At 46.7% G+C, this 144,179-nt stretch overlaps 2 protein-coding genes and 1 pseudogene across 5 annotated transcripts; 2 read left to right on the plus strand and 1 right to left on the minus strand.

The window, feature by feature from the left end:
• The first annotated feature begins 680 nt into the window (after positions 1 to 680).
• prdx4 (peroxiredoxin 4) lies at positions 681 to 42,779 on the plus strand. 2 transcript variants are annotated; one of them, XM_070894168.1, is made up of 8 exons: positions 681 to 907; positions 20,096 to 20,213; positions 29,777 to 29,893; positions 30,823 to 30,945; positions 36,084 to 36,214; positions 36,391 to 36,425; positions 36,655 to 36,701; positions 42,662 to 42,779. In XM_070894168.1, the coding sequence occupies exons 1-8, from the start codon at positions 706 to 708 to the stop codon at positions 42,663 to 42,665; spliced, it is 777 nt and encodes a 258-aa protein (XP_070750269.1). In that variant the 5' UTR covers positions 681 to 705; the 3' UTR covers positions 42,666 to 42,779. The 2 variants fall into 2 exon arrangements, with proteins under 2 accessions (XP_070750269.1, XP_070750267.1); XM_070894166.1 differs by lacking the exon at positions 36,655 to 36,701.
• A 1,255-nt stretch (positions 42,780 to 44,034) lies between these two features.
• Positions 44,035 to 120,006, minus strand: LOC139276337 (acyl-coenzyme A thioesterase 9, mitochondrial-like). 3 transcript variants are annotated; one of them, XM_070894170.1, is made up of 18 exons: positions 119,892 to 119,978; positions 112,311 to 112,371; positions 95,922 to 96,022; positions 92,698 to 92,724; positions 92,221 to 92,266; positions 89,587 to 89,754; positions 89,429 to 89,466; positions 87,496 to 87,576; positions 82,149 to 82,252; positions 77,122 to 77,195; positions 75,661 to 75,728; positions 70,048 to 70,159; positions 69,441 to 69,526; positions 59,763 to 59,842; positions 52,318 to 52,403; positions 51,242 to 51,329; positions 48,499 to 48,649; positions 44,035 to 46,373 (listed from the first exon to the last, which is right to left on the minus strand). In XM_070894170.1, the coding sequence occupies exons 2-18, from the start codon at positions 112,313 to 112,315 to the stop codon at positions 46,285 to 46,287; spliced, it is 1,404 nt and encodes a 467-aa protein (XP_070750271.1). In that variant the 5' UTR covers positions 112,316 to 112,371; positions 119,892 to 119,978; the 3' UTR covers positions 44,035 to 46,284. The 3 variants fall into 3 exon arrangements, with proteins under 3 accessions (XP_070750271.1, XP_070750270.1, XP_070750272.1); XM_070894169.1 differs by lacking the exon at positions 112,311 to 112,371 and having other exon boundaries at positions 119,892 to 120,006; XM_070894171.1 differs by lacking the exons at positions 59,763 to 59,842; positions 112,311 to 112,371 and having other exon boundaries at positions 69,441 to 69,531; positions 119,892 to 120,006.
• Positions 104,793 to 105,268, plus strand: LOC139276356 (histone H2A-like; annotated as a pseudogene).
• Positions 120,007 to 144,179: the final 24,173 nt, after the last annotated feature.

Genomic DNA, 144,179 nt, shown 5'->3' on the forward strand with positions numbered 1-144,179 from the left:
GAGGGGGCTTGACAAGTTGGATGCAGAGAGAATATTTCCATTCATAGGGCAAACTAAAACTAGGGGCATAGTCTCAGAATAAGGGGCCACCCATTTAAAACTGAGATGAGGAGGAATTTCTTCTCTCAGAGGGTTGTAAATCTGTGGAATTCTCCGCCCCAGGGAGCTGCGGAGACGGGTCATTGAATATATTTAAGGCGCAGATAGACAGATTTTTGAGCGATATGAGTAAAGGGTTATGGAAAGCGGGCAGGAAAGTGGAGCTGAGTCCATGATCAGATCAGCCATGAGCTTATTAAATGGCGGACTCCTGCTCCGATTTCTTATGTTATGAGTATTGGTGGCCGTGCCTTCAGCTGCCTGGGCCCCAAGCTCTGGACCTCCCTCCCTAAAGCTCTCTACTTCTCTTTCCTCCTTGAAGAAGCTCCTTAAAACCTACCACTTTGACCAAGCTGCCTTAATTCCTTCTGATGTGGCTCGGTGTGAAATGTATTTGTTTTGTCTTTAAAAAAAACCACTCCTGTGAAGAGCCTTGAGACATTTTACCACGTTAAAGGCGCTATATAAATACCAGTTGTTGTTGTTGTTGTGCGCAGAGACGGCGCCGAAGGGGTTACACAGCCTTTGACCCCGCCCTCTCATTGGTCGGGTCGGGCCGCGCGCGCGGGGGGGCGGGGAAACGCATGCGCACGGCCAATCAGCACAATGGAGGCGGGCAGGCCGCACACGGTGCTGGTACAGCTACTCATTGCCGCTCTGCTGGCGCACGCCCTTACCTCTGAAAAAGCCACTAAGAAGGAGCCGCCGCAGCAGGAGTGTCACCACTACGCGGGCGGCCATGTGTATCCAGGCGAAGCTTTCAGAGTGCCAGGCTCCGACCACTCGCTGCACCTCAGCAAAGCCAAGAGTGAGTAGTCAATAGTCGTGACCCGCTCCCTCCCCCGCAGGGCCCCGGACTGAGGCGGGCGGCTTGGCGCACGCGCGTTGACCCGCACCTCGCGCCCCGGACTGGCGGGCTGCATTTTTGAATCGCAACCGTTACCCGGCCTGGTGCGCGCGGCGCCGCACGTGAGCGGGAAGGCAGCGATCCTTGCCAGAGCCGCGCGCACCCCTCGGGCTGTGTTGGACTGTGCCGGAGTCGTTGCTGTTTTGAGGTTCAGGCGGGGCAGACTAAGACACCCGGGGGTGTGAGGAGGAGCAAGGGAGCAGCTGGGCTGTACCGTCAGTTTGGGTTTGTTTGCCGAGGCGGGACTGTGCCCCGGGTAACGGCGCTACTCGCGACACGTTGCACATCGCTCACTGGGCCCGCGGCCCTGCAGCACAGCAACAGGTCGATGCTGGTGTTTGTGGTCCACCCGAGCCGCCTCCCCCGCCTGCTTCACCTCACCTCACCCTGCCCTCCCGCTCCGTGCACCCCACCGAGCTTCTCCTCAAATACATCCCTCTGAGGTGTAACATCTGACCACTTCACACCCCTGGTTACTTAACTGATGGATTCAACCAGGGACTGATGGATAGAGGATAGGCTAACTAACAGAGTCGGGATAGATGTTCATTCTCTGGTTGGCAACCAGTAACTAGTGAGATGCTGCAGGGATTAGTGTTGAGACCCCCAACTATTTACAATCTATATTAATGACTTGGAAGAAGGGACTGAGTGTAACGTAGCCAAGTTTGTTGACGATACAAAGATGGGAGGAAAAGCAATGTGTGAGGAGGACACAAAAAAATCTGCAAAAGAACATAGATAGGCTAAGTGAGTGGGCAAAAATTTGGCAAATGGAATATAATGTTGGAAAGTGTGAGGTCATGCACTTTGGCAGAAAAAAATCAAAGAGCAAGTTATTATTTAAATGGAGAAAGATTGCAAAGTGCCTCGGTACAGCGGGACCTGGGGGTACTTGTGCATGAAACACAAACCGTTAGTATGCAGGTACAGCAAGTGATCAGGAAGGCCAATGAAATTTTGGCCTTTATTGCAAAGGGATGGAGTATAAAAGCAGGGAAGTCTTGCTACAGTTATACAGGATATTGGTGAGGTCACACCTGGAATACTGCATGCAGTTTTGGTTTCCATACGAAAGGATATACTTGCTTTGGAGGCAGTTCAGAGAAGGTTCACTAGGTTGATTCTGGGGATGAGGGGGTTGACTTATGGGGAAAGGTTGAGTAGGAATTCAGAAGAATGAGAGGTGATCTTATCGAAACGTATAAGATTATGAGGGAGCTTGACAAGGTGGATGCAGAGAGGATGTTTCCACTAATGGGGGAGACTAGAACTAGAGGGCATGATCTTAGAATAAGGGATCGCCAATTTAAAACAGATGAGGAGAAATTTCTTCTGAGGGTTGTAAATCTGTGGAATTTGCTGCCTCAGAGAGCTGTGGAAGCTGAGACATTGAATAAATTTAAGACAGAAGTAGACAGTGTGTACCATGTACAAGATGCACTGCAGCAACTCACCAAGGCTTCTTCGACAGCACCTCCCAAACCCACGACCTCTACCACCTATAAGGACAAGGGCAGCAAGCACATGGGAACACCACTACCTCCAAGTCACACACCATCCTAACTTGGACGTATATCGCACTCCTTCATCGTTACTGCATTAAAATCCTGGAACTCCCTCCCGAACAGCACTGTGGGAGTACCTTCACCACACGGACTGCAGCGGTTTAAGAAGGTGACTCACCACCACCTTCTCAAGGGCAGTTCATAGAATCGTAGAAATTTACAGCACGGAAGGAACGTTAAGGGGTATGCGGAGCGGGTGGGGAAGTGTAGCTGAGTCCATGATCAGATCAGCCATGATCTTATTAAATGGCAGAGCAGGCTCGAGGGGCTGTATGGCCTACTCCTCTTATTTCTTATGTTCTTATTAGCAGAGAGGTAAATAACCAGGGGGCATAGATTTAAGAGGGGGTTTGAGGTGAAATTCCTTCACCCAGAGGGTGGTGGAGGTCTGGAACTCACTGCCTGAATGGGTGGTTGAGGCAGAAACACTCACCACATTTAAAAAGTACTTGGATGTGCACTTGAAGTGCCGTAACCTACAGGGCTATGGACTGAGAGCTGGAAAGTGGGATTAGGCTGGATAGCTCTTTGTCGGCCAGCGTGGATATGATGTAAATTTCTACGATTCTATGAATTGCCCTTGAGAAGGTGGTGGTGAAGGTACTTCCACAGTGCTGTTAGGGAGGGACTTCCAGGATTTTGATACAGTAACGATGAAGGAGTGCGATGTATGTCCAAGTTAGGATGGTGTGTGACTTGGAGGTAGTGGTGTTCCCATGTGCTTGCTGCCCTTGTCCTTATAGGTGGTAGAGGTTGTGGGTTTGGGAGATGCTGTCGAAGAAGCCTTGGTGAGTTGCTGCAGTGCATCTTGTACATGGTACACACTGCAGCCACGGTGCACCGGTGGTGGAGGGAGTGAATGTTTAAGGTGGTGGATGGGGTGCCAATTTAAACGGGCTGCTTTGTCCTGGATGGTGTCGAGCTTCTTGTGTTGTTGGAGCTGCACTCGTCCAGGCAAGTGGAGAGTATTCCATCACACTCCTGACTTGTGCCTTGTAGATGTTGGAAAGGCTTTGGGGAGTCAGGAGGTGAGACACTCATCGCAGAATACCCAGCCTCTGACCTGCTCTTGTGGCCACATTATGTGGCTGGTCTCGTTAAGTTTCTGGTCAATGGTGATCCCACAGGATGTTGTTGATGGAGGAGTCGGTGATGGTAATGCCATGTGTACATTGTGTTCAAATCTCCCATCATCAACCCTCTTCAAAAAACCTACCCTTAATCCTTCTGATCGAGCATACTATCGCCCCCATCTCCGACCTCTCTCTCCTCGCCAAAGTCCTTGAATGTGTTGCCTCCCAAATCCATTCCCTTCTTTCCCGTAATTCCATGTTTGAAAGAAAGCAAGAAAGATTTGAATTTCTATAGTGACTTTCACGACCACTGGACATCCCAAAGCACTTTACAGCCAATGAAGTACTTTTGAAGTATAGTCATTGTGATAATGTGGGAAACGCGGCAGCCAATTTGCACCGAGCAAGGTCCCACAAACAGTAATGTGATGATGACCAGATAATCTGTTTTTGTTGTGTTGATTGAGGATAAATATTGGCCAGGACACCAAGGATATCTTCCCTGCTCTTCAAAATAGTGCCATGGGATCTTTTACGTCCACCTGAGAGAGCAGACAGGACCTCGGTTTAACGTCTCATCTGAAAGACAGCACCTCTGACAGTGTAGTGCTCCCTCAGCATGTACTATATTTATGTGCTCAAGTCCCTGGAGTGGGACTTGAACCCACAACTTTCCGACTCACAACTGAGTGTGCTACCCACTGAGCCCTCCAACTTGAATCCCTCCAATCAGGTTTCCGCCCCTGCCACAGTACTGAAATGGCCCTTAGTAAAGTCACAAATGTCATTGTGACGTGGTAAACTATCCCTCTGCGTCCTTTCGACCTGTCTGTGTAGCCTTTGACGCAGTTGACCACACCGTCCTCCTCCAAAGCCTGTCAACTGTCGGTGAGATGGGTGGGACTGCACTCGCCTGGTTCCGTTCTTATCTATCGTAGTCAGAGAATCACCTGCAATGGTTTCTCTTCCTGCTCCCGCAACGTTGCCTCTGATGGGGACCCCTCCTATTTCTCATCTACATGCTGCCTCTTGACGGCGTCATCTGAAAACACCCGTCGGTTTCCACATGTACGCTGACAATACCTAACTCTACCTCACCACCACCTCTTTGGACCCTGCACTATTTGATTTGCCATGCTGCTTGTCTGCATCCGGTAGTGGATGAGCTGAAATATCCTCAAACTAAATATTGGGAGGACTGAAGTCTCTTTGGTCCCTGCTACAATCTCTGTTCCTCAGCTACTGACTCTAACCCTCTCCCTGACAACTGCCTGAGCTGAACCAGATTGTTCACAACCTTGGTGTTTGACCCTGAGAAGAGCTACCAGCCACGCATCCACTTCATCACCAAGACTGCCTACTTCCACCTCCGTAACATCGCCCGACTCCGCCCCTGCATCAGCTCATCTGCTGAAACCCTCATCCATTACCTTCAGGCTTTACTATTCTCATGCTCTCCTGGCTGGCCTCTCAGCTTCCATCCGACATAAACTTGAGCTCATCTAAAACTTGGCTGCCCTTTCCTAACTCGCACCAAGTCCTGTTCACCCATCACCCCTGTGCTTGCTGACCTACATTGGCTGCAGTCTGGCAACGCCTTGATTTTTAAAATTCTCATCCTTATTTTCAAATTCCTCGCCCCTCCTTAGCTCTCTCATCTCCTTCAGCCCTACAACCCTCCCGAGATATGTCTGCTCCTCCAAGCCTGGCCTCTTGCATATCCCCGATTTCAATTGCTCCACTATTGGCGGCTGTGCCTTCAACTGCCTAGGCCCTTCCACCTCTTTCCTCAAAACCTACCTCTTTTTTGCCAAGCTTTTGGTCACCTGCTGTAATATCTCCTTGCGAGGCTCAGTGTCAAATATTATTTGATAACACTCCTGTGATGCGCCATGGGACATTTTACTACGTTAAAGGCACTATATAAATGCAAGTTGTTTAAAGCATGGTTGAGAAACGTACATTTTGACCCTTTTACTGGACTTGTCTTTTCTCTTCGCCTCTCCTGCAAAGGAACATAGCTCCATTGTCAATTTAGGTGCTTCTGTCAAAAACTCTTAAAGACAATGAAACAATTTTTTTGGAGTCCAGTTTCCTTCCATTTTGAAACAAAATACTAATATCTGCATTAAAAACAAAATTTAGGGGTCACTGGATTAATGTTACAGATCTTGGGGTTCTGACGCAGAATTTTGAGACTTGAAACATTAATCCTTCCGTCCTTTCCATATTGCTGTATGTTTCCAGCATTTTGTGTGTTTGTTTGTTTGATTCATTTTGTGTTTGTTTGATTCATTTTGTGTGTTTGTTTGATTCATTTTGTGTGTTTGTTTGATTCATTTTGTGTGTTTGTTTGATTCATTTTGTGTGTTTGTTTGATTTCCAGCATCTGCAGTATAAAATAATCATCTAGCAATCAGGGTTGACGTGGCAGAAATGCCCATGAACTCTCAGCTTTGATTGCATTTGTGTAGTTTTTGGTTCAGAAAAGACTATGCTGCTGCCAGCTGGATCTAAAAACATTTGCACACTTGTATTGCACTTCATCACATCTCTAAAACATCTCAAAGACATTATAAATGATGAATTATTTTAGTGTAGTGACTGCTACATAGGTGACGTGGCAACCGTGTTGACAAAATCGCAATGTGAACTAGGAATGCCCTGTGCCTGAACTTGTTCCTGAATAATAACCTTGAATCTAGTTGTCTCTTGGGAGAGTTCAACGACTCTGCCTCAAACATTCATTCTGACAACACATTCTGGTTGATGATTCTGCCCCCATCGCTCCGACCTGTTACTGATGCCTCATCCATGCCTTTGTCAAGTGCAGACTCAATTATTCCATTGCTGTTCTGGCCGGCTTTCCATCCTCCACTTTTGGATAAACCTCAGTTCATCCAAAACTCTACTACTTGTATCCTATCCCGTAGCAAGCCCCATTTACCCATCACCCGTGTCCTTGTTAACATATATTGTTAACCTAGTCCTCAGTGCCTCAAATTTTAAATCCTTGTCTTTGTGTTTGGATCCCTTATGTGCCCTTCCCTATCTCCCAGCCCCACAATCTCCCCCCTTCCACTGCCATACTTTCTCTACCTCCTACTCCGGCCTTTTATCCATCCATTCCTCCCCCCCCCCCCACCACCCGCTTTACCCATTTTCTCTCTTCCATTGCGCCTCCCTAATGCCATCTGTTTGACCAGCTTTTGGTTCTCCTCTGTTTGGCATTCATTTATTTCTGATTACGGTTTTGAAGTGCATTGGGACCTTTTTCTACGTTATAGGTCACTATAAATGCAAGTTGCCATTCATTACTCTCTGTAAAGGAATACTTCCTGACATCTGCCCTAAATTTCATCAGATTCTTCGCTTGCTTCATCATATGCAAGTTTGATTGGCTGTTCTTCAAGGTTTTCTGCAAGGTTGTTACAATTGGGGATGTGAAGAAGCTCCTGATCAGTCATATTCTCCCATTGCTGTCAAACTGAGACAAAGTGTTCCTATAGGAATTGCAGATGCCAAGTGATGGTGCTTTCACTACTGAAACAAAGGCCACACTACTTGGAAATATTTTAATGCCGTGTAAGGTAGTAAGAACTTTTGCCATAAGGATGCTACCTGGTTGCTGAGGCACATGAAGTCAAGGCATTGCAAAAGGGTATTCAGTTGTTCAAAGGAAGGCCACCATATAGGAAAGTTTAACCAACAAGGGAAGTGGGCATCATGAACAAGACTGGCATTTATTGCCCATCCCTAGTTGGCCTCGGATGTGGTGCTAAGCCACCTGAAACCGCTGCAGTCCATGTGATGAAGGTACTACAACAATGCTGTTGGGTAGGGAGTTCCAGGATTTTAACCCAGTGTCGATGAAAGAATGCGAATATATGTCCAAGTCCGGATAGTGTGTGACTTGGAGGTTATGATGTTCCCATGCACCTGCTGCCCTTGTCCTTCTAGGTGGTGGAAGTCTGATGAGGCTGCGTACAGGGAGGTTAAAGTAACAGTGACCTCAGTCTTTATTAAGATACTCCAGAGTGAGTGACGGGCCTTAGGGGCCGGCTTATATACAGTGCTCCCAAGGGATGCTGGGATCCCTTGGGACTTCAGGGGATGCGCTCCCTGGTGGCGGAACATGGGAGTGCATGCTTTACAGATACACAAGTGGGTTTGGGAGGTACTGTTGAAGAAACATTGGCGATTTGCTTTTTGAGAGTACTGGTACATAACTGCAGGCATGGAATGTTTCAGACCCGAGCCTTTAACCTCTTTTTACACTTCCTTCTCCTGATTTTTCTCTCTTTCCCTCAATGGTCAATATCTAACGTGTTGTAAAATTGTTGTGAAGCGCCTTGGGACGTCTTACTAAGTTAAAGGTGCTATATAAATAAAAGTTATTATCCTGCAGTAACCATTGAACATAGATGTGATACAGGAGGCCTCTGGTTACAGCTCCTAAATCCAGTTGCTTGCAAGGACTTGACTTTGGCACTCGTCTTTACTGGCACTAAAATAATATTGTTCGAGAGTCTTCCATCTCATTGCCCTGCTTGTGCACCGTGTAGTTTGTCCATGACACTTTAATGCATGATGTGTGCATGTGGCAGAGCATTTGTTGCTGTCCAACTTTTTGGAGTGAACAAAGCTATTCACTGTTGCAAAAAATTAATCTTGCCTTCTGTCAAAATAGCAAATCCATGCAAATAATACTTTTCCATGTGTAGCATACTAACCCCATTGGCTGGCCGCCGTCTCCAATGGCAGGCAACTCACCTGTCTGAATCATGGACGGCCTGCAAGAGTGCAAAGTCTGTTAACTGATTCTGGATTTCTCTCCACGTAGTTTGGACCCTGCGTGAGGTTGAGTGGATGCTACTTGATTTCTGAGGCACAGGATGTTGTGTTGAAACTTAGAAGTAAACTGCTCATAGAAGATCCCAACAGTACTACTGAAAAAGTGGTTTGCTTCTTTCTGATCACAATATATGGAAGTTGAGCACTCAATGGAGCAGGTTGCTTTGCAATAACCACTCAAGCTAGATGTGATACAGGAGCCTTTGCTACTATCTCAATACGCCATGTCTGTAGATAAGGTCATCAGTGTGCTTCACCTACTGTGTACCTTCTTGGAACCCATGGCAGGGGCATGCTGCATTGGAATGAAGTTCAGAATAACCAGGGAGAAGGAGAGAGCAAGGAGAAGCAAGTTGCCAGTGGTATGTTCCAGGTTTTGATTTGGTTGAACTCCATGACAATGACCTGGTCAATCCCAATTTGAAAACTTGTGCCATATATTAACTGTTTTGTGACTGATTCAAGGCTTGCATTTATTGCATCATTTTCTGTAGTAAAGGAGAATCGTGTTAAAACCTAATCGGAAGCTCCCGTGGCATTTTATAACATGGGGTTAATGGATTGGAAGTGTGAAACATAATTCCATTCAAGTTTCCATACATGCCCCTTTGAAACTGAGATGTTTCCTCACAAAGCAGTCCTGCCCAAATGCCTGCAGTTTATGGGCCATCAGTCAATTGAAGGAACACAATAAGGAGAGTGCTCGATGCATGCTAACCAGAAAGGTACCTTGGAATACCGAATTATATGGAAATAAAGTCTGATTTGTGGTGATCATTTGGACTGCTGTTTGTGCAAACATCCACTGCCCCTACAAGTTCCATCTCTGACTGCTTAGGAATAATGTTGACTTTGGTTGTTAGAGTAAAATAGATGATATGGATTCAGCCGCTTGCTATATATTTCTCCTGATTTTTCAATTCTATTGTATAATGGGCAGCTGAATCAATATCGCTCGTTTTACACTATTGCCCAAAGTCAATTACCTCCTTGTCTTGAGGAACAGGGTATTTACTCTAAACCTGTGTTTTATCAAATTTCATATGTATAGGCAACTTTCGATTATCCGGGTGCCTCGGGGATTGTGCTATGCCGGGTAAATAATTTTTCTGTTAGAGCGAGTTGACAAAGTTAAAACTTCAGTGAAATCGGCTACAAACAGTTACAAGGCAGTTAAGTACGGACATTATCGGCATGCATGCAGGTGGCCTTGAGGAGGAGATTGTCTAGCTCCGGAGTTCTGGAGCGCGCTGCCTTCCCGGGCCGAAAGGACTCCGAACGCACCGGCCCGATGCCTTCCCGGGCCGAAAGGACTTCCGACATCACGGCAGCCGTGAGAGACAGTGGCTGCAGCAACGCGCACGCGGAATTTTAAATGCAGTTACAATGGTTTCCCGTTGCATCCATGTGCGGATAATCGAGAGTTGCCTGTACCTGAGCCCGCTGTCCCAATTGGGAGTGTCTTTATACAATTTGACATCCACATGTCACAGATCAGTGCCCTCTCAAATCTCTCTTCCCTCCCAAAATGGGACCAAATGACTTTGGAAGATCCCCAAGATGTTAAATTCTTACAGTAAGGCCTTCCAGAGCTGAAGGATTTCGACCCTACAGCTCGGTCAAGTCCAACATGGACTGGAGGTGCAGTCTGCAGCCGAAATTAGATGTATTTCTTACCCCAGTGATTCTTGAACTTTTTCTGGACACGTCCCACTAAATGGTTGTCCTGTGGATACACAATAGGTCAGCGAGGGATGGCATTTGAATATGAACGGAGTCGAGGGGGAATACAAACTCTACCCCCTTTCAACACAGCCACAAGTCATCATTCATAAGCAATCCCTCGAAATCGAGGATGACTTGCTTCCCCACTCTAAAAGTGAGTTCTCAGGTGACTATACAATCCAATACAGGAATTACAGTCTCTGTCACGGGTGGGACAGACAGTGGTTGAAAGGGCTGGTGGGGAGTCTGGTTTGCCGCACGCTCCTTCTGCCTGCGCTTGGTTTCTGCATGCTCTCGGCGATGAGACACGAGATGCTCAGCGCCTTCCCGGATGCTCTTCCTCTACTTAGGGCTGTCTTTGGCCAGGGACTCCCAGGTGTCAGTGGGGATATTGCACTTTATCAGGGAGACTTTGAGGGTGTCCTTGAAACGTTTCCTCTGCTCACCTGGGGCTTGCTTGCCGTGTAGGAGTTCCGAGTAGAGTGCTTGCTTTGGGAGTCTTGTCGGGCATGCGGACAATGTGGCCCACCCAACAGAGCTGGTCGAGTGTGGTCAGTGCTTCGATGCAGGGGATGTTGGCCTGATCAAGAATACCGACGTTGGTGCGTCTATACTCCCAGGGGATGTGCAGAATCTTGCGAAGATATAGTTGGTGGTATTTCTCCAGCGATTTGAGGTGGCTGCTGTATATGGTCCACGTATCTGAGCCATATAGGAGGGCGGGTATCACTACATCCCTGTCGACCATAAGCTTGGTGTCAGATTTGAGGGCCTGATCCTCGAACACACTTCCTCGGGCGCCTGCAGACTGTGCTGGCACACTGGAGGTGGTGTTGAACCTCGTCGTCGATGTCTGCCCTTGCTGATAGTAAGCGCTCGACGTAGGAAAGTGGTCCACGTTGTCCAAGGCCGCGTCATGGATTTTGATGACCGGGGGGGGGGGGGCAGTGCTGTGTGGCGGGGTCAGGTTGGTGGAGGACCTTTGTCTTATGGATGTTTAGTGTAAGGCCCATGCTTTGGTATGCCCCGGTAAAGATGTTGATGATGGCTTGGAGTTCAGCCTCTGTGCACAAATGCAAGCGTTGTCTGCGTACTGTAGTTCGACGACAGAGGATGGGACAGTCTTGGATCTAGCCTGGAGGCGAGGAAGGTTGAAAAGGTTCTCACTGGTTCTATCGTGTAGTTCCACTCCAGCAGGGAACTTGTTGAGAGTGAGATAGAGCATGGCAGCGAGGAAGATTAAGAGGGTTGGCGCAATGTCGTAGCCCTGCTTGACCCTGGTCTGGACGTGGATTGGGTCTGTAATGGATCTGTTGGTCAGGATCGCGGCCTGCATGTCGTCGTGGAGCAGGCGGAGGATGGTGACAAACTTTTGGGGGCAGCCGAAATAGAGGAGGACGCTCCATCGTCTCTTGTGGTTAACAGTGTCAAAGGCCTTTGTGAGGTCAAAGAAGGCCATGTACAAGGGTTGGTGCTGTTCCCTGCATTTCTCTTCTCTTGACGTCGTCGCGTCATGAAGATCATGTCCGTTGTACCCCTTAGTGGACGGAATCTGCATTGACTCTGGGAGCAGCTCTTCAGCCACAGGGGGAAGATGGTTGAGGAGGATTCTAGCGATTATTTTCCCTGTGGCCGATAGCAGGGAGATTCCTTGTAGTTGCCGCAGTCGGACATGTCCCCCTTTTTAAAGATGGTCATGATTACGGCATCTCTGAGATCTCCCGGCATGCTCTCTTCCTTCCAGATGGGAGAGATGAGGTCATGCATTCGAGCCAATAGTGCCTCTCCGCAATACTTTACTGCCTCATTGAGGTTTCCATCTGCCCCCGGTGCCTTGTTGTTCTTGAGTTGACAGATGACCTTTTCTACCTCGAGCAGGGCTGGGGTTTTGCTGAGATAGTAGCGGGTAGCATGCTGCGGGATGGAGTCGAGGACACTCATGTCAAAGGTAGAGTCTCGATTAAGGAGATCTTCGAAGTGCTCCTTCCAGCGGGCCCTGACTGCATTGGTGTCCTTGATGAGTGTCTCCCCATTGTTGGCCAGCAGTGGGGTGGGGCCTTGGGCCGTAGGTGGACTTGACTGCGGTGAAGAATCCTCGCACATCATGGCTGTCAGCCAGCTGCTGAATCTCCTGTGCTTTCTCCACCCACCATCTGTTCTTTAGGTCCCAGGTTTTTTGTTGGACCTCGGCCTTCAGCCGTCTGTACAGCTGCTTTGCTGCTCCCAAGTTGGGTTATTGCTTTAAGTTCAGAAATGCCCTGCACCTGCGGCTTATTAGCTCCTGGATCTCCTGGTCATTCTCATCAAACCAGTCCTGGTGTTTTCTGGTTGAATGACCGAGCGTCTCTTTGCAGGCGCTGGTTATGGAGGCCTTGAGGGCAAACCAAACGCTGTGGGCACTCTGCGTCTTGGGGTCATCGAGAGTCTCCAGGTTGGCAGTGAGGTGCTGGCTGTATAGAGCTCTCTTAGCTGGATCTTTGAACGCCCCGGTGTTGATTTTTTTCTGTGGCGTTGCTACTGTCGCTATGAGGACTATATTAATGTTGATGACGGAGCAGATTAGGTGGTGGTCAGTCCAACAGTCGTCGGCTCCTGTCATGGTGATGCGCACATCCTTGCGATCCCTCGTTCGAACGATGACTTTGTCGAGCAGGAGCCAATGTTTGGAGCGAGGGTGTTGCCATGATGTCCTTGTACTTGTCCCTCTGACGGAATACGGTGTTCGTGTTTTAGGCATTTTGACAAGAGCAGAGTACCGCTGGAGTTGGTTTCCCTACCCCCCCTCTCTGCCGATCACGCCTCCCCAGAGATCTGTGTCCTTATCGACTCTGGTGTTGAAGTCGTTGAGGAGGATCAGTTTGTCATCCGTAGAGACACGGGATTATTCGAGGCTGGAGTAGAATATCTCTTTGGCTTCATCTGTTGCCGCATGTTGTGGATCAACCCCAGACCTAGCAAATTGATTGCAGAGCTTCAGCCATTGGAGGAGGACATGTTATTTCGATAATTCAAAAAAATTACATGAATAACTCTTGCAGATGGGGTTGCAGGACCTAATTGACCCTGGAACTCTGGGATCAGTAACTGGCCGTGGCAGCAGTGGAAAACCAAGCCCTGGCAACTTCTGAAAGTCTCGGCGCACAAGTGAAGGAGAGGAGCACGAAACACGAAGATTTTCAGATGATGCATTGTTGGTTCTCAATATTATAAACACTGAAATATATAAGTTGTGTTTAATACACAACTTATATAATATTTTTCAGCATTATGGTGGGTGCTGAAACATCCCAATGGAACATTATGACTGTCCATCCTATGGCTGGAATTGACAGTGGATTCACTAATGGCACAGTGACCTGCTGAGCCATACCGACCAAGATGGTCCTCGATTTGACCCCTATCGAAAGGTAGTCTTCACTAGTCCAGTGGCAGGGACACTGCAGTTCTTGGTGTCAGTTTCAAGGAGGGGAAATTGGTCAAGGTTCCTGGTTGTGATCTGAAGGATTTTGAACTTTTCAATATGAACTTTTAATACCTGTATTTAAGGAAAACTAAAAGAATGGGCTAGAAACCCTGGATTGTTTGCTTAAAAGAGCAGAATTTGGTTCGAGATATCATCATCATCAGTCCCTCGGAATCGAGGAAGACTTGCTTCCACTCTTTTTAAAAAAAAAAAAATGAGTCCTTGGGTGGCTGAGCAGTCCACAGTCTCTGCCTCACCTGTGACATTCAGTCGTTGAGGGAAAGAGTGGGTGGGACTGGTTTGCCACACGCTCTTTCCGCTGCCTGCGATTGGTTTCTGCATGCTCTTGGCGACGAGACTCGAGGTGCTTAGCGCCCTCCTGGATGCACTTCCTCCACTTAGGGTGGTCTTTAGCCAGGGACTCCCAGGTGTCAGTGGGGATGTCGCACTTTATCAGGGAGGCTTTGAGGGTGAACAAAGGAACACTGAACTGTTCAACTTGACCAAAATCCAAAGGCATGCTGTGAAGTTGACCAGGTTCGAAAGCTTCACTGGTTATTCCTTCAGACTGTTAAAGACTAACTGCTGTGTTCAAGAGACTTGCTGTAGTTTCAGGGAGATGAGGACAAGGTTTGAAATAATGAAACCAATAACAAAAACTTCTCCAGGCGTGAGAAGGAATACATAACATAAGAAATAGGAACAGGAGTAGGCCATACGGCCCCTCTAGCCTGCTCTGCCATTCAATAAGATCATGGCTAATCTGATCATGGACTCAGCTCCACTTCCCTGCCCACTCCCCAAAACCCCTTATCCCCTTATCGTTTAAGAAACTGTCTATTTCTGTCTTAAATTTATTTAATGTCCCAGCTTCCACAGCTCTCTGAGGCAGCGAATTCCACAGATTCACAACCCTCAGGAGAAATTTCTCCATCTCATTTCTAAATGGGCGGCCTCTTATTCTAAGATCGTGCCCTCTCGTTCTAGTCTCCCCCATCAGTGGAAATATCCTCTCGGCGTCCACCTTGTCAAGCCCCCTCATAATCTTATACGTTTCTATAAGATCACCTCTCATTCTTCTGAATTCCAATGAACCAGTGAACTGTTTTACAGCAGCAAGGAGCGAAAAAAATTTAGTGATTTCTAGGAGACTGAACAAGAAGCAGTTTAAAGAAGATGTCTTGAAGAATGAACACTTCAGTCTCTCAGAAAAAAGGATCGAACAATCTTCTGTGTTATATTCTTGGATAAAGCAAGCACCTCGATCTGTAAAACCGTTGCATCTTCATGTCAATAAAACCAATTATTAAAAAAAAGTTCAGCTTTGGTTGATTCTTAACCTCGCCCGTATCCTGCTTTGGCTGAGATTCACGATCCCCTCCTTTTTCCACCCCCCTCATTTAGTCAAATGGCCTGTCCCCTTGGTCCATTGAGGCTCAAACATGGTTCATGGCCACTCTAAATGAGATACCAGAGGACCCTGGGCACATGTGGAACTATTTTAGTCAGGCACCGATGTAAAGGGGAAATTAATTGAGGCATTCTTTGTGTACATATCATTGGATTCTGTAAGTCCATTATTGTGGAAACAAAAGTTGAATGTGAATTTTACACTGAAGTCCAACATAATGACTAAGTTGTGTGTTGAATTTTTGAAATTCCACTAAAGCGGTTAACCTGAAGTGTGCTGCAAAATGTATGTATTGTAATGTCTGTAAGCTTGAATTGTTTGTAGCGCCACTGTGAATGTGGACGTATTGTGTACTGCAACTGCATAGTTAATAATAAACGGAACCAGGCAGATTTCCGGAGGCTTCCGAGAGAGCTGCCTGCCATGTTAAGAGCTGTGTGTGCTTGTGCTCTGTGAATATATCACATTTGGCGATTGAGATGGGATTTTTCGGATGATTTAAAGCTTAAATTTTGTTGGCGAAGGATTCAGCCAGCCGACAGAGACTTTGGAAGTTTCTGTCTTTGGAAAAAAGCTACAAAATCTGAGGTAAAATACAGCACACGGTGTGAACAGCTAGAGATTAAAATGGCAGGTGTATTGGGACATTTGGGGGAATATAGACACGACCGGGAGCATTTTAAAGCGAATGTGGATCGGCTAGGAATGTATTTCACTGCAAATAACATAATCGAAGATCCAGACAATGCAGTCCAGAACCAGGCTGTGTTGGAACGTAAGAAAGCGATCTTCTTATCGGAGGCGGATCCAGCATTATACGAAACCCTTGTAAATCTGCTTGTGCCTGACGAGCCAAAGGACACAACGCTTAAAGAGATTTTAACAAAGCTGGAGCAGCACTATAACCCCAAACCGTTAGAAATTGCTGAAAGCTATCGTTTCAGGATTCGGAATTAAAAGGCTGATGAAAGTATCCGTGATTACTTCGTAGCATTAAAAAAGCTATCGATGCACTGTAATTTTGGAAACTTTCAAAACCGAGCATTATGGGATCGTTTTGTTTATGGGGTGAAAAATGATGCGAGCAGAAGGAAGTTATTGACGACGGATGACTTGACTTTTGAGATTGCTTGTCAGATAGCGAGGTCGATGGGCATGGCCGAACAATATTCCCGAGAATTAAATAATAATTACGGTCGTCAGTCAACCGAGGTAACTCACCTGCAGGTTCAAGGTAAAAGACGGTGGGGGCCCAAAGTCTCAGAAACTGGAAATTCTAACAGAATTCGTGCTCTAGGTGCCTGGGACAACACATTGCTCAAAGTTGTCCATACGTGAAGGCAGAGTGTTTCTTCTGCAGGAAGACTGGGCATCTTGCGAAGGCATGCCGACTGAAGGGTAAACCAGCTTCCAAAGCTATGAGTCCAGCGTTCAAAGCTATGAGTAGAAATCCCAAGAGACTACATAGCATGGAAGAACAACAACAGGACGAGGAGATGTTAGTTACACGTCATCAGGAGCACGAGGTTAACGGACAGCGATTCAGAAAGCATCAAAATCCACATAGATGTTGCAGGATTCAAGATACCAATGGAAATTGACACTGGTGCATCCGTGAGTGTAGTACCGGAGTCACTATATCGTGACAAATTGTGTGATTTTCAACTGGAGAAATCCAAGATAGAGCTGCAAGGCTACTCGGGAGAGAAAATTCCTGTGGTAGGTCGTATCACTGTACCGGTGAAATATAAAGATCAATTTCAGAACTTTCCTCTAATAGTAGTGAAAGGAGAAAAGTCTGCCTTACTAGGAAGAATTTGGTCGAGCTCACTGAAGCTGGATTGGAGTAAAATTTTCTGTGTGGAAGTGAGATTTTCATCAACGGCTGAGGTTATCAAGCAGTATCTGAAGGTGTTCTGCGAATCGGGCAGTCCGATTCAAGGCGAGTGTCAGGGTACAGAAGGACGCTAGATTGGTTTACTACAAGCCACGTTCCATACCATATGCACTCAAGGAGAAAGTTGAGCAAGAACTCAAAAGACTAGAGACTGAACATTATTTGGAAGATAGATCGATGTAATTGGGCTACACCTATTGTTGTTGTACCCAAGTCCGATGGTAAGGTAAGATTGTGTGGTGATTATAAAGTAGCCGTAAACCAGTTTCGAGAGGGTAATGTCCCCAATACATTCCGAATATAGAAGATTTGTTCACGACACTGACAGGTGGTCAGATCTTCTCAAAACTGGATCTTACGAATGCTTACTTACAGCTTGAACTAGATGTGGAGTCCAAGTCATGTTTGACTATACATACTCATTTAGACCTCTATCAATTTAATAGGCTACCATATTCCAAGTGGCGATGAACCAGATTTTGCAAGGTATTGAAGGGGTAATATGTTATTTGGATGACATAATAATTTCAGCACCAATAGGCAAATTCTTAATAACATATTGAATGAAATCCTCAAACGGCTAGAGAAGTACAGAGTACGAGTGTCTGCTCGTAAGTGAGAGTTATTTAAAAACTTTGGAGTACTCAGGGTAGAGTAGACAAAGATGGTTTCCATCCAACCATGAAAAAATTGGATGCAATTAGAAATGCACCCACTCCCAGGAATGTCACTGAACTTTGTTCATTCTTGGGTCTTTTGAACTATTATGGGAAGTTCCTACCAAATTTGGCTACAGTATTACATCCACTGAATGAACTATTGGAAAAAACAGGTCTATTGGAAGTGATCAAAAGAATGCAATACAGCATTCGAGGAGTGTAAAAGCAATTTGGTAGAGAGCACCATGTTAGTTCACTATGACATATCTAAGGAGATTAAGCTAGCATGTGATGCCTCTCCGTATGGAGTTGGGGCAGTAATCTCTCATGTATTAAGTAGTGGGGAGGAGAGACCAATTGCTTTTGCTTCACGCACTCTGTGCCAGTGAGAGTAATTAGGCTCAAATTGAAAGGGAAGCTTTGGCATTAATTTTTGGGGTCAAGAAGTTTCACAAATACTTGTATGGTCGTACGTTTACCATCGTTACGGACCATAAGCCCCTGACAGCAATCCTCCATCCAAAGTCCCCAGTTCCAACATTAGCTGCAGCCCGAATGCAGAGATGGGCTTTGATTTTGTCAGCATATACATATGATATTGAATACAGATGATCAGCTGATCACAGTAATGCTGATGCAATGTCTAGATTGCCTTCCCCATCACAGGTTACACCCGATAGGGAAGAAGTGTTTTATTTTTCATACATTGATGAACTGCCAGTCACAGCTGAAGAGATTGGTAGAGCAACCAAACTTGACCCAGTGATGTCAAAGATGTATGATTATATTGCGAATGGATGGCCAAACCAGGTAACAGACAAAGATATTCATCCATTCTTCTTTCGTAGGAATGAATTATCAGTAGATAAAGATTGTATCATATGGGGTGCAAGAGTGGTTATACCAAATAAATTCCGGTCCAAATTATTAGGAGACCTCCATGACCAGCACCTGGGAATGTGCTTGACCAAGAGTTTTGCACGCAGTTATTTATGGTGGCCAGGTCTTGACAAAGATATAGGGTACATCATGAGTCAGTGTACGACATGTCAATCGGTAAGCAAGCAACCACCACCAGTACCATTATAGCCATGGAAATGGCCTCCCAGGGTGTGGCAAAGGCTACATATTGATTTTGCTGAGTTAGAAAGACAACAATTGTTCATTGTGATAGCCATTCGAAGTGGGTTGAGGTGTTTCCAATGTGGAAAATAACAAGTAAAACATTGGACATTTTACGAAAATTATTTTCTTCATTTGGCCTCCCTGAAGAAATTGTTTCGGATAATGCACCAGTTTCATTCAGAAGAATTTGCACAATTCACGAGCAAAAATGGTGTGAAACATTCCAAGGTTCCACCATACCATCCTGCTTCGAATGGTGCAGCAGAGCGCACTGTACAAATTGTAAAATGTGCCCTCATAAAACAAATGTTAGGTCCAAATCCAAGGAAACGACAGTTGTCATTGGATCACAAATTGGCTAATTTTTTGATTACATATCGAAATACTCCTCATACAACTACTGGTAGAACACCAGCAGAGTTGTTTCTCAAACGACAGCCACGAACCAGATTCTCGTTGTTAAAACCAAACTTGGCACAGTCCGTAGAAGAGACACAATTAAGACAGAAAGAGAATCATGATGGAGGTAGAGTAAAAGAGAGAAGTGTGAAATTAAACCAGAGGGTGAGAGTGAAGAACCATCACCATAAAGGATTAAATTGATTACCAGGAAGAATGGTAAAGATATGTGGTCCTCGCACATATTTGGTAAAGATGTTTGATAATGGAGCGGTTAGGTTTGTCCATATTGATATTTTACCTACAGACATGGAAGGAGTTGAAGGTGGTAATGATTCAATTATTTCTGACTCATCAGATAGTTTTGATATACCAGTAGCAAATCCTAAATCCTAAAATGTACTGGAAACAAATCCAGGAGAGAATCAGAATGAAAGTCTGAATCCGAGTCAGGAAAACAAAGAGCCTGAAGTTAGTGAGTTCAAATGAAAATCAAGGAAATTCTGTGGAGGAAAACGTTCCTCAGGATGAGCCTCGAATGAGTGAAATCGACACCAGGTTTGGAAGGTTCTGTTTGAGAGCGAAGGTATCCTCTTCGAAACAGAAAACAAGTGGTAAAGTTAAATTTGTAAATAATTAAAAAAAATAAGTTATATATCCTTTGTTATGTATAAACATGAAGGTTATATATGATGTTTGTTATGATAGCTTCTTCACTAAGGAGGGAGCAGTGTAATGTCAGTAAGCTTGAATTGTTTGTAGGTCCACATTGTGGATGTGGATGTATTGTGTACTGCAACTGCATAGTTAATAATAAACAGAACCAGGCAGATTCTGGAGGCTTCCGAGAGAGCTGCCTGCCATGTTAGGAGCTGTGTTCTGTGAATATATCACAATTGTCTTTTTAAATTTTAGTTTCAAAACCTGCGCCAGACTGGGAAGGGACAGCAGTAATAAATGGAGAATTCAAAGAACTGAAGCTTGCAGATTATCGAGGCAAATACCTTGTCTTCTTTTTCTACCCACTTGATTTGTAAGTATCAAAACTAATACTCGAGGTAAGTGAGTTAGTGATATTTGTGATGAAGGGAAATTGTAACCACTGATAAGACCCATTCTGATCATGTCATTGGTTCAGTACAGTTTAGAGCAGGGGTTCTCAACCTTTTTGCTTCTGAGGCACCCCTCCCGTGTTCTTAAAAATTCCACCGACTCCTGTATCATAACACAAGTAATTTCTTTGTAAAAATTCTCTGCTGCCCCCATTCACCATGTTACTGCTGCTATCCCAGCACTGCCGAAAATACAGGTCCCCACGCCCATCCCAATCCCTCTCTTCCCTTCAAGAGCCCCAGTCTCCCTCTTTCCCCTGCAACCCTGACTCCTTCACCGAGTACCTGGCACGTCAGTTGGTTCCGGCACTCTGCTTGAATAAGTCAAAAATGGCCTTTTCTCCGCTCCCCCCCCCCCCCCCCCCCCCATCTCCAATATTTTCATAACTAATAAGAAAAAGTGCACAACGAAAATGAAGAAACAAATGTTACTGCCTGTATGATTTTTCTCCCAAATTGCTCTCCGCTGTGTCAAGATTAATATTTTATTCCTGGTCTATCCAGGACAATCCTGGAAGGTTGATCTCTTAGTTGGAGGCCAACACTGGGTGTGAACAATTGGGCCTGCTTCTGATGCCCCACTTGCAAGACTGCTAACTCTCAAGGTATGGGCTAGATAGGCTCTTGGGTGAAAAATGAATGAGGTTAGGCACCAAAGGGCAGCCAGCACCATTGTAATTGTACTACAGTGTGAATCAGCACTCTGGCTAAAATCTATCAGCTAACTTGGAGTTTACAATATTGCGCAGAATAAGTTACTCGTGCAGTGCCTAGAAGTCGAGTCGGTTGGACATGTCCGGCAGTTGTACTGCAACTGTTGAGCCAGCAGGCCAGTCCATCGATATATACAACAGGACCCGGTGAGGGGAGAGCAGGGGACCAAGAGCTTGTGCTGGGGAATCTGAGTACTGCGACCGGCGATCGCGCTCGCTCTCGCTCTCGCTCTCGCTCTCGCTCTCGCTCTCGCTCGCTCTCTGTGTGTCTCTCTCTCTCCCTTCTCCGCTAGCTGGGCCAGGACTCCGTGGCAGCCGCCACCGTCCACGCACAGACGTCTGGCAGGGGAAAAAGAGGTCGGAGCCACGAGTTTGCTCAGCTTTTAATCACGGTGTATTTTTCTTTTTAATCCTGGAGGTTTAAGAAGGGAGAAAGGGATAGGCCGAGTAATTACAGGCCTGTCAGTCTAACCTCAGTGGTGGGGAAATTATTGGAAAAAATCCTGAAAGACAAGATAAATCTACATTTGGATAGGCAAGGATTAATTAGGTACAGTCAGCATGGATTTGTTAAGGGAAGATCGTGTTTGACTAACCTGATTGAATTTTTTGAGGAGGTAACCAAGAGGGTCGATGAGTGTAGTGGTTACGATGTAGTATATATGGACTTTAGCAAAGCTTTTGATAAGGTCCCGCATGGTAGACTGGTCATGAAGGTTGAAACCCATGGGATGTTGGATCCAAAATTGCAAAGTGGCAAGTTGGATCCAAAATTGGCTTGGAGGTAGGAAGCAAAGGGTAATGATTGATGGATGTTTTTGTGACTGGAAGGATGTTTCCAGTGGGGTTCCGCAGGGCTTAGTTCTGGGTCCCTTGCTTTTTGTGGTATATATCAACGATTTAGATTTGAATATAGGGAGTATGATTAAGAAGTTTGCAGATGACACTAAAATTAGCTGTGTGGTTGATAATGAAGAGGAAAGTCATGGTCTGCAGGAGGATATCAATCTACTGGTCAGGTGGGCAGAGCAGTGGCAAATGGAATTTAATTCAGAGAAGTATGAAGTGATGCACTTTGGGAGGGCTAATAAGGAAAAGGTATACACATTAAGCGGTAGGCCACTTAATAGTGTAGATGAACAAAGGGACCTTGGAGTGCTTGTCCACAAATCCCTGAAAATAGCAGGCCAGGTGGTTAAGAAGGCATACGGAATGCTTGCCTTTATTGGCCGCGGCATAGAATATAAGAGCAGGGAGGTTATGCTTAAATTGTATAATACTTTGGTTAGGCCACAACTGGAGTACTGCGCGCAGTTCTGGTCGGCGTATTATAAGAAGGACGTGATTGCACTAGAGAGGTTGCAGAGGAGATTTACTAGGATGCTGCCTAGAATGGAGAATCTTAGTCATGAGGACAGATTGGATAGGCTGGGTTTGTTCTCATTGGAACAGAGGAGTTTGAAAGGAGACCTCATTGAGGTGTGCAAAATATTGAGGGGCCTGGACATAGCGGATAGTAAGGGTTTATTTCCATTGGTGGAGGGGTCTATTACGAAGGGGCATAGTTTTAAGGTGGTTGGAGAAAGGTTTTGGGGGGGGGGGGGGGCTTCTTTACACAGAGGGTTGTGGGGATCTGGAACTCGCTGCCTGGAAGAGTGGATGCAGAAACCCTCACCACTTTTAAGAGATGGTTGGATGGTCACTTAAAGTGCCGTAACCTGCAGGGTTACAGACCTAGAACTGGTAATTGGGATTAGACTGGATGACCTTTTGTTGGACGGCGCAGATATAATGGGAAGTACTGCAGGGAATAGAATACGGCCAGGGTAATCTCCTGGATAGTTTCGATCGCCTGGATGGGTCGGAGAGGAATTTTCCCACATTTTTTCTCAAATTGGGCTGGGTTTTTATCTGGTTTTTGCCTCTCCCAGGAGATCACATGGCTCCGGTTGGGGTGGAGTGCAGAATGTTTCAGTATAAGGGGTGTTTGCAGTTGTGTGGGGCGGACTGGTTGGGCTGGGCGCTCTTTGCCTTTCTGTCATTGTTCATAGGTTTATATGTAACCTTTAGGGCTGCTGACCGAGGGCCATGTGGCTCTTTGTCGGCTGGCGTGGACACGATGGGCCAAAATGGCGGCCTCCTGCTCTGTAAATTTCTATGTTTATGGCGGAACCCTGAAACCTGCTGACGGAGCCCCGGTTGAGTATCCCTGGTTTACAGCGCAGTCCACACTGCTGTCTTGTATAGTCTTAACCCAGCAGTGATGTCACTTCTTCTCCCCGGCTTGTTATTGTTTGGAGTGAGTACTTGGCTGTGTATTTTCAATTCCCAAGCATTGTTGGCAGCTTAAATGAATGGTTCCTGGGCTTGAGCAGTCTCTCCTGCTGTTTTTCTGAGGATACTTGGATCAGGATGTTTTCTATTGATGTCATCAGAGCAGCCCAGTAGGGAGGGAGACAGACTCCTGAGTCGGGTAGTTATTGTTTTTTTTTGTTTATATATAAAAAAAGGAGGCTGCAGAAGAAATAAGATACTTTGAAGCATCCTCCCCACCCCCATTCTTCCTCTTCCTCCCCTCCTTCAGGCCTGCCTTCCACTTTATGATCTGCTGATGGGTTTCTTCTAATATTTTGGGGTGCGCTGTCCCTTTCAGTGGCTGCGCAGCCCATTCAAATTATCGCGCATGTGCGGTTTCTCCCATTCAAAAGCCAGAGAGCAGTCTGCGCGGGACCTCCTGACCGCTGCGCAGCTTAGCGAGAACATTGGCCATCATTCAAACATCAGTATTTAGGAACTCTGGTTCACGATTTAGTTTTAACCCCACCCAGCCCCCTTGAGAGCGACTACGAGGTGGGAATCAACCAAGGACTTGGATTTTACAACTCCGTGCCTCCTCTTGCATGCCCTCAATCATGAGAAAAGATTATTTTCTTTCCCCTTCTCATAACCCGCCTTCATCCAGTTACCAACACTTTTACTTAAATTCTTATGGACAGTGGGGGAGTTGGGGGGAGGGGGTGGTGGATTGAAGTGGGTACTTTTTCCAAACTCTCCCGTTTCTTTGGCTCAGCTACAGACTAAAACCTTTCAGCGTGGACACGATGGACCGGAATGGCCTCCTTCTGCGCTGTAAATTTCTTTGTTTCTATTAACTGGGAGGCTACTTTTCTGGTCTATGCATGGATTTTGTGTGTAGATATTTACTTGGGTATCGGGAACATAGTCTCTGTTTGCTGATGGCACAAAATTTGGAGGTTTGATGAGGACTTTGGAGGATTTCAGATGTAGACACGTTAGTGGAGTGGCTAGGCTCTTGGCAGATGCAACTTATTGTGGGCAAGTGTCAGGGAATATGATCATATTTAATGGTGGTGCAGGCTCGAATGGCCTGCTCCTGCACCTATTTTCTATGTTTCTATGAATACATTTTAGCAGAAAAAAATATATGGAATGGAAGTATGCACTTAATCCACACACACTTCAATATCTTTCCATTAACAAAGGGACCGAAGGGTTCAAATACATCTTTCCTTGATGTGTTGAGTGCAGATAAATAAAGCTTTATAAATAAGGACACCATGTAAAGAGAGTAAAGAAGTATTAATGAACGTATATGGAAGTTACAAGACAGAAACAGGCTCTGACCTTGGCCTCCTACACGTAGTGTTTGAAAGGAAGACATGCAAAATAGCTACTAAGATTCTAGATTTGGGTACGGCTGACTTCAACCGGATGAGGCAGAGACTGACCGCAGTAAACCGGACAGATCTGTTAGTGGGTGAAATGACAAAAGGTCAGTGGGAGATGTTCAAAAACTAATTTGATGTGATGCAGAACCAGTTTACACTCCTGAGGGGCAAGAGCTCGACTTGCCAAAAAACCAGCCAGGGACAACTAAAGAGGTAAAGGACAGCATAAAACTAAAGGCAAGGGCTTTCAAAAATGCAAAAAATAAAGCACCGATCCTGGCGAATGGGAAAGATACAAAGAACAGCAAAGGGTCACAAAACCGATCCTAAGAGCTACAAAAAGGGAGCGTGGAAAGAAACTTGCAAGGGATATCAATCAATACAAATAATTTTTACAGTTACATTAGGAGAAAGGGAGGTCAGGAGTAATGTTCGACCCTTTGAAGTTGGTGATATTGCCAATGACACTGGGGAAATGGCGGACATATTGGGGCCAAGTTTCAGCCTGAGTTGCTCCTGTTTTTTTTGGAGCAACTGGTTTAGAACGGAGTATCTTAGAAATTTGAATTCTCGGCATTTAGTTTGCTCCAGTTCTAGTCAGTTAGAACAGTTTCACTTTGGAACAGAATTTTTTTTTCAAAAGGGGGCGTGTCCGGCCACTTGCGCTTGTTTTCAAAGTTTAGGCAGTGAAAACTTACTCCAAACTAACTTAGAATGGAGTAAATGAAGATTTTTATACGTTCGAAAAAAACCTTGTCTACACTTTAGAAAATCAGGTGTAGGTTACAAATTAGGCGTAGAGAATGGGGGGGGGAGGGTTTAAAGGGAAGTTTACAAACATTAAACACTTCAGTTTTACAAATAAAGAGCCATCACCAATAATAAATGATAAATACATCAATAAATCAACCAATAAATCAATTTAAAAAAATTAATAAAAATTTTTTAAAAATCAATAAATAATACATTTTCTACTTACCGACTGCAGCACCGGGAGTCCTCCAACAGCGTGCTAGGACGGTCTCCCCAGTGTGTCTCTGTCAGTGTCTCTATCTCTCTCTGTCTGTGTGTGTGTGTCTCTCACTCTCTGTCTGTCAGTGTCTGTTTCTGACAGCGAGGGGAGAGAGGGAGGGAAGGGAGGAAAGAGAGGGAGGGCAGGAAGGAAGGAGGGAGGGAGGGAGGGAAGGAGAGGGAGTGGGTGGGAAGGGAGAAGAGGAGGCTGAACGGCCGGGCTCAAGACCTCTGGCTGGATTTACAGGTAGGTGGCGTCGGGTCTCGGGGGTGGGGGGGGTCGCGGAGGTCCGGGGGTGGGTGGGGGGTCGCGGCGGTCCGGGGTGGGGGGGGAGTCGCGGAGGTCCGGGGGGGGGGGGGGAAAGAGAAGAGGGACGAGAGAGGGAGGGGGAGGGGGGGAGTTGCGGGGGTCTGGGGGGAGAGAGAGTCGGGGGGGGGGGGGGGGGGGGGGGAAGAGCGGGGGTCGGGTCGGGTGGGAGGAGCCTTATGCACGCAGCCCCAGTGAGGCCATTCGGCTAGGAGCTGCGTGCTTCGGGCCCCTCCCACACAGTTTTGGGCGCTTGGAGCTACTGCACATGCGCGCCCACTATAGCGCGCATGTGCAGAGGTCCCGGCACTGTTTTCAGCGCAGGGACCTGGCTCCGCCCCCTACAGCTCGTGCTGCGCCGTGCCCAGCTCCAGAGGACCTGCAGGGAGCCGGAGAATAGATAAGTTTTTTTTAGGCGCCCTTTCTGGCGCGAAAAACGGGTGTCCAGGTCCGGGCTGCGCCGTTTTAGGCACGGCCCGAAACTTGGGCCCATAGAGTCATTACTTTGTCAGTATTTACAGTAGAAAAGGATAGCATGCTGGAAATCCCAAAGAAAGTAATAAAGAAAGAATTGCATTTATATAGCGCCTTTCACGACCACCGGATGTCCCAAAGCGCTTTACAACCAATCATCTACTTTGGAGTGTAGTCACTGTTGTAATGTGGGAAACGTGGCAGCCAACTTGCACACAGCAAACTCTCTCAAACAGCAATGTGATAATGACCAGAAATCTGTTTTTGTTATGTTAATTGAGGGATAAATATTGGCTCCAGGACATCGGGGATAACTCCCCCCACTCCTCTTCAAAATAGTGCCATGGGAGCACTACACTGGATGTCGGCCTAGATTTTTTTTTTGGATGGCAGTAGTTGATGATTCTGCTATCGCCATTTGCATGCTGCTATCGCTATTCCCATTTACACCTTTTCTAGATCCATCTTCTGTTTCTTTACTTGTCCTCTTACCATTCCTTTTTATTATTTAATCTCTCGTACCTTCCACCCTATCACAGACCTTTTTGTTCTTTTCCTCTCCTTCCCCTTTTTGCATTTTCTCAAACCAGGCAGCATCAACGTCCTTCCTATAGTGCAGAGCCAAAACTGCATGCAATACTCCAACAGCGGTTAACCATTGCATCTCGACTTTTATATTCTATACCTCTTGCCATAAAACACAGTATTCCAGTAGCTTTATTATGGCCTTTTCCATTTAACGTGCTACTCTTAAGGTGTTGTGAGCCTGAATTCCCAAATCCCTCTGCTCTTGCAAATCAACCAGCTTTCCCCCATTCAATGTATAATTATTTACTTGACCAAAATGTATCACCTGACATTTACTGACATTGAATTCCATTTGCAACTTTTTTGCCCTTTCCACCATCTTGTCAGTATCCCTTTTGTAGCTTCCTTTGGGTCCTCCGAATAATTTATTCTGCATCCTATTCTAGTATCGTCTGAAAATTTGGACACCACTCCAGCTAGACCTAATATCCGAATCATTGATGCATACAGTGAGCAAAAGTGGTCCCAGAGCAGAACTCCATTGGGAATCTCTACTCACTACCAACCATTCTGAGAAACTGCCCTTAACGCTAATGGTTAGGCCAGTTACAGTACTATGCAGTTTTAGGAGCCCCATACAGAAAGGATGTTTAAACCATAGAGAATGTACAGCATAGATTCACCGGAATGGTGCCAGTGATGGAAATCTTTATTTATATACGCTGAATACTGCAAATGTTTCTACTGGAGCAGAGAAGGCTAAGAGAAGAATTTGTTTTTAAAATTATGGTGGGTTACCCACAATATTTTTGTGAAAATGAAATATTTGCTGTACTTGGGTACAGCAATGGCTCTGGGCCCTGACAACATCCCGGTTGTTGTCCTGAAGACTTGAGCTCCAAAACTAGCCGTGCCTCTAGCCAAGCTGTTCCAGTACAGCTATAGCACTGCCATCTATCCGACAATGTGGAAAACTGCCCAGGTATGTCCTGTCCACAAAAAGCTGGACAAATCCAATCCGGCCAGTTACCACCCCATTAGTCTTCTCTCCAAAGTGATGGAAGGGGTCGTCGACAGCACTATGAAGCGGCACTTACTCACCAATAACCTGCTCACCGATGCTCAGTTTGGGTTCTGCCAGGGCCACTCGGCTCCAGACCTCATTACAGCCTTGGTCCAAACATGGACAAAAGAGCTGAATTTCAGAGGCGAGGTGAGAGTGATTGTTCTTGACATCAAGGCAGCATTTGATAGTCTGGCATCAAGGAGCTCTAGTAAAACTGAAGTCAATGGGAATCAGGAAAACTCTCCACTGGCTGGAGTCATACCTCGCACAAAGGAAGATGGTTATGATGGAGGTCAATCATCAGCTCCAGAACATCGCTGCAGGACTTCCTCAGGGCAGTGTCCTACGCCCATCTTTCTTTAGCTGTTTCATCAATGACCTTCCCTGGGGATGTTCGCTGATAACTGCAGTGTTCAGTTTCATTTGCAACTCCTCAGATAATGACACAGTCCATGCCTGCATGTAGCCAGACCTGGACAACATTCAGGCTTGGGCTGATGTGGCAAGTAACATTCGCGTCACACAAGTGCCAGGCAATGACTATCTCCAACAAGCGAGAGTCTAACCACTGCCCCATGACATTCAATGGCATTACCCTCGCCGAGTCACCATTGGCCAAATACTTAACTGGACCAGCCACATAAATACTGTGGCAACAGAGCAGGTCAGAGGCTGGGTATTCTGCGGCGAGTGTCTCACCTCCTGACTCCCCAAAGCCTTTCCACCATCTCCAAGGCACAAGTCAGGAGTGTGATGGAATACTCTCCACTTGCGTGGATGAGTGCAACAACACTCAAGAAGCTTGACACCATCCAGGACAAAGCAGCCTGCTTGATTGGCGCCCCATCCACCATCTTAAACAGTCAGTCCCTCCACCACCGGCGCACTATGGCTACAGTGTGTATCATCTACAAGATGCACTGCAGCAACTCGCCAATACTTATTTGGCAGCACCTCCCAAACCCGCGACCTCTACCACCTAGAAGGACAAGGGCAGCAGGCGTATGGAAACACCACCACCTGCAAGTTCCCCTCCAAGTTACATACCATCCTGGTCATCATCACTGGGTCAAAATCCTGGAACTCCCTCCCCAACAGCAATGTGGGAGTACCTTCACCACACGGACTGCAATAGTTCAAGGCGGCGGCTCACCACCACCTTCTCGAGGGCAATTAGGGATGGGCAATAAATGCTGGCCTTGCCAGCGATGCCCACATCCCAGGAATGAATTTAAAAAATGTTTTGTCAGCTGACAATTGCCATCATAGTGGGAATGCAGTACCATATTCTTGCCAACAAACTGCTGTTGCATTTTGTTACCAATGCCGATTTCTGATTCTGCTTTTAAATGCTGCAACATGAACAGATACTGATTTGGTAAACTTGTCGAGGCTTTTGAAACATGCCTCCTTTTGAGTTGGCACCATAATGCTAACCAAAATAAATTCAATGCATCAGTAGATTTCTTTTTGCCCAGTAATTGAGTGCTATTCACATGGAGGTGTTTTTCTAAGCCTTGTCTCTTTTTTTTTGTATTTAAAAAAAAAAAGATAATTGGTTGCTGTGGATGTGTCTTGGGTGCAGAACTCTTAAGTTGCTGTCTGACATCTTGCCATTTAGATGTGTTCCTTGAGCAACGGTCTGAATCTATAACCGATCCATTATTCACAACTGCTTTGTTTCTTTAATTTGCAGCACATTCGTCTGTCCCACTGAGATAATAGCTTTCAGTGACAGAATTCAAGAGTTCAGATCCATTCATACCGAAGTCGTGGCCTGTTCAGTCGACTCACAATTTACACACTTGGCATGGTAAGTAGGTGTGGTATGTAGGGCAGTACTTGGTATAATATAAACTTCATGCTTTTAGAATGACATTAATTCAATTAATCACCTGAATTGTTTTACTGGGATTTGAACAATAAGTAATGAGCTGGAGTCTTGTCTTTTCATATAAGTAAATTTACATTCAGCAGCTAATGCAGCTGATTTTATTACATAGCATTTTACAGCACAGAAAAAGGCCATTCAGCCCAACAAGTCTCCTGGTGTTTATGCTCCACACGAGCCTCCTCCTACCTTCATCTAACCCTATCAATATCTTTTACTTTTCTCCATCAAGTACTTATCTAGCTTCCCCTTTAAATGCATCTAAGCTAATCGCTTCAACCACTTCATGTGGTCGTGTGTTCCACTTTCCTACCACTAATCTTAGCCTAACTGGTCTCTCAGTTTGTTCCATCTCCCGTTTTGAATATTGGAATAATAACTGTCCCTGGTATTTAAATCTGTCTAGTTTATCAATTGTCTCCCTCCTATCTATGTAATGATTTGAATGATCCCTAATTATCTTACGCTACCTGTCAGTCAGGCTCACCAAAGTTCCTGTTCAGGAGTAAGCTCCATGTGGATGGGTATATGCCTGCACAGATCTCCAATCATCTCTGCTTTTTGAAGTTAACTGCAGGTAGGTTTATAAAGAGATCCCTGACTTCCTCTTAAAACTGATCTAACACTTAAGGGAGTCCATGCAGGTCAACTAGAAGTGGAGTGAGATTTTATCCCCTCCAGAGAATCTCGTTTCATTTCTACAATCCGTAGTTGAGTCTCTACTTTGTAATTCTAGGTGCTTATCTGTGCTAATGAATTGCAGATATAAAGAGTTTGTGTAAATATTTGTTTCAATCTTGTCATGTAAATAAAGAGTACACTTCTTAAGGAGATGCTTTTGCTTTGTGAAGGATAAATACACCAAGAAAACAAGGTGGACTAGGACCAATGAAGATCCCACTACTCTCAGACCTTACACACCAAATTGCAAAGGATTATGGTGTGTATTTGGAGGACCAAGGGCATACACTTAGGTAACTGGAGAAAACCATGCTAGAAAATATCGCATCAATTTGTCATTTACAGTTATATACCACAATGAGGTGTGAAAACTGCAAATACATGGATCGGAAAAATACCTATAAATGCAATATAACTATTTTATTGTATTATGATGCAGGTATGTTAGAGACTCATTGTGCAGTTTTGAAAATGTTTTTGCTTGTAATACATGAATATCTTTGGTTTTCTTTTGCTAAAGTGATTATATTTTGCTTACTTTGTCAACTCCTTAATATTTAACACAATACTTCAGTGATTAATTTGTTCATGGATTTGGTATTTGGTGAACAAATAACATTACTGTGATTTTAATTGTAACATGTAAGATCATTCTCTGCAGTCCGTATAACTGATGTTTATCTATTTAATCTCAGCAGATTTGCAGGAAGACGTATAGAATGGAGTTTGTACAAATTCAGACGATGCAGAAATTTATATTTATATTGGCACCTTTAAGATAAGGCAGTGTCCAAGGAGCTTCATAAATGGGCTGCGACCAAAAGCTTGATGGAAGCGATTGGTTTTGAGAAGATTTTTGAAGCTGGAAAGAAGTGGAGAGGTGAAGGAGAGCAAGTACTAGACAGTAGACCGGGGCAGCTGAAAGCCCAACCACCTGTGTAAAAGGGGACTATTTAAAAGGCTGGATACTGATGAATGGGGTGACTGGAGGAGATTGTAGAGAAAGGGTGAAGTGAGGTCATGGAGGTTTTATAAACCTAGAATAAGGATTTTAAGTTGAATACATTAAGGACAGCACTGTAGGTCAGTGTGGGTGATAGGTGAGCAGGACTTGGTGAGGGACAGGATATGTGTGGCACAGTTTTAGACACGTTGAGTTTATGGAGGGAGGAGTTTGGGAGACCAGTGTTTGAATAGTTGAAGCTGGCCATGATCAAAGCATGTGGAACAGTTTCATTGGTGGAGGACTGAGGTAAGGGTGGAGATGAGTAATATTGTGGAAATGAAACTAAGCAGTCTTGGTGATTGATAGGATGTGATATTTAAAACTCCGCTCAGGGTAAAACAGGATGCCAAAATTCTGGTGGCCAGAGAGAGAGGTGGGGTCAGTGGCGAGTGGAGCTATGATGGAGCTTGGTGGTATCAGTATCTATGTGGAAGCTAGCCATGTCTCTGCAGCTGATGTCACTGAGGGGCAGTGTGTGTAACCAAAAATTGTAAAGGTGTTGAGTGAAAATGTGAGAGCATGAGTTACTACTTTTTAATTTATGCTGTAAGTGCACCTAATTGTTGTCAAAATGTTTAATCTTCCTCTAGTGTGTTGGTTCAGATCTTTGAGGTATGCCATCGACAGTTACTTGTAGTTCTCTACAAACTTCTATTTATAAATTTCTTCCTCCTTCAAGCTTTTACAGTATAAAGCAAAACTTTTTCCTTTTTAAGGTAATTTAATAATCTTACCTAGATTAAAACACAATTTTACAAAGTCTGTCATCAATCACCAAAGTTGGCGCTTCCATTAAAACTGCAAATACCTGCCCACGCTATCTCTGCACTATCACTATCTTCCTTCTGCATAGCTTGAAAGTTCCCATCTTGCCGATTAATGAAAACCAGTCCCAAATCTCCATCAGCAACTCTGGTTCCTTGTTTCATCATAAAGCAGAGGTACTTCAATGCTTCCCCAATCAGTTTTGCATGATTTACAACTTGCATAAAGAAGAGCTGTTAGAAAATTAATTTAACCATTTACTTAGCTTCCAAATTTAGGTCTGTACTGTTTTAGGGATTCCACTGCTGTCTGTGATATGGCATTACAGGTGCTGCCTGTGTTTTTACCTGTTTTGCTGTATACCATATTTTCTGCTATGTATGTTTCATTAGGGGAGTTGATACTTGCTGATTATAATTTCCCTCTCTTCATTTTAATTAGTCTGTAAATGCATTTACAAACCTGTTTTAGGTATTCACCAACCTAGAGGAAAATATTTTGTCTCCTGGAAGATAGGACAGGGATTCTCAGGAGTGCGTCACTCTTTGCAGGAGATCCCCCAGCAGAAAGTTTTGTGGGCGGGGGAAAGGAGTGATGAGGAATGTAGTATTTATGGGTCCAAGTTTCCACATGATTTGCGCCTGATTTTTAGGAGCAACTGGTGGAGAACGGACTATCTTAGAAATCGCACTTCTCCATTTTTTTTTCTGCAGTTCTCGTCGGGTAGAACAGTTCTACTTTGGAACAGAATTTTTTCTTCAAAAGGGGGCGTGTCCGGCCACTGACTCCTGATTTGAAAGTTTCCACAGTGAAAACGTACTCCAAACTAAAGTAGAATGGAGCAAGTGAAGATTTTTGTAGAACTGAAAAAACCTGTTCTACACAAAAAATCAGGCGCAGGTTACAAATTAGGAGTCCAGAACGAGGTGGGGGGGGGGGGGGGGAGGGAAGTCATTAAATTCTATAATAAATCCTTATTTATACTTATACAAATATTATACAAATAAATCCAACCTGAATAAACATTTATAAGCAAAGAAAAGATTAAATAAACTATCTTCCTACTTGTATGAAAGTGCTTCAGGCAGGCCTTTCGGGACCGAAGGCTGAACAGGCCGGCCCGAGACTTCGGGCAGGGCACGTCCCCAGCACCAGATTTACAGGTAAGTGGCGTTGGGTCGGGGGGAGGGAGAGGGAGGGAGGAAGGTCAGGTCGGATCCAGTCCGGGAGTCGGGTCGGGTCCAATCCGGGGGGGGGGGGGGCGGGCGGAGCGGGAACAGGGTCGGGGGGGAGGTCGGGTCAGTCGGGGGGGGGGGGGGGGGGGCGGAGCGGGAACAGGGTCGGGGGGAGGTCGGGTCAGGTCAGTCGGGGGGAGGGGGGGGCGGGAACAGGGTCGGGGGGAGGTCGGCTCAGTCGGGGGGGGGGGCGGAGCGGGAACAGGGTCGGGGGGAGGTCGGGTCAGGTCAGTCGGGGGGAGGGGGGGGGCGGGAACAGGGTCGGGGGGAGGTCGGGTCAGTCGGGGGGGGGGGGCGGGAACAGGGTCGGGGGAGGTCGGGTCGGGTCAGTGGGGGGGGGGAGCGGGTGTCGGGTCTGGTCCGGAGGCAGTGGTGGGGGGGTGGGGAGCGGGTGTCGGGTCTGGTCCGGAGGCGGGGGGGGGGGGGCGGGGAGCGGGTGTTGGGTCTGGTCGGGGGGGGGGGGAAAGCAGGAGCTGGCCGTGGGAGGAGCCTTATTCACGCAGCCCCAGTGAGGCCATTCGGCCAGGGCTAGGGGCTGCGTGCTTCGGGCCCCTCCCACACAGTTTGGCGCCTGGAGCTACTGCACTTGTGCAGAGGTCCCGGCACTGTTTTCAGCGCAGGGACCTGGCTCCGCCCCCTACAGCTCGTGCTGCGCTGCACCGAGGGCCAGAGGACCTGAAGGGAGGTGGAGAATACAGAGGATTTTTTTAGGCGCACTTTGTGGCGCGAAAAACGGGCGTCCAGGTCGGGACTGCGCCGTTCTAGGCACGTGTGGAAACTTGGGCCCTATATGCTGGTTCAATGGGTCTGTCGTCGGTTAAGTGGAAGTCTGTTAGCAATTTTATCTTCTGACTTTGCAGAAATATTGAGCCTATGCTGTGTATGTCTTCCTACAGCTCCTGCTGTACATTTGTGTTGGATGCATAGCTTTGTCCAGGTGTAGCACATGCAGATGAGTTGATACAGCTATACACTAGCATGAATTACTATTGGCTGCAAATGCATTGAGTATTGCCATTTCAAATGCATTTCTATGCCTTCAAACCAGTTGGCTAGCAGTGAACAGAATTCAGTTTTAAGATGGTCTATTTTTATATCTTTGATTTATACTCCATTTTAATATTTGCCTCTGGTGAATTTCATTTCTTGCCTGTAGTAGATATTGCGTGACTATTCAATCGAAAATGTGAAACTAAACTGGTTAAATGTTCCGCTGGTGTTCTTGCCACTAGATTGTGAGGAAACTAGTTGGTGGGGAGACTAGAACTAGAGGGCATGATCTTAGAATGGAAGGCAGCCCATTTGGAACTGAGATGAGGAGAAATTTCTTCTGAGGTTTGTAAATCTGTGGAATTCGCTGCCTCGGAGAGCTGTGGAAGCTGGGACATTGAGACAGAAATAGACAGTTTCTTAAATGATAAGGGGTTATGGGGAGCGGGCGGGGAAGTGGAGCTGAGTCCATGGTCAGATCAGCCAAGATATTGAATGGCGGAGCAAGCTCGAGGGGCCGTATGGCCAACTCCTGCTCCTATTTCTTATGTTCCTATGTAAATTGTGATGTCGCTTGCTGTACTATCTGCATACTAGATCGCAACTGTTGTTTGATTTGGTGCTAACAGCACTAGATGATCAAAAATAAGTTTTTTTTTTTAGCAGCAATTGTACATTTATGCTTGTTCATCAACTCTGCTGATTAGAATTTATTGGGCTATATTTACTTCAGAAAGAAATTCATGATGCCAGGACTACAGCTACATTTTGCCCTGCAATGTTTTTATGTTGCTATGGGGACAGCAGGAGAGGGAGTAGAGCTGAGACCCATGACTGTGCTCCTTTTCCAGCATCCTTGTGGAATCTGGGTGTTCCTAGTGTTGGCTCATGTTTAGTGCCTTTGACAGCTACTCTCTGGACCCATGAAAATTCTAATCTAGGGTTCTATCGGAGGTATGGAGTTTAAGTTCATTCATGCTGTGGAAGTGGGGTTTGTGTTGCTAAATCTGCCCCATTGGCAGCAACAACAGCTACACATGGATAACTCATCTAATATCATTGGAACTGCTTGTGTGCAAGAGGATTTGTGAAATGCTGATCTGCGTAGGTTATGGAGGATTTTAATGCCAAAATGTTTGATTACTACCAGAGAGATTTTATAATTGAATTTGGAAGAATTTGTCCTAATATCTGTCAAATTTTGTCTGCTGCTATGAAGTGCCTTGAGGTGTGTTACAATGTTAAAGGCACTTTATAAATGCAAATTGTTGAAGTAGTATACTGAGAATGGCACGCCTCCAACAAAACACATACTTTTATAGTTTACTGCTGCCTTTGCTCAAGCCTATTTTGTATATGTAAATTACCATTAAACGTACAGCTTCCATCGTGGATAGTAAAACTGACACTAATGCACACACTGTTTTTCTTTCAGAGGCCTTTTTATTATTGATGACAAAGGAGTACTGAGACAAATTACAATGAATGATCTCCCAGTGGGCCGGTCAGTGGATGAAACACTTCGTTTAGTTCAAGCATTCCAATACACTGACACTCACGGTGAAGGTACGTAGGAATATTATTTGAGCTAAGGCTTATTTCAGTCGTCATTTCAATTAAAGTGGTGCATAACTTGGAATAAAATCAAATCGTGCAGAGTGAATAGTTACACTTTTTTGCAAAGAATTTTCTCAGCTGCAACCTGACTTCCTGTTTTGATGTTTGGTCTTCGGTTTTTATAGTTTGTCCGGCTGGCTGGAAACCTGGGAGCGATACGGTAAGACTGTCATTTAACTTAAGACCTTTACTGACCGTGACTTGTATGTAAAATCAAATCATTTTCATAATTTGCTACAAATATTAAATTGCACATAAGGGCAACATAAAGGGATGTTAATATTTATCAAATCTACTGGGGTATTGACTTTAAATATAGCCCAATTTCAAGCTTGAAAAGTCAAAGCACATTAACACCTGTAATCATGCTGCTGATATATTTTAATTAGATCAAACCTGAAGATGTTATGAAAAAGTGGTGGCCACGAGAAGACTTGTAAGTAAACTCAATGGCAACAGGCGTGATTACAGGTGTTAAATTGCTGCGCACTTAAAAATTGACGGTTTGTAAATGGAGTTTTCCCCAATAACAGAAAATGCTATTGTGCTGATCTAGCTAATAGCTTATCCTTTCTGAGCAGAGCTGACAACTTTTAAATATCCTGCTTAGATTCTTTATTTCAGTGGATCTTTCCTGTCTTATCAGCTCTGCAGACTAGATCACTGGAAGCGAGCTACCCTCTAGCTGGGACTTCCTGTGGGAATTGGGATGATTTGAGCAGGTTGTTCTGCATCTGATGGTTGAAGTCACGGGAGGGTGGATAGAAGATCTGTGAGCAAGATTTAAACTTATTAACTGAACATTACCATTTTGGTAGAAATCACTGGTAATTATATCTCATAATTTTCCCAAACTAACAGTATATCAACTGGTTTAATAATTATTTTGGCATACAGTGCTCAATCTACTGGAGGGAATTTTTACTTTCCAAGATCTTTTATGTGGTATTCATTCTACAACTTCACAATGTTGCCCCTGCGTTCAACCAGAGACTTGCAAAAGCTAGTATTCTTTTAGCAAGTTTGTTCCCTTTTTAATGTTTGGGCTTTCATTAATTAAAACTAGCCCAAATCAAAATTTTGAGCTTTCGTTAGAAAATGACATACGGTGTGAAGCATGCTGCTTGGCTCACATGTCCAGATCAAAAGCCAAAATACTTGCTAACGCATCTTTCCATTCGCTAAAGGGCCGTAAAATTGACCAATCAAAATCCATGGGAAAAAGTCTAACTTATTTGTAGTAGCCATGTTCGTTCACCAACCACCTCACCACATGCCCTAAACATAATATTTGTACCTGACACTTCTTTAATATCTTTAGAGCTGACCATCCCATATTGCAAATCCATCGGAAAACTCCTGTGTGGCCTCCCTTCTCTCTGGCCTGCACCTTGTGCGCTGCTCCATTCTTGGAACTACCTTTCTCCCCTTAAAACCCACGCCTCCCCTGAAGGACAGTGTTGCATGCATGTCCGGTGTCCTGCACATGCTTGTTTGTGCATGTGAATACCTGTAGCCCAACTCTCCCTTCACAAGTGTTCCCAAACAAAGTGAACACTCCCAGGACCCAAACCTTTCTGCTTGGTGTGTCCCACAACTATTTTTGTGTTCCATTAGTTCCCACAACAAATCTTTCCACCTGATCCCCACACACATTGGGTCACATCTAGCTGAATGTGTTTACATTTTTTTTAAACTACAATTTAGAACATCACCAAAGTAATGCATTAAAACAATACAGATTGAGACACCCAAAGAGGGAGGAGATCAGGAGAAAATGACATCAGTTCCGATAAAGGCCCTTTTGTTCACGCATCCTGGACAAGGCCCCCCCCCCCTCCATCCCTACGCTTATGTATCCCTGTACGGTAACAATCCCCTTCCTCAGCACCCAATGTCCGAGAAGATTCTTGCAAAGTACCAGAGACCTGCGTCTTGTTCGAGTCTTCTGACAAAAATTTCTCCTGTTCCCACATGAGCAATCGGGAGGTCCTGGAGCCATTATTGTATTCATTCAGGAGTGATTTACTATTGCCTTTATGTAATGTGATCTCATTGTACAAACGTTCATCCAAGTCCTGTTCCACAGGTCAATCACACTCTGGGGATAAAATTCCCCATGAAGTGTGTGTACCTTTTTTAATAGTCCTTCATACCTGCTCCATTCTCCGCCTGCTCCATGATGACATTTAGGCCGTGATCCTTACCAACGGATCCATTGCAGACCCAATCCACGTCCGGACCGGGGTCAAACAGGGCTGCGTCATCGCCCCAGCCCTCTTCTCAATCTTCCTCGCTGCCATGCTCCACCTCACAGTCAACAAGCTCTCCGCTGGAGTGGAACTAAACTAAAGTACAGAACCAGTGAGAACCTGTTCAGGCCAGGTCCAAGACCACCCCAACCTCTGTCGTCGAGCTACAGTACCGAGGCTGAACTCCAAGTCATAGTCAACGTATTTACTGAGGCGTACGAAAGCATGGGCCTTACGCTAAACATCCGTAAGACAAAAGTCCTCCACACAGCATACCCCCCAGCATGCCTTCGGTCGCCTGAGAAAAAGAGTGTTCAAAAACCAGGCCCTCAAATCTGCCACCAAGCTCATGGTCTACAGGGCTGTAGTAATACCCGCCCTCCTGTATGGCTCAGTGACGTGGGCAATGTACAGTAGACACCAAGTCGCTGGAGAAATACCACCAACGCTGTCTCCGCAAGATCCTTCAAATCCCCTGGGAGGACAGACTCACTAACGTTAGTGTCCTCGACCAGGCCAACATCCCCAGCATTAAGCACTGACCACGCTTGATCAGCTCCGCTGGGCAGGTCACATTGTTCGCATGCCAGACACGAGACTCCCAAAGCAGGCGCTCTACTCTGAACTCCTTCACGGCAAACGAGCCAAAGGTGGGCAGAGGAAACGTTACAAGGACACCCTCAAAGCCTCCCTGATAAAATACAACATCCCCACTGACACCTGGGAGACCCTGGCCAAAGACCGCCCTAAGTGGAGAAAATACATCCAAGAGGACACTGAGCACCCCGAGTCTCGTTGCCGAGAGCATGCAGAAACCAAGCGCAGGCAGCGGAAATAGCGTGCAGCAAACCAGTCCCATCCTCCCCTTCCCTCAACGACTATCTGTCCTACCTGTGACAGGGACTGTGGTTCTTGGACTGTTCAGCCACCTAAGGACTCGTGTTTAGAGTGGAAGCAAGTCTTCCTCGATTCCGAGGGACTGCCTATGAGGATGAGCATATCTGGGTTAGATCTCTCTCCAGTACATACAAACCCAAGGCATAAAGTCTTGTCTTATCTTAGCTTGGAGGGGGGGTCAGCCTTGTTCTTTCTGTACCGCCTTGAGTGTCACCCTGTCCAGTCTGATGTGGGAGGACCAAAACTGGACGTAGTACTCCAAATATAGTTATGCCAAAGTTTCTATATCCCTATTTTTGTGGTCCTAGTTTTGTAATTAATAGTGTGGCTTAGCAAATCCCTGTTGGCTTTGGCTGAAGCTTCCTGACTGACCACTCCCAAATCTTTTTCCTTGGGTATCTTTAGCCAATACTCACTCACGTCACTCTGTATTCTTATTTTGTGTACTTGTGTGAGTAACTGCACATTTATCCACATTGGAGGACACGCGCCACTCTTGTGCCCACGTTCCCAATCTATAAACCCAGCTGAAATGATTTTCTGTCTAACTTTGCCAAATAATTTTGTCATTCACTGCCAGGAGGGTCAGTAGCCAGAGGACACGCATTTAAGGAGCGCACTGTTTGAAAGGACATTGAATGCAGAATTCAATAGTAACTTTCAAAAGGGAATTGGTAAATAGTTGAAAGGGGAGTGGGTCTTAATGAACAGCTCTATTGAAGAGCTGAATGGCCGCCTCCTGTGCTGTATGATTCTACGATTCACAATTTTTTATGTGCTGTTTATGTCCTCTTAGAATAATTAATATATTTAACAGAAGGCACACATCACTGACCCTTGGGGCACACTGCATGGTACCAGACTCATTGGGAAGCTATTCCATTTAAAAACACCCTTTTAAATCGCTCTCTGTACTCCATTTGCCAATTTGTAATCCATCTTCCCATTTCTTGGCCCCTTCCCCCAAACACAATGAGACCTAATTTACTTGGACAGTTCCTCTGTTTATCAACGTTTTTTGTGGAAATCCAATTGGGTATTTACTAGGTCTGCTTGATCCAGTGTTCTCTAAGAAATTGGATCAGGTTTGTCAAACACTTTATTCCTGAAGCTGTGCCGGGTATCCACTCTGCTCTCATTTTATAGAATCACCTGATACTTTCCATCTCTTCCCCACCAGAGGTCAGAGTCACTGGTCCATAACTCCTAGGATCAAACTTTCGTCCCTTTCTGAATAAGGGAATCTCACATTGTTTTCCTCTAGTCATCTGACACTACACCACACCAGTTTTGAGCTATTGAAATATCCGCACGGAATCATAAATTGGCAGAGACTTCTGCCATCCATTTAAGCACCCTGGGATATATGAAGTTTGGGCTTGCTTTTCCCACCTTGAGTGCTTTTTATTTAGTCTCGTGCAGCATTTTATCAAAATTCTTTTGGACATCGAGGTATATTATGTCGCATGGATTCTCCTCTCAACTTGGGATGTTGCTTTTTTATTTGGGGGTGGGGGAAAGAAGTCAGTCTGAGTTTGGTTAGACAAGATCTACTCCATCTCCTTCTTAGGCAGTCCCTCGAATCAAGGATGACTTGCTTCTACCCCAAAAAGGGATGTGTTCAATGAGTTCACAGGTGTTTCAATGAAGGACCTAATGTTCCAGATCCCAAACTATATCCTGAAGGGTGGAAGATGCCTGTGCGTGGATTTTTTTAACATGTGGTGGCTGTTGTGCACCAGCCACCACACGGGCTTAACAGAGCTAAGGGTTTAACCAAGACGACTGGAGACCAGCTCTGCTGCACGGACCCAGTGCACACACGCATCAGTGGGTGTTGCCCCTGGGCCCTCGCCTCTCCTGGGCCCCGAACTCACGCCTCTCCTGGGCCCTGATCACATCGCTCTACAATCTCTTGCTGCTCCTTCGCACCAACCTCGCCGCTCCTGCTGTACCTGTCCACACTCCAATCACCAACCAGGGTGGTGACGTACAATCCAGTCGCCCTCTTCACTGCCATCTCCCTCCTGCACCAGCTCCCTGGAGTGTACGCTCCTTTTAAAGCCCTGATCTGCTGCTGATGTTCCCACGCAGGTCAGGGTCGCCGCTCGGTGTCTAAAGTTGTGTTGACTATCATTTATTAGGGATTTTTCTACATGTACTCCTTGATTTTTGTTTCTCAATATAGATTCAATTTTTCTAATTATTGAAATTGGGCTAATGGGTCTGTAGATGCCAGGAATGGCTCCTGTCATTTTTAAATATGGGAACTGTGATGACCTGTTCATAGGGAAAGCCAGAGACTGATCAGTGACTCTTTCAAATGACAGTCGGTGCTTCACAAATCTTCTCCCTCGTGTGTCTACCCTCCTGTACAGTTTATCCATTCACGGAGATGTGTTGGGTTCTAGATGGGCTGAAACTTGCTACAAAAACGATCTACCAGTAACCGTCTTGATTTATGAATGGTGTGCTATTAACCCCTTTTTTTTTATTAAATGGAAAAAGACCCACTTCAATAGTCAGTTAGCATGTTAACTGTTCTGTTCAGTTCCATTTTGTCTTGGGATTTAATTTCCTGCCTGATTAGCTATTTGAATGCTTTGCCATTCTATTTTGTATCTGCACACTCGTGGTTTCTCTTGACCCTGATCTTTATTTGACTTGCACCCACCTCTATATAATTTTGTACATGGCCCGAGGGCCACTCTTGCCAACGAGCTCTGTCTTTTTCCTCATCTCCCATTGCTGCACTGTGACAGTCGATCCCATCTCTGACTTTCTGCTTCCTTTACATTGGTGGGGGCCATCTCTCTCTCACTGCGCTGCAGACCCCTCAAATTTGGCAATGTTTATTTCTCTCAAATGACACTCTTTACTTAACTGAAAGTACAACATTTAACTGTAACAGCTTGAAGTGTTAAAAGGATAATTTGCTGATGAGTTGCGATTAGCAATTTTTCCCATTTAAAACAAAAATAATTCTCTCCGGAATGGCGTATCTCTAAACCAAGAAATAAATGCTCCAAGATTCTTTAAAAGGAAACCTTTTCATTTACTGGGTGCATATAAAGACAAATGGTGATTAAGGGAATAATGGTGGTATTTAAACACTAAGCCAACCATTGCCTTTAGGTTTCGTTTATGGTTGTACGGTAGCAGCAGCTAACCTGAAGCTGCTAATACTTAGTTGTTTTTGCTAAATACCGTAAGTTAGATTTCTGCTTTTTATGCTCTTTCCTTTCAGATAATTCCGGATCCAGCTGGAAAACTGAAGTATTTTGATAAAGAACATCGTCAAACCTAATTACTGTGGTGGTTTATAATATCTGGTTCTTAACTCAAACAATAAATTGATAATTCTTTGTGTGGTTTGTTTCCCTGCCATTATCATAACTTATTTAAAAAAAAACATTTTTCTGCAGATGGGAGAGTGGGAAATGTGACACTAAGTTGTTCCCCCATTAAACTTGTTCTTGATTTATAATACTGCATACTTAATGTGTATTTATATAGCACCTTTTAATGTAGCTTGGTGCTTCACAGGAATGTGGACAGGTGCTCAAAAGCTTGGTTAAAGAGGTAGATTTTAAGGAGGCAACAGTGGCTTAAGAAGGGAATTTCAGAGCTTGGACCTCGGCTAGAATTGGGGGAATGCAGAGGCCCTATCATTTTTGGCCCCTTTAACAGGCTGGGCAGCCTATTGATAAGTCTGCACATGCTTTTTTAATTCCATTTAAAAGCTGACTACAGCACACCAAGATTGATTATAAGCAATGTTCCCTTTAATATTTTTGGGCTGTTTGGCCCATTCAAAATCCTGTTTTTTTTTTTCTATTTACAAGCCAGGGTGCCTGCTGCTCCAGACAGCTGTGCGGCCGCTTATAGGGAGCTTAGGTTGCAAGAGGGGAGGCTATGAGAGAGATTTGGAAGCAAGGACAAGAATTGTAAAATCATAGCAGTGCCAGACCAGGAGCCAATGTAGGTCAGTGAGCACAGGCATGAAGAGAGCCCTGCATAACTCTAGTAACCAGGCCCCAATCAGATCTACGACTAACACCATAAGAACTCATTTTTGCTAATAACCATGGTTATCACATGCAACTTTATGGTCAGCTCAAGAGCTTCTGTAATTCCCTCATTTACCAGCACCCCAGAGGTCAGTGCCTACAACTCACCATAAAGAATGGATGTGCTTATTTGTACCCTTTATCTATGATTAGTCCCTTTGGAGGATAGTTTCACAGGAATGTGTATCTGGACCCACCCAGCCCAAGGTCTCAGACTTTGCTAATTGTAACTCGATCCACTTGGACTTCCTGAAGCAACAGAGGACGGAGCTCCCCAGAAGACAAGGGCTACCAAAGTCCCTTACCCCAGCGCATAAATGGGGCAAGCATTGTTAGGTTTATTGGGTATAAAGTGAATAGTGATCGTGTCGTGACTTCTGAATATCATCCACTCCAACCATATCCCTTAAGGTGTTGGAAGAACATGATCTGTCGTCTTTCATTTCCCCCTCAATAACCATTTTTATAATCTCCTGTAATCCTTGATTTTGGAGTAAATATTGTAACTATTGACCTCGCAAAATTAAATCAGATTTAATACAAGTCACTCTTCCATGATCAAATAACACTTTTATTCATTCATCCGCCACAAAAAAAATTAAACCATCATCACTCTTCTGGCACCATACAGAAATTATACAGTCTTCCCACCTTAACTATTAAAGGCACCAAGTTCTAGCTCTGGTAGAATGTGCATAATGCAAGATTGTGTTCTACTCAAAGGCACCAGTCATCACATCTGACAATGAGACAACTGAGGTTTGTGGAAATCCTACAAATTGAATAATTTGCATGTTATGTGCTCAGCCTGTTAAGGGATAGGAACACAATGATATAGTGGGCTTTAAGATCAGGTGCTATACAGAGGCAGAGTAAACCACTTTGCTCTCTCCAGTGACCTTTGACTCCTGACCTCAGAAGAGCACTTCCTGCTCGACCAATATTCTCTGCAGACATGTCAATTTAGTGTTTTGTGGGATGTTTTGCATCAATCAAGTTGAGTGCCCAAAGTCAGTTTGACAGCAGGCCCTTACATGCAGATTTTTATTCCACCAAGTTGACTAGATTCAAACCCAGATCCCAGAGATAAAAATACAGTTCACTTTTATTTTAAGGAAAGTTATCAATTTAAGTGAAAAGACAGAAGAACCCTAGAAATCCCACTAATTCACAGGAGCAACTAATAATGATGATTCTGTAAGGAAATCTGCAAGTTTAAATTAAGTTGTGACTGAAGAACACAAAATCTGCATTACGCAACTCAAGTAGGTTTAGTGGAAACTTTTAGGTGAATTTCACAATCTACAACACAATGTATTGCATTTGGGTAAGTGCTTATAGGCAGTGTTTCAAACCATTAAGACACGGTAATCTTAACTATCCCAGTTAGCATTACTTTGACAGTGGAGACAACCCATTCATTTTAAACAGGTTATTGTGGCACTAATATAACACCAATCTTTTTAAAACTCTAACTGTGCAGGCAAATTCTTTTAACCCATGATACCAGTACGAAGATAGCAAATATATTTGGATATATACAGTGAAGAGCAAAATAACCCCCGAGCTATATTGAAGTTACTATGCATTAATTCACTTTGCCTAAACACAGACCAAAGTATTTTAACACATTTTAGATACATGGTTTGATTTTCAATAAAACAAAATATAAAATAAACAATTCCTTGACATTTTATCCATGCACATTTAACAGACATTTAATGAACTGGTACTACGTGACACAGCCGCTCTCCCACCCAGTACTGATAATCACACGTGACACAGCCTCTCACACACCCAGTACTGATATCACACGTGACAGCCTCTCCCACCCAGTACTGATATCACACGTGACACAGCCTCTCTCCCACACCCAGTACTGATGACACAGCCTCTCTCCCACACCCAGTACTGATATCACACGTGACAGCCTCTCCCACACCCAGTACTGATATCACGTGACACAGCCTCACACCCAGTACTGATATCACACGTGACACAGCCTCTCTCCCACCCAGTACTGATATCATGTGACACAGCCTCACACCCAGTACTGATATCATGTGACACAGCCTCTCACACCCAGTACTGATATCACACGTGACACAGCCTCTCCCACACCCAGTCCTGATATCACACGTGACACAGCCTCTCTCCCACACCCAGTACTGATATCACACGTGACACAGCCTCTCTCCCACACCCAGTACTGATATCACATGTGACACAGCCCTGATATCACACGTGACACAGCCTCTCTCCCACACCCAGTACTGATATCACACGTGACACAGCCTCTCTCAAATACAGCAGTGGCCCAGGCAGCCCAATGGTGCCTGGATGGATAAACTTGGCCAAGGGACTGAAAGGACTAGTGTTAGTTTTACTGACAATGGGTGACCAGATACATAATGTGTTCACACTGTAGTCCTCTGTCTGCTGTGTTAATGCTTGCATTAAAATAGCAGAAAGGGATCATAGAAACACATTAGGCTCTCATGCTCTGTGATCACCAACAGTCATTTCTACCCTTAAGCAACACTATAAAAAAATGGAGGTTTTGTCCCAGAACTATAGTTAAATGTATGTGTCTACTACAAATTGCATACAGCAAATAAAAACAACTTTGTTTTGTTGTGCAATGAATGTTAGTGGAGTAACTCAGACACAGGAAGGTCTTTAAATATATATAGAAAAGTATAAAAGCACATCTTTATCACCAAATATGCAGAAACCAAATATTTTAATAGACCTGTCTTACTGACAGACATCTGACTTTCAGAAGGTCATTATTTTCTGTCTAATTGGCTGCGGGTAGGTTGACCAGATTTTGGTCCCTGATGGGTGTTGCTTTAAAGTGTCGTTTTCCATCCAAGTAAAGCATAGATTCTGTAAATAGAAACCAGAACATCAGACTACTGCGTATATTTTCAATAACAGATACTCAACATCTTCACTTCAGCAGCACATCTTTGTAAAAACAATTGAACAGGAAAGAAAAGTTGCAGCCGCAGGAACCTTTTTGTTAGCAGCAGGATGTCGTCACTCTTAAGTTTAGCTCTATTATTTGAGAATAAACTCCCGGTCGCCGAAATCGCTGTGGGAAATTGGGGAGGGAACTTTGAATTAACCGGATATTTATCGGCCAGCGGGAGTCGGAGGGAAGAGCCGGTAAATTAGGCTCTTTAGACCCCGCCTCGCTTTGGGGCACTGTTGGTGGTGGTGTAAGGGCAGGTTTGCGAAGGAACAGGGTGGTTTCCATCACCGTCACATTGACGCATCACAACGTCCCTCCCACTGGGCCACCAGGGAGGGGTTTGGCCAGGCCAGCGGCCCAGTGCCTAGGAGGGGGTGCCGGGCTGCCTGTTGGCGGCCACCATGGTTGGGAGTCGGCCGAAAATTAAAATAAAATGGCGGCTGTGGCAGTGCGCCCTCACCACTCAGCCACTGACAGCTTCCCCCACGCGAAGCTGTCAGGGGTACCGAGCAGCAGTGGCCGCACTCCTGTGGGGCAGTAAGGGGTTAGTGTGCTGGGCAGGGCGGAAACCCGCTCCCGCTGCCCCAAGCTCGGAGGCAACAGCGGATTGGTCGGAAAGGCCTTCCTGCCCCAATAGAGGCGGTAATGGGCCGTAAAGGGGGGCAATTCCCCCCCCCCCTCCCTGTATTTCCTTTCTCTGGTCACGCAACCCAATGTTGTGTGTGCAGTTGAAGGGAAGGTTAGCCAGTGCTGCCATGGACAGCACATTCTGACCTGCATGAGGGCAAGCTAAAGGTTACTCTTCTGCTCTGTGAGGCATTTCCTGGCTTTTGTTCATCACCTTCCAGCAGGCACCCGTCAGAATGGTGGAATTTTTGAAGTTTGTATCCCGCGTGGTACATGTAAATGCTCTACTCATTCCACCTGAACCCTCTGTTGAATATTTCTGGGCGCATCGGACTGTGTCATATTTACATTGAGTACAGACAGACAGTGGGAGGGAGGCAGATCTTTGGAGTGGTCTATTTTTGAGCCAGTGGGTCTATGAAGGGTAGATATTATACAGAAGCTCGCAGAAAAATGCTGGGTCATAGCCTGGAACCTGGCCTCCCGAAAAAAACAATGATCTGTCCTCTCCTCTACTGCTCAATGGTAATGTCAGAGATTCAGGAAGTCTAGCTTCCCTTCATGTGCAGTCAGCTGTAAGCATTCAAGAGGTATTCAGGCCCACGAGTCAGTTCAGAGGAACACTATGTCCTGTGAGGTGGCCGAACAAGTGCAAAGTTGTTAAGGATGGGGAACTAACATGGTCTTGCCATTTTCACCGATGACCAGACAGCAGAAAAATACTTTATATAATTATAATGACTATGAAGTCATTCAACACCATTTATTTTATTTATGAAGGAGATTGATAACTCATTACTCATGAAGTATGCAGTCCCAACCAATTTCAGAAATAAGCAGTATTTAATTCTATGTCTGGTATTTCCTGAATATTCTCTCACTACTAGATATCATAAGAATATAAGAAATAGGAGCAGGAGTCGGCCATACGGCCCCTCGAGCCTGCTCCGCCATTTTATACGATCTTGGCTGATCTGATCTGATCATGGACTCAGATCCACTTCCCTGCCTGCTCCCCATAACCCCTTATCGGTTAAGAAACTGTCTTAAATTTATTCAATGTCCCAGCTTCCACAGCTCTCTCTGAGGCAGCGAATTTCACAGTGAATCACACTGATGTACATGCAGCATGAATTATACCCTGAAGTATAGTCCCCACTGTTTGTAGCAGGTGGGTTGGTGCCAACGCCATTTGCAGTGGGGAGTAAAACAACAAAGGTAAGTAACCAACATATTTAATAAACAGGAAATCGCACTTAGCAGCTGCCTCTCCTAATTGTGAGCAGTTAGCTGTTCGAGAATCTTGTCATGAAGGTAATCGCACTTTAACCAGATGTGAACAGATGACTTAAACTGCTTCTGGACCACAACTCTGGCTAAAATCAGCAACTCTCCTCAGAAATGGGTTACCTCCGTAGGTCTTTGGGATAACTTGCATCACCTCCTTCTGACAGCCGAAGGTGAAATGGAAGATATTGGTGGTGCTGTGCTCTTTTGTGAGTGGGTCTAAAACCTCACTGTGCACTCTGACCTGGATATATTTGCTTTCAGTGTAACAGACCTGTAGAGTGAGGAAAGGACGTTGTTAATGAAACACAAAGCAGCTGGTTCGTCTTGCAAGGCTTTAATTTCCTTAATCTTAAAAGTTAGTAAATCATTTCATAAGATCGCTGAAATAGCTGATACAAAGAATGAAAGAAAGAAAAAGACTTGGATTTATATAGCGCCTTTCACGACCAGCGGATGTCTCAGCGCAATAAAGCCAATAAAGTACTTTTGGAGCGTAGTCACTGTTGCAATGTGGGAAACGCGGCAGCCAATTTGCGCACAGCAAACTTCCACACACAGCAATGTGATAATGACCAGATAATCTGTTTTTGTTATGTTCATTGAGGGATAAATATTGGCCAGGACACCGGGGATAATTCCCCTGCTCTTCTTCGAAATAGTGCCGTGGGATCTTTTACGTCCACCTGAGAGAGCAGACAGGGCCCTCAGTTTAATGTCTCATCCGAAAGTCGACACCTCAGACAGTGCGGCGCTCCCTCAGTACTGTAGTGGAGTGTCAGCCTGGATTTTTTGGCGCTCTGGATTGGGACTTGAACCCACAACCTTCTGACTGAGGCGAGAGTGCTGCCCACTGAGCCACAGCTGACACTACAGCACAATAAGGAAACATGGAGCACACGTTGACAACTAAGCACACTGCTTCAATGCAGAGACAGCTCTCTTAGATGTGCTCCATTATGAAAATGGATACCCAAGGGACAACTTTATGGATGCATTGTGCTGGCGAGAAGCCTTGTTGCCAGCTGCACGTGTCTGCCGATGGGAGAAGTGCTGCCATTCTGGATACAAGTGACCAGAGGTAGCATTGCATTTGTAAAAAAATTGGCCCTCCAGCTTACGAACATAAGAAATAGGAGCAGGAGTAGGCCATACGGCCCCTCGAGCCTGCTCCGCCATTCAATATCATGGCTGATCTGATCATGGACTCAGCTCCACTTCCCCACCCACTCCCCATAACCCCTTATCCTCTTGCATTCCTTCAGAATTTTCAACAACAAAATGTTATGAGCCAGCAGCAACTGTGTTGTTCACGGGTAGTCTGCAACACAATCTCGGACCAATCAGCTGGCTGGGAAATGTCACATCGTTTTACAGCAAAATTGAGCATTCATAGAACCTGCCAGGACTGGGAGCTGGAGGGAGCACAGCAGTTGAGTACGAAATGCAACACAGGGTTAGAGAGTGGAGCATTTAGGCCCATGTTGAAGCATTGATGGAACAAGCTCAGACAACTGGGAATGACAAAGTGAAAGGTTGGAAACAGGCTGGAATGTGATTGGAAGATGGGTAAGAGCTGCATTATTGTTCATCAAGCATCACAAGCCTTATGCAATGTCAGTTACATGGCTTTTCCTGTCAGTTTTACCCCAGTTACCGCTCATGTGTTCTTCTGCTTCACAGCTTCCTTCAAAAGGAGATTAACTGGTCCCAATGGTGGCGTGTGCTGGATTGATTTCACTCGGGTAGGGAGGCAGCCTAAATCTGCATCTGGGGAGCTAGAGTCTGCACAGTGAAGCCCTGAAGTTGCAGCCTGCTTCCTGGTCGAGGCTGGTCATTTAGGGTAGCTGGTAACTGACAGTTCTAACTGTGGGAAGCCCAGAGAATGCAGTCCCAGCACCTGAGAGAGAGTCTGGTCTCCACAGGGAAACAACATAGGCCCAATTTCAAACATGAACAGGGCACTCATTGGGAAAGTTTAATCATTTGGTTGTGAATTATGTATTATGTATTTTACTGCAAAACTCATTTTAGCACTGTGAGCTCTGGTTACTGGCAAAACAAGCATTTTCAAAATATATAGAGTGCCACTCCACGGAGTCCTGTCCTTGCTCTGTTTTGGTAACTGTGACTGCTTTGAGTTTTTATACTTCCACTATTTGCTGCTCAAGAGTTGAATTCTTATTTAGTCAGGAGACGTTTGCAGAATGGATTGTACTTGCTAGTTTCAGGCTCAGTAGCTCCGAACATTTTTTGCGGTGTCATGTGGCGCCGCTAGATGTACCTTTTAAAACATATTGTCTTACTAGTGGCTCTCCCGCGTCATTGCGCGAAAGGAGGTAAGGGCAGCCCAAAGTCCTTTGCAGCCAAAATGTGGCTGTCAATTTGTGCACAGCAAGCTCCCACAAACAGCAATGTGATAATGACCAGATCATCTGTTTTAGTGATGTTGATTGGGGATGAAGCGCTGCTTTATAATAAAAGGAATATTACACCACAGAATACACAATGTATTATTTTGGTGCTCAGGTGTATAAGTTAAACTGTCCAGTTAAGGCCAGAATGTTTTCATTGTTAAAGGTAAAAATAGTCTGAAGTCACCCACAGTTTAACTGTTGTTTGATCAGGCACAAATGCTATTCGTTACACTCAGTGCTGTGTGGATACAGGGTGCACTTTGGGGAAGGATAAAAAAAAAATCGGCTGAAGGGCAGAAAACAAGTATTATGTAAGAGTGGGGGAGACCTGAGCCCAATCAGTGCTGGGTCTTTCTGGCTGGATCAGCTAAACTGGGCTGAATAATCTTACGATCAGCACAACACATTAAGCTAATACCGACACTTCACACTGTAAATGCATACATTACCTGTGATGAAAGGTACAGCAAGGAACCAACCTCAACCGGTTTCTGAAACAGGATGTCATCTACAGCGATCGCATAAGGCCTTGAACTCCTGAAAGCAATCAACAAGGATTTGAGAAAGTTCCGGATATAAAACGGAGGACTTCAGCAACAATGCATCTAAAAATCAAATTAAAGACATATCAGCCCGTTTTCTTCATACACAGGTAACACTTCCCTGCCCTAGTTTCTCCAATGCCACACACAATCAGTGGTCATGGGGGGAGAGCTATTCCTCGATCAAGATCACATTGAACCAACCTTTACTACATTAAAGGTGCTATATAAATGCAAGCTGTTGTTGTTGTACATTACAACAGTGACTACTGTCCCCACTGACACCTGGAAGTCCCTGGTCAAAGACCACCCCAAATGGAGGAAGTGCATCCGGGAGGGCGCTGAGCACCTCAAGTCTCATCGCCGAGAGCATGCAGAAATCAAGCGCAGGCAGCGGAAAGAGCGTGCGGCAAACCAGTCCCACCCACCCTTTCCTTCAACAACTGTCTGTCCCACCTGTGACAGTCTGTGGCTCTCGTATTGGACTGTTCAGTCACCTAAGAACTCATGTTTAGAGTGGAAGCAAGTCTTCCTCGATTCCGAGGGACTGCCTATGATGATGATGATGACACATCAAAAGTACTTTAATGGCTGTAAAGCACTTTGGGACATCCAGTGGTCGTGAAAGGTGCTATATAAATGCAAGTCTTTTCCTTCTTAGTGACGGTTTACCTACCCAGGGTTAGTCTTTTTGAAAGGCTACTGATAATGTCGGGTCAGGGTTAAACGAGTGGGGGGAAAGCTGGCAAATCTGGGCTGGCCGGAAGCCCATTTAATGGTCTGTCTAAAGTCTGGAAGCAGGGTTTTGGAGAAAGGTCAAAATCAGTCAAACAGGAAGTGAAATATAAAACAAACGGTGGCATCAATAACAGGAGGGGGAATGCCACACGGTATCTCACTATGAAGAAATGTAACTAAGGAGTTCTAATTCCCAAACTCGATCAGCACAAATGCACAATATACACAAAATATAAGGTTCTTACCCATAGACGCACGCATTTGCCCACGCCAACTCAAAGGCTTTCCTCATCAGAAACCCACCAAAGATTTTGTTGAAAATATTACGTTCCTGATTTTTAAGAAAAAGACAAGTTACTGTAGTCTTCACCTGTACAATGCACCAACAGCTCAATCGTCGATCTGCACAGCTTTAATAAGCACACACTTCAATGTAAAGGGGAACTTCTCAACGGTTAAATGAGCGGGAAGGAAATTTAATTAAACATATTTTTAATAAGTTAAGCTTTATTAAGTTGGTAATTGGTCAAGACACCAGTGAGGATAGATGGATAATTGATCATCAGTAGATGGCTCATTGACACAAACACCCAGAGATAAAAACAGAATTACTAGTAATATATTATGGCTGTTATCTAAAGGAGTAACATTGAAAAATGAAGCAAAATTATCAAGCCAGTGAGCAAAGATGTGGAAATGGTGAAATATTTGAGCACAGTTCACAAAATCGTTCTATTTGAGAACATTGTGTAAATCATTCCAAAAGCAGGAAGCATGCAAGCATAGCGCTGCAACTAATACTGTAGACTTCCAAGGGCCTGGCTTCCTCCCCCATCGTTTGCGAAATAGTAAGAGCTAACTTCCATCCTGTGTGCAAAGGCCTTTGACAATTAGTCACAAGCAAGCCATATAGCTGTAGTGGAGCCTTAAAGATGCTCGATTACTTTCATAGTTCAGTTCCCATTTACCACACACTATTCTGGTCTGCAGCTTCTCACCCTAATCGGCACCACTGAAGCTCATCACTTACTGTCTCTGAACTTGCCCACTTTCACTCAGCCTCTACTACCTCCTCCTTCAATAGGACTGAGGTATAGTTCTAAAAGGAGGCCTCAACTACAGTGTGTGTTGGAAGAAATAAAGGGGCTCATATAACAACTTACATTTATATCGCACCTTCAACATGGTAAAATGTCCCAAGGTGCTTCACAGGAGCGTTACCATACAAAGTGTGGCACCGAGTCACACAAGGAGATATTAGGGCAGCTGACAAAAAACTTGAACAAAGAAGTAGGTTTTAGGGAGCATCTTGAAGGAGGAAAGAGAAGTAGAGAGGCGGAGAGGTTTAGGGAGGGAGTTCCAGAGCTTGGGGCCCAGACAACAGAAAGCACGGCCACCAATGGTGAAGCGATTACAATCAGGGATGCTCAGGTGGGCAGAAAGTAGTGCAGAAATTTCATAGGTTTGTGGGGCTGGAGGGGGTTACAGAGATGGGGAGGTGCGAGGCCATGGAGGGATTTGAAAACCAGGATGAAAATTTTAAAATGGAGGTGTTGCTTAACTGGGAGCCAAGTTAAGCAAGCACAGGGGCGATGGGTGAACGTGACTTGGAGCAAATTTGGATATGCGCTTAAGTTTATGGAGGGCGAAAGATTTTGGGCTGGGGGGGGTCCACAAGTGAGTTGGAATAGTCAAGTCTAGAGGTAACAAAGGTATGGATGAGGGTTTCAGCAGATGAGCTGAGGCAGGGGCGGAGATGGACGATGTAACATCAGGTGGTCTTAATGATGGCACGGATGTGTGGTCGGAAGCTCAGCTTGGGGTCAAATACGACTCCAAGGTTGCCAACAGTCTGGTTCATCCTTTGGCCGACTGAGGAAAAGTGTGTTTGAAGATCAGGCCCTCAAATCTAGCACCAAGCTCATGGTACAGGGTTGTAGTGATACCCGCTCTCCTGTATGGCTCAGAGATGTGGACCATACACAGCAGACACCTCAAATCGCTGGAGAAATACCACCAACGATGTCTCCACAAGATCCTGCAAATCCCCTGGGAGGACAAACGCACCAGCATCAGCGTCCTCGATCAAGCCAACATCCCCAGCATCGAACCACTGACCACACTCAACCAGCTCCGTTGGGCGAGCCACATTGTTCGCATGCCTGACACAAGACTCCTAAAGCAAGCGCTCTACTTGGAATTCCTACACGGTAAGCAAGCCCAAAAGCTGGGCAGAGGAAACGTTACAAGGACACCCTCAAAGCCTCCCTGATAAAGTGCAACAACCTCACCGACACCTGGGAGTCCGTGGCCAAAGACCGCCCAAAGTGGAGGAGGTGCATCCGGGAGGGTGCTGAGCACCTCGAGTCTCATCGCCGAGAGCATGCAGAAATCAAGCGCAGGCAGCGGAAAGAGCGTACGGCAAACCAGTCCCACCCACCCTTTCCCTCAACGACTGTCCCACCTGTGACATAAGAAATAGGAACAGGAAGAGGCCATACGGCCCCTCGAGCTTGCTCCGCCATTCAATAAGATCATGGCTGATCTGATCATGAACTCAGCTCCACTTCCCTGCCCACTCCCCATAACCCCCTGTCCCCATATCATTTAAGAAACTCTATTTCTGTCTTAAATGTATTCAATGTCCCAGCTTCTACAGCTCTCTGAGGCAGATTTACAACCCTCAGAAGAAATTTCTCATGTCAAGTTTTAATTGGGCGGCCCCTTATTCTAAGATCATGCCCTCTAGTTCTAGTCTCCCCCGTCAGTGGAAACATCCTCTCTGCATCCACCTTGTCAAGCCCCTTCATAATCTTATATGTTTCGATAAGATCACCTCTCATTCTTCTGAATTCCAATGAGTAGAGGTCCAACCTAGTTAACCTTTCCTCATAAGTCAACCCCCTCATCCCCGGAATCAACCTAGTGAACCTTCTCTGAACTGCCTCCAAAGCAAGTATATCCTTTCGTAAATATGGAAACCAAATTTGCACGCAGTATTCCAGAGACTGTAATTCCCGTATTGGACTGTTCAGTCACCTAAGAACTCATTTTTAGAGTGGAAGCAAGTCTTCCTCGATTTCAAGGGACTGCCTATGATGATGATCATGCTTGGCTGGGAGAGGGATGGAGTCAGTGACTAGGGAACAGGTTTTGTGGCGATTTTACCAATATTTAGTTGGAGGAAATTACTGCTCATCCAGTACTGGAGGTGGGACAAGCAGCATGGCAAATCAGACAGTTCAGAGATCAAGAGAGGTGGAGCTGGGTGTCTTCAGCATACATGTGAAAACTGATAGTGTTTTTGGATGATGTCACCGAGGGGCAGATGAGAAATAGGAGGGGGCCAAGGATAGATCCTTGGGGGACTCCAGGAGGTAATGGTGTGGGAGTGGGAGGAGAAGTCAGTGCTGAACCTCAGGCTGCACCTGGATAGACAAGAATGGAACCAGGCGAGTGCAGTCCCATCCAGCTTGACAATGGAGGTGGTGTTGGAGGAGGATGGTGTAGTGAACCGTGTCAAAGGCTGTAGACAGGTCGAGAAAGACGAGGAGGAAAAATTTACCATGGTCACAGTCACGTAGGATGGCATTTGTGACTTTGATAAGAACCGTTTCGGTACTGTGGCAGGGAAGAAACCGGATTGGAGGGATTCAAACATGGAGTTCCAGGAAAGATGGGCACGGATTTGGGAGGCGACAGCATCTTCAAGGACTTGAGAGGAAAGGGAGGTTGGAGATGGGGCGGTAGTTTGCAAGGGCAGAGGGGTTAAGGGTCGTTTTTTTGAGTGGTGATGACGGCAGATTTGAAGGGGAGAGGGACAGCGCCTGAGGAGAGCGAACCGTTAACATTAAACATTCAAGTCTGCGTTCCTTGGACTTAATGAAGCAGAGGTATGGGCTGGGGGACCGACCAGGGTGAGAGAGAAATGATTTTAAGGGGCAAGGTATCCAAGGTGGAGGTGAGAGTGCGATTGAGCAGAAGTGTTATGGCGAATGCAGGGCGAAAGGCTAAACAGTCGGGATTTTGATGCGAGGCAGAGTTTTTTCCGGGGCGGTCACAGACGGAAGTGGGTTTTGGGAAGGAGAAGGGGGATGTGGGTGGACAACGATACAAGGAAATGATCAGAGATGGCCTAATTGTGAGATGGCAAGGTCTAGGGGGTGGCCAAGAATATGGGTAGGGGAGTTTACATGGAGAGAGATATTAAGGGAGGATAGGAGGGCAGTGAACTCAGGAGAGAGAGCGAGCATGCTGAGTTGAGATGGAGGTTGAAATCACTGAGGATGAGAAGCCGCTCGGTGCAGAGGCTGAGGGAGGAAAGGTGAAGATATCTCGGTGAGAAGCTTGGAGTGGTACTTGGGAGGGCATCAGAGAACGAGGATTTTAAATGAGAGGCGAGAGGGGTGGAACAAGGTAAAATGCTCAAAGGAGAAGGTGCCGGGGAGTAGGGGACAGACCAAGGTGTGGTTTGGTGATGAGCCATTCAGCCAATCCAGCGGTTTGGGCGGGGCAAGTGGTGGACGGTATAGGCAGGTGGGGAGGCTTCATCCAAAGGCGTCAGTCAGTGGAAGTCATAACGGGGAACAAAGAAATGGCAGACCAATTGAACAAGTACTTTGGTTCGGTATTCACTAAGAAGGACACAAACAACCTTCCGGATATAAAAGGGGTAAGAAGGAGGAACTGAGGGAAATCCTTATTAGTCGGGAAATTGTGTTGGGGAAATTGATGGGATTGAGGGCCTGATGGACTGCATCCCAGAGTACTTAAGGAGGTGGCCTTGGAAATAGCGGATGCATTGACAGTCATTTTCCAACATTCCATAGACTCCTGGATCAGTTCCTATGGAGTAGAGGGTAGCCAATGTAACCCCACTTTTTAAAAAAGGAGGGAGAGAAAACAGGGAATTATAGACCGGTCAGCCTGACATCAGTAGTGGGTAAAATGATGGAATCAATTATTAAGGATGTCATATCAGCGCATTTGGAAAGAGGTGACATGATAGGTCCAAGTCAGCATGGATTTGTGAAAGGGAAATCATACTTGACAAATCTTCTGGAATTTTTTTGAGGATGTTTCCAGTAGAGTGGACAAGGGACAACCAGTTGATGTAGTGTATTTGGACTTTCAGAAGGCTTTCGACAAGATCCCACACAAGAGATTAATGTACAAAGTTAAAGCACATGGGATCGGGGGTAGTGTGCTGACGTGGATTGAGAACTGGTTGTCAGACAGGAAGCAAAGAGTAGGAGTAAATGGGTACTTTTCAGAATAGCAGGCAGTGACTAGTGGAGTACCGCAAGGTTCTGTGCTGGGGCCCCAGCTGTTTACATTGTACATTAATGATTTAGACGAGGGGATTAAATGTAGTATCTCCAAATTTGCGGATGACACTAAATTGGGTGGCAGTGTGAGTTGCGAGGAGGATGCTATGAGGCTGCAGAGTGACTTGGATAGGTTAGGTGAGTGGGAAAATGCATGGCAGATGAAGTATAATGTGGATAAATGTGAGGTTATTCACTTTGGTGGTAAAGAGAGAGAGACAGACTATTTTCTGAATGGTGACAGATTAGGAAAAGGGGAGGTGCAACGAGACCTGGGTGTCATGGTACATCAGTCATTGAAGGTTGGCATGCAGGTACAGCAGGCGGTTAAGAAAGCAAATGGCATGTTGGCCTTCATAGCGAGGATATTTGAGTACAGGGGCAGGGAGGTGTTGCTACAGTTGTACAGGGCCTTGGTGAGGCCACACCTGGCGTATTGTGTACAGTTTTGGTCTCCTAACTTGAGGAAGGACATTCTTGCTATTGAGGGAGTGCAGCGAAGGTTCACCAGACTGATTCCCCGGATGGCAGGACTGACCTATCAAGAAAGACTGGATCAACTGGGCTTGTATTCACTGGAGTTCAGAAGAATGAGCGGGGACCTCATAGAAACGTTTAAAATTCTGATGGGTTTAGACAGGCTAGATGCAGGAAGAATGTTCCCAATGTTGGGGAAGTCCAGAACCAGGAGTCACAGTCTAAGGATAAGGGGTAACCATTTAGGACCGAGATGAGGAGGAACTTCTTCACCCAGAGAGTGGTGAACCTGTGGAATTCTCTACCACAGAAAGTTGTTGAGGCTAATTCACTAAATATATTCAAAAAGGAGTTAGATGTAGTCCTTACTACTAGGGGGATCAAGGGGTATGGCAAGAAAGCAGGAATGGGGTACTGAAGTTGCATGTTCAGCCATGAACTCATTGAATGGCAGTGCAGGCTAGAAGGGCCAAATGGCCTACTCCTGCACCTATTTTCTATGTTTCTGTGTGTCATCACCACTCAGTCAGGTTTCCGTCGGGGCCATGATGTCGATGCAATCATCCACAATAAGTTCATGGATTGCAAGGGCCTTGTTGACAAGTGAACAGACATTCTGGAGGGAGATGCGGAGAGGGTCAGTGATAGCTGGGCCACTGTCGGAGACCACAGGGTCAGCATTGGGAGGGGTAAGTGGGACAGGAAGGAGATAGGAAAGACTAGCCTCAATGCAACGTGCTGGGCGGGATGGTCAGCGAGAGAGTCGGATGGAACAGTCGGTGTTGCTGCTTGTGAGGAGGCAGCGATGGGAGCCTTGATGGGCCCTTCGGAGGATGCCAAGAGAGGGAAACTGTCGGCTTATCTGAGAGGGAGTCAAGCCTGGGATGGCGGCAGGTTGAGGAGAGCTGAAGGCTTGGGGTAGGGATTCGGGAGGGCAGAGTATCCAAGAAGGATGACAGGAGAGAGGGGTCTAAGAGGGGTAAAGGGAAAAGTAGGAAAAAAGGGAGAGAAAAAAAAAAAGAGGGGAAATAGAAGAGATGGACTTGGGTCCGGAGCGGCAGTCAACACACGTAAACGAATGTATAGGGAGACTCAAGTTACAGAGCGAGATTAGGGGCACACATATCCTAGTAATAAACAGGGAATAGAGGAGACAGTGTGCAAAGACACAAGCGCAGTATCCTGTGGGTTAACTGTTTGAATGACGGACTCTTCATATGTGGAGGATGTCTTACAGTCAGGAAAACATGGAAAGTGAGTAAAAAGGATATAGAAGGTGCAGAAAAAGATTAACAAGAATGATACCAGAACTGAAAGATTACAACCATCGTGGAAGACTGAACAGGCTGGGGCTCTTCTCTCTAGAAAAGAGAAGGCCGAGTGGTGTCTAATGGAGGTCTTTAAAATGGTATTTAGAGACGATGTTTCCACTTGTCGGGAGTCCAAGACTAATAACTCCAATAAGGAATTCAGGAGAAACATCTTTACTCAGAGAGCGATTAGAATGTGGAACTTGCTACTGCATGAAGCGATTGAGACGAATAGCACAGATGCATTTAAGGGGAAGCTATACAAGTACATGAGGGAGAAAGGAATAGAAGGATATGGTGATAGGGTGGGAGGAGGCTCATGTAGAACATAAACACAAGCATAGACCTGTTGGGCCAAATGGGCTGTCCGTGTGTAAACGTTTCATAATGTAATGTATTCAATCAACCTCCACACACTAATGGCATATATTAGCACAGCACAGAAAATGGAAGTATAACACTCTAGCTGTGGATTTAATTTTGCCAAATATTATACCTTCTAGACCGTATGCTAGTACATAAGCGTTTTCTAATAAAGCTTATATTTTGCTCAAGCACACACACTGCTGGACATACTTCGTGATGGTGTGTTTCAATGCAGTAACGTCCGTGTGATTTTCCACTGAACACTTCTCCAATGTTCACAAGGCCACATCCTGTTTAAAGGTACACAAACTTAACAAATTTGTAACGGAGGGCAGAAAATTCAGCATCTACCTCAAAGCTTAGTTTGCCTTGGAAAAGGAGGAAAGGCATAAAACGTAGTGCCCTTCTTTATCCCAGCAAACACGGTTAAATTAATCGACTTTCCCAGGAACACTGTACCACGGAAGTCCTCTTTTGTAAAAGGCTGCAGTTAACATTGGGATCGCGGAGTGCAGAGAATGGTTGAATGCTTACACTGCGGCGTGCTGCTTGAATGATAACTGGTGGATTTTGGCCCTTTCCCTGCCATGAGCTATTATTTTACAATCTCTCATAGCTCAGGTTTTCTTGGATCAAGGCTCACTGCACTATATCTACACTAAAGGGATGACAAATTTCACTTCAATCTCTTTCAGAATGATAGAGTACAGCATTGAGGAAGGCCATTCGGCCCATCGAGTCTACGCGGGCTGACAGTCAGTCCCACTCCCCCGCTCTTTCCCCATATCCCTGCAATCTTTTCTCCTTCAGGTACTTATCAATTCCCTTTTGAAGGCCACCATTGAGTCTGCCTCCACCACCCCATCAGGCAGTCCATTCCAAATCCTAACCACTCGCTGCGTAAAAATAGTGTTTCCTCATGTCGCCTCTCGGTCTTTTGCCAATCACCCTAAATCTGTGCCCTCAATGCCCTTCAGCCATTGGAAACAGTCTCCTGATTCACTGTCTAAACCCTTCATGATTTGGAACTCCTTTGTCACATGCTCTAAGCTTCTCCAGTCTATCCATGATAGCGTAATCCCTCATCCCTGGAACCACTGTAGTAAGTCGTTTCTGTACCCTCTCCAAAGCCTTCACGTCCTTAACAAACTGATGCTTGTTTGAGATCACTCCAGTTCAACAGTGTCTGATGCTAATAATGGCAAGGATTGCTAATATTGGGTAAAGACTCCCTCTGTACACTGTGTACTTTCACCTGTACTTTATAGACAGCAGACAGGAAAGTCTTTCCCCACTCTTATTAACAGCCTTCCAAAGAATTGAAGGGGAAAGAAATGGTGGAGAGCAGGAAAGAGTGATTGCTCATTATCTATACTGGTGTAAGATGAGGAAGAGATCACTGTTTGGGGGTTCAGTGGCTGCGTTATATCCATAGACTGCTCGAATTCTATCCCGGCTGGCAGAGCAAAGATGGTAACCCGACACCAGCACATTCAATCGCTGCGGATTTTTAGATGGCAGCTCTCCACAATTATTTTAATCCCAACTCACATTGCTGACTGTAAAGCTCACCTCCCTGGACTGCCAACAGGGAGCAGCGTGCGGCAGCATACCACTGCAGGGAGAAGCGCGTGCTGCTGCAGGAGGGCAACTGCTGCGAAGTCAGGTCACTGATTGCAGTACGGGCAGGCACAGCAGGAGGGGCGAAGGAGCAGCAAGAGTTTGTAGAGGGACGTGACCGGGGCTCAGGAGCAGCAAGAGTTTGGGGCTCAGAAGAGCCGAGGGCCCCAGGGGCAGCAGGGGCCAGCCCACACTGCGATGTGTGCGCACTAGGTCTGTGCAGCAGAGCTGATCTCCAGTCGTCTTGGTCAACCCTTGTCACTGGACCAAGACCTAGCTCTGTCAAGCCCGTGTGGCTGGTGCGCAACGGTCACCACACGTTAAAAAATCCACGCACAGGCATCTTCCACCCTTCAGGATGTAGTTCAGGATCCGGAATATTAGGTCCTTCATTGAAACACCTGTGAACTCATGCTTTTTTGGCGTGGAAGCAAGTCATCCTCGCTTCGAGGGACTGCCTATGATGATGATGACAAATGGGCAGAGTGAGCTGGGGAGACTGCCCATTTAAATGGCACAACACCAGGGGGAGCCAGAGAGCAAGTGCAGCCAACAGCAAGAGTTATTGAGAAAGGACAGAGACAATGGTGGGGGAAGGAGGATTTCAAGTCCACACGATGGGCAGGAGGGGTTAAATTTTAAAAATCTGAAACCCGACTCCAAGCTGCCTCTATTACGCCCACTTCCAGTTTTAACAGAGACAGGTTGAGGGATGGATGACTAACCCGCTCTCAAGGAGGTCAGTTATTCACATATGTTACTGAAGTTGCGGGTTGAGTTTCCCAGGACTCGGGAAACCCGGCAGCTGAAGGGAGGCGAGAACTATCGGATCCAGCAAGCAAGTGCTTTTCCAGCACTGCTTGTGGGCCTGGAGAAGCAGGACCGCTTCGCCAGGGCCCCTCCAACAAGCTAACTGGGTTCCCTTCCCCATCGACCCGCAATCACTTCAAAACCGCACCCCCGCCCTTCCTGCTCTCCGCTCCCCAGCCTTCCAGTGCAGGCCTTCTGTCCGACAGCCTCTCAATCTGGCTGGCTGCTGGCTGGGAAACGGAGAAATAAAATTCAACTGAGGTCCTGTCGCTAAATGCAGCAGGAATTCCATATTACCCACATTTATGGGTTATTCCCCCAACCAACATCTCAAACAGATGATCTAGTCATTTATCTCGGGCTGTTTGTGGGAGCTTGCTGTGCGCAAATTGGCTGCCGTGTTTCCTACATTACAACAATGACTACACTCCAAATGTACTTCAGTGGCTGTAAAGCTCGTTGGGATGTCTGGTGGTCGTGAAAGGCGCTATAGAGATGCAAGTCTTTATTTATACTTGAGTATATGCTCGAGGTTGCTTTCTTCATACTGACAAGTTATTTCACGGACATTATACAGCTCTGAATGGCAGAGAGAGGGGAGCAACAAGACACCAAATAGAACAGGGATGAATCACAAAGAAGGAATGCTGAAGCTTCCCGGTGTGGAAAGGGGAAGTTGAGGGGAATCCTTGCTGAGATATACAAAATAATAAGACGTACACCTTGGGTCAAGGAGAATATTACGTCAAATAAGGCCAAAACGCAGGACAAACGGGCATCAATTTAAACTTTAATACAAATATTCGGAAGGATTTCTTCACTAAACATGCGATAGAAATCTGAACAATTTCCCAGAGCGGGGCAGCAGAGGCAACGACATGAGGGCAATCAAAACCAGACTGGAAGCTGCAATGGAAGAGTTATAGTGCCAGAGGGAGAGCATTGCACCCGGACTTTTCCTATGCTATTAGAACGAAGTTGAACTTTCACTTAAAATTAGAAATGACCACCTTGTGGAAAAAGCACTAGGAATAGGATTCCTTTAAGGAACTTATGGTGAACTTGCCCACTCTGTCATCACAGCATCACTTTGAGGCAGGGCTTCAGTTGTCCACCTTAAGCCTGTCTCCAACACTGAACGGTGCTGCTTTCTGATACCGAAGGCAGCCATTAGTCTTTATAATCGGGTTTGATGTCACTTGAGTTTTAGGTGAAAAGAAATTCAAACAGAGCTTGTGAATTGTTTACTTGTACAGTATTGGATCAAAGTTTACTCTGCCTTTGGTAACCAATCAGTACTCGATAATCAACACACCCACTGGCTGATTCAGTACCGGCTTCGAAACAAGTGTCGAGTGCCATGTGCGCTTCCTTGCACCAGGCATCTATCTCCATTGCCTGCCACCGTCCCACAATTCTTCCACGTGTGATGCTTTTCCAGACTCAGTTACGCTACAATATACACCACCCCATGCCAGTCACTCCAGAAACCGCTGCACTAAAGCAACCATCCACTCCCAGCTCAGAGAAACAGCTCACCCTTAATAGAGAGTGGTGGTAAAATCAATCCAACAGGTGCAACTGTTCAACCACATTTATGTCATCTTGCGAAGCCCCCCCAGTCTCCAACTGGAGCCCCCAGGACACCCCCATCCCAGACCGGAACCCCCAGACTTCGGCCAACGTTCCCAGGGTTTCCCAACCCCCGACCAGCGTTTCCAGGGTCTTCCAATTCCCGAGCAGCGTTTCCAGAGTCTCCCAATCCCCGACCAGCGTCTCCCAATCCCCGACCAGCATTACCAGGGTCTTCCAATCCCCGAGCAGCGTTCCCAGGGTCTTCCAATTACCAAGCAGTGTTCCCAGGGTCTCCCAACCCCCGTTCCCAGGGTCTTCCAATTCCCGAGCAGTGTTCCCAGGGTCTCCCAATGTACAACCAGCGTTCCGGGGGTCTTCCAATCCCCGACCAGCATTCCGGGGTTCTCCCAATCCCTGACCAGCATTCCCAGGGTCTTTCAATCCCCGACCAGCGTTCCCAGGGTCTCCCAACCCCTGACCAGCATTCCCAGGGTCTTCCAATCTCTGAGCACCGTTCCCAGGGTCTTCCAATTACCAAGCAGTGTTCCCAGGGTCTCCCAAACCCCCGTTCCCAGGGTCTTCCAATTCCCGAGCAGTGTTCCCAGGGTCTCCCAATGTACAACCAGCGTTCGGGGGGTCTTCCAATCCCTGACCAGAGTTCCGGGGGTCTTCCAATCCCCGACCAGCATTCCGGGGGCTCCCAATCCCCGACCAGCATTCCCAGGGGCTTCCAATCCCCGACCATCATTCCCAGGGTCTCCCAATTCCCAACCAACGTTCCCAGGGGCTTCCAATCCCCGACCAGCGTTCCCAGGGTCTCCCAATTCCCGACCAGCGTTCCCAGGGTCTCCCAATCCCTGACCAGCGTTCCCAGGGTCTCCCAATCCCCGACCAGCATTCTGGGGGTCTCCCAATCCCCGACCAGCATTCCCAGGGTCTTTCAATCCCCGACCAGCGTTCTGGGGGTCTTCCAATCCCTGACCAGAGTTCCGGGGGTCTTCCAATCCCCGACCAGCATTCCGGGGGCTCCCAATCCCCGACCAGCATTCCCAGGGGCTTCCAATCCCCGACCATCATTCCCAGGGTCTCCCAATTCCCAACCAGCATTCCCAGGGGCTTCCAATCCCCGACCATCATTCCCAGGGTCTCCCAATTTCCGAGCAGCGTTCCCAGAGTCTCCCAATCCCCGACCAGCGTCTCCCAATCCCCGACCAGCGTTCCCAGGGTCTCCCAACCCCTGACCAGCATTCCCAGGGTCTTCCAATCCCCGAGCACCGTTCCCAGAGTCTTCCAATTACCACGCAGTGTTCCCAGGGTCTCCCAAACCCCGTTCCCAGGGTCTTCCAATTCCCAAGCAGTGTTCCCAGGGTCTCCCAATGTACAACCAGCGTTCTGGGGGTCTTCCAATCCCCGACCAGCATTCCGGGAGTCTCCCAATCCCTGACCAGCATTCCCAGGGTCTTTCAATCCCCGACCAGCGTTCTGAGGGTCTTCCAATCCCTGACCAGAGTTCCGGTGGTCTCTCAATCCCCAACCAGCATTCCGGGGGCTCCCAATCCCCAACCAGCATTCCGGGGGCTCCCAATCCCCGACCAGCATTCCGGGGGTTCCCAATCCCCGACCAGCGTTCCCAGGGTCTCCCAATTCCCGACCAGCATTCCCAGGGTCTCCCAATCCCCGGCCAGCATTCCCAGGGTCTCCCAAATCCCCGACCAGCATTCCCAAGGTCTTCTAATTCCCGACCAGCGTTCCCAGGGTCTCCCAATCCCCAACCAGCGTTCCCAGGATCTCCCAATCCCCAACCAGCGTTCCCAGGGTCTCCCAATCCCCAACCAGCGTTCCCAGGGTCTCCCAATCCCCAACCAGTGTTCCCAGGGTCACCCAATATCATGACCAGTGTTCCCACAGTATCCCAATATCATGACTGGTGTTCCCTACTTCAACATAGAACAAAGCATTTTACTAAAATAAAACTCTACAGTACCAACATGGGATGGTGTACACAGTGACTCATGTTGAAAGAAAGACTTGTATTTATATAGCGTCTTTCACGAACAGCGGACGTCCCAAAGCGCTTTACAGTCAAGGAAGAACTTTTGAAATCTAGTCACTGTCGGAAATGCGGCAGCCAACTTGCCGCACAGCAAGGTCCAACAAACAGCAATCTGTTTTTAGTGATGCTGCTCGAGTGGCCAGAACAACGGGGATAACTCCCCTGCTCTTCTTCGAAATAATGCCGTGCGATCTTTTACGTCCACCTGAGAGAGCAGTCAGGGCCTCAGTTTAACGTCTCATCCAAAAGATGGCACCTCCTACAGTGCAGCACTCCCTCAGCACTGCACTGGAGTGTCAGCCTAGATTTTTGTGCTCCAGTCCCTGGAGTGCGACTTGAACCCACAACCTTCTGACTCAGAGGCAAGGGTGCTGCCCACTGAGCCACAACTGACACACTATTAAGCAATAGAAACAAGGAAGGTTCACTCCTTGCACATACCTGAACATATGATATGAACTTGGGTGAAATATTGGAGGGCTACCAACACCTACTGAACTTAGCTGGGTGTGAGTCAGTGCTTTCAGAAGAGCTATAAAGGGGAAAATCAGGGAAAGGGAAAGGAATTGTAAGGAAAGGGATCATTCTTTCTATTAACTTTTAGCTTTTGACTGTCAGTAAATTTCTGTTAGAAGGCTGGAAATGTCACTTTAAGTTTCATTTCCAGTGAAATGAAAAGCAAACACAGGAACATGCAGCTGATAAGATAGCTATCACAGATACTGCAGTTACAAGAGGTCAGAAGCTGGGTATTATGCGGCGAGTGTCTCACCTCCTGACTCCCCAAAGCCTTTGGCAAGGCACAAGTCAGAAGAGTGCTAGAATACTTTCCACTTGCCTGGATGAGGGCAGCTCCAAGAACATTCAAGAAGCTTGACACCATCCAGGACAAAGCAGCCCACTTGATCGGCACCTCATCCACCACCTTCAACATTCACTCCCTCCACCATCGGTGCACCGTTACTGCAGTGCGTACCATCTACAAGATGCACTGCAGCAACTTGCCAAGGTTTCTTCGACAAGACCCAAGACCTCTACCACCTAGAAGGACAAGGACAGCAGGAACTCCACCACCTCAAAGTTCCCCTCCAAGTCACACACCAACCTGACTTGGAAATATATGACGGTGTCAGCTGTGGCTCAGTGGGTAGCACGCTCGCCTCAGATTCAGAAGGTTGTGGGTTTAAGTCCCACTCCAGGCACTTGAGCAGAAAAAAATCTAGGCTGACACTCCCAATGCAGTGCTGAGGGAGCGCTGCACCTTCAGAGGTGCCGTCTTTCGGATGAGATGTTAAACCGAGGCCCTGTCTTCTTGCTCAGGGGGACGTAAACGATCCCATGGCACTATTTCGAAGAAGAGCAGGGGAGTTATCCCCAGTGTACTGGCCAATATTTATCCCTCAATCAACATAGCAAAAACAAATTATCTGGTCATTATCAGATTGCTGAATGTGGGAGCTTGCTGTGCGCAAATTGGCTGCCGTGTTTCGCGCATTACAACAGTGACAATACTCCAAAAGTACTTCATTGAGACGTCGATGGTTGTGAAAGGCGCTATATAAATGCAAGTCTTTCTTTATATCGCCGTTCCTTCATTGTCGCTGGTTAAAAATCTTGGAACTCCCTCCCTAACAGCACTGTGGGAGCACCTTCACCACACGGACTGCAGCACTTTGAGGCGGCGGCTCACCAGCACTTTCTCAAGGGTAACAAGGAACAGACATTGCCAGCCCAAATCTCATGATTGAATAATTAAAAAAAACATTTGATTAAGCAAAATAAAAGTTCAGCAGAGGTGAAAAAAGATTGACTTTGTTAGATGGCTGCATAAGCCTCCTTAGGTGTGGCAGCTGTGAGATAATTGACAGGTCAATGGTGCCAGCCATTCAAGGAGTTGCAGCTAGGATGGCCAACTCCTCAGAGAACACCGATAATGAATGTGGTGACGTGATGACTGAAGTATTGGACCTCTGGAACTGCCTCATGTTGAATGTTTTAAGTGGCAGCTCAGTCAAGGTAAAGCCAATGATAGAGTTTGGGGAATCGTCTGTGTTAAAACTGGAGTAATGGCAGCTAACTGGAGGAGTGAAAGAAAGGTTTAAAAGGTGAGTGATTAGAATAGGTTCTTCAGAATTCGATTAGTCTGATCAACCAACTACACCGACCTCGGAACTGTAGCATGGCTGAATTGTTTGGCGCACTCACGAGACAGCGCTGCAAGTGTGCTGTTAAGTGTAGTACAGGTATGAGTAATTATTGTCAGTAACAGTTTTCACTCTCTGCTAAATACTCTGTAAACACCAATGAATGCTTTAGAACAATATTATTTTGAGTAGTAAATTATAAACTTAAGAACATGCATTCCCCAATAGTGGTGTCACATAAAAGGTGACTGCACAAGATAAAAGTTCACAGGATTGAGGGTCATATATTAGCATGGATAGAGAATTGGCTAACTAACAGAAAACAGAGAGTCAGGATAAATGGTTAATTCTCAGGTTGGCAATCAGTAACAGTGGGGTATCACAGGGATCAGTGCTGGGACCCCAACTATTTACAATCTATATTAACGACTTGGATGAAGGGACCGAGTGTAATGTAGCCAAAGTTTGCTGATGATACAAAGATGGATGGGAAAGCAAGTTGTGAGGAGGACACAAAAAATCTGCAAAGGGATATGGGCAGGCTAAGCGAGTGGGAAAAAATTTGGCAGATGAAGTATAATGTGCGAAAATGTGAGATTATCCACTTTGGCAGAAAAAATGGAGAGGGATTACAAAGTGCTGCAGTACAGAGGGACCTGGGGGTCCTTGTGCATGAAACACAAAAAGTTAGTATGCAGGTACAACAAGTAATCAGGAAGGCAAATTGAATGTTGGCCTTTTATTGTAAGGGGGATAGAGTATAAAAGCAGAGAAGTCCTGCTACAACTGTAGAGAGTATTGGTGAGGCCACACCTGGAGTACTACATACGGTTTTGGTCCCCGTATTTAAGGAGGGATATACTTGCATTGGAGGCAGTTCAGAGAAGGTTCACTAGGTTGATTCCTTAGATAAAGGGGTTCACTTATGAAGAAAGGTTGAGCAGATTGGGCCTATACATTGGAGTTCAGAAGAATGAGAGGTGAGGGGGCTTGACAGGGTAGATGCAGAGGATGTTTCTACTCGTGGGGGAAACTAAAACTAGGGGACATAGTCTCAGAATAAGGGGCTGCCCATTTAAAACTGAGAGGAGGAGAAATTTCTTCTCTTAGAGGGTTGTAAATCTGTGGAATTCTCTGCCCCAAAGAGCTGGGTCATTGAATAAATTTAAGGCGGAGATAGACAGATTTTTGAGCGATAAGAGAGTAAAAGGTTATGGGGAGTGGGCAGAGAAGTGGAGCTGAGTCCATGATCAGATCAGCCATGATCTTATTCAATGGCGGAGCAGGCTCGAGGGGCCAAATGGCCTACTCCTGCTCCTATTTCCTATGTTCTTATGTTTGTATCAGAAAACCAAAATGAGGGGATAACCTTTAGCTGTCTCAGCCCCAAGGTTATTAAATCCAGCGAACCTCCAGCGGGTAGTTGTGGTCACTATGAAAACCCACTCAATCCTCTGCTAGAACTAGTTCAGGAACACGTTCAATTCTCGAGTACCTTTAATCTAGATAAGCACCCCAAGGGATTTTACAGAGAAGGGAAAGCATGGAAACAGATGAACAGAATGGAGCTGTAAGCAGCACTCAGGATAGCTGTAGCTCGCTGAGCAGATTTAACAGATATTGTAACAAGAAATGAGTTTTAATATGCATTATTACATTGAAATAATGCTTACAGTTGTCACATACCTGTGGATGACATATCTCCAGACTTTTGAGCTTTGTGTCTTCCATCCACACGGAATTCTTCGGTAAGATCCGGCTGAGGAAGCTTGCTGTACTGAAAAATATCAGTTTGTGGTGAATGTGTGAAGAGCAGCAACTAATTCTCTTCTTTCAATCACCCATCCCCACATCAGTCTGCTGTGCATCCAAAGTCAACCCCACTTTAAACTCAGCACAATGATAGTGGCCGCGACTAATGATGCTCAGTTTGGGACACGTCGCCATTTTACAAATAAGGGAGCAAACAGAAATAGATATAAAAAGGATGAATGCTAAACCACGGTAAGGAGAAATTATGAAGGTGTCACCAAATCCTCACTTGGAAGCATGGATTCTGAGGTGGTTGTGAAAGGTGGGGGAAGGAAGTTGAGAGCCAAAGAGCTTTTACAGAGCAAGCTCCAAAGAGTGGGAGTAAAGCTGCTGAAGGCTCAGCCACCATGGTGTGGTGATAAGGTGGGAAATGCACACAAGATCAGAATTAGAAGACTGAAAGCTGTGGGGACTGTGAAAACAGAGTGACCAGAGGCTGTGTTGGAGCCTGGCAGTTTACCCGGCTACAAACTCCACTTACTTGATATCCAGAGTCTCCAGGAACATTTCATGTATAATTTTTCTTTCTTCTTCATTTGGTGCCACCTTCAATAACGAGTTCTCCTTTAGCTTAGCTCGTTCCTTTTTGTTCACTAAAATTTTAACATAAAAAATTTGATTTTGGTAAATTCACTGCAAACTTCAAAAGGTGAGAACATAAAAATAACCTTTATCCGTTAAACAAACAGACGATATGTCTTCTCCAGATAGTGGAGGTGAGGGAGAAAACTTCTACGTCGTGATGAGAAATCAAATTCTGTTTGCTAATGCTCCTGTGATGCACCTTGGGATGTTAAAGGTGCTATATCATGTAAGTTGTTGTTGAGAACTCAGGGGTTAGTAATGTAATGTGGAAATAGGAAGTGTTCACCCCAGGCAATGAACAATGAACATCAGAAAATAACCCGGATTAATGATCAGCAATGCCACAAGAGATGTACAAGTTTATTTTTTGCCAAAACCGGACAACAGGTAAAATAGATCCACAAAATGTGCTAAACTGCAAATAAAGGATTGGTTTAAAACAAATTTTAAAAACAGAGTTAACTTCAAAATTACGGCACTTAAATATGAGTGGTAGAGGCAGAAAGCCTAACCACATTTTAAAAAATACTTGGATGTTCACTTAAAGTGCTATAACCTATAGGGCTACGGACCAAGAGCCAGAAATTGCATTAGGCTAGATAGCTCTTGGTCGGCCGGCGCGGACATGATGGGCTGAAATGGCCACCTTCCGTGCTGTAAATTTCTATGATTCTATAGGGCCCAAGTTTCGGGTGGGATTGCTCCTATTTTTTTGGAGCAACTAGTTTAGTTTGGAGTATCTTAGAAATCGCAATTCTCAGCATTTCGTTTGCTCCAGTTCTAGTGAGTTAGTTTAGTTTCGTTTTAGTTCAGTTTTTTTTTCAAAAGGGGGCGTTACCAGCCTATTTTGCAAATTTAGGCACCAAAACATTATTCCAAACTAACTTAGAACGGAGTAAGTGTCGACTTTTGTACGGTCAGAAAAACCTTGCATACACTTTCGAATTAGGCGCGGGTAGCCAGAGATAGGAGGGGAAGGGAAGTTAGGGGATTTTCCAAAGTATTAAACACTTCACTTTTAAAAATAATGAACCATCAATAATAAATGATAAATAAATCAATAAATAAAAAATCAAACAAATAATAAAAAATAAAAAATAAAAAGTTCCTACCTCACCTTCCTGTTCGGGAGCACCGGGAGCCCGGCCATGGATAGGAGCTGGTGCCGCAGGCTGGAAGTTGGCACTCTGTCCCCTCCAGGAGCCCATTCAGCCAGGGCTAGGGGCTGCGTGCTGAAAATCGGCACTCTGCCCCACTCCAGGAGCCCATTTGGCCAGGGTTAGGGGCTGCGTGCTTCGGGCCCCTCCCACACAGCCAGCAGCACACGCACTCAGAATCTGGGGGCCAGGAGCTACTGCGCAGACTCCACTGTGCACGCGTGCAGCTGCCGGCACTCTCTTTGGCCCAAGGCTGTAGCTCCGCCCCCCCCCCCCCCCCCCCAACCGCTGTTGTGCTGCGTCGCGCTGACTGTTGAACAGGCCTGCTGCACTCGGAGAATGGCTTGGTAAGTTTTTGGCGTGCTTTTCATTCCACAAAATAGGCGGGCCTCTCGGAGGTTCTAGCGGATGTCGGAAACTTGGGCCCTATATTTCTCAACATAAATGTGACGTACCAATAGAAGGCAAACACGTACACAAACACTGCACAACTCTAATTTTCGATTTAAAGCACGATTAAACAAGCTTAATTTGAAATAAAATCCGACTGATATGACAGCTTTGTATTTCAACAATACAAATATCAACAAGTACAAAGTCAAAACAGAAATCCGCCTCACAGTTTGCTCTTGAATCTCGCACATAGAAACATAGAAAATAGGTGGAGTAGGCTATTCGGCCCTTCGAGCCTGCACCACCATTCAATAAGGTCATGGCTGATCATTCACCTCAGTACCCCTTTCCTGCTTTCTCTCCATACCCCTTGATCCCTTTAGTCGTAAGGGCCACATCTAACTCCCTTTTGAATATATCTAACGTACTCGACTCAACAACTTTCTGCAGTAGAGAATTCCATAGGTTCACAATTCTCTGGGTGAAAAAGTTTCTCCTCATCTCGGTCCTAGATGGCTTACCCCTTATCTTTAGACTGTGACCCCGGTTCCGGACTTCCCCAACATCGGGAACATTCTTCCTACATCTAAACTGTCCAATCCCGTCAGAATTTTGTATGCTTCTATGAGATCCCCTCTCATTCTTCTAAATTCCAGTGAATATAAGTCCAGTCTTTCTTCATATGTCAGTCCCGCCATCCCAGGAATCAGTCTGGTGAACCTTCGCTGCACACCCTCAATAGCAAGAATGTTCTTCCTCAGATTCGGAGACTAATACTCAAGGTGTGGTTTCACCAAGGTCCTGTACAACTGCAGTAAGACCTCCCTGCTCCTATACTCAAATCCTCTCGCTATGAAGGCCAACATGCCATTTGCTTTCTTTACTGCCTGCTGCACCTGTATGCCTACTTTCAATGACTGATGTACCATGACACCCAGGTCTCGTTGCACTCCCCTTTTACTGATCTGTCACTATTCAGATAATATTCTGCCTTCCTGTTTTTGCCACCAAAGTTGATAACCTCACATTTATCCACATTAAACTGCATCTGCCATGCATTTGCCCACTCACCTAACCTGTCCAAGTCATCCTGCAGCCTCTTAGCATCCTCCTCACAGCTCACACTGCCACCCAGCTTAGTGTCATCTGCAAACTTGGAGATATTACATTCAATGCCTTCATCAAAATCATTAATATATATTGTAAATAGCTGGGGTCCCAGCACTGAACCTTGCGGTACCCCACTAGTCACTGCCTGCCATTCTGAAAAGGACCCATTTATTCCCACTCTTTGCTTCCTGTCTGCCAACCAGTTCTCTATCCACGTCAATATAAAAGGGGTCAGAGGGTCTCGTAAGGAGGAGGAACTGAGGGAAATCTTTATTAATCGGGAAATTGTGTTGGGGAAATTGATGGGATTGAAGGACGATAAATCCCCAGGGCCTGATGGACTGCATCCCAGAGTACTTAAGGAGGTGGCCTTGGAAATAGCGGATGCATTGACAGTCATTTTCCAACATTCCATTGACTCTGGATCAGTTCCTATCGAGTGGAGGGTAGCCAATGTAACCCCACTTTTTAAAAAAGGAGGGAGAGAGAAAACAGGGAATTATAGACCGGTCAGTCTGACCTCAGTAGTGGGTAAAATGATGGAATCAATTATTAAGGATATCATAGCAGCGCATTTGGAAAATGGTGACATGATAGGTCCAAGTCAGCATGGATTTGTGAAAGGGAAATCATGCTTGACAAATCTTCTGGAATTTTTTGAGGATGTTTCCAGTAAAGTGGACAAAGGAGAACCAGTTGATGTGGTATATTTGGACTTTCAGAAGGCTTTCGACAAGGTCCCACACAAGAGATTAATGTGCAAAGTTAAAGCACATGGGATTGGGGGGTAGTGTGCTGACATGGATTGAGAACTGGTTGTCAGACAGGAAGCAAAGAGTAGGAGTAAATGGGTACTTTTCAGAATGGCAGGCAGTGACTAGTGGGGTACCGCAAGGTTCTGTGCTGGGGCCCCAGCTGTTTACATTGTACATTAATGATTTAGACGAGGGGATTAAATGTAGTATCTCCAAATTTGCGGATGACACTAAGTTGGATGGCAGTGTGAGCTGCGAGGAGGATGCTATGAGGCTGCAGAGTGACTTGGATAGGTTAGGTGAGTGGGCAAATGCATGGCAGATGAAGTATAATGTGGATAAATGTGAGGTTATCCACTTTGGTGGTAAAAACAGAGAGACAGACTATTATCTGAATGGTGACAGATTAGGAAAAGGGAAGGTGCAACGAGACCTGGGTGTCATGGTACATCAGTCATTGAAGGTTGGCATGCAGGTGCAGCAGGCGGTTAAGAAAGCAAATGGCATGTTGGCCTTCATAGCGAGGGGATTTGAGTACAGGGGCAGGGAGGTGTTGCTACAGTTGTACAGGGCCTTGGTGAGGCCACACCTCGAGTATTGTGTACAGTTTTGGTCTCCTAACTTGAGGAAGGACATTCTTGCTATTGAGGGAGTGCAGCGAAGATTCACCAGACTGATTCCCGGGAAGGTGGGACTGACCTATCAAGAAAGACTGGATCAACTGGGCTTGTATTCACTGGAGTTCAGAAGAATGAGAGAGGACCTCATAGAAACGTTTAAAATTCTGACGGGTTTAGACAGGTTGGATGCAGGAAGAATGTTCCCAATGTTGGGGAAGTCCAGAACCAGGGGTCACAGTCTGAGGATAAGGGGTAAGCCATTTAGGACCGAGATGAGGAGAAACTTCTTCACCCAGAGAGTGGTGAACCTGTGGAATTCTCTACCACAGAAAGTAGTTGAGGCTAATTCACTAAATATATTCAAAAGGGAGTTAGATGAAGTCCTTACTACTCGGGGGATCAAGGGGTATGGCGAGAAAGCAGGAAGGGGGTACTGAAGTTTCATGTTCAGCCATGAACTCATTGAATGGCGGTGCAGGCTAGAAGGGCTGAATGGCCTGCTCCTGCACCTATTTTCTATGTTTCTATGTAATACATTACCTCAATACCATGTGCCTTAATTTTGCACACTAATCTCTTGTGTGGGATCTTGTCAAAAGTCCAAATACACCACATCCACTGGTTCTCCCTTGTCCACTCTACTAGTAACATCCTCAAAAAATTCTTGAAGATTTGTCAAGCATGATTTCCCTTTCCTAAATCCATGCTGACTTGGACCGATCCTGTCACTGCTTACCAAATGCGCTATCACAGCCTATAGGCCCAAAGCAGCCCTTCCATTGCCTGCTTCCGAGTACAAATCACATAATAAATTGTTTATAGGCACATTTTTACTCAAAGTTTACGATTTCAACATTACAGAAACTAAAAGTATTCTGCCTTTGGTCCTTCCAATGATTGCAACAATGGTAGGAATATGAGTTGATAAACCATGAACAAGTTACTGGGCTTACTTTGGCACAATCCCATCTGCATATTTTATTTTGCCAATTTCTACTTCCAAGGAAAGCCAGAAAATGCAGTTTTCTGGGTTTTGCCGCTGCTCAAGGGAAGAACTACATCAACTGGTTACCTTCTCCACACCCAGCAATTCATAATCCAGGCTGACTCTTCAATGCAGTGACTTCAATCTTTCGGATGAGATGTTAAATCAAGCCCATGTTTGCTGTTCAGGTGAATGTGGAAGATTTCACAGCACTATTTGAAGAAAAGCAGGGACTTCTCCCAGTGCCCAATATTCATCCCTCAGCCAAACAATTAAAAAAATTAACTGGCCATTTATTTCATTTCTGTCTGTTGGACCTTGCTGTGGACAAATTGGCTGGCTGTGCTTGGCTACAAAACAGCAGCGAGTAGACTTCAAAATAATGCACTGGCTATGAAATGCTTTGTGCACCTATGAAAAATGCTGCATGAATGCAATTTCTTTCTTTGATTGGGATAGTTTAGGCAGTGACTGCTCGTCATCACTTACAGTTTCCTTGTTGAAAGAGACGCTCCTCCTCTGGACCTTCAGGTTTCAATGGATTAACCAAAGCTGCACTGTGAGAAAAAAAGACAATTAACTACAGCTTTCAGCTAGTAACAGCACTTTTTATGCTTATATTACATATAATATACAGCACAGAAACAGGCCATTCGGCCCAACCAGTCCATGTCCCACTTGAGCCTCCTCCTGTCCTTCCTCATCTGCCTATCATCATAACCCTCTATTCCCTTCTCCCTCATTTGCTTATCTAGTTTTCCCTTAAATGCATCTGCACTATTCACCTGAGCCACTCCCTGTGGTAGCGACTTCTACATACTGGATAAAGAAGTTTTGGCTGAATTCCCGATTGGATTTCTTGATGAATTTCTTGATATATTGATGACATCCAGTTTTCCTTTTCCTCACAAGTGGAAACACTCTCTTGTATCTACTCCATCGAAACCTTTTCATAATTTTAAAGACCTTTATGAGCAGCAAAAAGGATTTGAATGTGTGGTCAATAAACTTGTGCATGCAGGTAGTAATTGGGTTTACAGATAAATGAGGAATTTTAAGCTAAGAGAAACTTGCACAGGAAGTTAGGTCTCCATGTAACTAGATAGGGCGCTAAGTTATTGGGATAAAACAAAGAGAGTAACTGGGATTCATTTGAACTGGACTCAAGAGAGCATTTAAAAAGTCCTGCACCAGGAACTCCTCGAGCACCATTAATTCCACCATTGGGTTCCTCTATGGATCTCACTGAATTGTTCTGACTAAATCCACCATCTACAAATAACACAAAGAGGCAGAGTTCCCATCCTGTGGAGGGAATCGCTGCCTGACTCAATGGCCCACCTCTGACCCTGGCTGTTTAAGTATTTTTGGCGGGCTCCCAGCAAAATAACTTCCTCTATCGGGGAGACTGCCTCGGGGGGATGGTGGAGGAAGGAAGATTGTTGGGCAGGCCTCAGGTCTCCACTTGTACCTTCCAAATACCAGGCCAGTACTGTGCAATAGGAATGCACAATGGTCCAGCAGTGCTAAGGCACCAATAATGCAAAGCATGTTGCCTAATTAACATCGCTTGTGTCTAATTAAAATGAGTACAGCCATTCTCACCCATAGCCGAGTAAACATATTGCATGCCTGAAGTATATCCAAATGGTGGCAGTATTTGGTTCTTCTTTCATACACGTGCAAGACCTTTAACTTGTGAATTATGTTTTACATGAGTAAAAGAAAGCTTTTCACACATACTGGTGAAATATTCTTTAGATAAGCAGCAAAATCCTAAGCTTATATTTAAGTCCAACATTCTATGCATTACTTTAAACTGTGAATTTTGAGTAATTCATCATTTTGATATGTATGAAGAAGAGGCACATGGTGACACTATGCACACAAATTAAAGTAAATAAACTTGCCCCAAATGTACATTCAGAAATCAATTCCATCATTGGTTACCTTTTATTTCCAGCATCTCGGGCTACCATCACAAAAGTAGCCTCTAAGGCAAGATTGAAGATGCCATCATAATACTTGAAAGACAAAAATCACACAGTTAAATTAAATCACACTATACAATCTCATTCTACTGAACCGATTTAATTCATGGCAAGATTTCTTTAGTTTTCGGACACACGGGAAATGCGAGGCTAAATCAATATCCCTGCTATTAATCATGCTGAACCTGTACAAACCCGTGAATGAGAAGCATTTTGCAGCATTGTTCTGCCACTATCATTCTGTTGGGTGGTTGCCCATTTGTCTTCAGTGAAAAATCAGTCAACTTTTGATGTCTCAGAACAATTGTCTCAATGCATAATAACACAGACCAACAACCATTGCTCCCTGCATCTCTAACATAATGAGGGTGGGGGGGGGGGGGGGGGGGGAGCGTCATATTCCAGTTTTGTTGAGAAGTTGATCTTTATCGCTTATCTTGTCAGTTGGTAAATAGAGCACATTTTTTTGAGGAAATTAAGGAATTAAGGGACACGTCATCCTCTTCAGGGCTTGGGGTGAAGCATCACATGGGAGGGGCATACATAGGAAAATCCGGGAGGATTATACGTCTGTAAATGGACAGAATCAACAACTCTCTTATTACCCACCGTTTCTATACAAGGTTATCAGATGCTCTTCAGTCACAAATATTTAACTTCTTGGCTTAGTAATCGCATAAATTGGCCTGTGAATCATCAAACCCTGTTTGTCACTACTGTCAACTTCAGTCTACAAAGCGAAGGATTACATCAGCCTTACTTTGACAGGCTGTAGAGAAACCTCTCGAGTCCAGTATGGTCAAAGCCACGTTGACTCGTGCATTTTGGAAGAATGACCTACTCCACACTAAAGTCTATCTTGAACAACAGAAAAGGAACCTGACTGCCATGTCTTCTACATCAGGAATAAAGCAACACAAGAATTGCGTGCAGTCAAGCCAGGTTTCCACAAGGAACACAATAGATGTTGCGTTGCACCATTACTTTCCTCATCAATCCAAAAACTGCATGGAATATCAGCAAGTAAACATCAATTTCTGCCTGTGTTATCATCTCCCAGACATTTTTACTCCCTGGCATCCCATCCCTTGTTTATAAAACTTCCAGTGCAGAAAGAGCCATTATTTGCTGAACTAGCATTGGTTGAGCCAATTTATTCACACAGTGGGAAACATAGAAAATAGGTGCATGAGTAGGCCATTCAGCCCTTCAAGCCTGCACCACCATTCAATATGATCATACAACTTCAGTACCCCATTCCTGCTTTCTCTCCATACCCCTTGATCCCTTTAGCCGTAAGGGTCACATCTAACTCCCTTTTGAATATATCTAACGAACTGGCCTCCACACTTTCTGTGGTAGAGAATTCCACAGGTTCACAATTCTCTGAGTGAAGAAGTTTCTCCTCATCTTGGTCCTAAATGGCTTACCCCTTATCGTTAGACTGTGACCCCTGATTCTGGACTTCCCCAACATCGGGAACATTCTTACTGCATCTAACCTGTCCAATCAGGTCAGAATGTTATATGTTTCTATGAGATCCCCACTCATTCTTCTAAATTCCAGTGAATATAAGCCTAGTTGATCCAGTCTTTCTTCATATGTCAGTCCTGCCATCCCGGGAATCAGTCTGGTGAACCTTCGCTGCACTCCCTCAATAGCAAGAATGTCCTTCCTCAGATTAGGAGACCAAAACTGTACACAATATTCAAGGTATGGCCTCATCAAGGCCCTGTACAACTGCAGTAAGACCTCCCTGCTCCTATACTTAAAATCCCCTCGCTATGAAGGCCAACATACCATTTGCCTTCTTCATCGCCTACTGTACCTGCATGCCTACTTTCAATGACTGATGTACCATGACACGCAGGTCTCTTTGCACCTCCCTTTTTCCTAATCTGTCACCATTCAGATAATATTCTGCCTTCCTGTTTTTGCCACCAAAGTGGATAACCTCACATTTATCTATGTGAGCTGTGCTACCACAATCAAAAGCAATTTCAAAACTTTGTGCTCCAACCAGCATCAGAGTGAATTTACTGAGGCATTTGTGTATTAGCTTCTGCACCCCGAGGTCAGGCCACTTCAAGGATACAATTCAGAACCTAGAAAATCCGCAATGCCAGGACACAAGAGCTCCCAATTTAGAGAGTCCCACCACCTACATCGATGTCCTTGTTGGGGCAGGCAGAGGCACCCCCCCAATTGGAGTGGGGGGTGGGGTAGGACGGGGTGGGGGTTGGGAAGAGAGAAACTGAGAACCTCACCCTGTGGCTGGGGCCTGGCATGTCTGGGTCCCAGCAGAGTTTGTGGCAGTTCCAAAGCTACAAACAGGAGTTTGCCAGAGCAGTCACTTATTTTCAGCTATGACATGTTTACCAGCACAATCTCATTAATATGACATCTAGTAGCTAAAGGTAAATTAAATTAATTCTTCAAAATAAATGCATCAATCAAGAGAAACTCCTAACTTGCAATGGGGCAACTGACAATCTAAAGGTACAGCAGTTATCATGGGCGACTTTAATCTACATACTGACTGAGCTAACCAAACTGGTAGCAATGCGGTGGAGGAGGATTTCCTGGAGTGTATTAGGGATGGTTTTCTAGACCAATATGTCGAGGAACCAACTAGAGGACTGGCCATCCTAGACTGGGTGATGTGTAATGAGAAAGGAATAATTAGCAATCTTGTTGTGCGAGGCCCCTTGGGGAAGAGTGACCATAATATGGTAGAATTCTTTATTAAGATGGAGAGTGACACAGCTAATTCGGAAACTAGGCTCCTGAACTTAAGGAAAGGTAACTTCGACGGTATGAGGCGTGAATTGGCTAGAATAGAGTGGCAAAGGATACTTAGAGTTGACGGTGGATAAGCAATGGCAAACATTTAAAGATCACATGGATGAACTTCAGCAATTGTACATCCCTGTCTGGAGTAAAAATAAAACGGGGAAGGAGGCTCAACCGTGGCTAACAAGGGAAATTAAGGATAGTGTTAAAACCAAGAGGCATATAAATTGGCTAGAAAAAGCAACAAACCTGAGAACTGGGAGAAATTTAGAATTCAACAGAGGAGGACTAAGGGTTTAATTAAGAGGGGGAAATAGAGTATGAGAGGAAGCTTGCAGGGAACATAAAAACTGACTGCAAAAGCTTCTATAAATATGTGAAGAGAAAAAGATTAGTGAAGACAAATGTAGGTCCCTTGCAGTCGGATTCAGGTGAATTTATAATGAGGAACAAAGAAATGGCAGACCAATTGAACAAATACTTCGGTTCTGTCTTCACGAAGGAAGACACAAATAACTTTCCGAATGTACTAGGGGACAGTGGGTCTTGTGAGAAGGAGGAACTGAAGGATATCCTTATTAGGCAGGAAATTGTGTTAGGGAAATTGATGGGATTGAAGGCAGATAAATCCCTGGGGCCTGATAGTCTGCATCCCACTTCCCTTAAGGAAGTGGTCCTAGAAATAGTGGATGCATTGGTGATCATTTTCCAACAGTCTATCGACTCTGGATCAGTTCCTATGGACTGGAGGGTAGCTAATGTAACACCACTTTTTAAAAAAGGAGGGAGAGAAAATTATAGATAGGTTAGCCTAACATCAGTAGTGGGGAAAATGTTGGAATCAATCATTAAGGATGAAATAGCAGCGCATTTGGAAAGCAGTGACAGGATCGGTCCAAGTGAGCATGGATTTATGAAAGGGAAATCGTGCTTGACAAATCTTCTGGAATTTTTTGAGGATGTAACTGGCAGAGTGGACAAGGGAGAACCAGTGGATGTGGTGTATTTGGACTTTCAAAAGGCTTTTGACAAGGTCCCACACAAGAGATTGGTGTGCAAAATCAAAGCGCATGGTATTGGGGGTAATGTACTGACGTGGATAGAGAACTGGTTGGCAGACAGGAAGCAGAGAGTCGGGATAAATGGGTCCTTTTCAGAATGGCAGGCAGTGACTAGTGGAGTGCCGCAGGGCTCAGTGCTGGGACCCCAGCTCTTTACAATATGCATTAACGATTTGTATGAAGGAATTGAGTGTAATATCTCCAAGTTTGCAGATGACACTAAACTGGGTGGCGGTGTGAGCTGTGAGGGGGACACTAAGAGGCTGCAGGGTGACTTGGACAGGTTAGGTGAGTGGGCAGATGCAGTATAATGTGGATAAATGTGAGGTTATCCATTTTGGGGGCAAAAACACGAAGGCAGATTATCTGAATGGCGGCAGATTATGAAAAGGGGAGGTGCAACGAGACCTGGGTATCATGGTTCATCAGTCATTGAAGGTTGGCATGCAGGTACAGCAGGCGGTGAAGGCGGCAAATGGTATGTTGGCCTTCATAGCTAGGGGATGAGTATAGGAGCAGGGAGATCTTACTGCAGTTGTACAGGGCCTTAGTGAGGCCTCACCTGGAATATTGTGTTCAGTTTTGGTCTCCTAATCTGAGGAAGGACGTTCTTGCTATTGAGGGAGTGCAGGTTAACCAGACTGATTCCAGGGATGGCTGGACTGTCATATGAGGAGAGACTGGATCAACTGGGCCTTTATTCACTGGAGTTTAGAAGGATGAGAGGGGATCTCATAGAAACGTTGAGGATTCTGATAGGACTGGACAGGTTAGATGCGGGAAGAATATTCCCGATGTTGGGGAAGTCCAGAACCAGGGGACATAGTGTAAGGATAAGGGATAGGCCATTTAGGACTGAGATGAGGAGAAACTTCTTCATTCAGAGAGTTGTTAACCTGTGGAATTCCCTGCCGCAGAGAGTTGTTGATGCCAGTTCATTGGATTATATTCAAGAGGGAGTTAGATATGGCCCTTGCGGCTAAGGGGATCAAGGGGTATGGAGAGAAAGCAGCAAAGGGGTACTGAGGGAATGATCAGCCATGATCTTATTGAATGGCGGTGCAGACTTAAAGGACCAAATGGCCTACTCCTGCACCTATTTTCTATGTTTCTATGTTAAGAGTGATCTAACCTGAGATACTTTCATCTGGACTTCCAGGGAACTTCTTCCTACCCAGGTGACATTACCAGTGAATTTCAGGTCACAGTCCGGCCGTATCACATTTCTGACCAGATCTAGAGAGAAAAAAAAAAGTATTTTACAAGAGAACACGAGATCCTTCACAACGGTCAGTGAACGTTCCACATGCCCATTACACAGACGATCACATTAATATTTTGGAATATACTTCATTATATTAATCTCAACAATTAATATTAATTACCACTGGTAGAAGTGTCATGGCAGACCATGATGGACAGCTTAATCAAATGCTGTGATTTGAAAAGGAGTCATGTTTTACCCTGTTGTTTGAACTGCATTGGTGAGAGGTTTATTTCAATGTAAGTCCCAGGGTAATACGAAGGCTTCTAATTATAATAACACTATTCACTGAAGATTGACTCTCATTCAGGAATATCTAACAGAATATTACCGTACAAGAAAAACTGTTAAGACAGCCTGTAAATAAGGTAGTCTCACCATCGCCAGACTGACAATAAATACAAGACTCTCCTCTTCCAGCTCCCATAGCTATCTGCCTGTTACTCTTGCATTTAGATCTTCTGGGATTTCAGCTTTTGTATTCCACATGGTCTCACCTGGGAACATTCCATCAACCTTCAACAACACAAACCTTTAGCCACATAGCACGCCCTGTCAATTCTCTCACAGTAACATGCTTCTTCGCTAGCATCTCCCAAACCCGCGACCTCTATCACCTAGAAAGAAGCACAACGGCAGCAGGAACATGGGAACACCATGGGAACACCAAAATAAAAAGGGGAAGGTGGCTCAACCGTGGCTATCTAGGGAAATCAGGGATAGTATTAAAGCCAAGGAAGTGGCATACAAATTGGCCAGAAATAGCAGCGAACCTGGGGACTGGGAGAAATTTAGAACTCAGCAGAGGAGGACAAAGGGTTTGATTAGGACAGGGAAAATGGAGTACGAGAAGAAGCTTGCAGGGAACATTAAGGCGGATTGCAAAAGTTTCTATAGGTATGTAAAGAGAAAAAGGTTGGTGAAGACAAACGTAGGTCCCCTGCAGTCAGAATCAGGGGAAGTCATAACGGGGAGCAAAGAAATGGCGGATCAATTGAACAAGTACTTTGGTTCGGTATTCACTAAGGAGGATACAAACAACCTTCCGGATATAAAAGGGGTCAGAGGGTCTAGTAAGGAAGAGGAACTGAGGGAAATCTTTATTAGTCGGGAAATTGTGTTGGGGAAATTGATGGGATTGAAGGCCGATAAATCCCCAGGGCCTGATGGCCTGCATCCTAGAGTACTTAAGGAGGTGGCCTTGGAAATAGCGGATGCATTGACAGTCATTTTCCAACATTCCATTGACTCTGGATCAGTTCCTATGGAGTGGAGGGTAGCCAATGTAACCCCACTTTTTAAAAAAGGAGGGAGAGAGAAAACAGGGAATTATAGACCGGTCAGCCTGACCTCAGTAGTGGGTAAAGTGATGGAATCAATTATTAAGGATGTCATAGCAGTGCATCTGGAAAATGGTGACATGATAGGTCCAAGTCAGCATGGATTTGTGAAAGGGAAATCATGCTTGACAAATCTTCTGGAATTTTTTGAGGATGTTTCCAGTAAAGTGGACAAGGGAGAACCAGTTGATGTGGTATATTTGGACTTTCAGAAGGCTTTCGACAAGGTCCCACACAAGAGATTAATGTGCAAAGTTAAAGCACATGGGATTGGGGGTAGTGTGCTGACGTGGATTGAGAACTGGTTGTCAGACAGGAAGCAAAGAGTAGGAGTAAACGGGTACTTTTCAGAATGGCAGGCAGTGACTAGTGGGGTGCCGCAAGGTTCTGTGCTGGGGCCCCAGCTGTTTACATTGTACATTAATGATTTAGACGAGGGGATTAAATGCAGTATCTCCAAATTTGCGGATGATACTAAGTTGGGTGGCAGTGTGAGCTGCGAGGAGGATGCTATTAAGCTGCAGAGTGACTTGGATAGGTTAGGTGAGTGGGCAAATGCATGGCAGATGAAGTATAATGTGGATAAATGTGAGGTTATCCACTTTGGTGGTAAAAACAGAGAGACAGACTATTATCTGAATGGTGACAGATTAGGAAAAGGGAAGGTGCAACGAGACCTGGGTGTCATGGTACATCAGTCATTGAAGGTTGGCATGCAGGTACAGCAGGCGGTTAAGAAAGCAAATGGCATGTTGGCCTTCATAGCGAGGGGATTTGAATACAGGGGCAGGGAGGTGTTGCTACAGTTGTACAGGGCCTTGGTGAGGCCACACCTGGAGTATTGTGTACAGTTTTGGTCTCCTAACTTGAGGAAGGACATTCTTGCTATTGAGGGAGTGCAGCGAAGGTTCACCAGACTGATTCCCGGGATGGCGGGACTGACCTATCAAGAAAGATTGGATCAATTGGGATTGTATTCACTGGAGTTCAGAAGAATGAGAGGGGACCTCATAGAAACGTTTAAAATTCTGACGGGTTTAGACAGGTTAGATGCAGAAAGAATGTTCCCAATGTTGGGGAAGTCCAGAACCAGGGGTCACAGTCTGAGGATAAGGGGTAAGCCATTTAGGACCGAGATGAGGAGAAACTTCTTCACCCAGAGAGTGGTGAACCTGTGGAATTCTCTGCCACAGAAAGTAGTTGAGGCCAATTCACTAAATATATTCAAAAGGGAGTTAGATGAAGTCCTTACTACTCGGGGGATCAAGGGTTATGGCGAGAAAGCAGGAAGGGGGTACTGAAGTTTCATGTTCAGCCATGAACTCATTGAATGGCGGTGCAGGCTAGAAGGGCTGAATGGCCTGCTCCTGCACCTATTTTCTATGTTTCTATGTTTCTATGTTTCTACCATGCAAGTTCCCCTCCAAGCCACACACCATCCTGTGGAAATATATCGCCGTTCCTTCATAGTCGCTGGGTCAAAATCCTGGATCTCTCTCCTCAACAGCACTGTGGGAGAACCTTCACCACACGGACTGCAGCGGTTCAAGAAGGCAGCTCACCACCACCTTCTCACGGGCAATTAGGGATGGGCACTAAATGCTGGCCTTGCCAGCAATGCCCACATCCCGTGAATGAATTAAAAAAAATGCTCTATTGCTGCACATGAGCCATTCTCTCTCATTAATTTAGGGTGGTCACTATCCTTCCAGCTGATATTGAATGAGCTCCCAGCACCATACACGAGTGTCGTGAGCTACAGCTAAAGCCATCTGCTAGTCTAGTCTCAGCAAATCAGATACTCGGCAGTAATATGCAGGCCATAAGGAGAGAAAATAGTTACAAAGAGCTTATGAAATTTGCATTGTTGGGGAGTGGGGGGTCGGTGCCCCCAAATTCCTGATGTGTCATTAGGCCTGTCGAAGCTCATGCTTTGTGCTGTTCACATCTCATCTCTTTCGTTAAGCAGCGACCTAAAGATGAGAGAGTTGGAGAGACAGAGAGGTTTATGGAGGGAATTCAGGAGTTTAGTGCCTAGGCAGCTGAAGGCACAGCCGCCAATGGTGGAGCAAAGGAAATCAGGGATGCACAAGAGGCCGTAAATGGAAAATCCCAGAGATCCATGGGTTGGAGGACTGGAGGAGGTTACAAAGAAAGGGAAGGATGAGGCCACGTGGAGGGGATTTGAACACAAGGATGAGAATTTTTTTAAATCGGGGTGCAGCCAGACTGGGAGCACAGGGGTGGTGGGTGAATGGGACTTGGTGCACAGAAACATTGAAGATTAAAGCATTCTGTGGAGGCCAATGGACAGGCTGGTGTTACATAACATGGGCTACAAAACATAGGGAGTGTCGGAAATGGTCTCAATTCAGTACTGAACATACTCAGAAGTCAGATTCTCAACTATCACTGACACAATGTATCAAAAGTGACTTTACATCATATGCAAAAGCTGTAGGAGAACATGGTAGGGTGATCTAACAGGGGAGGGGTGTGCTATCCCCGCCCCCCCCCACTGTATAATTTGTTTTGGGAAGAGGTGAAGATTTTTATTTTCTCCCAAGTAGAGAAGTCGGTGCTACCTACAGTATATTGGCCCCAAGTTTCCACATGATTTGCTCCTGATTTTTAGGAGCAACTGGTGGAGAACGGAATATCTTAGAAATCGCAATTCTCCACATTTAAGTTTTCTGCAGTTCTAGTCAGGTAGAACAGTTTCACTTTTGAACAGATTTTTTTTTCAAAAGGGGGCGTGTTCGGCCACTGACGCCTGATTTGAAAGTTTCCACAGTGAAAACATACTCCAAACTAACTTAGAATGGAGCAAGTGAAGATTTTTGTAGGCTTGAAAAAACCTTGTCTACACATTAAAAAAATCAGGCGCAGGTTACAAATTAGGCGTCGGGAACGAGGAGGTGTGGGGGGGGTGGGGGGGGAGGGAAGTCATTACATTCTATAAGTATTAGTTATACTTATACAAATAATTCCAACCTGAATAAAAATTTATAAGCAAAGAAAAGATTAAATAAACCATGTTCCTACCTGTGTGAAAGTGCTTCAGGCAGGGAAAAGGCTGCAGGAAGCCTCACAAGTTGAGGCAGCCGTTCCCGACGGCAGGGGGAGGGGGGAGGAGGAGGCAGTGAGGGCCCGACTGACGGCAGCGGGGGGGGGAGGAGGCAGCCGTTCCCGACGGCAGGGAGGGGGGAGGAGGCAGGAGGCAGTGAGGGCCCGACCGACGGCAGCGGGGGGGAGGCAGAGAGAAGGCTGCAGGAAGCCTCAGAAGTTGAGGCAGCCATTCCCGACGGCGGGGGGGGGGGCCCCTGCCGTCGGTCGGGCCCGTCGGGAAATGGCTGCCTCAACTTCTGAGGCTTCCTGCAGCCTTCTCACTGCTGCAAGAAGCCTCAGTGCTGATCATGGAAGGGCAATGTGCTTTTATTAAAAAATGTTAAAAATTGACCAGCTACAAAGAACTACAAAAATGGCCGAGTGCCAATGTTTCCTTCACACTGCGCATGCGCGAACGCTCCAATGCGCACGCGCAGGGGTGCCGGCATGAAAAAAACTCATTTAAATGGTACCCGCCCCCTCCTACTTATAAAATCGGCGCGAGTGGTAAACTCCGCCCCCTGGGCGCCGCGCCAAGCTGACATCGAGCTGCAAAGCGCTCGAGAATAGCGCGTTTTATTTCAGGCGCCGTTTTCGGCGCGAAAAACGGGCGCCCAGCTCGGAGGGGCACCTGTTTTGCCGCGTGTGGAAACTTGGGGCCATAATATTACAGAAAACATGTTGGTGCAATGAAAATGTTTTGGGGTACTATAAGAATTCTACAAATAGTCTTCATACTTTCACAATTGAGAAGAATGTAAACGTACCTATTTCATCAACAAGTGCGGTGACAATAGAAAAAGGGCTTCTCGGACACTCAGTTTTGGCATGGGTATAACTAATTAAAACTGCAAAACAGAAAGGAAATGTTCATTACACCACACTGACTTTTCAACAATTAATGCTCTCAAACATTAACTTTATTGAAATAGAAACTATTTCTTGTCCTCTGCACAAATTACAACAGCACTGCTACACGTTCATCCTTGTCTTTCCATTATTGGCCACTCACCTCCTGCTCCTTTGTTTATCTATCACCTGCTCTTAAAATGCCTGCTCCAACTCTGGATATCTCTCTCTCTCTGGGCACATTCTCCGTTCCAACTGTGTCCCTTCCTCCTCCTCCAAACCCCATTTTTCCAAATTTTCCCAGTCTTCCAAACCTGCAAACTAGCAAGAATGTTTTGTACCTCACTGAACCCTATACGATATGGCAGCACATAAATAAAACTATTGCAGGAACCTCAGCACCAAGCTCTTTTTTTGTCAAACACATGATCGCCCACCAAGAGTCTCAACTCTTTGTAATGTCCAAGCTCATCTAAAAATTGAATATAGCTGCTCCCATATCTGGGCACGTTGATACTTTACTTCCATCACATTCCTTGACTGGATACATGAAAAGTTCGTCTCTAGCTAGCCTCCAACTAATAATACTATTCATTGCACTTCTCGTCTCTCGCACTACTTTCGCAATACTGCTTTGTATCTCATCTTTTGGATGAGATGTTAAACCGAGGCCCCATCTGTCCTCTCAAATGGACGTAAAAGATCCCATAGTCACTATTTGGAAGAAGAGCAAGGGAGTTATCCCCGGTGTCCTGGTCAATATTTGTCCCTCAATCAGCATAACAAAAAACAGATTATCTGGTCATTATCACATTGCTGTTTGTGGGAGCTTGCTGTGCGCACATTGGCTGCCGCGTTTCTCACATTACAACAGTGACTACACTCCAAAAGTACTTCATTGGCTGTAAAGTGCTTTGAGACGTCCGGTGGTCATGAAAGGCGCTATATAAATCCAAGTCAGTCATTCTTTCTTTATGGTCAGTGCTCCTTTGAACCTTGACCTCCTAGTCCTCCAAAGTTGCAAAAAGGTCATGCTGTCTCCTACTCTAATTCATTCTATCACAGAACCTTGAAACGTATTTCCTTCAGACTCGAGTTCCTCCAACAACAATACCAAACTTTGTTGTCACTCAATCACTGTGTCCTGATTTACTTCATTTACTTATTTTAACCTGGGCCTTGACCACTCATACATACCACACTAACCAAATAGAACTGTGGTGTTTCTGCATTCAGAATGAACAGCCCCACTACTGCTCTACACACACCTACCATGTAGTGTTCAGTATATTTCCAAGTTTACTGAGTTTAAAAATGACCATCACGGAGCAGGATAATAAACCGATTAATTGGGATTTAGGATCTGAAGAAACAGTATAGGATGCCATGTACCCTCCATTAAACTGAGCCCCCATCTGCCCTCTCAGGTGGATGTAAACGATCCCACGGCACTATTTCGAAGAAGAGCAGGAGAGTTATCCCCGGTGTCCTGGCCAATATTTATCCCTCAATCAACATGACAAAAAAACAGATGATCTGGTCATTATCACATTGCTGTTTGTGGGAGCTTGTTGTGGGCAAATTGGCTGCCGCGTTTCTCACATTACAACAGTGACTACACTCCAAAGGTACTTCACTGGCTGTAAAGCGCTTTGAGACGTCTGGTAGTCGCAAAAGGCGCTATATAAATATAAGTCTTTCTTTCTATTCCTGCATTATCTTCATCATTTGTCATCATCTCTACTACCCTTTCATATATTTCACACAATCTTCACCATTCTAGGTATGCCCCTTGCTCAAGCCATAAAAAAGTTCAATAGCTTTTTATACTGTTGTATGCCGGAGCTTTACCTCCAAATGAGTCAAGGTCTTCAAAGATCCTGCCAAATCTGCGTAAGGAACAATAACCGAGAATCAATATAAAAATAGTGTGTGTAATTTTGAGAAAGTTTGATGCCAAAGTTAAAAGGTAATTGAAACTATAAATCATGACTGATCAGCTGCTGTACCTTACATAATTGTATACATTCAGATACTTTTCTCTTAAGTGGGGTTGGCTTCCTAATGGTAGATAGGCTTCCTGATAACTGTCCTTCATTCGTCGACATGGCAAGTCGCCCTGGTAGGTTACCGTTACAGGACTTGATGCTTTTTCCTTTACAGATTGGAGATGTTCACTGGGAAAGAGTTAAGAAAACTAGAAATGTAACCAATGCTGAATATCCTAAACGTAATGACACAAGTAGATGAGTCGATGGGGCTGGAACGTCTCCCGGCAAAGCGGACACTCTGCCTTTGTGTTGCACCATTCGGTGATGCACTCCCAGCAGAAGAGATGGCCGCACAGAGTGGCCGTTGAGTGCCTACGCTCTTCTAAACACAGTATACACCTGGAGCTGCAGACTGAATGGAAAGACATGGAGATAAGGGTGTGGGAGACAAGGGAAAGGTTTAAAAAGAGACAGAAGAATAAGGGATAGCAGAGAGGGAACTAGAGCAATAGTGGGGGGGCAGCAAATGGGAGAATGTCTCTTCTCAGAACACAGATCTTTCAAATCCTCTTCTTTCCTCCATTCTCAATTGGGCTTTTCACCAGATGCAACTGCTCTTGCACTGATTGGTGGTTACAGGGGGAGGAGGGGTGAATGGAGTGAGCGGGGGGCAGGGGTGGAGAGAAGGGGCCAGGGGTGGGGTGGGGGAGAGAGGGCCAAAGCTGGGGGGGGGGGGGGGGGAGAAAGGGCCAAGGGTGGGGGAGGAGGGCCAGGGGTGGGGGGGGGGGGGGGAAAGAGAGGGCCAAGGGTGGGGGGGGGGGGGGGAAGAGGAGGCCAAGGGTGGGGGGGGGGAATGGAGGGCCAAGGGTGGGGGGGGGGGGAAGGAGGGCCAGGGGTGGGGGTGGGGGTGGGGAAGAGGGCCAGGGGTGGGGGGGGGAGGATAGAGGGCCAGGGGTGGGGGGGGGGGGGGATAGAGAGCCAAGGGTGGGGGGGGGGGGGCAGAGAAAGAAGGCCAGGGGTGGGGGGGGGGGCGAGAGGGCCAGGGGTGGGGGGGGGTGTCGGAGGGCCAGGAGTTGGGGAAGGGGGGAGGGGAGAGAGGGCCAGGAGTGGGGGGGGGGGGGGGGGGGGGGAGGAGAAGAGGGGTGGGGGGAGAGGGCCAGGAGTTGGGGGGGGGGGGGGAGAGGGCCAGGAGTGGGGGGGGGGGGGGGGGGAGAGAGAAAGGGCCAGGGGTGGGGGGGGGGGGGAAAGAGGGCCAGGAGTGGGGGTGGGGAGGGAGGAGGGGAGAGGGCCAGGGGTGGGGGGGAGGAGGGCCAGGGGTGGGGGGGGAGGAGGGCCAGGGGTGGGAAGAGAGAGCCAGGAGTGGGGGGGGGGGGGGGGGGAGGAGAAAGAGGGCCGGGGTTGGGGGGGGGGGGGGGGGGGGAGAGGGCTAGGGGTGGGGGCCAGCGGTCGGGGGGAGGTGTGGTGCAAAGCGACAGGGATAGGGAGGCAATGGGCCGGGGTATGGAGGAAGCTGGGTGGATGGGATGGTAGGTGAGGCAGAGAAGACGACATGGGAAGAAGTGGCAGTAGCAGCAAGTTAGCATGGCGAGGAGATAGGGTGCGGGGCATCTGAAGCTGATACGGGGCAAGGGGATAGGGTACTGCCTGAGCTTCATTGCTTTCAGATATTGCCCTGTAGATTTCTAACCCAACAACCCCAGCCTGTGCCTTGGCCGTACCCCCAACCCTCCCATATAACTAGAAACCAGCTTACTGCTCTGAGTAGCTTTCCCCTTCTCATCACTGAAAGAAAATGAAACTAGGTGAGAGAGAGGGGGGGGGGGGGGCAAAAGGACTGAAGAAAGCATGAAAATTGGGTCAGAAAGAAAGGGCGGCCCCTTATTTTAAGATTATGCCCCCTAGTTCTAGTCTCCCCTATCAGTGGAAACATCCTCTCTGCATCCACCTTGTCAAGCCCCTTTATAATCTTATACGTTTCGATAAGATCACCTCTCTTTCTTCTGAATTACAATTAGAGACCCATCCTACTCAACCTTTCCTCATAAGTCAACCCCCTCATCCCCGGAATCAACCTAGTGAACCTTCTCCGAACTGCCTCCAAAGCAAGTATATCCTTTCATAAATATGGAAACCAAAACTGTACGCAGTATTCCAGCTGTAGCCTCACCAATACCCTGTAGCAAGATTTCCCTGCTTTTCTACTCCATCCCCTTTGCAATAAAGGGCAAGAATCCATTGGCCTCCCTGTACACTATATTCTTATACTGGGTTCGGGGCCCAGGAGAGGCGAGACTCCAGGGGCAGCACAGGCCAGCCCACACTGCGATATGTGTGCACACTAGGTCTGTGCAGCAGAGCTTGGTCTTTGGTCGTCTTGGTTAACCCTTGCCACTGGATCAAGCCCGTGTGGTGGCTGGTGTGCAACAGCCACCACACGTTAAAAAAATCCACCCTTCAATCTTCAGTTCGGGACCTAGATTGTCCGTCATTGAACCACCTGTGAACTCATCCCTTTTTGGTGTGGAAGTGGGTCATCTTCGATACGAGGGACTGCCTAATACTAATACTTTACTATTCTTAAATTCCCATTAATAGAACATACGCTTAAAATTAGATTATACATTTTTTAAATAGTTGAGGAGATCAACATACCTCCAGTATTTAGACGCACCAACAATATTCCGTAGATCTGCCCGTACTGAACAAAAAGAGCAACTTGGTTAATGTCAGATTAGATTTGCACTTTATTTTGATAAATTATTTTTCGTTCAAAATAAATTTTGCTATTTGCTACTGCTGAACAGATAGCAGTAAAATCTTGAAACTATTTCTGTAGATAAGAGAAAGCAAAATAATGCAGAAGCTGGAAATGTGAAAATGCTGGAAACATTCAGCAGGTCAGGCAGTATCTGTGGAGAGAGAAACGTTTCAGGTCTGTGACCTTTCACGAGTCCTGATGGTAATTCTCCTGAAACGTTAACTCAGTTTCTCCCTCCACAGATGCTGCCTGACCTGCTGAGTATTCCTGCCATTTTCTGCTCATGTTTCTATAGAGAAGAGGCTCATTCGCTCTATGGATACAGCTACAATATAAATGAATGCACTAAATATTCAAACTGTGACACTCACCATCACTCATTAACCTTTTGGAATGTCCTGTGGAGGGAAAATACAAAGAAGGACTGAGCTTTTCAGTAGGTTTCCAAGGGCTCCTGATCACAGTTTTGCAACTACAAAGTGAATACAAGCTAAACAAATGTTGCAATACAACCAAACACTAACCACATATTCTAATCTGTCTTTTTTTTAAAAAAAAGATATTGTACAGTTTCTTTTATAAAATAAATCATAGAAATTTACAGCACAGAAGGAGGCTATTTCGGCCCATCATGTCTGCGTCGGCCAACAAAGAGCTACCCAGCCTAATCTCACTTTCCAGCTCTCGGTCCGTAGCCCTGTAGGTTACAGCACGTCAAGTGCACATCCAAGTACTTTTTAAATGTGTTGAGGGTTTCTGTCTCTACCACCCTTTCAGGCAGTGAGTTCCAGACCCCCACAGCCCTCTGGTGAAGAAATTTCCCCTCAAATCCCCTCTAAATCTCCTACCAATTACTTTTAATCTATGCCCTCTGGTTGTTGACCCCTCTGCTAAGGGAAATAGGTCCTTCCTATCCACTCTTTCTAGGCCCCTCATAATTTTATGCACCTCAATAAATCTTGAAGAAAACGATGTGATCAACAGTGTGCAACTTGTGACTGAAGGGGCTATGTCCAATTATCACCATTCCCAGAGGAGCCCAACAGTACTGATTTCAGCTACTTCCATTCTTCCTCAGCAACTAAAGCCCTAAAGCAGGCACTGAGCAAGAACAGTGTGAATAGACTTCGTTATGTGTCATGTTTTCTTCAGACTGGACATCTTTGGCGCTTCACAAATCGATGATGGTCAATGTTACAACTGAAATGGACTCCAGGATTGGAGACATCCGATGGCAGCTCTCCAACAGAAGAGGAATATAAAACAGGATTTAAAAAATATATAATCACACTTTTTCTTTAAATGTAGACACATTGGGCCCAAGTTTCCACATGATTTGCGCCTGATTTTTAGGAGCAACTGGTGGAGAACGGACTATCTTAGAAATCGCAATTCTCCACATTTTTTTTCTGCAGTTCTAGTCAGTTGGAACAGTTTCACTTTGGAACAGAATTTTTTCTTCAAAAGAGGGCGTGTCCGGCCACTGACGCCTGATTTCAAAGTTTCCACAGTGAAAACGTACTCCAAACCAACTTAGAATGGAGCAAGTGAAGATTTTTGTAGAACTGAAAAAACCTGTTCTACACATTAAAAAATCAGGCGCAGGTTACAAATTAGGCGTCCAGAACGAGGTGGCGGGGGGGGGGGAGATGGGAAGTCATTAAATTCTATAATAAATCCTTATTTATACTTATACAAATATTATACAAATAAATCCAACCTGAATAAAAATTTATAAGCAAAGAAAAGATTAAATAAACCATCTTCCTACCTGTGTGAAAGTGCTTCAGCCAGGGAGAATGCTGCAGGAAGCCTCACAAGTTGAGGCAGCCGTTCGTTCGACGGCAGGGGGGGGGGGAGGAGGAAGCCGTTCCCGACGGCGGGCGGGGGGGGGGGGGAGGGAGTGCGGGCCCGACCGACCGAATGCAGTGGGGGGGGGGGGGAGGGAGTGTGGGCCCGACCGACCGCAGCGGGGGGGGGACCGACCGACCGAACGCAGTGGGGGGGGGGGGGGGGGGGAGGAGAGGAGAGGAAGCCGTTCCAGACGGCGGGCGGGGGGGGAGGGAGGGAGTGCGGGCCCGACCGACCGCAGCGGGGGGGGGGGGGGGGGGAGGAGACAGTGAGAAGGCTGTAGGAAGCCTCACATGTTCAGCAGCCATTCCCGACGGCATCGGGGGGGAGGCCATCGGGAAACGGCTGCCTCAACTTCTGAGGCTTCCTGCAGCCTTCTCACTGCTGCAAGAAGCCTCAGTGCTGATCATGGAAGGGCAGGAAAAAAACTAATTTAAATGGTACCCGCCCCCTCCCACTTACAAAATCGGCACGAGTGGTAGGCTCCGCCCCCCCCCTCCAGAATCGCGCGTTTTTTTTCCGGCGCGAAAAACGGATGCCCAGCTCGGAGGGGCGCCCGTTTTTTATCGTGTGGAAACTTGGGGCCTAAGTAATTACTTGGAACAAAAAGCCTTTCTTTCCCCTGCAAGAACTCACTGATATTTGGATTTTGCACTTCCGCTTAGTTTGTGGAAATGATCCACATCTCAAGACACTGCCATATAGCGACAGCAGGCTGTCTGGTTGTTGTAATTTTGAATTAATCAAGAATGAAGTCATCTTTGGCATGTAAAAAAATTGCTGATGCAGAAGGGTCGGTAACCAGAGGACACAGATTTAAGGTAATTGGCAAAACAGCCAGAGGCGAGATGAGGAATTTTTTTTTTTAATGAAGCAAGTGGTTATGATCTGGAATGCACGGCATGAAATAGTGGAGGAAGTAGATTCACCAGTAACATTCAAACGGGAACTGGATAAATCCTTGAAGGGGAGAAAATTGCAAGACTATGAGGGAAGGGCATTGGATGGGACGAATTGGATAGCTCCTCAAAGACACAATGGGCCGAGTGGCTTCCTCCTGTGCTGTAAGATTCTAGTCTGTGATGCTGTTATCCTCCCCCCGCTAAAGCTACACATGACGCAAGATAAACCTTTTTAGCAGTGGCCGTGTCAAACTACATCCCCTCCCCTCCACCATGCACGCCATTACTTTGAATAATGGTTCGCCAATTACTTGATGTATGGATGGTTTGAAACACCTGCTTTCTAGAACTGTAAGGGCACAGTATGCTCTTGGGATTAACAAGTAATATGACGGAAGCTAGTGGTAGGTGAGAATTCTACCAAGGAAGCAAGGCAACACCTCAGTTCTAGTGGCAAAATAGCTTTGCAATAGAGACAAAAAAAGGCCCACCCTCTACCAACTCTACAGCCTGTTGCCATTTTTAATGCTGGCAAAAAGGCCTCAAATGTCACTTTCCGCTACCTGGCCTGCATTTACCAGGAGTGTCCCGAGCTCTTGGCAATAAAAATAACAATCAGGTTGGCCATGCGCTTACCAGCAACCAATAAAATTGCTAGAAAGTGGCATGAATAGAACGGTCACGTGACAACAGCTGGCAGAGGTCACATGATCTTTACTGGCCCACAAGATTGCTGAAAAGGGAAAGTTATCAATGTTTATTACACAAGACAATGAGACATTTAATTATTAATCTCACAGAAAACCTCTGTGGTAGACACAATAAAATTACTGGTTCAATACCTTCGGCCAGTTCTGGGGAACATCCCTCAGAATGCAAACCCGTAGAGAGTGAGGGACATTGCCTGACGAGAATGCAAGAAATACTCCGGAGCATCCAATACCTTTCAAAACAAAAAGAGTATTTAGAAAAAACTGAAGTTTTAACCTTACTCTCTTCCTTTAGGACCCTTAAAAGTACCACTTTGACCAAGCCCTGTCCTAATGTCTCCTTCTTTGGTTCAGTGTCACTTTCTGGTTTGGTTACACTCCTGTGAAGCGCCTTGGAATGTTTTACTAGATTAAAGATGCTATATGAAGGTAAACTGTTATTTTTGGGGGTATACATTGCAATTGGCATTGTAAGATATCCTAGCTGTATATACATATATATGTAGTGAAGTGCATCTGGGAGGGCGCTGAGCACCTCAAGTCTCATCGCCGAGAGCATGCAGAAACCAAGTGCAGGCAGCGGAAAGAGCGTGCGGCAAACCTGTCCCACCCTCCCCTTCCCTCAACGACTATCTGTCCCACCTGTGACAGGGACTGTGGTTCTTGTATTGGGACTGTTCAACCACCTAAGGACTCATTTTAAGAGTGGAAGTAAGTCTTCCTCAATTGCGAGGGACTGCCTATGATGATGACGTAGGGTTAGGATTTGGTTTACTCTCTTGATTAAAGTTTTTGCTTTTGTTTTAGATCATAAGAAATAGGAGCAGGAGTAGGCCATTTGGCCCCTTGAGCCTGCTCCATCATTCAATGGCTGATCTGACATTGATACTTTTAAATGGTTTGTGGATTTGTACTGTAGCTAAAAATAATGAAATATTTAAAATTGTTCATTCCCAGGATGGTTTAGGGTTTAATACATCAGAGCGCAATTTAGCTGAATGTGCTGTTTAGCTTCTGCTGAAGATAGAAACATAGAAACATAGAAAATAGGTGCAGGAGCAGGCCATTCAGCCCTTCTAGCCTGCACCGCCATTCAATGAGTTCATGGTTGAACATGAAACTTCAGTACCCCCTTCCTGCTTTCACGCCATACTCCTTGATCCCCCGAGTAGTAAGGACTTCATCTAACTCCCTTTTGAATATATTTAGTGAATTGGCCTCAACTACTTCCTGTGGTAGAGAATTCCACAGGTTCACCACTCTCTGGGTGAAGAAGTTTCTCCTTATCTCGGTCCTAAATGGCTTACCCCTTATCCTTAGACTGTGACCCCTGGTTCTGGACTTCCCCAACATTGGGAACATTCTTCCTGCATCCAACCTGTCTAAACCCGTCAGAATTTTAAACGTTTCTATGAGGTCCCCTCTCACTCTTCTGAACTCCAGTGAATACAAGCCCAGTTGATCCAGTCTTTCTTGATAGGTCAGTCCCACCATCCCGGGAATCAGTCTGGTGAATCTTCACTGCACTCCCTCAATAGCAAGAATGTCCTTCCTCAAGTTAGGAGATCAAAACTGTACACAATACTCCAGGTGTGGCCTCACCAAGGCCCTGTACAACTGTAGCAACACCTCCCTGCCCCTGTACTCAAATCCCCTCGCTATGAAGGCCAACATGCCATTTGCTTTCTTAACCGCCTGCTGTACCTGCATGCCAACCTTCAATGACTGATGTACCATGACACCCAGGTCTCGTTGCACCTTCCCTTTTCCTAATCTGTCACCATTCAGATAATAGTCTGTCTCTCTGTTTTTACCACCAAAGTGGATAACCTCACATTTATCCACATTATACTTCATCTGCCATGCATTTGCCCACTCACCTAACCTATCCAAGTCACTCTGCAGCCTCATAGCATCCTCCTCGCAGCTCACACTGCCACCCAACTTAGTGTCATCCGCAAATTTGGAGATACTACATTTAATCCCCTCGTCTAAATCATTAATGTACAATGTAAACAGCTGGGGCCCCAGCACAGAACCCTGCGGTACCCCACTAGTCACTGCCTGCCATTCCGAAAAGTATCCATTTACTCCTATTCTTTGCTTCTTGTCTGACAACCAGTTCTCAATCCACGTCAGCACACTACCCCCAATCCCATATGCTTTAACTTTGCACATTAATCTCCTGTGTGGGACCTTGTCGAAAGCCTTCTGAAAGTCCAAATATACCACATCAACTGGTACTCCTTTGTCCACTTTATTGAAAACATCCTCAAAAAATTCCAGAAGATTTGTCAAGCATGATCTCCCTTTCACAAATCCATGCTGACTTGGACCTATCATGTCACCATTTTCCAAATGCGCTGCTATGACATCTTTAATAATTGATTCCATCATTTTACCCACTACTGAGGTCAGGCTGACCGGTCTATAATTCCCTGCTTTCTCTCTCCCTCCTTTTTTAAAAAGTGGGGTTACATTGGCTACCCTCCACTCGATAGGAACTGATCCAGAGTCAATGGAATGTTGGAAAATGACTGTCAATGCATCCGCTATTTCCAAGGCCACCTCCTTAAGTACTCTGGGATGCAGTCCATCAGGCCCTGGGGATTTATCAGCCTTCAATCCCATCAATTTCCCCAACACAATTTCCCGACTAATAAAGATTTCCCTCAGTTCCTCCTCCTTACTAGACCCTCTGACCACTTTTATATCCGGAAGGTTGTTTGTGTCCTCCTTAGTGAATACTGAACCAAAGTACTTGTTCAATTGGTCTGCCATTTCTTTGTTCCCCGTTAAGATGTGGGCTGCATGTTGTGTAATTTGTAGCTGTTGACATACTTTTGTGGCCATATTGCGAAACGAGATAACCAAGGCAGTCTTGAGATAGGAAGTGGGACAATGGAGCTCAGGGTGGTTGGTTACATCCTATCTGGTAAACAAGGTTGCATCTGGTGTTTTGAAGATACGACAACATTTCTGGTGCTCTTGTTCACAATAATAAATCGGCAAGAATAGTGTGCATGACTAGGGGCCTATTAAGATTTTGATCTTTCCGTAACAATTTGTAGAGTCAGGATGGAAGGATCAATGGAGATTATGTCACTACTTAGAGAAAAATGAGGCACTTGTGCTTATTTCTTTGTATGTCTACTACTTAAAAGTCTGGATTTGGCCGAACACAATGAACAGATTTTGTTGCAACCATATTTGGTGCTGTATTTCAATTGTTTTACATTGGCGACTGCGGCAGGACCTGACTGACAACATTCCTGCATGTGTGACACTAGTGTCTAGGACAATCGGAACTGAGGAAACCATTTCAGCGGGAGTGAGGGATTATCCCTCCAGTAGCAAGAGTAACTATGGCAACTGTCAAGGAAGCTCTGCAAAAGAAGCTTATTGACGTAGCTGGTAGTGAGATGCTAGTCACCATAATGACTAAAATAAATGAGCCGTACACGATGGCGATGACCCACATATAGGCGTTGGTGAATGAGAAAATGATGACGCTAAAAGCAGCGAGACATTTATTAGAATATGCAGCTCATTTTTGCAAGCAGATAAATGATACTAGAATAAGTGATGTTAAAAGAGAAAGCAGAGAATGAGGGAACACATCAACGACAATTGGAGGATGTATTGGTCATGCTGGCTCAGTCACATCTGGGCAGCTACCACCGATACAGCCCAAGGGGTAGGGAGTCAGCAGGCAATACAGGAACGGGATATTTTAGAGAACAGGAGATTGAAACTAGAAAACGCTAGAGCAGACTGGCGTGAGCTTATGATTCAGCCAATGAGATTGGTGCATCACACGCAATCTAAATCCCCTGGGAGGACAGGCGCACCAACATTAGCATCCTCGACCAGGTCAACATCCCCAACAAGCACTGACCACACTTGATCAGCTCTGTTGGGGCAGGCCACATCGTTCGCATGCCAGACACGAGACTCCCAAAGCAAGCCCTCTACTCAGAACTCCTTCACGGCAAACGAGCCAAAGGTGGGCAGAGGAAATGTTACAAGGACACCCTCAAAGCCTCCCTGATAAAGTGCAACATCCCCACCGATACCTGGGAGTCCCTGGCCAAAGACCGCCCTAAGTGGAGGAAGTGCATCCGGGAGGGCGCTGAGCACCTCGAGTCTCATCGCCGAGAGCATGCAGAAAACAAGCGCAAGCAGCGGAAGGAGCGTGCGGCAAATCTGTCCCACCCTCCCTTACCCTCAACGACTATCTGCCCCACTTGTGACAGGGACTGTGGCTCTCGTATTGGACTGTTCAGCCACCTAAGGACTCATTCGAAGAATGGAAGCAAGCCTTCCTTGATTCCGAGGGACTGCCTCTGATGATGAAATTAACAACTGATGAATTTAAGTGAATTGAGGAGCTCTTGCTCTGATGGAGCGAGAGGAGCTGTTAAAACAGTGAGACCACGTGATGGCCTGGTAGTGAATAGAGAGTTCTTTGTAGAGAAAGGGCGGAAGCTATTGTGCTATGCTTCTGACTTCTGTGCAGAGAGAACCGCAAATGACGGGGCTAAGCTACATATGGGAAAATTCTCATTGGATAAAAACAGTCTGGAACAGGATAAAATCTTGTTGGAACAAGGTTGGTCAGATACAGTCAATGGCTGCTACTGCCTATGAGAATTTTTAGAAAAGAGAAGTTGGAAGAATTCAAAATAGAAGCGCGCGATAAGAAAATTCAGAGATTGAAAGATAAAATTGTTGCCAACAAGCAGCAGTGGCTTGTTCAAGAGCACTGAAAGTTTCTGTAAAAAGGGACTGTCTCAAAACAGAATGGAAAGGGACAATTAGCCCTTTTGCAGCAAACAATGGCTGTAAAGGGCTTCCGTAGAAATTCCTTTGTTAGATGAGAAGAGCAAGAACAGATTTAGGAAGAGAAAGAAACTGAAAGCCCATAGCAAATATCAGAGATTGAATTGTTTGAGAAAACAGGATTGAAGTAACAGACTTTTTTGTGTAGCATGCGCTTTAAATGTGTTCTGTTTCCGTTGTTTTACAGAACTAAAATCAGTTTATCCCTTTGAAGTCCTATTAACAGTAATGCAAGCATTTTGATCAGTGTATTTTCTACGAGTATATGCTGACTTACGTTTTTTAATTGTTTTCTCAGTATGTGTATACCTTTATTTTGCGATAGAGTTCTTCTGGTTTTGGATTTGAAAACTAAAATAACAGACCCAAGTGTCTGATCAAATTATGAATGCTGGTTTTCTGTGGATGTCCACTACAGACAGCTAGTTAGTTAAACCATGTTGATATTCCTTGTGCGAACAACTTGTGATTGTTACATTAAATTTGGCACTTTTGAGTTAATCAACCCTAATAAGGAATTAATATTTTAAGGTGGATAAGAACAAATAAGGTTTGAGTGTGACTAAGGTACCTAGAGTTGTTATCAGAGTGTGAATGTCGTTGATAAACATACTGTATATTCGGTTGAGACATTACACCGAGGCTCCATCTACTCTCTCAGGTAGACATAAAAGATCCCATGGCACTATTTCGAAGAAGAGCAGAGGAGTTATCCCGTGTCCTGGCCAATATTTATCCCTCAATCAACATAACAAAAACAGATTATCTGGCTATTATCACATTGATGTTTGAGAGATCTTGCTGAGCATAAATTGGCTGCCGCGTTTCCTACATTACAACAGCGACTACTTTAAAAAGTACTTAGTTGGCTGCAAAGCACTTTGGGATGTCCGGTGGTAGCGAAATGATAGATATTTATGGTACAGGAGGCAGCCATTCGGCCCATCGTGTCTGTGCTGGCCGAAAAATAGCTATCCAGCCTAATCCCACTTTTTCATTGCTCTTGGTCCATAGCCCTGGAGGTTAGGGCACTACAAGTGCATATCCAAGTACTTTTTAAATGCAATGTGAGTTTCTGCCTCTACCGCCCTTTCAGGTAGTGAGTTCCCAACCCCCATCACCCTCTGAGTGAAGAAATGTTTCCTCATCTCCCCTCTAACCCTTCCACTTTAAATCTATGCCCCCTGGTTATTGACTGTCTGCTAAGGATAATAGGTCCTTATCCTATTAGAGTGGTCCTTATCCTCGAGTGGTCCTGATACCACTGATAATTTTATAAACCTCAATTAAATCTCCCCTCAGCCACCTCTGTTCCAAAGAAAACAAAACCCAGACTATCCAATCTTTCCTCGAAGCTAAAATTCTCCAGTCCTGGAGAACTTACCGTTATAAATTATAACAGTTTGGGCTTTGAAATTAATATCCCTGTCCCGGATCCAATATAGAGATCACCGTAAATAATTATCAATATTAATATACAGGGACAGAATCACAAATTGGTGTAATCACATGTGTGGGGATCCCTTGAAATGAAGGGCCCTTTCACACCAACAGACATGCGACATTTCCCAGTGTATCTTTACACAATGAGTGGCTCTTTCAATGTAAACTGGGGCAGGAGTTCCTGAGAAATTGACTTCCAGATTGCAGTGAGCTTGTTTGTGATTGGTGGCAAGCGCTGATGATGATTGGATATCTCAAGAGAGTGGTGCATTTAAAAAGCATTGTAACCTCACTCCCAATTACCCAATCATTGCCTTCACCCATCCCTCATTAGCATAGGGCTGCCAATGTAATCCCAGCCCGGAGCAGGTTTGTGTCATTTTGTGTCTGAAATCAAGTTTGAGAATGACTGAGGAGAAGAAAGCAGCTCCCAAGAACAGTGCCAAGAAAAGCTTGGCGAAAGCCATGACAAAGAGCGGCAAAAAGCAGAGGAAGTCATAGGGAGGAGAGTTATTCCATCTACAAAGTGATGAAGCAGGTTCACCCCGACACCGGTATCTCCTCCAAGGCCATGAACATTACGAACGATATTTTCGAGCGCATTGCGGGTGAGGCTCCCCACCTGGCCCATTACAACAAGCGCCGCACCATCAGCTCCCGGGAGATCCAAAGCACCGTGCGCCTGCTGCTGCCCGGGGAGCTGGCCAAGCACGCCGTGTCAGAAGGGACAAAGGCGGTGACCAAGTCCACCAGCTCCCAGTAAAACTCCAGTGTGCTGACATGATTCCTTTAAGAGCCACTCACAACCTCTGGAAAAGCTGCAACATTATGTAATTGATTTTAATACTAAGTATCCTTCTGGAACTTTCCAATTCCCTCTGATTTATGTTTTAATCCGGTTGCAAGATTCTCGGGAATGCATTTTCATTGCCCGGCACAATCTTTGTGTCCCAATTCAATTGATGGCCCATAAACTAAACACTGGCCCCTGATCCTTTGTACACTTTTCTCTCAGACCCACTCATATTCCGCCCCTTCCCAGACTGTGGTCAGTAAGAGCCGATTTCAGGGGAATGGATCAGTCTTCAACTTGTTACTCTCTCTTTGAAGTTTGTTTGATTATTAGGGAGTATCAGTTCATGAACCGTATACCCCTTGTAGTAGATCTAATGTCCTTGTTGGACACCTAGCACCAGGAGTCTCGGCTCTGATTTCACTCCCGCAGCAGCTCCTGTAAATGGGCATCAATCTGTGATTTTTTTTTTTTAAGAAATATTGAGCTGGAATGTGTCCCGTTACAGAATACTGTGACTGAGGTTTTATTGCCGTCCGTCACAGACAATTTAAAAGTGAACAGAGAACAAACCCGAATTTGGACAGGACTGTAAACCCGTGTCTGAAAATTGTGATGGGAAACAACACAATGTAAGAAATTGTAAATTCTTTGTCTGAAGGCAAATTATTTACTAAAGCCATTCCTGGTCTTACAAATATACTGGCAGGCTTTTCAAGTTTGAAAAATCGTTACAGGTTGGAAAATTTGGCGCTATTATTTTCAGCCCTTTTCTCATTGTCGTCTGCTGATTGGTGAATTAAGCTGCTATCTGATTGGTTGTATGAACAGCCCAACGAGACTCAGTTCAACGTGAGTGGGGTGCCGCTGGGACCCCAACTATTTACAATATATATTAACGACTTGGAAGAAGGGACTGATTGTAACGTAGCCAAGTTTGCTGACGATACAAAGATGGGAGGAAAAGCAATGTGTGAGGAGGATATAAAAAAAGCTGCAAAAGGACATAGACAGGCTAAGTGAGTGGGCAAAAATTTTGCAGATGGCATACAATGCACTTTAGCAGAAAAAAAATCAAAGAGCAAGTTATTATTTAATTGGAGAAAGATTGCAAAGTGCTGCAGTACAGCGGGACCTGGGGATACTTGTACATGAGATACAGGAGGATAGTATGCAGGTACAGCAAGTGATCAGGAAGGCCAATGGAGTCTTGGCCTTTATTGCAAAGGGGATGGAGTATAAAAGCAGGGAAGTCTTGTTACAGCTGTGCTGGGTATTGGTGAGGTCACATCTGGAATACTGCGTACATTTATGAAGGGATATGCTTGCTTTGGAGACAGTACAGAGAAGGTTCACTAGGTTGATTCCGGTGATGAGGGGGTTGACTTATGAGGAAAGGTTGAGTAGGTTGGGCCTCTACTCATTGGAATTCAGAAGAATGAGAGGTGATCTTATCGAAACGTATAAGATTATGAGGGGGCTTGACAAGGTGGATGCAGAGAGGATGTTTCCACTGATAGGGGAGACTAGAACTAGGAGGCATACTCTTAGAATAAGGGGCCGCCCATTTAGAACTGAGATGAGGAGAAATTTTTTCTCTCAGAGGGTTGTAAATCTGTGGAATTCAGTGCCTCAGAGAGCTGTGGAAGCTGGGACATTAAATAAATTTAAGACAGAAATAGACAGTTTCTTAAACGATAAAGGAATAAAGGGTTATGGGGAGCGGGCAGGGAAGTGGAGCTGAGTCCATGATCAGATCAGCCATGATCGTATTGAATGGTGGAGCAGGCTCGAGGGGCCATATGGCATACTCCTGCTCCTATTTCTTATGACCAATCACAAGCGCTCCCAATGCATTCCTCCTGAAGGTATAAGGAGGGCGAGTGTGGGAGGTGTTCCTCATTCTTTGTGAAAATGTTTGAGAGATGTCTGGAAGAGGAAAAACCAGCGGTAAAGCTCGGCCCAAGGCCAAGTCCCGCTCCTCCCGGGCTGGACTGCAGTTCCCTGCGGGCTGTGTTCACAGGCTCCTGCGAAAGGGCAACTACGCTGAGCGTGTGGGTGCTGGAGCCCTGGTCAGCATGGCTACTGTGCTCGAGTATCTGATAGCTGAAATCCTGGAGCTGGCCGGCAACGTGGCCCGCGACAAGACCTGCATCATCCCCTACGCAATGACGAGGAGTTCTAAAAGCTGCTGGGACAGGTAACCATCGCTCAGGGCAGGGTGCTGCCTAACCTCCAGGCTGCGCTGCTGCCCAAGAAAACCAACGCTGGGCCCCAAGAGCAAGTAAAACGGACAAGAATTTATACAATTAACCCAAAGGCTCTTTTCCGAGCCACCCAAAGTATCTGTGAAAGGGCTGGTTACTGCCTCAAGGGAGTCTGGCATCTTGAATTAATTTAACGCTAAGTTGGCCTGTTTCAGATCTGTCCATGGGTGTTTTCAGTTCCCTGTCCCGATTGTAACTCGATTGCTATTTTGATGGCAATTAAGAGGAATTGTGTCTGCTCACACATCATCATAGGCACTCAAGGTGCTCAGCACCCTCCCGGATGCACTTCCTCCACTTAGGGCAGTCTTTGGCCAGGGATTCCCAGGTGTCAGTTGCACTTTATCAGGGAGGCTTTGAGGGTGTCCTTGTAACGTTTCCTCTGCCCACCTTTGGCTCGTTTGCTGTGAAGGAGTTCCGAGTAGAGCGCTTGCTTTGGGAGTCTCATGACTGACATATGAACAATGTGGCCTGCCCAGCACAACTGATCAAGTGTGGTCACTGCTTCAATGCTGGGAATGTTGGCCTGGTTGAGGACGCTAATGTTGGTGCGTCTGTCCTCCCAGGGGATTTGCAGGATCTTGCGGGGACATCGTTGGTGGTATTTCTCCAGAGACTTGGTGTCTACTGTACATGGTCCATGTCTCCGAGCCGTACAGGAGGGTGGGTATTACTACAGCCCTGTAGACCATGAGCTTGGTGGCAGATTTGAGGGCCTGGTCTTCACTCTTTTCCTCAGGCGGCCGAAGGCGACAAGATTCAACACCGCCTCCAGTGCTCACACATATGCCCCTCTAGTTAACAGTGAATAATTGAACTACAGGCATCAGAATCAACAGTTTTAGAAATTGCGCCACCTTCGGTTTGCTAAATAATTTTTTTTGAGTCTGTCAATGAAAACTGTATGAAGAGAATCAGTGGTGATGAATTCATTTAGTAATAAAAGGGTCTGGTTTAATTCTGGTCTGTTTTGAATTTAGACATTTTGAATGCTGGTTTAATTCTCAGGAGCTCCGGGTGCCTCTGATCAATTGGAATCTACTCCCGGGACACAGAGTAAACCCGGGAATGAAGAGGCCATTCTCGGGCTGTAAAGGTGCTATATAAATGCAAGTCTTTATTTTAATTTAAGATTACCCCCCCCCAAAGAAATGGGAGATTTAAGGGAAGCTTTTGACTTTCATAAAAAGTGTTTGGTTGCATACTTTTTTGGGTTAAAGATGTGTGGTATGGATGTAATTTACAATATACCACTCCCACTAATGCAGAGAGTGATTTTTTTTTGAAAAAGTTAAAAGCAGCTTTGGAGAATTACAAAGTTACAGTTTGAACATTTTCAAAGTTTTTTATTGACTTAGTCGCACCTCTACAACTGCTATTTTGATGGTAATTAGAGGAACTGTGTTTAAAAGAACATCTTTTGAATTTTAAACCATAACAGGTCATGAAAGAGTTTCCCCGAAATTCCTCGACGCTGCCACAGTGAGCAATATGCTATAATAAACTACTGCTACTGAAATTTTTCAGGGGCACCAACCATTGAAAGGCATTTCCTTTTTCAGTTCATAAATTTGGTTGATATCTGATTAAATTCTAATCTGTATGGAGAGTTATTTCTTTAGATTGAAAGGATGGCGTGAATGTTCCTTGCTGCTCTGAGGAAGGAGATACCAGAGTACCTGAATACTTCTCTTGCTAATGTCAATTGGCGGTTCAAGATGGGTTGATATTTGTCTGGCAGAATGAAACACACAAAACATTACATTTTTCATAGGATGACATTAAGGCAAATAAGTATTCATCAATTGTGGTAACTGTTTGTACTGTGGAGTCATGTTCAAGGGCAAGGGCAAGAGCCCAAAGATAACAAAACCAAATTGGACCAGGATGAATCAATAAAATGCCCCGGGACAAGCAGAAGGATCACATAATGGGCGGATAGCAATCTGCGAGTTGGAAATTTTCCTACTGTTAAATATTATTTTTTGTATCTTTGTCTTCAAATTCATATAATTTTATGTATGTAAAATGTAATCACACTTTTACTAAGAGCAATTTGGGAAGAGAATCAGGTGAATTGACAAAAGAATGTGGGCAAATGATAAATCAATGCACAAGTAATTAAAGGGATGGTTCAAAGGAATAAATAGGCAGACAAGGGATGTTATAGAAGAACTAGCACTTAAAGCAACTGCTCTCAAAGGCAACTATGTACGGTGGGTTACTTTTAAGATTCATAAAGGGGTTAAATGTTATTATAAACAATTGGATTTCAAACTTATATTAGACAAATAAATGACAATCTGGAATTCAGATGGGAATATATGGGCTCAATTTTCCCCAGTTTTTGCTGGGGTTTTTTTTTTGAGTAGGCTGCTTTTTCTGGCCTAACTTAGAAATCCCCAGTTTCCCGAATCAATTTGCACCAGTGTAACTGACTTAGTTACGGTTTTTTTAGGTACGTTTTTTTTGGCTCAAAAGAGGGCGTTACCAGCTACCTCCGCCAATTCTGGCCATTTAGAAAACTTTGGCCAGCTAATAGTTACTGCATTTCTACTTCGGCCAGCGTATGTGGTCACTCGAGTAAATCCTTGCGGAGAGTTAAAGAAATCAGCACAGGTAAGTGCAGCAGCTGCCCGGACAGCAGCAGCAGGAAAGGTAAGAGAGAAGGGTGGGGGTAGGGAGAGGAGACGAGGGGAAGGAGAGGGTGTGGGGTGGAAGCCTTTCGGGTGCAGTTAGGTGCGGGGGATCGGGGGGGTGACCACTCGACCTGGGCTAGGGATGGGGGAGCGGACCGGGAGGCCACTCGGCCTGGGTTATGGGCGGGAGAACGCACCAGCAAGCCCTTCGGCCAGGGCTAGGGAGCAGACCGGGAGGTTGAAGACAGGGCAGGTAGGTGGGGGGGGGGGGGGGGGGTCATTTCGGTCCAGGATAGGTGTAGGCCAGCCCCCTGCCATCACAGGCCGAAAGGACCCCGCACGGCCCGGGATAGCAGCGGCTTCAGTTTCCAGCCCAGCCTCAGCCTTTTTTCAGTTTCTAACCTCAGCCCTTCTGAGCGTCCCTCGTTACCCTAGCAACATCAGTTTTTGGCGCACAAAGCTTAAGGCCAATCTGCGCCGTTCCAAATTTCGGCGCAACTTTTTTTTTGTTTGGCGCATTTGGGCCACTAAAAAATCGTACGTATCTCTTCAACTGCGCCAAAAACATCACCCATGTGGAAAACTGAGCTCATAGTTTGGTGTAAGGTGTGAACTTTGAAATTGTGTGTTATGTTAGTAAGCCTTGCAAGCAAAGTGGTATTATTTTGCGATTGTTCCTGTGATAGTGGCATTATTATTACTATCTGCTAATGATAAACTGAAGGGCTTTTAAAAGTGGAATCAATATGTTTGTTGGAGGGTGATTATAGACAAGGAATTTATGAATTATCTGAAGGTATTAGTGAGGGGGAAAGAAGGGTTGTGGGTTGCACCAGACACTTCATGCACAGTTCCAGGACAAGTGGTGCCTGCCTATGCGGCTGTGATGTGTTGTAGAATTCATTGTCAGTATGTGGTTTCACTCTGGATGAAGAATTTCCTAACTGCACTATACAGGTTGATCGGTGGAACTTAAAAAGAATTACTGTTCGGAGCAAGCAAGATACTGTGCTATACACCATTTGTATGGTTTGATGGTTAACAATTCACCTTACACCAACAAAAACAAGAATGACTAAATTTGGGGATAAAATATTGGTGCCCGTGAGGAAATTCAAATAAAGGTTACCCTCTACAGAGAAGCCTTACGGGCAGTTATAAATTTTGACCATAAAAGAACTGTATACTTAAGTGGTTAATGCAGAAAGTAAAAAGAAAAGGGTACTTAGATCTTGCTAAATGAATTACAAATGATATAAAGAGGGATATGAGTATTATGAGCTTGCAAAACACCTTGGGTGAGGTTTTTCTCTGTTCCTCATTGTCCAGATGTGAACTTTGTTAGTTAGTTTTCTGCGGGTTTGAAGGCTAGTAAGAAGTTTAAAACTCTAGTCTGAACAATTGAAAATTATGAGGTTGTTGAATTGTAAGTGAGGTATCAGAAAGGGATTCTTCACCCTCAAAGAGGGGACTGAGATACCCTAGTTGTCTATACATGGGATTAGGATTTGATTTAATCTCATTATTAAGGTTTTTGCTTCCTTTTTACTTATAAATGACTAGTGGATTTGAACTATAGCTAGAAATAATGAAATAGTTAAAGTGGTTCCCAGAATAATTTCGGGTTTAATGTGTCAGGGTATAATTTAGCTGACTATGCTGTTTCGCTTCTGCTGAGATATGGGTGTGTGATTCATGCCTGTTGACTTATTTTTGTCGGTATATTGTGGAACAAGACAGTCAAGGCAGTCTTGAGATAGGAATTGAGACAATGGAGCTTAAATGATTGGTTACATCCCAGATGGTAAACAAGTTTACATCTGGTGTTTTGAAGGAACTATATTATTTCTGGGGGTCTTGTTATGCCATAATAAATCAGCAAGAACAGTGTGCGTGACTAGAGGCCTATAAAGATCCTTAGCAATTTGTCGAGTCAGGATCAGGATTGATGGAAGGTTACATCTCAATTCACTAAATATATTCAAAAAGGAGTTAGATGAAGTCCTTACTACTAGGGGGATCAAGGGGTATGGCGAGAAAGCAGGAATGGGGTACTGAAGTTACATGTTCAGCCATGAACTCATTGAATGGCGGTGCAGGCTAGAAGGGCCGAATGGCCTGCTCCTGCACCTATTTTCTATGTTTCTATGTACTCAGGGAAAAATAGGTTAATTGTGTTTATTTCTCTGAATGTCTGCTACTCAAAAACATTGTATGTGTCAGAACTTGGTCAAACACAATAAACTGATTGTGTTGCAATCATTATGGTGTGCGATTTGAATTTTCTTGCGGCATCACAGTACTGGCTATCAATCCCTGCCAAAATCCTGAAAAGGTGTACAGCATTTTATGAGCTCAATTTCAACCTCCAAAAAAAAAAAGAGATTGTATGTAGGGTCATTTACTCTGCCTGGCTTCAAATACTGATAGAAGACACTACAATATAAAAAGCAAAGATTTGCATTTATATTTTGTTTTTCATGACCTCAGGACTTTACAAAGTGCTTTACAGCCAATGAAATACCTTTTGAAGTGCAGTCACAGTTGTAATGTAGGAAACATGGCAGCCAATTTGCACACAGCGAGTTCCCACAAAACTGCAATAGGATAAATGACCAGATAATCTGTTTTTCAGTGATGTTGGTTGAGGGATCATCATCAAAGGCAGTTCCTCGAAATCGAGGAAGACTTGCTTCCACTCAAAGCAAGTTCTCAGGTGACTGTACAGTCCAATACAGGAATTACAGTCTCTGTCACAGGTGGGACAGACAGTGGTTGGAGGAAAGGGTGGGTGGGGAGTCTGGTTTGCCGCACACTCCTTCTGCTGCCTGCGCTTGATTTCTGCATGCATAGTCAGGGCACTGGGGAAAACTCCCCTGCTCTTCATTGAAATAATGCCGAGGGATCTTTTACATGCACCCGAGGGAGCAGATGGGGCCTCGGTTTAACGTCTCATCCAAAAGATGGTGCCTCCGACTGTACAGCGCTCCCCGAGTATTGCGCCGGAATTTGGGCTGAAGTCTCTGAAGTGGGACTTGAACCCACAACCTTCTGACACCATCTGAGTCACAGCTGACAATATATGCAGGAACTATCTACAGCACGAAAGAATTTCTGTCACAACATCTGAAGAGCTCTAAATGGAAGTTAGGTGCCTCGCAAAGTAAAACCTCCAGCAGCAGCTGAAAGGGAGAACTAAGAAAAAAAGACATTTAAAAACAGATGGCGTCTGTATCTGGACTGCTGTAGTCACAGTGGCCCTCCCAAAGAAAAGTTTATCTAAAGAAATAGGGTCCCTGTGACCCAAAATTAAGTCAGCACAGTAACAGACTCCACCCGCTTTGATCACCTGAAAGTACTTGCGTGCCTCAATGCAATGCCAGTGTGCGGTAAACACGAGAAACTGGTCTGATACCAAGGCTAAGGCAATTGTGCCGGAGAAGGAGCAGCAGCCAAAACAAATAGTATAAATAAAAATCAGCTGCAATTCTGTCAAACAAAGAGAAAATGTTGGAAACGGCAAGCAGTATCTGTGGAGAGAAAGAAAGAACGTGCATTTATAAAGAGCCTTTTACAACATTCCAAAGCACTGCACAGACAATGAAGTATTTTTGAAGTGTAATACAGCAGCCCAAATTGCACACAGCCAGGTCCCATTAATATGAGATAAATGATCAGATAATCGATTCTAATGATGAGCGATAAATATTGGCCACAGCACCAGGCAAACTTACTGTTCTTCTTTGAAGTGCCATGGGATCTTTTACATCCACCTGAAGAGGCAGATTTGGTTTAACGTCTCATCCAAAAGACAGCACCTCAAATAGTGCAACGTTCCCTCAGTACTGCAGTACTCAATCTCTGCAAGATCCTACAAATCCCCTGGGGGGGACATACGCACCAACATTAGCGTTCTCGATCAGGCCAACATCCCCAGCATTGAAGCACTGACCACACTTGATCAGCTCCGCTGGGCGGGCCACACTGTCTGCTTGCCAGACACAAGACTCCCAAAGCAAGCGCTCCACTCGAAACTCCTTCACGGCAAACGAGCCAAAGGTGGGCAGAGGAAATGTTTCAAGGACACCTTCAAAGCCTCCCTGATAAAGTGCAACATCCCCACTGACACCTGGGAGTCCCTGGCCAAAGACTGCCCGAAGTGGAGGAAGTGCATCCGGGAGGGCGCTGAGCACCTCGAGTCTCATCGCCGAGAGCATGCTGAAATAAAGCGCAGGCAGTGGAAGGAGCGTGCGGCAAACCTGTCCCACCCACCCCTTCCCTCAACGACTGTCTGTCCCACCTGTGACAGGGACTGTGGCTCTCATATTGGACTGTTCAGCCACCTAAGGGCTCATTTTACGAGTGGAAGCAAGTCTTCCTCGATTCCGAAGAAATTGCCTATGATGATGATGACTATGACTGCACTGGAGAATGTGCTCAAGTCCTGGAATGGTGTTTGAACCCATGGCCTTCTGACTCAGAGGTGAGAGTGTTACCTATCACTTTCAAAACTCAAGAGTCCACACACAACAGTTACCTCATCTGTTCTCTCCACAAATGTTCCAGGACTTGCTGAGTGTTTCCAGTATTTTCTGTTTCTGTTTCAACAAAACCATGTTTGATTACGCTTTCCAGGTTTGCCTTGGGCAAATCATGCACTCTAACTATTCCAAGTGGAGGCTATTGTAAAACTGGCTGTGTACTGTAGCAGTGCGAGCGCCTGTGTATCCAGAATGGGTATTGATCCATCGGCTGTGGACAAAAACAGCCTGCCTCTGGACATTATTTACAGGAAACTTGCAAACTCAACAGTAACTGCACCCAGTTTAGATTACGAGCCAATTCACAATCCAAAAAAATGTTGTGAATTGAGTATTTATTTTGACTCATTTGTTGGCTGCGGAGTGCCAAATGGAAGTAGATTTTTGCTTGAAAAAGAGCAACTTTAAAGGTACAAGGAGCCAGCAGGCAAGTGGGAACAGACTAGGTGGTTTATGGAGAAACATTGGCACAGACTTGATGAGCTGAATGGCCCATTTCTGTGCTATAACAGGAAGTAATTGAACATATTGAGTCAGATTTTGCTGTCAAGATAACGGCGAAGAAAATGGTGCTCGCTGTTATTTATGCGCAAATGATACAGTAAGTTCAGGCGAGGAGCAGCTGTGCGGTTAAACAAATATCCAAAAGTTACTGACGGAGCTGTGCTGCTCTTCCGTTAACTTTGCAAAAACAGCATCTTGCCGTCTGGCTCACCATTGAAATGCATTGAACGTGACGTTGCTGTATCTGTGTAGTAGATACAAACTAAACTAGCCAAAGAAGGTTAAGTCTTGTTCATTCCAGTCCAAGTACCCTTAATAACGTGATGTGTTATTTACCGCCAGGCAACAGCTCTGGCACTGAGAATTAACTATTACAAGTGTGGAGTTGCTGAATGGTTCGAGATGCCGAATGGCCTAACTCCTGTGCCCAAGATAAAAACAGAAAATGCTGTAAATATTCAGCAGGTCATGCAGCATCTGCAAAGAGAGAAACAGAGTTAACGTTTCAGCTCGATGACCTTTCGTCAGAACCTGTGCCTAAGCACTGATTGAAAGGCAAAAAAGCTGCCAGTTTGGAACTATCATTTATTCCTAGGTTTACAACCATGAAGGGCTGCAGTGATGTCAACCCACTGGTCCCCGACCAGACAGAGGATGATCAGGACAGAACAGGACAGAAAGACTCGCATTTATATTGCGCATTTCATGACCACCGGACATCCCAAATCGCTTTACAGCCAATGAAGTATTTTTTGAAGTGTAGTCACTGTTGTAATGCAGAAACCACAAGCAGCCAATGTGAGCACAGCAAGCTCCCACAGACTGCAATGTGATAATGACCAGATAATCTGTTTCAGTGACGATGTTTGAGGGATATTGTTGAGGACACCGGGGATAACTCTCCTGCTCATCTTCGAAACAGTGACCGAGGGATCTTTTACACACACCCGAGAGGGCAGAGGGAGCCTTGGTATTCTGTCTCCTGAAAGACAGCACTCTGACAGTGCAGCACTCCCTCAGCACTCCTCCATCCGAGGCGGTCCCTCAAACGAGAATGACTTGCTTCCACATGAGTTCACAGATGTTTCAATGAAGGACACCGATATTCCAGTCCTGAACTCCAATTGAAGGGGTGGAAGATGCCTGTGCATGGATTTATTTAACATGTGGTGACCGTTGCACATCAGCTAACACACGGGCTTGACAGAGCTAGGCCTTTATCCTGTGGCAAGGTTAACCAGGACAACTAGAGACCTGCTCTGCTGCATGGACCTAGTCCGCACACATATCACAGTGTGGGCAGGTCCATGCTTCCCGTTTGTGGCAGGGGAGCTCGGGGCGGGAGGGGAGGCCAGGGCGGGAGTGGAGACCGGGGTGGAGGAGCGGCAAGAGATCAGGGGCGGAGGAGCAGCAGCAAGAGATCGTGGCGAGAGATCACGGCTAGAGATCGTGGAGGAGGAGCGGCAAATGAGGGTACGGGGCCCAGAAGAGCTAAGGGCCTCAGCGCTGCATTGGAAGTGTCAGGCTAGATTTGTGTGCTCAAGGCCCTGGAGTGGGACAGTGAATCCCCAGGGATCAGCGCTGGGACCCCAACTATTTACAATCTATATTAACGACTTGGAAGAAGGGACTGAGTGTAACATAGCCAAGTTTGCTGATGATACAAAGATGGGAGGAAAAGCAATGTGTGAGAAGGACACAAAAAATCTGCAAAAGGACATTGACAGACTAAGTGAGTGGGCAAAAATTTGGCAGATGTAGTATAATGTTGGAAAGTGTGAGGTCATGCACTTTGGCAGAAAAAAATCCAAGAGCAAGTTATTATTTAAATGGAGAAAGATTGCAAAGTGCTTTAGTACAGCGAGACCTGGGGGTTCTGGTGCATGAAACACAAAAGGTTAGTATGCAGGTACAGCAAGTGATCAGGAAGGCCCATGGAATCTTGACCTTTATTGCAAAGGGGATGGAGTATAAAAGCAGAGAGGTCTTGCTACAGTTATACAGGGTATTGGTGAGGCCACACCTGGAATACTGTGTGCAGTTTTGGTTTCCATATTTACAAAAGGATATACTTGCTTTGGAGGCAGTTCAGAGAAGGTTCACTAGGTTGATTCTGGAGATGAGGGGGTTGACTTATGAGGAAAGGTTGAGTAGGTTGGGCCTCTACTCATTGGAATTCAGAAGAATGAGAGGTGATCTTATCGAAACGTATAAGATTATGAGGGGGCTTGACAAGGTGGATGCAGAGAGGATGTTTCCACTGATGGGGGAAGACTAGAACTAGAGGACATGATCTTAGAACTGAGATGAGAAATTTCTTCTGAGAGTTGTGGATCTGTGCAATTCGCTGCCTCGAGAGCTGTGGAAGCTGGGACCATGAATAAATTTAAGACAGAAATAGATCGTTTCGTAAACGATAAGGGGATAAGGGGTTATGGAGGGAAAATGGAGTACGAGAAGAAGCTTGCAGGGAACATTAAGACGGATTGCAAAAGTTTCTATAGATATGTAAAGAGAAAAAGGTTAGTAAAGACAAACGTAGGTCCCCTGCAGTCAGAATCAGGGGAAGTCATAACGGGGAACAAAGAAATGGCGGACCAATTGAACAAGTACTTTGGTTCGGTATTCACTGAGGAGGACACAAACAACCTTCCGGATATAAAAGGGGTCGGAGGGTCTAGTAAGGAGGAGGAACTGAGGGAAATCCTTATTAGTCGGGAAATTGTGTTGGGGAAATTGATGGGATTGAAGGCCGATAAATCCCCAGGGACTGATGGACTGCATCCCAGAGTACTTAAGGAGGTGGCCTTGGAAATAGTGGATGCATTGACAGTCATTTTCCAACATTCCATTGCCTCTGGATCAGTTCCTATGGAATGGAGGGTAGCCAATGTAACCCCACTTTTTAAAAAAGGAGGGAGAGAGAAAACAGGGAATTATAGACCGGTCAGCCTGACATCGGTAGTGGGTAAAATGATGGAATCAATTATTAAGGATGTCATAGCAGCGCATTTGGAAAGAGGTAATATGATAGGTCCAAGTCAGCATGGATTTGTGAAAGGGAAATCATGCTTGACAAATCTTCTGGAATTTTTTGAGGATGTTTCCAGCAGAGTGGACAAGGGAGAACCAGTTGATGTGGTATATTTGGACTTTCAGAAGGCTTTAATGTGCAAAGTTAAAGCACATGGGATTGGGGGTAGTGTGCTGACATGGATTGAGAACTGGTTGTCAGACAGGAAGCAAAGAGTAGGAGTAAATGGGGACTTTTCAGAATGGCAGGCAGTGACTAGTGGGGTACCGCAAGGTTCTGTGCTGGGGCCCCAGCTGTTTACACTGTACATTAATGATTTAGACGAGGGGATTAAATGTAGTATCTCCAAATTTGCGGATGACACTAAGTTGGGTGGCAGTGTGAGCTGCGAGGAGGATGCTATGAGGCTGCAGAGCGACTTGGATAGGTTAGGTGAGTGGGCAAATGCATGGCAGATGAAGTATAATGTGGATAAATGTGAGGTTATCCACTTTGGTGGTAAAAACAGAGAGACAGACTATTATCTGAATGGTGACAGATTAGGAAGAGGGCAGGTGCAAAGAGACCTGGGTGTCATGGTACATCAGTCATTGAAGGTTGGCATGCAGGTACAGCAGACGGTTAAGAAAGCAAATGGCATGTTGGTCTTCCTGGCGAGGGGATTTGAGTACAAGGGCAGGGAGGTGTTGCTACAATTGTACAGGGCCTTGGTGAGGCCACACCTGGAGTATTGTGTACAGTTTTGGTCTCCTAACCTGAGGAAGGACATTCTTGCTATTGAGGGAGTGCAGCGAAGGTTCACCAGACTGATTCCCGGGATGGCGGGACTGACATAGAAACATAGAAACATAGAAAATAGGTGCAGGAGCAGACCATTCAGCCCTTCTAGCCTGCACCGCCATTCAATGAGTTCATGGCTGAACATGAAACTTCAGTACCCCCTTCCTGCTTTCTCGCCATAACCCTTGATCCCCCGAGTAGTAAGGACTTCATCTAACTCCCTTTTGAATATATTTAGTGAATTGGCCTCAACTACTTTCTGTGGTAGAGAATTCCACAGGTTCACCACTCTCTGGGTGAAGAAGTTTCTCCTCATCTCAGTCCTAAATGGCTTACCCCTTATCCTCAGACTGTGACCCCTGGTTCTGGACTTCCCCAACATTGGGAACATTCTTCCTGCATCTAACCTGTCTAAACCCGTCAGAATTTTAAACGTTTCTATGAGGTCCCCTCTCATTCTTCTGAACTCCAGTGAATACAAGCCCAGTTGATCCAGTCTTTCTTGATAGGTCAGTCCCGCCATCCCGGGAATCAGTCTGGTGAATCTTCGCTGAACTCCCTCAATAGCAAGAATGTCCTTCCTCAAGTTAGGAGACCAAAACTGTACACTATACTCCAGGTGTGGCCTCACCAAGGCCCTGTACAACTGTAGCAACACCTCCCTGCCCCTGTATTCAAATCCCCTCGCTATGAAGGCCAACATACCATTTGCTTTCTTAACCGCCTGCTGTACCTGCATGCTAACCTTCAATGACTGATGTACCATGACACCCAGGTCTCGTTGCACCTTCCCTTTTCCTAATCTGTCACCATTCAGATAATAGTCTGTCTCTCTGTTTTTACCACCAAAGTGGATAACCTCACATTTATCCACATTATACTTCATCTGCCATGCATTTGCCCACTCACCTAACCTATCCAAGTCACTCTGCAGCCTAATAGCATCCTCCTCGCAGCTCACACTGCCACCCAACTTAGTGTCATCCGCAAATTTGGAGATACTGCATTTAATCCCCTCGTCTAAATCATTAATGTACAATGTAAACAGCTGGGGCCCCAGCACAGAACCTTGCGTCACCCCACTAGTCACTGCCTGCCATTCTGAAAAGTCCCCATTTACTCCTACTCTTTGCTTCCTGTCTGACAACCAGTTCTCAATCCACGTCAGCACACTACCCCCAATCCCATGTGCTTTAAATTTGCACATTAATCTCTTGTGTGGGACCTTGTCGAAAGCCTTCTGAAAGTCCAAATATACCACATCAACTGGTTCTCCTTTGTCCACTTTACTGGAAACATCCTCAAAAAATTCCAGAAGATTTGTCAAGCATGATTTCCCTTTCACAAATCCATGCTGACTTGGACCTATCATGTCATCATTTTCCAGATGCACTGCTATGACATCCTTAATAATTGATTATATCATTTTACCCACTACTGAGGTCAGGCTGACCGGTCTATAATTCCCTGTTTTCTCTCTCCCTCCTTTTTTAAAAAGTGGGGTTACATTGGCTACCCTCCACTCCATAGGAACTGATCCAGAGTCAATTGAATGTTGGAAAATGACTGTCAATGCATCCGCTATTTCCAAGGCCACCTCCTTAAGTACTCTGGGATGCAGTCCATCAGGCCCTGGGGATTTATCGGCCTTCAATCCCATCAATTTCCCCAACACAATTTCCCGACTGATAAAGATTTCCCTCAGTTCCCCCTCCTTACTAGACCCTCTGACCCCTTTTATATCTGGAAGGTTGTTTGTATCCTCCTTAGTGAATACCGAACCAAAGTACTTGTTCAATTGGTCTGCCATTTCTTTGTTCCCCGTTATGACTTCCCCTGATTCTGACTGCAGGGGACCTACGTTTGTCTTTACTAACCTTTTTCTCTTTACATACCTATAGAAACTTTTGCAATCCACCTTAATGTTCCCTGCAAGCTTCTTCTCGTACTCCATTTTCCCTGCCCTAATCAAACCCTTTGTCCTCCTCTGCTGAGTTCTAAATTTCTCCCAGTTATCAGGTTCGCTGCTATTTCTGGCCAATTTGTATGCCACTTCCTTGGCTTTAATACTATCCCTGATTTCCTTAGATAGCCACGGTTGAGCCACCTTCCCTTTTTTATTTTTACGCCAGACAGGAATGTACAATTGTTGTAATTCATCCATGCGGTCTCTAAATGTCTGCCATTGCCCATCCACAGTCAACCCCCTAAGTATCAAGAAAGACTGGATCAACTGGGCTTGTATTCACTGGAGTTCAGAAGAATGAGAGGGGACCTCATAGAAACGTTTAAAATTCTGACGGGGTTAGACAGGTTAGATGCAGGAAGAATGTTCCCAATGTTGGGGAAGTCCAGAACCAGGGGACACAGTCTAAGGATAAGGGGGAAGCCATTTAGGACTGAGATGAGGAGGAATTTCTTCACCCAGAGAGTGGTGAACCTGTGGAATTCTCTACCACAGAAAGTTGTTGAGGCCAATTCACTAAATATATTCAAAAAGGAGTTAGATGAAGTCCTTACTACTAGGGGAATCAAGGGGTATGGTGAGAAAGCAGGAATGGGGTACTGAAGTTGCATGTTCAGCCATGAACTCATTGAATGGCGGTGCAGGCTAGAAGGGCCGAATGGCCTACTCCTGCACCTATTTTCTATGTTTCTATGAGTGGGCGGGGAAATGGAGCTGAGTCCATGATCAGATCAGCCATGATCTTATTGAATGGCGGAGCAGGCTCAAGGGGCCGTATGGCCTACTCCTGTTCCTATTTCTTATGTTCTTATATCGCAGTGCGAGCTGGCCAGTGCTGACCGTTTGTGGCGGGGGAATGGTGGGGGATCGTGGCGGAGCAGCGGCAAATGTTTTGCAGTAGGAGATCGTGGCGGGATGAGGGTACCGGGGTCCAGCAGAGCCGAGGACCTGAGCCCTGCACTGGGAGTGTCAGGCTGGATGTGTGTGCTCATGGCCCTGCAGTGGGACTGTGGACCCAGCACCTTTGCAGAGGCCAGAGTGTGCTGCCCACTGAGCCACCAGCGCAGGGCCCTATCTCAGCCACTCCCTGTCTCCGCAGAGTGCTCCACCTGGCCCGGCCCGCAGGGAGCTCGGGGGCTGCCTCACCCACCACCACCAGCCGCGGCCTGGGCACCGCGCCCTGGAGCCGGTCGCTCCATGCACTGAACCCCGGGCCTGGGCCCCGGCGGCGGCCTTTGTGAGATGGCCGGCACTGCGGCCCTCAGAAACCCCGCCCCCAAAGGCAGCACCCACCTGGGCCTCAGAGACATGGCGCCCTGTGTGTTTGTCGGCCTCGCTCCAGCAGTCTACGCCTAGAGCTCCTTCCTCCGGTCTCCGCGACAACCCGGCGTCCCAGGCAGAGGGCGGGGCTAGGCCGGCTCGGCCCGGCGTGCTGACGTCAGCGCGCAGCTGTCACTCAGAGCCCGGGAGGGTGGCAACGGGTCTCAGAGGAGCAAAGCAGATCTCCTGATCTGGCCTGTCCTGGCCAACATTCAACTCCCTCCAGCCAATAGCTTCGTGCTTCACTCATCTCCCTCTCTCTGCCTACGCATCTTCACTAGCTGCCTTTCCAAAAAGTAAAGTCATTCCCCGTGCCTTCTTGGACCTCATGAGGACCTGAAATGTGGTTGACATAAGAAATAGGAGCAGGAGTAGGCCAATTGTCCCTTCGAGCCTGCTCCACCATTTAATAAGATCATGGCTGATCTGATCATGGATTCAGCTCCACTTCCCTGCCCACTCCCCATAACCCTTGATTCCCTTATCATTCAAAAATCTGTCTCGCTCCACCTTAAATATATTCAATTGACCCAGCCTCCACAGCTCTCTGAGGTACAGAATTCCAAACATTCACAACCCTCTTAAGAAGAAATTCCTCCTCATTAACTGCCCTCTGAAATGCCTCAGCAAGTCACTCAGTTAAGGGCAATTAGGGATGGGCAATAAATGCTGGCTATGCCAGCGATGCCCACATACTGTGAATGAATTTTTAAAAAATCAGCAGGACTTTCCATTCCTCCACTTTATTCTGCTTTTTAAATTTGTATTTTAAATGCTATATTTTATTAATGGGACCTAGCTGTGTGCACAAGGTGAATTCCACCTCAATGACAACAAGTGCAACAATTTGGAAATCATCTGTACAAGTACAATTTTCTGCCGGTGCGGTTTTTTTTGAAAAGCATCCATCATTTGCAATTTATTTTTTGGATGCCAGGCTTTCCAAAATGGGAAACCACATTGATGAACTGAGTGCTGACCAGAGGAAATTATGCCTAGCATGGTCAGCAGAGACTCTGCCTTCATAAGTATGAGGTGATTCTCTGCACTCCTGTAACGTAGAGGGACGTGATCAGAGCCCAGCAGAGGCGTGAGTTCGGGCCCAGAAGAGGTGAGGGCCCAGGGGCTGCATGGACCAGCCCACACTGGCGGGAGATTAGGAAAAGGGGAGGTGCAACGAGACCTGGGTGTCATGGTACATCAGTCATTGAAGGTTGGCATGCAGGTGCAGCAGGCGGTGAAGAAAGCAAATGGCATGTTGGCCTTCATAGCGAGGGGATTTGAGTACAGGGGCAGGGAGGTCTTGCTTCAGCTGTACAGGCCTTGGTGAAGCCTCACCTGGAATATTGTGTTCAGTTTTGATCTCCTAATCTGAGGAAGGATGTTCTTGCTATTGAGGGAGTGCAGCGAAGGTTCACCAGACTGATTCCCGGGATGGCAGGACTGACATATGAGGAGAGACTGGATTGACTGGGCCTGTATTCACTGGAGTTTAGAAGAATGAGAGGGGATCTCATAGAAACATTAAAAATTCTGATGGGACTGGACAGGTTAGATGCAGGAAGAATATTCCTGATGTTGGGGGATTCCAGAACTAGGGGTCACAGTCTAAGGATAAGGGGTAAGCCATTTAGGACCGAGATGAGGAGAAACTTCTTCACTCAGAGAGTTGTTAACCTGTTAAATTCTCTACCGCAGAGAGTTGTTGATACCAGTTTGTTAGATATATTCAAAAGGGAGTTAGATATGGCCCTTATGGCTAAAGGGATCAAGGAGTATGGAGAAAAAGTAGGAAAGGGGTACTGAGGTGAATGATCAGCCATGATCTTATTGAATGGTGATGCAGGCTTGAAGGGCCGAATGGCCTACTCCTCCACCTATTTTCTATGTTTCTATGTGTGCGCACTAGGTCCGTGCAGCAGAGCTGTTCTCCAGTTGTTTTGGATGATCCTTGCCACTGAACCAAGACCTAGCTCTGTCAAACCCGTATGGTGGCTGGTGTGCAATGGCCACCACACATTAAAAAGATCCAAGCACAGGCATCTTCCACCCTTCAAGATTTAGTTCGGACCTGGAATTTTAGATCCATCTTTGAAACACATGAACTTTTTGACGTGGAAGCAAGTCATCCTCGATTCGAGGGACTGCCAATGATGATGATGATGATGATGATGTAATCAGAACTGGGCTTCATTTACTCTACTAAATCTTTCCACCAAAATGTAGGCCAAGTACAAAAGACATAGCGAATCATCAGGTCTCAGGGCCATCTCAAAGCAATTCATATAAACAAATTCCTTTCGTAGTCAAACAATTTTGCACACAGCAAGGATAATTAATCAAAGTAATTATCTGCACAAACATTACGTGTCGTTCAACGCATGTGCGCCATGGACACTGTTCCTTGCACATGTGTATTACGACACATGAGGGAGCTGGAACTGGGGCCAAACCATGTGTCTGTAATTAGGGCTTTTGGGTTATCTCCAGGACTTTTGCCAAGAATATAACTGTGATTATATACATAAACATTTTTGCGGTCTTCTGAAAGAGAGAGGAAATCGGAGGTGGGAGAGAGTGTGGTAGAGCGAGAGGGAGACTGGGGGAGAGAGAGAGAGAGTGGGGCAAAGAGAGAGAGACTGGGGCAGAGAGACTTGGGAGAGAGAGAGCGTGGGGTGGAGAGTGGGGCAGAGAGACTTGGAAGAGAGAGAGCGTGGGGCAGATAGATAGATAGAGAGAGAAAAACTGGGGTGGAGAGTGAGAGAGGGGGAGAGAGCAGGCAGGGAGTGATAGTAGGGACAGAGAGAGTGGGGCAGAGAGAGATGCTGGGGGAGTGAGGGGCAAAGAGAGACTGGGAGGAGGCAGAGAAAGGGGAGCAGAAGGGAGAGAGAGGGAACTCTGGAGAGGAGATCAGGAATTCGGTGGAGGGGGGAGGGGAGGAGCTCAGAGAGCACAGAGAGTAGGTGGAGGGGGGTGGGGTACAGAGCACAGAGAGCACAGTAGATATGGGGGAAGAACGTGATCTAGGTATAAAGGGGGGGGAGGGGGTTGATAGCGAGAATGTGACCCAGATGGTAAGACGGATCACGTTCTTCCAACCCCACCCCCTTTACGCCCGCACCACGTTCTCCTTCTCCTCATTGGACTGAATGAAATCCAGAGGTCACAACACTGTCACTATTCACTTCATACCCAATAAAATCCAGAGGTCACAACACTGTCACCATTCACTTCATACCCAATAAAATCCAGAGGTCACAACACTGTCACCATTCACTTCATATCCAATAAAATCCAGAGGTCACAACACTGTCACCATTCACTTCATACCCAATAAAATCCAGAGGTCACAATACTGTCACCATTCACTTCATACCCAATAAAATCCAGAGGTCACAACACTGTCACCATTCACTTCATACCCAATAAAATCCAGAGGTCACAACACTGTCACCATTCACTTCATACCCAATAAACCTGTTAACAATCCAGGACTCACACACAATGCCCCACCTTCTGAGGCAAGAGAATAAGAGAGCCAAGCAAGCAACCATAAAGGAACTACTGGTATATGTGAGTTTCTTTCTCAAAATTTTATAGCATTACTGGGTTTCCAAATTAGAATTCTCTAATATAGGAACAATGAACTAAGGAAACAGCAATGAGATGAGTGACTAATTAATCTATTTTTGGTGTTGGTTGAAGGATAAATTTTGGCCAGGCGTACCTCCCCAGCTCTTTTCCAGAAATTCCAGCACAAAAATCTTGGCTGACACTCCAGTGCATACTGAAGGAGTGCTGCAATGTTGGAGACGCCGTCTTTAGGATGAGAAGTTCAACCTCGGCCCCCCATATGCCCTCACAGCAAAAAATCCCATGATACTATACTAGAGCATGGGAGTTCTGAATGACCTCAGCCAATATCTATCCCTAATTCAACATCACTAAGAATAGATTATCTGGTCATTATTGTATTGCTGTTTGTGGGACCTTGCTGTGCACAAATTGGCTGCCGCGTTTCCTACATTACAACAGAGACTACACTTTTTAAAAAAGCGTTTTGGGATAGTCCTGAGGTTGTGAAAGGCACTATATAAATGCAAGTTTTCCTCCATCCATCCCTCATTCCTTCCTTCCTTCCCCTGGAATCTTTTATATCCACCTGAACTTCAAGACAGGTGCACAATTACACCTTTAATGTGGTGATTACTGGTGTCATCACCAACAGAAAGGAAGCAAGTGCCCTCTTTTATAGGGGCACAACCAATAAATTAAATTTAACAAATCAAATCAGAATTCTGTTTCCGGGGTTGATGAAGCATTCCAGTCTCTCCGGTGCCCATCTAGAGCGTAACAACGGACACCGCGTGCTTCTTCTCCAGGGACACCTGGGTGCGAACATAGCCGCGGAAGAGAGGCATGCAGTCAAGCCGAATGACCCCCTCGAACGCCCGCTGCCTGGACCTGTTGATGGTCACCTTGGCCAGGCCCAGAAGCGGTTCAACAAGGAGGTCCGGTGTATAATTACATCTGCTCTGACTATGACGGTATCTAATCTAACTAATCTAAAGCAACTTTAAAAACAGGGTTGGCTGACGTTACTGACATTACGGGTGCTGCTACGAGAAGGTGGGTAGAGTTTGGAAATATCTTTTGGATCCTGTCTTGGACAAATTAGTAACAATCAATATTTGTCTAAAACTATTATTAAGGGGAAAATGTTCAAATTGCAAAGTTGTAGCAGTAACAAATATCAAAGTAGGAGATTACGGAACAAGTAGTTTGATACAGAGTTGCAATGCAGGATTCTAATGCACAGGTAACCAACCCAGCTGTTCATAGCATAAGGAACAGATTACACCAGTTACATAATTTATCTTACAGTAGGCCACACACACCACCCTTATCCCCTTCCCCCTACCCCCTATCCCTCTCCCCCCTCTCTATCACCTCATTCCCCTCGCCCAGATTTTTTCCCCTCAGTTCACCCCTTCCTCCTTTGTTCCCCCTCACTGCCCTCCGTCTTTAGCCCCATTATGCACATCCCTCCCTCCCTCTCCATTATCCCGTCCCCTTCATTTCTCTTTCCACCATTCTTCCCCCTCTCCTCTATGCCATCCTCCCTCCTGTCCTCCCATCCTCTTCCAATCTCTCCCAGCTCCTCCTCTCACACACAGCCCTACAACTCTCCGAGATCTCTGCACTCCTCGAATTCTGGCCTCTTGCGTATCCCCGATTTTAATCGCTCCACTATTGGCGGCCTTGCCTTCAGCCACATAGGCCCTGAACTCTGGAATTCCCTTTTTAAACCCATTGGCCTCGCTACCCTCCAGTAAGTCGCTTCTTAAAACCGACCGCTCTGTCCTAATATCTCCTTGTTGTGTATCTGTAAAGCATGCACTCCCATATTCCGCCACCAGGGAGCGCATCCCCTGAAGTCCCAAGGGATCCCAGCATCCCTTGGGAGTACTATATATAAGCCGGCCCCTAAGGCCTGTTCCTCACTCTGGGGTGTCTTAATAAAGACTGAGGTCACTGTTACTTTAACCTCCCTGTGTGCAGTTTCATCTGTGTTATGAACACAATAACTGGCGACGAGTATACGAATCCAACGCAAAGATGCAGCAAACTGTGGGCATACTGGAGAAGTTCTCGGAGGGTGAGGACTGGGAAGCCTATGTTGAACAGCTAGACCAGTACTTTGTAGCCAACGAGCTGGACAGAGAAGGAAGCGCTGCAAAAAGGAGAATGGTCCTCCTCACGGTCTACGGGGCACCGACCTACAGCCTCATGAAGAATCTTCTGGCTCCAGTGAAACCCACAGATAAGTCGTATGAGGATCTGTGTACACTGAACCCGAGGGAGAGCGTGCTGATGGCGAGGTATCGGTTCTACACGTGCCAGCGATCTGAAGGTCAGGAAGTGACGAGCTACGTCGCCGAGCTAAGGCGATTTGCAGGACAATGTGAGTTTGGTGGCTACCTGGAGCAGATGCTCAGAGACTTTTTTGTACTGGGCATTGGCCACGAGACCATCCTACGAAAACTTTTGACTGTAGAGACACCGACCCTCAGTAAGGCCATTGCGATAGCACAGGCGTTTAAGTCCACCAGTGATAACACCAAACAAATCTCTCAGCACACAAGTGCTAGCAATGTTCATAAAATAACTGGAACTATGTTTGCGAGCAGAAATGTACAGGGCAGAAACCACGAGTCTGCAACTGCCAGCAGGCCTCAGGTGACCCAGATGACTCAGAGTCCGCAACAAAGGATGAATGCAAGGCAATTCACACCTTGTTGGTGTTGTGGAGGCTTCCATTCAGCCTATTCATGCCTCTTCAAAGCGTATGTTTGCAAGAGCTGTGGAACAAAGGGGCACCTCCAACGAGCTTGCAGATGTGCTGCAAGCTCTGCAAAACCTGCTAACCACCACGTGGCAGGGGAAGAACGGCCCATGGTGGATCAAAACAATTTCGAGCCTCAGAGAGAGGAGGCAGATGCTGAAGTACAAGGGGTGCACACATTTTTGATGAAATGTCCACCTATAATGCTAAATGTAAAATTGAATGGCTTACCTGTAGCCATGGAACTGGACACTGGCGCTAGCCAATCCATCATGAGTAAAAAGATGTTTGAGAGACTATGGTGCAACAAGGCACTCAGACCAGCCCTGAGCACCATCCACACGAAACTGAGAACGTACACCAAAGAGCTTATCACTGCCGTGGGCAGCGCCATGGTCAAGGTCACCTACGAGGGCACGGTGCATGAACTGCCACTCTGGATTGTACCGGGCGATGGCCCCACACTGCTTGGAAGGAGCTGGCTGGGCAAAATCCGCTGGAACTGGGATGACATCCGAGTGCTGTCACATGTCGATGAGGCCTCATCTCACAGGTTCTGAACAAATTTCCTTCCCTTTTTGAGCCAGGCATTGGAAACTTTTCCGGGGCGAAGGTACGGATTCACTTGGTCCCAGAGGCACGACCCATTCACCACATGATGAGGGAGAGAGTGGAAATCGAGCTGGACAGTCTGCATTGCAAGGGCATCATCTCCCCAGTGGAACTCAGTGAGTGGGCCAGCCTGATTGTTCCAGTACTCAAAAGTGATGGCACAGTCAGAATTTGTGGCGATTATAAAGTAACTATTAATCGTTTCTCGCTACAGGATCAATACCCGCTACCTAAGGCAGACAACCTATTTGCGATGCTGGCAGGAGGCAAGACGTTCACCAAGCTCGACCTGACTTCAGCCTACATGACGCAGGAGCTGGAGGAGTCTTCGAAGGGCCTTACCTGCATCAACACGCACAAGGGACTGGTCATCTACAACAGATGTAATTTGGAAATCGGTCAGTTGCAGCGATCTTCAAGAGAAACATGGAGAGCCTACTCAAGTCGGTACCACACACGATGGTTTTTCAGGACGACATATTGGTCACAGGTCGGGACACCGTCGAGTACCTACAAAACCTGGAGGAGGTCCTCCAGCGACTGGATCGCGTAGGGCTGCGGCTTAAGAGGTCGAAATGCATCTTCATGGCAACAGAAGTGGAGTTTTTGGGGAGAGAGATCGCGGCGGATGGCATTCGGCCCACAGATGCCAAGACAGAGGCTATCAGGAACGCGCCCAGGCCACAGAACGTCACAGAGCTGCGGTCATTCCTGGGACTCCTCAACTATTTTGGTAACTTCCTACCGGGGTTAAGTACCCTCTTAGAGCCCCTACATGTGTTATTGCGTAAAAGTGAGAACTGGGTATGGGGAAAAAAACAAAGCAATTGTTTTTGAGAAAGCCAGAAACATTTTATGCTCCAGCAAGCTGCTTGTATTGTATAACCCGTGTAAAAGACTTGTGTTAGCATGTGATGCGTCATCGTACGGAGTCGGGTGTGTATTACAACAAGCTAACGTCGCGGGTAAGTTGCAACCTGTCGCCTATGCCTCCAGGAGCTTGTCTGAGGCCGAGAGGGCCTACAGCATGATTGAGAAAGAGGCATTAGCATGTGTGTTTGGGGTAAAGAAAATGCATCAGTACCTGTTTGGCCTCAAATTTGAGCTGGAAACTGATCACAAGCCCCTCACATCCCTGTTCGCTGAAAACAAGTGGATAAATAATAATGCCTCAGCCCGCATACAAAGGTGGGCACTCGCGCTATCAGCGTATAACTATACCATCCGCCACAGGCCAGGCACCGAGAACTGTGCAGATGCTCTCAGTCGGCTACCATTGCCCACCACGGGGGTGGAAATGGCGCAGCCTGCAAACTTGTTGATGGTGGCACAGCCCGCAGACTTCTTGATGGTCATGGAAGCGTTTGAAAATGATAAATCATCTGTCACGGCCCGCCAGATTAGGACTTGGACCAGCCAAGATCCTCTGCTGTTCCCTAGTAATAAACTGTGTACTGCATGGGAGCTGGGCCAGCATCCCTGTTGAAATGCAAGAACTAATCAAGCCGTTCCAGCGGCGAAAGGATGAGCTGTGCATTCAGGCAGACTGCCTGTTGTGGGGTAACCGCGTAGTGCTACCCAAAAAGGGCAGCGAGACGTTCATCTCGGATCTCCACAGCGCACACCCAGGTATAGTAATGATGGAAACGATAGCCAGATCCCACGTGAGGTGGCCCGGTCTCGACTCTGACTTAGAGTCCTGTGTACGGCAATGCAGCGTGTGCTCAGTTGAGCAACGCGCCCAGAGAGACACCACTAAGTTTGTGGTCCTGGCCCTCCAGACCATGATCGAGGATCCATGTCGACGATGCGGGCCCGTTTCTCGGTAAAATGTTCCTGGTGGTGGTGGATGCTTTTTCAAAATGGATTGAATGTGAAATAATGTCGGGAAGCACCGCCACCGCCACCATTGAAAGCCTGAGGGTCATGTTTGCCACCCACGGCCTGCCTGACATACTGGTCAGTGACAACGGGCCATGTTTCACCAGTGCCGAATTTAAAGAATTCGTGACCCGCAATGGGATCAAACATGTCACCTCGGCCCTGTTTAAACCAGCCTCCAATGGGCAGGCAGAGCGGGCAGTACAAACAATCAAACAGAGCCTTAAATGAGTCACAGAAGGCTCACTCCAAACCCGCCTGTCCCGAGTACTGCTCGGCTACCGCACGAGACCCCACTCACTCACAGGGGTGCCTCCGGCTGAGCTACTCATGAAAAGGACACTTAAAACCAGACTCTCGCTGGTTCACCCCAACCTGCATGATCAGGTAGAGAGCAGGCGGCAGCAACAAAATGTAAACAATGGTCGCGCCACTGTGTCACGGGAAATTGATCTGAATGACCCTGTGTATGTGATAAACTATGGACATGGTCCCAAGTGGATCGCAGACATGGTGATAGCTAAAGAAGGGAATGAGTGATCACAGTATGGTTGAACTTGTAATACAGATTGAGGGTGAGGAAGTAGTGTCTCAAACGAGCGTACTATGCTTAAACAAAGGGGACTACAATGGGATGAAGGCAGAGTTGGCTAAAGTAGACTGGAAACACAGACTAAATGGTGGCACAATTGAGGAACAGTGGAGGACTTTTAAGGAGTCTTTCATAGTGCTCAACAAAAATATATACCAGTGAAAAAGAAGGGCGGTAAGAGAAGGGATAACCAGCCGAGGATAACCAAGGAAATAAAGGAGAGTATCAAATTAAAAACCAATGCGTATAAGTTGGCCAAGGTTAGTGGAAAACTAGAAGATTGGGAAAATTTTAAACGACAGCAAAGAATGACTAAGAAAGCAATAAAGAAAGGAAAGATAGATTACGAAAGTAAACTTGCGCAAAACATAAAAACAGATAGTAAAAGCTTTTACCGATATATAAAATGGAAAAGAGTGACTAAAGTAAATGTTGGTCCCTTAGAAGATGAGAAGGGGGATTTAATAATGGGAAATGTGGAAATGGCTGAGACCTTAAACAATTATTTTGCTTCGGTCTTCACAGTGGAAGACACAAAAACCGTGCCAAAAATTGCTGGTCATGGGAATGTGGGAAGGGAGGACCTTGAGATAATCACTGTCATGAGGGGGGTTAGTGCTGGACAGGCTAATGGGACTCAAAGTGGACAAGTCCCCTGGTCCTGATGAAATGCATCCTCGGGTATTAAAAGAGATGGCGGAAGTTATAGCAGATGCATTCGTTATAATCTACCAAAATTCTCTGGACTCTGGGGAGGTACCAGCGGATTGGAAAGCAGCTAAGGTAACACCTCGGTTTAAAAAAGGGGGCAGACAAAAGGCAGGTAACTATAGGCCGGTTAGTTTAACATCTGTAGTGGGGAAAATGCTTGAAGCTATCATTAAGGAAGAAATAGCGGGACATCTAGATAGGAATAGTGCAATCAAGCAGACGCAACATGGATTCATGAAGGGGAAATCATGTTTAACTAATTTACTGGAATTCTTTGAGGATATAACGAGCATGGTAGATAGAGGTGTACCGATGGATGTGGTGTATTTAGATTTCCAAAAGGCATTCGATAAGGTGCCACACAAAAGGTTACTGCAGAAGATAAAGGTACGCGGAGTCAGAGGAAATGTATTAGCATGGATCGAGAATTGGCTGGCTAACAGAAAGCAGAGAGTTGGGAAAAATGGATCCTTTTCGGGTTGGCAGTCGGTGGTTAGTGGTGTGCCACAGGGATCGGTGCTGGGACCACAACTGTTTACAATATACATAGATGACCTGGAAGAGAGGACAGAGTGTAGTGTAACAAAATTTGCAGATGACACAAAAATTAGTGGGAAAGCGGGTGTGTAGAGGTCACAGAAAGGCTGCAAAGAGATTTAGATAGGTTAAGCGAATGGGCTAAGGTTTGGCAGATGGAATACAATGTCAGAAAATGTGAGGTCATCCACCTTGGAAAAAAAAACAGTAAAAGAGAATATTATTTGAATAGGGAGAAATTACAACATGCTGCGGTGCAGAGGGACCTGGGGGTCCTTGTGCATGAAACTCTTGAGTTTACCTGCAAAAACAAAAACATTAAAACCATGCCACCCGCCTGGGTGACACAGCAGACATTTACAAGGCCCTTTTTTTTTCTTTTTTGTTTTTGTTTTGTTTTTTTTGGTTTTTTTTTTGATTTTTTTTTTTGGGGCACTAAAATCAAATTTTCCTTTTTTCCAGTGCCCCCTATAAAAGGAGAGGGGGACACTAAAAGCACCGGCAATTAAAACAAAATAAACTTTAAAACGTAAAATCAAATTAAAATTTGGTTGCCGGGCGTGATGATGCACTCCAGTCCCTCCGGTGCCCACCTCTCGCGGAAGGCCGCGAGCGTACCGGTGGACACCGCGTGCTCCATCTCCAAGGACACCCTGGACCGGATGTAAGAGCGGAAGAGAGGCAGGCAGTCAGGTTGAACGACCCCCTCGACCGCCCGCTGCCTGGACCGGCTGATGGCACCCTTGGCCGTGCCCAGGAGCAGTCCTACGAGGAGGCCTTCGGACCTACCCGCTCCCCTCCGCACAGGGTGCCCAAAGATCAGGAGAGTGGGACAGAAGTGCAGCCAGAATTTCAGGAGCAGCCCCTTCAAATAATAAAACAGGGCCTGCAACCTTGTGCATTCCATAAAAACATGGAACACGGACTCTTCCAGACCGCAGAAATTGCAGGCGGCCTGGGAGTCCGTGAACCGGCTTAAAAATTTGTTGCACGGCACTGCTCCGTGCACCACTCTCCAGGCCAAGTCCCCGATGAATAGTGGGAGGACCCCTGCGTAGAGTGCCCTCCATCGGGGACCCCCGCCTCCTCCGGACGGCAAGATGGTACGCCATGGCGTGTCCGGACGGCCGGCGAGGATGGCAAAGTTGAGGGTGTGCAGGAGCAGCCCGTACAGGAAACCCCTCCGCGCGGAACTGAAAGGCACGGAGGGGATTTCCCCGAGGCGGCTCAAGTTGTGAGGCGCCGGCCCCCGAGGGAGGTTCCGGGGTTTGGCGCCGATGAGGAATTCCGTCCGGACGGGGGTCAGTTCGGACGGGATCTCCCCACGTGCTTGAGCCTCCTCGATGCACCTAACGGAGTCAGGGCCCAGAGCTGTTTTTAGCGACTCGATGGCATCGGCCGCGTGGTGGACGTTGGCAGAGTTTAGGCGCCGCGCCAGCGTGTCTGGCGCCATCCAGCCCGCTCCTCCGCCATCGAGCAGGTCCCTGACCCTGGTCACCTCACCAGCCACAGCCCTCTCTTCCGACCGCCACATGAAACCTCGGCCGTGGAGGTACGGATTCCCGAGCAGCGGCTCCTGCAGGACGGCCGCCACTCCAGCCGGCGGAGAGCTGCGCTTGGTGGAGACTTTGTTCCAGACCCTGATGAGTTCCCTGTAAAAGACAGGCAGCTCCCGGAGGGCGGTCCTGGCACCCCCCAAGTTCACAAACAGGAGCTGCGTGTCATAATTGAGGTCGAGCTGCTGGCGGAAGAAATACCTCGCCAGAGCGCACCACCTAGGAGGGGGCTCGACGTAAAGGTATCTCTGCAGGGTCTGAAGACGGAAAGTCGCGAGCTGGGCGCTGACGCACACCAACGACTGACCGCCCTCCTCAAGCGGGAGACTCAAGACCGCAGCAGAGACCCAGTGCTTCCTGTTGTTCCAGAAGAAGTCCACCAGCTTCTTCTGTATCTTGGCGACAAACGCAGGGGGAGGGGTCAAAGTGACCAGCCGGTACCACAACATTGCGGCCACCAGCTGGTTTATGACTAGCGCTCGACCCCTGTAGGACAGCACTCGGAGCAGTCCTGTCCAGCGCCCTAGGCGAGCGGCGACCTTGGCCTCCAGCTCCTGCCAGTTCGCCGGCCAGGCTCCCTCGTCGGGGCTAAGGTAGACTCCCAGATAGAGGAGATGGGTCGTGCTCCAGGCAAAAGGCCTGAGCTCCTCCGGCAGGGAGTCCACCCGCCACTGACCCACCAGGAGTCCGGAACATTTCTCCCAGTTGATCCTGGCGGAGGACGCGGCCGAGTAAATCTCCTGGCACTCACGCATCCTCCGCAGGTCAGCGGGATCCTCTACCGCGAGGAGCACGTCATCGGCGTAAGCCGAGAGGACGACCTCCACGCCCGGCCCTTGCAGAGCCAGTCCCGTCAACCTCGTCCGCAAGAGGCGCAGGAAAGGCTCCACGCAAACGGCATATAACTGGCCGGACATGGGGCATCCCTGGCGCACCCCTCTCCTAAAGCGAAGGGGCGCCGTCAAGGACCCGTTAACCTTAATCAGACACTCCGCGGCGGCGTACAGAAGTCGGATCCGGGCGACGAAATGCGTCTCGAACCCGAAAGCGCGCAGAGTTCCGAGCAGATAGTCGTGATCCACCCTGTCGAACGCCTTCTCTTGGTCGAGGGATAGGAAGGCGACCGACAGACCAGCCTCCTGGGAACAATGGATGAGGTCCCGGACCAGATGGATGTTATCGTGGATTGTCCGGCCCGGGACCGTGTAGGACTGGTCGGGGTGGATCATGTGGTCCAGCACGGCACCAAGGCGAGCAGACATCGCCCTGGCGAAGATTTTGTAGTCCGTGCTGAGGAGGGAGACTGGGCGCCAGTTCTTAAGGAGGCGGAGATCGCCCTTCTTAGGCAGCAGGACGATGACTGCCCTGCGCCAAGAGAGGGGCATCTCCCCGGTCGCCAGACTTTCCCCCAGGAGCCGCGCGTAGTCGCTCCCCAGGACGTCCCAGAACGCCCTGTGGAACTCCACGGTCAGCCCGTCCAGCCACGGGGATTTTCCCCTCGAGAGTCGGGCGAGGGCACCGGTCAGCTCCGCCAGGCTTAGCGGAGCTTCCAGATTTTCGGCGCCCTCCGGGCTGACCTTCGGCAGGTCCTCCCACAAAACTTACGCGCTTCCTCGCTGGACGGATCCGGAGAGAACAGAGCCCCGTAATATTCACGGGCCCTGTTGTTGACGCCCTCCGGACCCGAGACGAGAGAGCCGTCGTCGGCCAGCAGCGTCAAGAGCTGCTTACGGACACTCTGCCTTTTTTCCAGCGAGTAGAAGAAGGGGGAGCCGCGGTCCAGATCCCGCAGGAACCGGATCCGCGACCTCACGAACGCGCCTCGGGACCCGACGAGCTGCAGGTCCTTCAGCGCAGCCTTCTTCGCTTCGTACACCGCCCGCAGGGCCGGGTCCTGGACGACTTGACCGAGACGGGCTTCCAGGTCGAGCACCTCTTTTTCTAGGCACCCGACTCTGGCCGCCCGCCTCTTGGTCGACCCCCTCGCGTACTCTTGACAGAAGACGCGGACGTGAGCCTTGCCCACGTCCCACCATAGCCTCAAGGAGGGGAAGCCCCCCTGCTTCCTTCTCCAGTCGGACCAGAATCGACGGAACGAGTCCTGGAACCGCACGTCCTCCAGCAGCCGGTTGTTAAAGTGCCAGTACGCGGACCCCGTCCTCGCGCGGAGCGAAGCGAGCTCCGCCCACACCAGGTGGTGGTCCGAACACGGCACCGGCCGCATGGAGGCCGCCGGGACGCAGGAAACGTACGCCCGAGACACGTAAAGGCGGTCGACTCTAGACCATCCAACTCCAGGCCTCACCCAAGTAAAGGCGCTGGAGTCGGGGTGGAGATTTCGCCAGACGTCCACCAAGTCGAAGGACCCGACCAGGTCCCTCAACTTCTCCATCGCCGTCATGCACTGCGGGGCACCGGAGCGGTCCCTCGCCTCGAGGGTGCAGTTAAAATCCCCCCCGAGGACAATGCAGTCGCCGACGTCGACGGAGCCAAGAAGAGCAGACACCTCTTCAAAGAAGCGCGTTTGCTGCGGGCCGGGCTGAGGGACGTACACGCTCACGAGATGGAGCGGCACGTTCCCCAGGCGAACCGTTACGTGCAGCAAGCGGCCTGGCACGGGCTCCTCGACCCCCAAGATCTCCGGCTGAAAATGCGGGCCCAGCAAGATGGCCACCCCACTAGAAATGGCGGTGAGGTGGCTCATGCGGACCTCTCCTTGCCATTCCAGGAGCCACGTGGCTTCGTCTCCCGGAACGGTGTGGGTTTCTTGCAGGAAGCACACCGCATATTTCCCCTCCCGCAGGAGCGAAAAATTGTCAAATCTACGGCGTGCCCCTCTGCCGCCGTTGATGTTGAGGCTGGCTATGGTTATCTTCATGGCAAAAGCATAGTGCAACCTCTACCTTAACCTATTGTGGGGGAGGGAGCGGAGTCTTTTGTTGAACTCCGCTCCCTCCGCAGCCCAGCGAGGAGTCCCTCGAGCTCGCGCAGCTCAAGGTGTTGCGCCTTTGTCAAGGGCCCGCCCGCGGCCAAGGTTTTGACGGCGGCGCGGACGGACGCCTTGATCAGCTCTGGCTCGGACCATTTTTCCAGGGCCAGTCGGGCTTGGTTGCAGCGACCCCGGCTCTGGGCCAAAAGGTCCCGGAGTTCCTTTGCAGGAATGAGGATGGCCTCGGCGGCGGCCGCGAACAGATCCACCGCCTCGCTGGCGGTGGTCTCTAGGTCTTCACCCGCGTCCCCCACCGAGTCCCCGCCCTCCTCCGGGAGGCGGCCGCCAGCAGCCGGCCCATCGACCGCACAAGGTACGGCAAATGAACCGGCCGCTCCAACCGGCCCTGGCTCTGCCCCGATCCCACCCCCAGGATCGTCGGCAGAGGAGTCCCCACTGGGCTCTTTTAAAAATGGTGCTGGGTCGGGAAATGACAGCGGAAGGGGTTCCCCCTCCGCCCCAGGAACCGGGGAACAAGAAGAGACCCGGCCATAGGAAATCCCCAGGCTCTCCAAGTGCTCCAGCTCCACAGCAAGAGGCGAGGGTGGGTGTTCCTCCCCCTCCCCGCTGCCACCCCCCGGCCCAGCATCTACAGTTTCATTAAAATCAATAAATTGTGTTTCTGCCGGGTCGAGCGACTCCCGTGGGAAGTTGGGTATTGGCTGGGCGGGCTCAGGTTCGGCCTTTTCGGCCCCGCCCGCCTCAGTCCCCGGGACGCCCGGCCCGGCGGCAATGCATTCTTCTGCTGGCCCCACGCCCCCCTACGACAGGCAGATCTTCCACTCCATCCCCAGGAGGCAGCGGCTGGGCAGCCTCGACTGCCTCACCCTCCCCGGGGAAAGACTCCTCGCGCCTGCAGCGCAATTTGGGGGCGCTGGTGGGGGACGCGGGACACGCGGCGGGCACCGCCTCCTCCGCGGAGGGATGTTGTTCCCCCTCCGCCTCATTGGGGCGGTGCCTCTTTTTGTTCCTGGGGGTGCGCGAAAGCAGGGAGACCTCCATATCTGCCGAGGCCTCCCGCTCCGCACCCCCCTTTTCCTTATCTTGCCCTCGCCCGAGCCCCTCTGCGGTATTGGTCAAGGGCTCGGGCACGGGCTCAGGGCACCCCGCGCTCGCCGGTGACTGGGTTGGGCTGAGCGCGGTGGTCAAACTTTCCGGCGCACCGAGGGGACCCGCCTCTGGATGTTTTGCCTTCTTCCGCGCCTTCTTTCCGGTCGGACGCTCTCCCTCCCCCCTGCCGGAGGCCCTGAAAACAAAGGCCCCCGACGATGCCCGCGCACCCATGGCTCCCGGCACGCGGACGCAGCTAGGGGGAGGGGTGGCGGCGGCGCCAGCCTTGGCCGCCTTCGGTGGTTTGGCGGCCTTGGAGGCGGGGCAGTTCTTGCGAACGTGCCCCACCTCCTTGCAGGCATGGCACCGCACGCCGTCCGACGTCCAGAAGATGCGGTAGGCAGTCCCCTCGTGCACCACATTAAAACTTCCCTCCGTCGTGTCCTCCCGCGCCAGCCGGACAAAGAGCTGGCGGCGGAAGGAGAACACGTGGCGCAGGCTGTTCTCCCTGAGGCCGAGCGGTATGGGGTTGATCCTTGACCTTACCTCCCCCAGTTGTTGTCGGTGAGGGAGGAGGAGCTCAGCGGGAACAAAGGGCGGGACGTTCGACACGATGACCCTCTGCGCGGTGGCCTCGAGAGGATCCACCAGCAGGAACGTCCCGCCCACCGTGAGCCCCCTTTCGAGGGCCAGGGACACCGCTCGCTCCGACCCCAGGAAGAACACAGCCTTCCCAGACATCTTGGAGGCTGCGACAATGGCCGAGGGGCCGACTACCCCAGCCATCGACCGCACGCACTCCTCGATGCTCATTGTGGGGTGAGTGTAGCTCTTGACCCCGTGTTTCCTGGTTATAAGTCTGAAAGGTGGCAGGGCAGCGGGTGGCGCAGGAGGTGCCGTGGAAGCGGTTGCCACCTGCGCATACGTCTTCGCTGGCCCTGCCACCGGCGTGGATGGGGTCGCCATCACGGGGTCCCTTTAAGGGCTACACCCACCCCAAAGTCACAGGCCTTAATGGTCTTTAATGGCCTCGTTTGGTTTGACTGAGCAGAGGAGCTCTTAATGAGGCACCTCTCCCCTAGTTGGTAATTGGGGAGGGGCCTTGCTCCCTCTGCTCAGTTGTCTTATTTGGTTTTTTTTTTAAAAATTAGGAAGAAAGGGCTCTCAGAGAGAGAGGGGAGAAACAGAGGGTAACGGAGAAAGAGAGAGGGGGGTGGGAAGGGGGGGGGCTGCGAGGGCAGGTCTCCCCTCGCAGCTGTGGGTGGGTGCACTCCCCAGATGGCAAAACACACAAGCACAGTCTTTGGGTTGGTCTTCAGGTGGGGGGAGAAGACGTCTTCACCTGGGGTAGCTAGAGCCACCAGGCACACACTCCTAACGATGTTAATTGGTGATTTAAAGAATCTTCAGCCTGGTAGCTCCAGCTATCCCAGGCTAGGCAAATGTGGGGGGGTGGGGGGGGTTCCAATTGTGGGGGGGGCCTAGTTGTAAGCACGGCCCCCACGCACACTACCACACACACACACACCCCCCGCGATGTTCCGGCCCTCAGTGGTCTTCTTTCCTCCCCCCACCGATACAACAAAGTCTTTTTGGGAAATGCACCCACACCCACCTGTAGAAGATGTAGAGTCTCCCTCCTTCCACACTGGATGTTGTTGGTTTTTCCCCCTCTCTCCAACTCCTTGCAGAATGGTAAAAAGATGTTAAAAGTTTTCTGTTCTCCTCCTCTCCCTCTGGGTAAAAGTTGGTGGTGAAGCCCCTTCCCTCCTTCTCTTCCTGGGCTGGTCTCAGGGCTCTCCAGGCAGGAGCAAAAGTTGCTAGCTGCTTCTCTCACTGCTCACAGCTCCAACTGAGCAGGACACGCCTCTACTGCTCCACGATTGGTCCTTGGGCATGAAACTCTTTTGAGTTTACCTGCAAAACAGAAAAACATTAAACGGTGCCACCCGACCTGGGTGACACTCCAGACATTTTCAAGGCCCTTTTTTTTTTTTCCCCCCCTTTTTTTGGTTTTTTTTTTGTGTTTTTCTTTTTCTTTTTTTTTTGGGCACTAAAATCACAATTTTCCCCAGTGCCCCCTATAAAAGGGAAGGGGGACACTATAAGCACCGGCAATTAAAACAAATTAAACTTAAAAAACGTAAAATCAAATTAAAATTTGGTTGCCGGGCGTGATGATGCACTCCAGTCCCTCCGGTGCCCACCTCTCGCGGAAGGCCGTGAGCGTACCGGTGGACACTGCGTGCTCCATCTCCAAGGACACCCTGGACCGGATGTAAGAGCGGAAGAGAGGCAGGCAGTCAGGTTGAACGACCCCCTCGACCGCCCGCTGCCTGGACCGGCTGATGGCACCCTTGGCCGTGCCCAGGAGCAGTCCTACGAGGAGGCCCTCGGACCTACCCGCTCCCCTCCGCACAGGGTGCCCAAAGATCAGGAGTGTGGGACTGAAGTGCAGCCAGAATTTCAGGAGCAGCCCCTTCAAATAATGGAACAGGGGCTGCAACCTTGTGCACTCAATAAAAACATGGAACACGGACTCCTCCAGACCGCAGAAATTGCAGGCGGCCTGGGAGTCCGTGAACCGGCTTAAAAATTTATTGCACGGCACTGCTCCGTGCACCACCCTCCAGGCCAAGTCCCCGATGAATAGTGGGAGGACCCCCGCGTAGAGTGCCCTCCATCGGGGACCCCCGCCTCCTCCGGACGGCAAGATGGTACGCCATGGCGTGTCCGGACGGCCGGCGAGGATGGCAAAGTTGAGGGTGTGCAGGAGCAGCCCGTACAGGAAACCCCTCCGTGCGGAACTGAAAGGCACGGAGGGGATTTCCCCGAGGCGGCTCAAGTTGTGAGGCGCCGGCCCCCGAGGGAGGTTCCAGGGTTTGGCGCCGATGAGGAATTCCGTCCGGACGGGGGTCAGTTCGGACGGGATCTCCCCACGTGCTTGAGCCTCCTCGATGCACCTAACGGAGTCAGGGCCCAGAGCTGTTTTTAGCGACTCGATGGCATCGGCCGCGTGGCGGACGTTGGCAGAGTTTAGGCGCCGCGCCAGCGTGTCTGGCGCCATCCAGCCCGCTCCTCCGCCATCGAGCAGGTCCCTGACCCTGGTCACCTCACCAGCCACAGCCCTCTCTTCCGACCGCCACATGAAACCTCGGCCGTGGAGGTACGGATTCCCGAGCAGCGGCTCCTGCAGGACGGCCGCCACTCCAGCCGGCGGAGAGCTGCGCTTGGTGGAGACTTTGTTCCAGACCCTGATGAGTTCCCTGTAAAAGACAGGCAGCTCCCGGAGGGCGGTCCTGGCAGCCCCCAAGTTCACAAACAGGAGCTGCGTGTCATAATTTGAGGTCGAGCTGCTGGCGGAAGAAATACCTCGCCAGAGCGCACCACCTAGGAGGGGGCTCGACGTAAAGGTATCTCTGCAGGGTCTGAAGACGGAAAGTCGCGAGCTGGGCGCTGACGCACACCAACGACTGACCGCCCTCCTCAAGCGGGAGACTCAAGACCGCAGCAGAGACCCAGTGCTTCCTGTTGTTCCAGAAGAAGTCCACCAGCTTCTTCTGTATCTTGGCGACAAACGCAGGGGGAGGGGTCAAAGTGACCAGCCGGTACCACAACATTGCGGCCACCAGCTGGTTTATGACTAGCGCTCGACCCCTGTAGGACAGCACTCGGAGCAGTCCTGTCCAGCGCCCTAGGCGAGCGGCGACCTTGGCCTCCAGCTCCTGCCAGTTCGCCGGCCAGGCTCCCTCGTCGGGGCTAAGGTAGACTCCCAGATAGAGGAGATGGGTCGTGCTCCAGGCAAAAGGCCTGAGCTCCTCCGGCAGGGAGTCCACCCGCCACTGACCCACCAGGAGTCCGGAACATTTCTCCCAGTTGATCCTGGCGGAGGACGCGGCCGAGTAAATCTCCTGGCACTCACGCATCCTCCGCAGGTGTGGAAATGTATTTTTATCTAAGCTGATACCATAAGGTATTTGTGTGCCTTTTGATTAAAATGGAGTCCTGGCCCTTCCAGAACTTTCTGCATTTTAGCAGCCAGCTTGCATAAACAGCTAAACCTGCTGTTAGATGGCTGATGGTTATCAGACAGCTAGGAGACAATCATGCTGAGACATAGGAGTGCTCTCCTATTGTCTACACTACAGGAGTTCCATGTCACCCCACCCTTATCTTCTAGCCATTATCTCTTTCCTTTACCTCATCCATTTGAAGCAAACAGGTAAACTGACCAGGAAATTGGATAATCCTGACACAATACAAGACAGGTGATAGCCCATTACCTATGACTCATGGAGTAATGGCCGTTTGGCTTTCTGATAACCCTGACAAAAGGAAATATCTTGACACCATTTCAGGACCAGGATATAGTAATTAACTCTTTATCTGTATTCACTGACTGTGAGACAGAGCAATACACAGGGAGAGGCCAGAACTTGGGTTTTACTGTATAAATATCCTGTGAAGCTGTACCATTGCGGAGGTGTTCATTTAGCCCTTGACTGAGTGAAACCTACCCCTTGCGAGCAAGTAAATTAAAAGGGAAACTTCTATCGGAGCTGTAAGTGTCGGAGTCATTCTTTTCTGAGGTCGAGATTTCGACAGTTATTGGAGGTTCCACCGAGATGCATACTCTCTGTTCTGTGAGTAAAACGGATACAGGCATAGTGCCTCTCCAGTGAAAGGCTTCGGTGGCCAAACAAGGTGAGCCTTTGCTCACAAGAGGTTTCTTCACTGTTGAATCGCAGATGTAATCTGTTGTCCACAGCTGAGGTACTGCATCTACAAGACTCGGCATTTAAAAGTTAAAGGTATTTTTTTTATAACCATTTCTTTCTCAGCTCGCCAGCAGAAGAGAACAGGTTCTGGAAAAAACCTCGAGACAGCCCGGGGAAGGTTTCAGTAGGTAAGGGAGCGCTAGTCGATCGAAAAGGGTTCCAGGTTCTTATGTGATAAGATTTTTATTGTTTTTAATTCGGAAGGGGTTCTTATGTGATAAGACTATTAAAAAAAAAAGAGAAAAAAGAAAGCGCTAATCGATCGAAGGTTCTTATGTGATAAGATTTTTATTGTTTTTAATTCGGAAGGGGTTCTTATGTGATAAGACTATTAAAAAAAAAAAGAGCGCAATCGATCAAAGAGTTTGGGTACGGAACCTTAAGTTTTATCAGCTGTTATTAGGATAAGTTAAGGACTCGGTCTGTAGTGGCGTACAACGCAGACTGAGAATTTGTTTAGAGGTTATGATTTGTGTACTCACGGGAATATTGTTTGTTGTCCTTGTATTACTGTTGTGTGCAATACTTTTCTGAGTCATTGCCATTAGAGAAACGGGAAGAGTCACTTGGGAAAGTTGTGATTCGAAAAAAAAACCCACAAGGATTGATTAGGAAAAGAAACAGTAACTGATTGATCAACTACGATTGGTTCGTGCCAACATATCTCACACACCCAGACTGAGCCCGAATTAAGAGCCTTTTCAGGCCACGTAACGGCCAGGAGAAGTGGGCGTAGAGAACTCGGTTGGCCGAAAGGATTGTGAGATCAGAAACTGTGGTAAAATCTTAATCATCCAGAATGGGTGCCGGAGCAAGTTAAAACACCACAAAAGGCACACCAGCCTATGTCATGCTCCAGAATTGTGGTCAGTCTTCAATTGACCAAAGAAACAAAAACCAGTAAAGTGGACTAAGGGTGAAAACAGGCCATTTCCACCCGATGGTTCATTTAATTTAGAGAGAACAACGTGTCTAGAGGAATGTCTTATAAACAGAGATCCAGGTAAAAAAAAAGGAAAGTAATAGAAAAGGCCTGGGTTCCGATTCTTCAAGCCCATGTAAAATTAACAGAGGAAGTAAATCAAATGAAAAAAAAAAGAGAACCTGATAGTGACTTATGAAAAAAAATGAAGCTAGTAAAAGAAAAAGCTTTATTGAATGGAGAGAGACTTGTGAATGTCTTGTCTTTGAATGAGAGTGCGTGAATGTCTTGTCTTTGAATGAGAGTGCTTCTGTCTTTTTTTCCTTGTGTCTGGAAACCTGTTTGGAAAAGTTGTGGAGCTGCCTGTTTGTTTTAGCTCCGCCCACTTTTTCAAACAAAGTGAAGTTTTTTAACCCTTCATAGTGTTGTCCTGTATGTGGGAAGTTTAAGACATTTTAAGTTAGAAGCGCAGGTGTGGATTTATTCGGATGAGAGGTTACGGAGCTAGGAAATGCACAAAGGATAGGTTTGTTGAGACATGGTCCCGGTGGTTAAAAGTTGTAATGCCTTTTTTTTTAAAAAGCCTTTGTGGGTCTCTCGAGGTGCAGGCTGGGGGAGTACACTCTCATTGTCCTTGGTGTAAAATCTTGGTACAAAAGCTTCTAACTCAGTAGGAGGATATTTTTGGATAAAGAGTGGCAGTACAATAATTGAATTGGGATTTTGAGATATTTCAGGTGATCTCCTTGATCAACATTTTGAGTGTATTGGAAAAATCTTGGGTTTGGAGGCCTTTTAATAAGATTAGAAAACAAGTACTTTACATTCTGTGATCTGTGAATCACTATAAGCATAAATGAGAAGTCCGTGTAACACACAGATTTGTCCAGTTCAGAAGCCCACACAAATGGAGGTTTGTCCATGACCTACGAGCTGTGAATGAATCTACTATATTCTCACAATGCTTAAAGGATGTGGAATGAAGTATCCCGGAATGCTTTCCAGAACCTTAAGCAGTCCCCCACTTCAGCACCAGCCTTGGGATTACCAGATTACACTAAGCTATTCAACTTATTTGTGCATCACAAGTCGGGTTTTGCACAATCTGTTTCGACTCAGTTACAAGGGGACAGGCAGCGACCGGTAGCATATTTCAGTACCTAACTAGACCCAGTGGCACCGGACTACCAGGATGTCTTCCTTCGTTGGCAACAGCTTATTATGCTATGCAACAGGCTCAGACAATAACTCTAAATCATCAGACCATTTTATATATCCCACACTCTGTTGAGATTTTACTTACTAAGTGTGCCACCTAACCTCCGCAAGAACCACTAAATATGAGGTCGAACTGTTATCAAATCCAAACCTTATCATCAAAAGATGTACTACCTTAAATCCAGCCATTCTACTCCCCACGGAAGACGACGGTGAACCCCATTCATGTGAAATGGTAACCGAATTAGTGACTAAACCACGTATCAATCTAACAGATGTACCAATGTGTAACCCTGATCTAGTGTACTATGTTGACGGATCAGACTTACGAAATGATAAGGGCCAACTGAGAGCAGCTTATGCAATTGTAACTCAGTTTAATTTTGTCGAAACAGCCTCTCTTCCAGACTCCGTTTCAGCCCAACAAGCCGAATTGTTTGCGTTAACTTGAGCCTGTATTCTAGCTGAAGGACACACAGTTAATATCTACACTGACTCCAGCTTTCATTCACAGGTAAAGGAAGCTCAAGTCAAGCCAGCGGAAGGGAAGTGTCATAACCTGGAGCCAGGGGAATTCGTTTACATCAAGATTTTTAAAAGGAAAAGCAGTCTACAGCCAAGATTCGAAGGACCATACCAGGTCTTGCTGGCGACCGATACTGCAATCAAGGTAAAGGAAAGACCAACATGGATCCACGCATCCCATTGCAAACGGGCACCCGACCAGGAGGAAGGGACGAAGGAATCAGAGGAACAGAAAAAGGAAGACTGAATAAGGAACTGTATGGACTATGGGGACTGATGGTGCTGGGCTTGACAGGGTTTTACTTCACATTATTGATTACACCAGGGGTACAGACCCACTACCGAAGGGAATTGCACGTAAACGTATTTATGGCACTGAGTCATAGGTATGCTCAAGAAAGAAACTTGTCGAGTTGTTGGATATGTTCCCATGTACCTGTCCACTCCAGGGGGGGGTATTCCCCTGAGATCTGTCCCCTTTAACGAATCAGAAATGGTAGAATGGTTGACAGTGCAAAATAGGACAAAACTAACTAAGGGGCCA

Source organism: Pristiophorus japonicus, chromosome 11, assembly GCF_044704955.1.
Source record: "Pristiophorus japonicus isolate sPriJap1 chromosome 11, sPriJap1.hap1, whole genome shotgun sequence".
Lineage (NCBI taxonomy): Eukaryota > Metazoa > Chordata > Chondrichthyes > Pristiophoridae > Pristiophorus > Pristiophorus japonicus.

Bases quoted from the DNA above. Each gene is read 5' to 3' on its own strand.
- prdx4 (XM_070894166.1), top strand. From the start codon at position 706: ATGGAGGCGGGCAGGCCGCACACGGTGCTGGTACAGCTACTCATTGCC. The intron at 36,215-36,390 runs GTACGTAGGAAT...CGGTTTTTATAG, and splicing joins CACTGACACTCACGGTGAAG to TTTGTCCGGCTGGCTGGAAA. The intron at 36,426-42,661 runs GTAAGACTGTCA...CTTTCCTTTCAG, and splicing joins GGAAACCTGGGAGCGATACG to ATAATTCCGGATCCAGCTGG.
- LOC139276337 (XM_070894169.1), bottom strand. The intron at 89,755-92,220 runs GTATGTTGATCT...ACTCTTTCCCAG, and splicing joins GGTGCGTCTAAATACTGGAG to TGAACATCTCCAATCTGTAA. The intron at 70,160-75,660 runs GTAAGTGATGAC...TTAAAATTTTAG, and splicing joins TCTCTTTCAACAAGGAAACT to TGAACAAAAAGGAACGAGCT.